The sequence below is a fragment of the Thalassophryne amazonica genome, chromosome 11 (assembly GCF_902500255.1).
Source record: "Thalassophryne amazonica chromosome 11, fThaAma1.1, whole genome shotgun sequence".
NCBI lineage: Eukaryota > Metazoa > Chordata > Actinopteri > Batrachoidiformes > Batrachoididae > Thalassophryne > Thalassophryne amazonica.
In genome coordinates, this window is record NC_047113.1 from 46,980,791 (window position 1) to 47,124,969 (window position 144,179).

General features: G+C 41.1%; 1 protein-coding gene and 1 long non-coding RNA gene across 2 annotated transcripts; both read left to right on the forward strand.

The window, feature by feature from the left end:
• Positions 1-37,381: 37,381 nt before the first annotated feature.
• On the forward strand, positions 37,382-98,905 carry tspan17 (tetraspanin 17). The gene is made up of 8 exons (XM_034181505.1): positions 37,382-37,919; positions 77,718-77,768; positions 84,672-84,818; positions 85,489-85,659; positions 88,524-88,649; positions 89,187-89,234; positions 93,393-93,509; positions 93,713-98,905. Exons 1-8 carry the CDS (start codon positions 37,836-37,838, stop codon positions 93,776-93,778), a joined length of 810 nt encoding a protein of 269 aa, XP_034037396.1. The 5' UTR covers positions 37,382-37,835; the 3' UTR covers positions 93,779-98,905.
• Positions 98,906-120,931: 22,026 nt separating this feature from the next.
• Positions 120,932-143,621, forward strand: LOC117520216. Its single transcript, XR_004563572.1, has 3 exons — positions 120,932-120,942; positions 136,160-136,165; positions 143,515-143,621. It is a non-coding gene; the product is annotated as an uncharacterized LOC117520216 (long non-coding RNA).
• Positions 143,622-144,179: the final 558 nt, after the last annotated feature.

The following is a 144,179-nucleotide window of genomic DNA, read 5'->3' on the forward strand; positions in this document are numbered from 1 at the left end:
TGATGGTAAAAACGAACACACTGACCTCCAAATTAAGTATGTTATGTATTAATTGAACTCGCCAAAATGAACCCGTCAAAAAGCCTCTTGCAAAATAAGTTAGTAAAACTGGCTCATAATTTGATTATAAAGAGAAAGCTAATAACTTACTAGAAAATGTTTAATTGATATGGTAAACAAATTGCAGTCAATATCAATCAGTTGCAATTAGTTGAAATCCTGATACGAGGTCTGTCCGTAAAGTATAGGTCCTTTTTATTTTTTTCAAAAACTATATGGATTTCATTCATATGTTTTTACGTCAGACATGCTTGAACCCTCGTGCGCATGCGTGAGTTTTTCCACGCCTGTCGGTGACGTCATTCGCCTGTGAGCACTCCTTGTGGGAGGAGTCGTCCAGCCCCTCGTCGGAATTCCTTTGTCTGAGAAGTTGCTGAGAGACTGGCGCTTTGTTTGATCAAAATTTTTTCTAAACCTGTGAGACACATCGAAGTGGACATGGTTCGAAAAATTAAGCTGGTCTTCAGTGAAAATTTTAACAGCTGATGAGAGATTTTGAGGTGATTCTGTCGCTTTAAGGACTTTTCACGGTGCGAGACGTCGCGCAGCGCTCTCAGGCGGCGTCATCAGCCTGTTTCAAGCTTAAAACCTCCACATTTCAGGCTCTGTTGATCCAGGACGTCGTGAGAGAACAGAGAAGTTTCAGAAGAAGTCGGTTTCAGCATTTTATCCGGATATTCCACTGTTAAAGGAGATTTTTTTAATGAAAGACGTGCGGGCGGATTGCAGCGTCGGCTCGCAGCTGCCGCGACGCTCCGTCACAGGAAAAACACCTTTGTTGGAAGCCTTGAGGACAAGTTGGAACATCTCCAGCTGATAAACAATTTCTCATATACTCACTCCACTGAAAGCCATCAAAAGCCAACTGGATTTTAACAAATGGTTATCAACACGGAGGTGTTTTTCCTGTGCCGCCGCACCGCGTCGGCTGCGTCCCGACGCGCGGACCCGTCCGCACGTCTTTCATTAAAAAAATCTCCTTTAACAGTGGAATATCCGGATAAAATGCTGAAACCGACTTCTTCTGAAACTTCTCTGTTCTCTCACGACGTCCTGGATCAATAGAGCCTGAAATGTGGAGGTTTTAAGCTTGAAACAGGCTGATGACGCCGCCTGAGAGCGCTGCACGACGTCTCGCACCGTGAAAAGTCCTTAAAGCGACAGAATCACCTCAAAATCTCTCATCAGCTATTTTCACTGAAAACCAGCTTAATTTTTCGAACCATGTCCACTTCGATGTGTCTCACAGGTTTAGAAAAAATTTTGATCAAACAAAGCGCCAGTCTCTCAGCAACTTCTCAGACAAAGGAATTCCGACGAGGGGCTGGACGACTCCTCCCACAAGGAGTGCTCACAGGCGAATGACGTCACCGACAGGCATGGAAAAACTCACGCATGCGCACGAGGGTTCAAGCATGTCTGACGTAAAAACATATGAATGAAATCCATATAGTTTTTGAAAAAAATAAAAAGGGCCTATACTTTACGGACAGCCCTCGTACATCCTGTTACATGGGAAACAAGGTACCAGTAGATTCAGTAGATTCTCACAAATCCAACAAGATCAAGCATTCATGATATGCACACTCCTAAGGCTATGAAATTGGGCTATTAACAAAAAAAGTAGAAAAGGGGGTGTTCACAATAATAGTAGGATCTGCTGTTGACGCTACAAACTCAAAACTATTATGTTCAAACTGCTTTTTTAGCAATCCTGTGAATCACTAAACTAGTATTTAGTTGTATAACCACAGTTTTTCATGATTTCTTCACATCTGCGAGGCATTAATTTTGTTGGTTTGGAACCAAGATTTTGCTTGTTTATTACTGTGCTTGGGGTCATTGTCTTGTTGAAACACCCATTTCAAGGGCATGTCCTCTTCAGCATAAGGCAACATGACCTCTTCAAGTATTTTGACATATCACAGCTGATCCATGATACCTGGTATGTGATATATAGGCCCAACACCATAGTAGGAGAAACATGCACATACCATGATGCTTGCACCACCATGCTTCACTGTCTTCACTGTGAACTGTGGCATGAATTCAGAGTTTGGGGGTTGCCTCACAAACTGTCTGCGGCCCTTGGACCCAAAAAGAACAATTTTACTCTCATCAGTCCACAAAATATTCCTCCATTTCTCTTTAGGCCATTTGATGTGTTCTTTGGCAAATTGTAACCTCTTCTGCACATGTCTTTTATTTAACAGGGGGACTTTGCGGGGGATTCTTGCAAATAAATTAGCTTCACACAGGTGTCTTCTAACTGTCACAGCACTTACAGGTAACTCCAGACTGTCTTTGATCATCCTGGAGCTGATCAATGGGTGAGCCTTTGCCATTCTGGTTTTTCTTCTATCCATTTTGATGGTTGTTTTCTGTTTTCTTCCACGCGTCTGTTTTTTTTTTTTTTTTTTTTTTCCATTTTAAAGCATTGGAGATCACTGTAGATGAACAGCCTATAATTTTTTGCACCTGTGTATAAGTTTTCCCCTCAACAATCAACTTTTTAATCAAACTACGCTGTTCTTCTGAACAATGTCTTTGAACGTCCCATTTTCCTCAGGCTTTCAAAGAGAAAAGCATGTTCAACAGGTGCTGGCTTCATCCTTAAATAGGGGACACCCAATTCACACCTGTTTGTTCCACAAAATTGACTAACTTACTGACTGAATGCCACACTATTATTGTGAACACCCCCTTTTCTACTTTTTTTTACTAATAGCCCAATTTCATAGCCTTAAGAGTGTGCATATCATGGATGCTTGGTCTTGTTGGATTTGTGAGAATCTACTGAATCTACTGGTACCTTGTTTCCCATGTAACAATAAGAAATATACTCAAAACCTGGATTAATCTTTTTAGCACTACTATTATTCTGAACACTACTGTTGGGAAAGTGTCAGTACACGGACCCACAACAGGGGGCGCAAATGAACGGACAATGGAGAAAGTCAAATAACAAGGCTTTACTGTTGTGAACGTGCACAACGAATACAACCAATCACGAAATGGACAACAGTCAATTCACAAAAGTGTCGTGTGGGCAGGCTCGAAGATAGGAGACGCCTCTCCAAGGTAAGACCCGAACCACACGGCTTCCTCCGCCACAGGACCCCGGAAATACTGGAGCCGCCAAGTCCCGAACTCCCAGGTGGCCACTGCCTCCGCGTGTCGGACCTGGTACTGCTGGCGAGGAACAAAGAACAGTTAGATGGGGGCGCGTTTGCACCCAAGACTCCGAACAGCAGGGAAGTTACCTCCACCTCTCGTTGGAACAGTAATCCACAAGCTATACACTAATCCAAAAGGATACACTCCGTCAGCTTTGATACGTTACCTCATAGGTAGAAACGATATCTCGGCAATGAGGTGGAGGTGCCGTCCTGCTGATATACCCCACAGATGATTGCCGTCAGCTGTCTCAGGTGATGGGTGACAGCTGTCACCGTAGCTGCTCACGTGAGGCGGCGGCGCCCTCTGGTGCCTGGAGCCCGCACTCCAGGCAGGGCGCCCTCTGGTGGTGGTGGGCCAGCAGTACCTCCTCTTCAGCGGCCCACACAACAACTACTGTACCTTCTGGCAATTTGTAGCTAAACTTTCAGGTCTTCTTTTTAAGAAACTCCTCCTCTATACCACTTCATCATGAAGATGGATAACTGGTAATACAAAATACAAATCTTGCACTGTGCATAATTTCTTCAATCACAGCCACGTAAGCCTATAACTTCTTCTGGGTTGTCTGGGTGTCTTGGTGGCTTTCCTCACTCTTCTACTTCTTGCACAGTCACTCAGTTTTTGAGAACTGTCTACTCCATGCAGATTTACCATAGAGTGCCATATTGTTTGTATTTCTTTGTAATTGATGTAAATAAAGTCCGAAACATATTCAGTGGCAGCTTTACCATCAGAGAGCCTCGTCCACAACTACCACAAAAGACTCCAAGCTGTCGTTGATGTTAAAAGGGCCACACACAGTATTAAGAACAGGGGTATGTAAACTTTTTATCAGGTTCATTTGGGTAGTTCTCTTGTCATTTTGATTTAAAAAGAAGAAACATAGTTGTTTGACAATAAATGGCTTCACCCAACCACTAACCATGAGTGAAAAAAAAAAAGTTTTTGTGTTGTCATTCATATTCTCTTAAAAATGGCCAAAAAAGCAAAAATTCTGCCAGGGTATGTAAACCTTTGAGCACACCTGTAGCACTTATTGTCTTAGAAGTTAAGTAACCTTGCAGTTGTATGTTTTAGAACCATTTCCTTTGGTAAAGTAGAATTTTATAAAATGAAATTATGGCAGGATGATAAACCTCTTCTGGGACTGTAGGTGGTCTTTCAATCTCTAGATAGCTCCTTTTTGGGGGTTGGTGGTGGGATTGGTACTTCAGACAAGGTAAAATGCTGGGTGACTTCATTGTGACCACAGGCACTAACAGGGCTGGTTGCAATCATTGTATCAGTCCCCATGGATCTGCCAACTGTGGTGAAAATGACTCAGTGTTCACACACTTTGCAAAAAGTTGGTGGCTATGAATTGCTGGATCCTAAGTCCAACATCCACAGTTGCACTGCTGGACATGGTACTCCATTACTGTTAGTGTGGACATTGATCATATTCTCATGGGAAGATACTGGAGACTCCCACAGACCCACAGGATTTAGAGAAATGCACAGTTTATGAGCTCTGACCACAGATTTGTTGTAGTTTCCCCGTTGGACTCAGTTGAAATCTTGAAGGCGTCTCTCTGCTCTCTGTCTCAGATTTAATATGGCTATAGACTTCAAGATCAAATTATTTCACAGCAGGCTGCAAGCAATCAGTGAAAAGGGATTAAAAACATGGCCACAACAAGATGGTAAGATCCTGAAAACTGCCAGAAATTGCAATGGAGTAGTCAGTGACGGCAGGAGGAGATATTTAGAGGGGGAGTCGTGGTGCACAGCTCATGGTAATACTGAGGTGTATAGGGAAGTTAGAACATGGGCTGCAATAGCGCTGAGGGTAGTAAAGGAGGCATTTGTTAAAGACATCTGTGACTGGGTGACATACCATCTGTGGTCTAGTGGCATTCAGCATTAAATCAAACCTACACCTCCTCCACAGCAGTCTTTGCAAGCGACTGCATGGTCCTAATAGATGAATCTGTTCTACGTTCCTCCTGGTCTGGCTACTTTAAGCAGCTATAACAGTCTGGTCCCCCTTCCAGGACGTTGGACATCTCCAGTGTCATGGTTTTTGTGGCTGATTCTCCAGTCAGCTGCAAACCATCAGAATCAGTTAAGACTGCAAAGGTAGTGAAACAGTTGAAGGTGAGGAAAAACTGCAGGAATCAGGACTGAAATTCTTCAGGCAGGAGGTGACACCATTCAGTTCCTGTTGCAAACAATCTTTGCTTCCATTTGGGAGACAAGTATCATCCCAGTAGATAGTAAGAAAGGCCTTGTTGCTCATTTCTGGAATGAAACCTTGATTGCCTGGGCTGCAAAGAGTAATGTACAGGGGGCGGTGAGATGGATTAGTGGTTAGCACTGTTGCCTCCATCGATTTCTATTTAATCCACTAGATGGTGGATGCAGCCTGCCAGCAGCCGCCATCTTGCTTAGCGTTATTACACATCATCAGTTATTAGATTAAACAGAAATATGATGATGCACTGACTTAAACTTGGGTTAAAGTGATCTGAAAATGCTGTTTTGTGCAGCGTTCGGGTGCAGCGACAAGCTGACAAAGGATTGTCAGCTGGTTAAATAAAGGTTTAATAAATAAAAAATAAATAATAATAAATTGTGGAGTGAGAGTTCATAAGTGTGTGTTATACAGTATGTAATATAAATGATGTGGGGAAATTACTAAAATTGCTGAATAAAGGTTAGAAAATGATTTATTTTTTCGTGTCGATCTGTATTCTGTAAAGTAGTGACTTCAATTTTATTGCCTGAATGCTTTGTCATGATAAATATCACACCATTTGTTTATTGATTCAATTAGAAGTCTTGCTTTCATAAGTCTCAACAGTGGTGGGCATAGCTAACCAAAAAGTTAGCTTCGATAACAGCTAATCAGCTAACTGAAAAGTTATCTTTTACAAAGCTAAACCGATAAACCACCCAAAAATTTATCGGAAGCTACAGTATTGTCTCCGGTACACTTGCAACAACTACTAATAAGCTGATTTTAAGTTTTAACACCACGATCACTTTGGGTAGCATCAAAGGCGATCACAGACCCAAACAATGAGTCAGCACTTCTGTCTTTGTGTGCTCTGCCCACTGCTGGAAGCTCCTATTTACTACATATTTTGCAGCAGTGAAGCAGCTAAGAGGAGCAGCAAAGCTCAACTCTACACACACAAAGTAAGCCATTATTCCTTAACAGGATACAGCCGTGCCACTGTGAGGTGGAGGTCTTGGAAAATAAAGCAGTTTTGACTTATGGTTTTGATAAAAAAAAAAAATTAATCCGGATAGAATAACTCCAGTAATGTCAATTCTGTCATTTGTACAAAGTTAAAATATAACACATATCCCATTTTAATTAGCCTCTGTTTTTTTTCTTCACACCAGGTTTTCCATCCTGAGATATTCTGTAAGAGCAAATTCATAGAATGGAAATCCTTTTTCTCTCATTTTGGTGGGTCACGTGAGTCACTTTGACATTGTATATTCTGCTACTAATATAAGAACATACACGAATGAGGTTAATTTCTCAATGATATACTGAATATTTCAGTGTAGTGTTTTCAGATTTCTTTCAGTTTAGTCCAGAAATGATTGAATATTCTTACTTTCACCCTGGCTGGTGTGGCTGTTTCATTTTATTTATATTATTTGATATTTTTGCAGAGAAGCGAACTTTAATATTAATAATATTATATTAATATAATAATATAATTAATATAATATATAATAATAATATAATTAATATAAGGCCGATGCCACGGGTGAGTTAAGAGCAGTCTTTAATATTAATATCTAATGTGATGCATGCAAAGCTCTTACTTTCACCCCTGATTATTTCCCATCTTTAACTTCATAATGAAATTAATTATGGCTCAGACTAGCATCTCATGTCGTGGCAGACATAATGTGTTTGACAAACTGATGGTATTATTTTCTATCTGGACTGGGAAAACAAATTCATTCAAGTCTATTATTTTAAATAGTCTGATCCTCTTCTGTATTTGTTTTGACAAATATTGGCTGTACAAATGTGGGACTGAGTTTGAATAAATGTAACAGCATAGTAATGGCACGGAAAATGCAGATTTATCCTGAAACTCTCTTGAAAACATTGATCATGCCCACATTGATTTCTATTTGTGTCTGGTTGTCAGATGCTATCCGAGATGGGGGCGCTCTGGCAACAGCCAGCGGATGAGCGTTTTGTCCCGGTCCACCATCTAGTGAGTAAACAGAAATCGATGGTTGCCTCACAGTGAGAAGGTCCCTGGCTCACATTCGAAGTGTTCTTTTCTGTGTCAAGTTTGCGTGTTCTTCCTGTGTTTACGTGGGTTTGTTTACATGGATGACAGATTGGCGGCCTGTCCAGGGTGTACTCTCTGTCGAACCCAATGGCTGCTGGGATAGGTGCCAGCTCCTGTGACCCTTAACTGGTATAAACGGGTTTAGAAACTGAGTGTGCAATACACATACATATTATATACATATATTAATTTTTTTAATGTGGTTTATTATAGAGATTTTAATTGAAATAAAAAATACTTTGCCATACTCTTCACATTTGTATTGAATGATTTAACTGAACTCCAATGGATTTGGCTTTGAAATGTTCTTGTGCCCATTTCCCTGGCTTGTCTAAAGTTGACAGTGCAGTTATCTGAAAGGCTGTCAGCGCTTATGTAGTACTTCACTTTATGCTTTTATGTTAAATGAGCTCATGGTATAACAATTAATTTTCACTTCAAATTTAAACTTTGTGAGGGATGTCTTCAGATTAAACATATTTTTTTATTCTTAAAATATTTTTTGTCAAGAAACCTGAATTTGTTGATATTATTTTAATTTGTTGTCATAAAATAAAATGTGTCATTTGCCTGGGATTCAGAGCTGGAAGACTGCATGAGTTTAACCTCGGGCTTAAAAGGAAACTAAGAACATTTATCACAGATTCATAGACTGCCATCTGTAGGACTCCAGGCAGAAGTTCAAATGACAGCGCATTTTCAAAGTATTGGCATGTTTAACTGTTTTTCAAAATTGTGAGAAAAAAAAAGAGACATTTCCTGCTTTACATTTTGGTTTCTTAAATTTAGAAAAATAAGCAATTCTCCTGCAAAGGACTTGATCACAATGCAATATATAGTTAACATGTTTGTGTTTGATATCACCTAAGTAACTGTAGTATGAATACCATTCCTAGGTCAGGTCTGTCAGGTTTAGAGGAGCATATGCTGATGTGCAGCCATCTACATTTGCTGCAACCAGGTGAAATGCAGGACTACATTTGGCCTTTTCTGGTTGCTGGGGTCCTCAGCATTTAGAGACCTGGATCATCTACCCCACCTCTTGCTCAATGACTGCTGGGATAGACTGTAGCCCCTCGCCCCGTGATCTTCAACTGGAATAAGCAGGGTTAGAAAATGGATGGATGAATGGGTGGTTGCCAAAGGAACTGAGTAACTAATGTTTATTGATAATGTGACTCCTGATGTAAGCAGCATAATGAATTCTGGTGGATCAGGCTATAATATGGCTCAGATTCTGCCAAATGCTGACAAACTGATAGGACAGAGTTTCTGGTATAGATGGATTATGACCCAAAACATACTGCCAAAGCAACCCGAGAGCTTCCCAAGGCAAATGGAACGTAGAGTGCAAACCTCTCCAACTCCAGACATTTTTACCTTGGACAAAATTTTCAAGGTCACATTCCTGTTAGAAATGACTTTTCATAAGCTAAAATATAATACAAAATATATAACAAAGAGTTTTTCAATGTTAAAATCAAATATCCGCTAAATCCGCAATACAGATCAGATGTGGATCAAACTTTGTCTATTCATTGAGAGTGCCAGTTCGCACCTCATTGTCATAAATAAAAGTGACTGAGGCACTTTTTATTATTGAGATATGATGCAAAATGTACACCAAAAGGACTTTTCAATATTAAATTCAAATGTCCACAAAATCCACAATCTGGACCAGATCCAGATCAAACTTTGCTAGGCAATCGTGAGTGCCAGTCTGCACCTCATTACCTCCGGCAAGGAGGTTATGTTTTCGGTCGTGTCCGTTTGTTGGTTGGTTGGTTGGTTTGTTAGCAGGATTACTCAAAAAATCCTCAACGGATTTCAATGAAATTTTTTACCAGGGGTGTATCTTGGCCTAAATTAGAAGTCATTCAATTTTGGTAATGATCCGGAACACGATCCGGTGTCACGTACATTTCTTTCCGCCGTATAATTCTTTCCGCCTCGCTTAGAAAACAGTGCTTGGAACTTGAGGTGGATGGATGATGAAAGAAACAAAACACCTTTGCAATTTACATTGATATTTTGATGAATTTCTTTATTTACAGCTATTGTCAGTTATTTAATCGTTATTATTATAGGCAGTATTATGAGTAACCAGTAAAGAAATGTTCCACTTTTAATTCAGTAAGGAACATACAAACATTAGTCACTTCCAAAATTTGACCTCACAGTGACCTTTTGAACTTTGTCAATTTCACACAATTTATCCCTAATACAAGGATCACTTTGTCTGCGCAATTCCTCCTACAGTTCTCAACAACTAGAATGACATATGGGCAAGTCTGTCTAAACTCCATCATTGTTGTCTTCAGATCCCTTCATTATAGCCTGTCCAATCTCAAGAACCTACCATTGTAGAATGACCAAACTCCACATACAAATGTTTCCATGCCACCTGTAAAGTTTTCCATATCTAATAATTCTAGCCTACTCAATATTAAGATTCTAATAACTGGAACTGAGGAATGACTACGAAATGTATTATTGGAAACATTTTGAGATACTTGTTGGGGAAAGTGTAGTGACACGGACCCACAACAGGGGGCGCAAATGAACGGTCAATAGATGAGCTAAAAGGTAACAATTTAATGTTGTGAATGTGCACAACGATTATACAGACAATCACAGAATCTGATAGCAGTCAATACACCAAGGTGACGTGTGGGCAGGCTCGAGGATAGAAGACGTCTGTCCTGAGAAGAGCTGGGACCACACAATTTCCACCGCCACAGAACCTGGTGAATACTGGAGCCGCCAAGTCCCGAATTCCCAGGTGATCACCGTCCCCGACTGTCGGATCTGGTACTGCTGGCGAGGAGCACAAACAGTGAGATGTGGGTGTGTGCACACCCAGTAACAAAAACAGTCAGAAGGTGGAAAGTCACCTCCACCTCTAATCACACACTCGTGCAGCTCCTGTTAAACCACTTATCTGGTTTGGGTGAGAAGCGAAGCCGTCGCTGTTCACACCAAACGCCAATCCAGCAGATAAGGAACACCACAGGAAAACGGCTGCAAAAGAGTTCAGACTATTATTCAGTTTTAAGTCAGCAGAGAAATTACCTTCACAGGTAGATGATATCTCGGCAACGAGGTGGAGATGACGTCCAGTCTTTATGGAGTGAGATGATGTAGTGTAGATGGGTGACAGCTGTCAAGAGATAATGAGTGACAGCTGTCACCCCTGGTTGTGTCCGTGCGGCAGCGCCCTCTCGTGCCTGAAGCCCGCACTTCAGGCAGGGCGCACTCTGGTGGTGGGCCAGCAGTACCTCCTCTTCTGGCGGCCCACACAACAGGACCCCCCCCTCAACGGGCGCCTCCTGGCGCCCGACCAGGCTTGTCCGGGTGACGGCGGTAGAAATCGGCCAGGAGGGCCGGATCCAGGATGAAGCTCCTCTTCACCCAGGAGCGTTCTTCGGGTCCATACCCCTCCCAGTCCACCAAAAACTGGAACCCCCAGCCCATCCAACAGACGTCCAGGAGCCGGCGCACCGTCCAAACCAGTGCACCGTCCAAGCCGGCTCCCCGTCAATGATCCGGGCAGGAGGCGGCGCCGGTCCGGGAGCACAGAGGGGTGAGTTGTGGTGAGGTTTGATCCTTGACACATGAAAGACCGGGTGGATCAGCAGTGAAGCCGGGAGTTGGAGCTTCACTGCGGCAGGACTGAGGATTTTGAGGATTTTGTATGGTCCAATATACCTGTCCTTGAGTTTCAGGGAGTCCACCTGGAGGGGGATGTCCTTCGTGGATAGCCACACCTCCTGACCGGGCTGGTAAGCAGGGGCCGGGGATCGCCGGCGGTCTGCATGGGTCTTCACCCTCGTCTGGGCCTTCAACAAGGCAGAACGGGCGGAGCGCCACACCCGACGGCACTTCCGCAGGTGGGCCTGGACCGAGGGCACACCGACCTCTCCCTCCACCACGGGAAACAATGGGGGCTGATACCCCAAACACACCTCAAATGGAGAGAGGCCGGTGGCAGAGGACACCTGGCTGTTATGCACATACTCGATCCAGGCCAGATGTTCACTCCAGGCCATTGGGTGTGCGGACGTCACACAGCGCAGGACTTGCTCCAATTCCTGATTGGCCCGTTCTGCCTGTCCATTGGTCTGCGGGTGATACCCAGACGAGAGGCTCACAGTGGCCCCCAGTTCCCAGCAGAAGCTCCTCCAGACGTGTGAGGAGAACTGGGGACCATGATCAGAGACGATGTCGGTAGGTATCCCATGCAGACGGACGACGTGGTGGACCAGGAGGTCTGCAGTCTCCTGGGCCGTGGGGAGCTTCGGGAGGGCCACGAAGTGGGCCGCCTTGGAGAACCGGTCCACTATCGTGAAGATGGTCGTCATGCCCTGGGACGGCGAGAGGCCCGTGACAAAATCCAGACCGATGTGGGACCAGGGGCGATGAGGCACAGGAAGTGGCTGAAGAAGTCCCTGTGCCTTCTGATGGTCTGCCTTGCCCCTGGCACAAGTGTTGCAGGCCTGGATATATTCCCGGACGTTGGCCTCCAGGGACGCCCACCAGAAGCGCTGCCGGACCACTGCCACGGTCCTTCACACCCCCGGATGACAGGAGAGCTTAGAACCGTGACAGAAATCCAAGACAGCAGCTCTTGCCTCTGGTGGGATGTAGAGCTTGTTCTTCGGCCCTGTTCCGGGGTCCGGGCTCAGTGCCAGGGCCCCCCGGACGGTCTTCTCCACGTCCCAGGTGAGGACGATAGTGGACTCCGGAATGATGGGCTCCGGTGGATCCGACAGCTCAGTCTTGACTTCGTCTTCATGCACCCGGGACAATGCATCTGATCTCTGGTTCTTGGTCCCGGGGCGGTAGGTGATCCGGAAGTCAAAACGCCCGAAGAACAGTGACCAGCGGGCTTGCCTGGGGTTCAGCCGCTTGGCGGTCCTGATATACTCCAGGTTCCGATGGTCAGTGAAAACCGTGAAAGGCACAGATGCTCCCTCCAACAGGTGTCTCCACTTCTCAAGAGCCTCTTTCACCGCAAGGAGTTCTCAATTGCCGACGTCATAGTTCCGTTCAGCTGGGGTCAACCTGCAAGAAAAGTAGGCATATGGGTGAAGAACCTTATCGGTCTCTCCGCTCTGGGATAGCACGGCTCCTATCCCTGAGTCAGAGGCGTCCACTTCAACCACAAACTGGCGGCTAGGGTTGGGCTGCACCAGAACAGGTGCAGACGAGAACCGGCGTTTCAACTCCTTGAACGCGGCTTCGCACCGATCCGACCAGGTGAAGGGGACTTTTGGAGAGGTCAGGGCTGTCAGGGGGCTAACTACCTGACTGTAGCCCTTAATGAACCTCCTGTAGAAATTTGCAAAGCCGAGGAACTGTTGCAGCTTCCTACGGCTTGTTGGTTGGGGCCAATCTCTCATCGCCACAACCTTGGCCGGATCAGGGGCGACGGAGTTGGAGGAGATGATGAACCCCAGGAAGGACAAAGAGGTGCAGTGAAACTCACACTTCTCGCCCTTCATAAACAGCCGGTTCGCCAACAACCGCTGCAGGACCTGACGTACATGCTGGACATGAGTCTCAGGGTCCGGGGAAAAGATGAGTATGTCATCCAGATATACGAAGACGAATCGGTACAGGAAGTCCCGCAAGACGTCGTTTACCAATGCTTGGAAAGTCGCGGGGGCGTTAGTGAGGCCGAACGGCATGACCAGGTACTCAAAATGACCTGATGGGGTGTTGAATGCCATCTTCCATTCGTCTCCCTTCCGGATCCGAACCAGGTGGTACGCATTCCTAAGGTCCTGTTTGGTGAAAATTTGGGCTCCATGCAGGGGCGTGAACACTGAATCCAACAGGGGTAAAGGGTATCGATTACGAACCGTTATGTCGTTCAGCCCCCTGTAATCAATGCATGGACGGAGTCCGCCATCTTTCTTGCCCACAAAAAAGAAACCTGCACCCATCGGGGAGGTGGAATTCCGGATCAACCCGGCAGCTAATGCGTCCCGGATGTAGGTCTCCATTGATTCGCGCTCAGGACGTGAGAGATTGTACAGCCTGCTGGACGGGAACTCAACGCCCGGGACCAAATCAATGGCACAATCGTACGGACGGTGCGGGGGAAGGGTGAGCACCAGATCCTTGCTGAAGACGTCAGCAAGATCATGGTACTCAACCGGCACCGCCGTCAGATAGGGAGGGACTTTAACCTCCTCATTAGCATTTACACCGGGAGGAACCGAGGATCCTAAACAATTCCGGTGGCAGGTTTCGCTCCACTGAGCCACAACCCCAGACAGCCAATCAATCCAGGGATTGTGTTTAATCATCCATGGGAAGCCCAAAATCACGCGGGAGGTAGAAGGAGTTACAAAAAACTCAATCTCCTCCCGGTGATTCTCAGACACTACCAGGGTTACAGGTAGTGTCTTGTGTGTGATAAAAGAGAGAAGAGTGCCATCTAGTGCTCGCACCCTCACTGGTGAAGAAAGCGCCACCAGAGGGAGCCCTACCTCCCTTGCCCATCTGCTATCCAGCAGATTCCCTTCTGACCTCGTGTCCACCAGTGCTGGGGCTTGAAGGGTTAAATCCCCACGCAGGATTGTAACTGGGAGTTGTGTTGAAAGATGTGTATGACCCACGTGAATGTTTTGACCCCCCCTCAGCCCAGTCTCTAAGGGCGGGCGTTTGTGTTTTGACCGTTTGAGGCAGTCTCTCTGCTGATGCTCACTCGAGCCGCAGACAAAGCACTCCCCGTGGACCAGCCTCCTCTGTCTGAATGTGGCCCTGCTCGTGTCCCTAGCATCGTCAGCAGGGGGAGCTGTAGCCACACGGAGCGCTGTGGCTGTGGAGCGTGGGGAAGATGGCTCCCTTTCGGACCCGGGAGGAAGAGGGACGGCTTGTGCCTGACCACGCCCTTCACCTCGCTCCCGTCGGCGTTCTTTTAACCGATTGTCCAAATGTATAACCAAATCGATAAGCTCAGCCAAATCCCACGGTTCCTCCTTAGCCACCAGGTGCTCCTTCAGGACCGACGACAGTCCGTTTATGAAGGTCGCGCAGAGCGCAGTCATATTTCAGCCGAATCTCGCAGCCGTGATGCGGAAGTCGACTGCATATTCGGCTGCGCTCCGGCGCCCCTGTCTCATTGACAGCAGCACGGTAGACGCGGTTAAGCCTCTGTTAGGGTGATCACAAACAGTTCTGAGCTCCCTCACAAACCCAGTATAAGAGGCAAGGAGCCGTGAACTTTGTTCCCAAAGCGCTGTAGCCCAAGCGCGTGCCTCACCTCAAAGCAAATTAATCACGTAAACCACCTTGCTGGCATCAGACGCGTACATCACGGGACGCTGTGCAAAGATGAGCGAACACTGCATAAGAAAGTCTGCGCACGTCTCCACACAACCTCCGTACGGCTCTGGGGGGCTTATGTATGCTTCAGGGGATGGTGGGGGGGGGGGTCGCTGAATGACCAGTGGAATGTCTGTATTCGGCACCGGGTCGGCAGGAGGAGGAGCTGCAGCAGCGCCCTGAGCGCGTGCTTCCACCTGCGCGGTGAGAGCCTCCATCCTGCGATTAAGGATGATGTTTTGCTCGGTCATCAGGTCCATCCGAGCGGTAAAGGCGGTGAGGATGTGCTGCAACTCACCAATCACGCCTCCAGCCGACGCCTGTGCACCCTGCTCTTCCATTGGCTGTCCAACAGATGGTTGACGCCCCTTGGGATCCATGACGTTGGCCGAGATATCCTGTTGGGGAAAGTGTAGTGACACGGACCCACAACAGGGGGCGCAAATGAACGGTCAATAGATGAGCCAAAAGGTAACAATTTAATGTTGTGAATGTGCACAACGATTATACAGACAATCACAGAATCTGATAGCAGTCAATACACCAAGGTGACATGTGGGCAGGCTCGAGGATAGAAGACGTCTGTCCTGAGAAGAGCTGGGACCACACGATTTCCACCGCCACAGAACCTGGTGAATACTGGAGCCGCCAAGTCCTGAATTCCCAGGTGATCACCGTCCCTGACTGTCAGATCTGGTACTGCTGGCGAGGAGCACAAACAGTGAGATGTGGGTGTGTGCACACCCAGTAACAAAAACAGTCAGAAGGTGGAAAGTCACCTCCACCTCTAATCACACAGTCGTGCAGCTCCTGTTAAACCACTTATCTGGTTTGGGTGTGAAGCGAAGCCGTCGCTGTTCACACCAAACGCCAATCCAGCAGATAAGGAACACCACAGGAAAACGGCTGCAAAAGAGTTCAGACTATTATTCAGTTTTAAGTCAGCAGAGAAATTACCTTCACAGGTAGATGATATCTCGGCAACGAGGTGGAGATGAAGTCCGGTCTTTATGGAGTGAGATGATGTAGTGTAGATGGGTGACAGCTGTCAAGAGATAATGAGTGACAGCTGTCACCCCCAGCTGTGTCCGTGGCGGCAGCGCCCTCTCGTGCCTGAAGCCCGCACTTCAGGCAGGGCGCCCTCTGGTGGTGGGCCAGCAGTACCTCCTCTTCTGGCGGCCCACACAACAATACTAGCTGTTCTCCAAGAAAAATTTCTTGGACTGGTCTCTCAGTGTCCATCTGGATGACTCTGAAATACCCTGTGGGTATTTGTTCATTCGGAAATATTCCGCGAGGGCAGTCATCTGCTCACTAAACACTTGCATTTTCGTTGAGTCCATGATTAACCAGTGTTAACGATAAAAATAGATTGAGTTTACTTCTGCCCTGGTGTTGGGTATTTTCTCCTCCAAACATTTTTAAAACCTTTAACAAGACAAACAGAGTCAAGAAACACCAGTGAGACAGAAAGTCAAATTAATCACGCGCGGAGTGCGGCCAGGCTGTACACCAAAGCTACACTAAAGTCTGGCCTGCGCTTCGCTCTTTTTATTAGTGAATCCCTCATCACATGAACAAAAACTTGTCCTAAGGGTGGGGGAATGACGCAAGACAAGTTTCTTCCCGTAACATAAACACACACGTCAATAAGTGCAGCTGTAAGCAAAAACAGTTTCTTTCTTTCACTCTTATCGTCGAAGGTCAGCACATCTCGTTCGCAGTTATCAGCTGTTCTGCATCTGCCTGGAACACTAAGCATCACATCATAATCAGTCAAAATTCAACCTTCAGTTCTTTTACTCCCAGTCGTTAGCGGCTACGAAAACAAGTTGTGTAATAATAATATTAAGTACATTCAGCTTCTCATTCCCAGTTCAGATTGACCCCAGCATGCTAAAACAAGGTTGAATTACACGTACATTCTCGGGTTTAAGTGCAAACAGCACAACACCGTTTTCATAAGAAAGAAGACGAAGGTACAAATGTTTAACAGTGATAACATATATATATATATATATAAAATCCTTAACATTTCCCACCTGTTTATCACCTGTTAAACATACAGTAGGCATCACCCAGCTTAGTTAGTTAGTTTATTAACTTAGTTTATTCTGTCCACGTTTTTATTAATTGAACACCACCAACAGATGGAAGATTCGAATCCAGCTGCTATTTGATCAACCAGTTTATACTGGTTTATACTCGTCAGGCACTCCTCTGGGGACTCCTATTGCGTCAATATATGTTGGATTTCCTACTCCTTTCCAATCTCTTTTTACTCTATGTCTGGCTATGCCTTTCTGCCAATCCTCAGGAATAAGAGAGGCTGCATATGTCGTAACGTCTTCAGGGGTCATGGGTAACAATAATAATATTAATGCATAATAACCTGACACATTTCGTGGCAGTCTGTCAAAGATTCTGTTATCACCACACCACCACCACACGCCACTTCGACTGACTGGTATAAATGAACCGTTTATCTGTATTATTCGACTACACCACTTGTCTTATTACTTTTTCAGCTAAAGCTTCATAGGCTAAGAGTGTGTTAACTCATCACGTCAACAGTTCAAGCTTGAACTGGAGTTGTGAGCTTTTCAATATCATCATAATTCTCAGTACAGTCATTATAGTTTTTTCCACTAAGGTCTGACTGTTTCAATGCTTGATATCTTGGCATAGTTTGTTGGAAGGCCAGATTACACTGTACAAATGTATTTGACACCATTTTGCCAACCATTGTTTTGATATAAGGGATCACACAACACATGCAAAGTCCAATCAGAATTAGGACTATAATAACTGGTGTCACCATTTTCAATAGTAACTGCCAACATGGTCCTGAAGTCAACCAGGACCAGGGATTCCACCGGTTCACGGCTAGGGTGTCTTTATGCATTGCATCACGAAGTTTATTCAGCTCTTCCAATGCGTCCTGCATATCCACTGAATGAATGGAGTCTGGGATGAAAGTACAGCATGTTGTGTTCAGCAGAGCACAAACTCCTCCCTGTGAACCAGTAAGCAAGTCTAAAACCATGCGATTTTGCATCACCATGGTACGTAAAGCATCTATTTCAGTGTTTTGAGCTGCTACTATTTTTTCAGTTACATTCATGAACAGACCCAATCGATAATTCAGAGTTTCAATCATTAATGAATTTTTTCCCACTCCTATCCAGGGGAACAATGAATGTGCTATTTTATCTCCTACAGACCACAATTTTTGGTCCTTTGGTACATCCGAGCCCCACATGTGATCATGTGGTAACACATCTGGGTATATCAATCTCCTCCGTCTGGTGCTGCCATTCTTCTCTGTGGAGGTCCTTGGCACTACCACATATGTATGGTCAGTCACCTGGGTAGGTGCACACACACCACCCCAATTTGGTGGGAGACTCATGTACAGTCTGGAACCACAAAGCCAATAGATGTCATCATACACCGGAGTACCATTTACAGGTGGTAGCAAAAACTTACTAACATAAGCACATGATTCATCCGTTCCCCATGGACAGGAGCCTGTATAATTACATCCCCGTCCAATGTGATGAAGATAAGTACCATCCACATATTATGTTTTGGCTAGGCTTAAATTATTTGATAAAACATACGTTTGGGTACACAGACGTTTCTTAATTTTACCTACAGTTTTATTCCCTGTCCTGTAAAAGCAAATCGGGAATGGCCGTTGTGATGACAATTTAACGTGATGATATTTTTGCATTTCCCTTCAGTCTAGTCAATGGAGCAGCACTTGGGCACGCTTGTACGTCCTCTGTTGAAATCCCTATCATATAAGTGGTTGCACTGAGGCAAGTGGTGTTAGAACTGCCCCCGAAATACAGTTTGATTATGCATCCGTATGATAAGACATTCTGTCACCCTAGCAGGGTACGGTTTAGCCGTCAGAGCTGGGTGTGTTGAGGATATAGGTATTTGCGAATAAACATAACAATTAGTAACGTAATTCCATAGCCAATAAATGAACATATCTGTACCACATATTAGTATGGTATATATGAGGGTGTCCATCTGTCTCGTTCACATTATGAATAAACCTCTTCTGACGTTGCTTGCGTTGTTCTCTGGCTCGGTCCACAGTGAGCTGCAATTCTTGGGTCAACCACCAGGCCAGGAATCCGAGGAGCACGAAACACACTAAGATCACAACGCAACCGGCTGCCCTACCAACAGTCCGGCAGCGGCGGCGCTGAGCACGCCGCTCCGGGGTCTGCTGTAGTTCAGTCATGATTGCTAGGATACAGTGTTGTTAACCACCTCACCTAATAGTGCAAGGATCTCCCTGCTTCACTGGCATTGAGACAATCTATTGCTAATTAAATAGACTCCCTTTGTAGCCAGACTTCCCCTTACACTGTGGAGGCAGCCAACACACGCTGTATCTTACAGTGACTTAGATGTATCCACGTTGATTTCTCCGCTATCTTTACTGCAGTTGGTGTTGTTAACAGCACTTGGTATAGACCTTCCCAACGAGGACTGGACTCTGATGAACACCCAGTCTCCTGGCTAGACTACTGGAAGGCCGTCCTGTGGAAGATCAAAATTATTCGGCAGTAAATGTGTTTAAGTTATCTCTTTCTGTGTTAATGTCTTTTTCATAAAATTTGCTAATGTTTGTTCCTCATCTGCTGTTTTAGTATCCATGTCAAAATTGGTAGACGATATGGTCGTCCATAAAGTATCTCAAATGGTGTTAACCCTGATGGTGTTGGTGTTATTCTCATATACAATTTTACTAGGTCCAACATTCAATCCAGGTTCGTTTTGTCTCTTCTATACATTTCCTTAATCTTATTTTTATTGTGCCCTTTGTCCTTTCCACTAATCCGGCACTGTGTGGTTGATAAGCACAATGATTTTTGAGATTGACCTGTAGCGCTTCTCCTACGTATTGCACTATTGTATTAACAAATGCGCTCCATTATCTGAATAAACTGTTTCTGGTATTCCAAATCGTGGAATGATGTCTTTGCACAATGCCTTAGCCACTGTAAGTGCATCTGCATGTTTTGTAGGGAACAATTCTACCCATTTTGAGAAGGCATCAATTATGACTAAACAAAATTCCTTCCCTTCATGTTTACTCAGCTGTATATAATCCATATGAATCACTTGAAAGGGATATTGTGGTGTTGGAAATTTGCCTCTTTGGGGTCTCAAATTGCCTTGTGAGTTGTGTTTTGCACATGTCATGCATGCTCTACAATGCTGTTTTGCATATGCATCGAACCCATAAAGACAAAAAATAGATTGCAATTGCGATATCATACCCCCTGATGAGACATGCGTCACGCCATGGCTCATAATAGCTGCCCATTTAAACATATTTTTTGGCAATATGGGTTTCTTTTGTGGTCATATCCGGAGGGGTGTCATATAGGAGAAAAATAGAAAGGGCTGTTGCCGCCTTTGCGGTTTTGTCAGCAACGTCATTTCCTTTTAAAACACTGTCAGAGCCTTTGGTGTGAGCCGCACATTTGCATATAGCAATTTGGTTAGGCAATTTCACAGCGTACTGAAAGCGTACTGGCTGTCTGTATAAATTGATACAGCCGTACCTTTAAACAGATAGCAAGCTGCAGTTAAAGCAACTAATTCAGCTGCTTGTGCTGAAAATGAGGATGGCAATGAAGCAGAATCCAATACTTCTGAATTTGTGACAACAGCATATCCAGATTGTGTTTGTCCATAAGCGTTTTTAGTGGAAGAACCATCCACATACACAATTGTACTGTTTGGGATGGGTGTGTCCTGGAGGTCTGGGCGTGCTTTCGTACAGACCGTAGCTACATCAAGACAATTGTGCGGCTCACCATCCTCAGGTAAAGGTATCAATGTGGATGGATTCAATGTTGTACAGCGCTCTACCGTAAGGTGTGGTTGTGATAATAGCAAGGACATACACGAAAGATGTCTTGCTGGGGACAAAAGGCTCATGTTTGTCTGCAACAGAAGTGCAGAAACTGCATGTGGAACTTTCAGTGTCAACTGATGGAATAGAACAACATTACTGCTACTTTGAACAGCCATAGAGGCTGCAACAACAGCCTGTACGCATGGTGGTAGAGCACTTGCCACTGCATCCAATTTAGATGAGTAGTAGGCAACTGGCCTTAATTTTGAGCCATACACTTGAACCAAAACACTAGTCATGGACTTATTCTTACAATCAGCTGTTTGAATGAATGGTTTACTATAATCTGGTAGTGCCAAAACTGTGGATGACACTAATGTTTGTTTTACTTTTACAAAAGCTTCCTCAGCATCTCTGTTCCATTCCAACACAGTTGACATTGAAATATCATCCTTGTACATCAAATCAGAAAGTGGACTAGTCAATTCTGCATAGCAGGGAATCCATGCCCTGCAGTAATTAGTCAGTCCAAAAAATGACATCATCTGCTTTTTGGTTTGTGGTTTTGGAGCGTGCAAAATTGCTTCCTTCCTGTCAGACAGGATCGTGCGCCCTGTGGCTGATAATTCATGTCCTAAATATTTTACTTTATCCCTACACAACTGAACTTTGTTTTTACTCACTTTGTGGCCATTATCAAATAAGAAACATAATAATGCTACTGTGTCAGTTATGCAGTTTTCTCGTGTGTCAGAGGCAATCAAAATGTCATCAACATACACTAATAGTTGGCTATCTGCCGGTGGAACGAAATTAGCTAAACATGCTGACATGACTTGAGAATAAATAGTTGGGCTCTCTGCGTAACCCTGCGGTAATCTGGTAAATGTATATCGTTGTCCTTTAAAGGTAAAAGCAAACCAGAATTGACTATCTGGATGTACTGGTACAGAGGAAAAAAAAAAAAAAAAATGCATTACTGATATCTATTACAGAAAAACAACTAGAATTTAATCTCAATGAGCTTAACAGTGTGTGCGGATCTGGTACACATGGAGCTCTTTTTACTACAGCAGCATTTACTGCCTGCAGATCTTGAATCATTCTCCATCCCACTGAGGGCGGAGCCTTTTTTTACAGGAAATATGGGTGTGTTACATGGTGAATCTGGACATGGCACTATTACTCCTGCTGTTAATAAATTCTCTATTACTGGCCTGATTCCTTCAATTGCATCAGGTTTCAATGGATACTGTCTTACACATGGTCTGTATTCTGTTTTTGGTCTTATAACTACAGGTTGTGCATTTTTTATCAGTCCTACGTCTGAAGGACCTGTTGTCCACAATCCTGATGGTACCGAAAAGAGAAGAGTATCTTCTTCAGGACTCAACTGAAACACTCAGGATTGTGAAGTGGACACATCAATGTGTGTTCCAGCTGTCAGCACCAATGAGACATTAACTGGCACTTTATACAATTTAGTTGATGGACTGAACTCCGTTCGTGGTCCAACTCTGCTCCAATCAGTGGCTGACAAAGCTGTTATGACTGTCAGTCCCAATTCTTGCCATTCTGTCAAATATGGCTTACAAAGTGACACATGTAATGGCATACCTGTGAATCTCAATTTTAAAACATCTTCAGTGGCACCTGTTACTGTTATGACAGCTGTTGAGTTGCCATCATGAATCAAATCGGTCATTGTCAGCTTCACAGGTGAAATATTTTTCAATTTGTTTTCATACACTGGTGTTCCTGGCAATATGCCACTATGGACTCTAAATACACTCTCAAATCTGCATCTAAACTCTGTCCATGGTTCTCCTTCTTTCTGAGTTGTCCTGGTAATTTCAGTATAATTTATCTTCGGTCCTAACACACCTTTTGCACGTGTAATCATAGCTTCCACTCTTGTTTTCAAGACTGGATCATCATGTGGCAATGGTACGCCATCCTGGTCTGCAGGATTCCAGTCTCCGCGTATCTGACTCCATTTAGGGCCACATGCTTTCATCCACACCTGTTGGACTTCAGGTCCACTAAGGTGGTAAGAACTTCTAATGTTTTCTATATCCTGCATAAATCCCTCAATATCGACATGTGGCGATGGTATCATGTCGACTGCTGCTTTGATATCATCAGCATTCCATGTTCGATATACGAGCATGGTTGATCGCTGTCCTGCTGTTCCTGCACGAGGATTTGGTACTTCTATCATAGGATAGGCACCTCCCTGGTCACTGTGTTCCACCATGGGAGGGGCTGTAGGCACTTTCGCTTGACTGCGTGTTTGTGGTTTTTCTGGTTTTTCACTTTTTACCTTAGGTTTTACTGCCAAATTATGCGGTACATCGTCATCCTCTGGTAGAGGAGGGTACAAATGCGTTGTTGCCGGCGGTCCAGCCGTCGGTGGTTTCTGAGGTTGTTCAGGTTCTCTGTGCTGAATTATCACATCTTCTTCTGCCTTACCTACAGCTTTCTTTTTCCTTGCTTTCTCTAATCGTCGCTTCTCTGCTCCCTTCCGTCTGTTCTCTGCTTCCTCCTCCCAAAATGCCACTAAATCTGCCCCTACTTTCTGCATCTTTTTCTCATCACCTTTATGTTTCTGTTCTAACTCCTTCTTTAGCTTCTGTATGTTGATCAGGTTCAGTCGTCCGTCAAAGTCATGTTTATTTATCCAGGTCTCCATTTTCTTTGTTGTTTTTGGATTTTTTGCTTCCATAAATTTCCAGTCGTCAGTTGATAAATTTCCCTTATTTATAGACGTCTTACCCCCCATTTTTATTATCCCTTGTTATAATTTGGACTTCAGACGGGGGCACACCTAGGGTGTTCTAAATCTGAAGTTTTCACACTTTCTTTGGACGTGACAATTAATTTGCCGTCGTGTGGTTGATTCCTTTCACCTCCCCGTAGGAAGCGGAATCACTTGCCTGCTGCTTCCACACGCACGGTTGTCACTAACGTTGTCCAAAGTATTACACTTTCACACAGTTATTTACACTTACACAAAACACTATTTACACATAGAAACACTTTTTAATAATCGTACGCGTATTCTTATGCCAGGGGAGCTCGCCCTTCCGTGAAATTTAACTAATGTCCTGCATTAGGGGACTCCGCCGTCCCTGCCAAATTTAACTGCTTTTTTACAGTGCACCCGGGATTTCCTTTACGTATTAAAACAGAGGAGTCCGTATCCTCCTTCCGGAATTTAACTACGGGCGTCCCTCGCAACCGTAGAGGAGTCCGCCCTCCTTACAGAGTTTAACTGCTTTGCATTAACAGACGATTCTGTATCATCGCTTACGGAGTTTAACTGTTTTATGTGATCACTTTTATCCCCTACCGGTACGCGTATATAAACAGAGGAGTCCGCACCCTCCTTACAGAGTTTAACTGCTTTGCATTAACAGACGATTCTGTATCATCGCTTGCGGAATTTAACTGTTTATGTGATCTGATCACCACTCACTCAGTACTATTTACAAAGAAATTTTACTCACTGACTCGACCTCCTGTCTGTCTTCTTCGGGAAAATCTCGTCAACCAGACGATGCCAACGGTGGTCGACAATTGCAGACACGATCAATCGATCGGACCTTGGCCAAGGATTTACGTCTGGACTTGACGACCTCCGCTGGACACCTCCGGTATTGTTGAGCTCCCGGACGAGCCCCCAGTCAATGTTGGGTATTTTCTCCTCCAAACATTTTTAAAACCTTTAACAAGACAAACAGAGTCAAGAAACACCAGTGAGACAGAAAGTCAAATTAATCACGCGCGGAGTGCGGCCAGGCTGTACACCAAAGCTACACTAAAGTCTGGCCTGCGCTTCGCTCTTTTTATTAGTGAATCCCTCATCACATGAACAAAAACTTGTCCTAAGGGTGGGGGAATGACGCAAGACAAGTTTCTTCCCGTAACATAAACACACACGTCAATAAGTGCAGCTGTAAGCAAAAACAGTTTCTTTCTTTCACTCTTATCGTCGAAGGTCAGCACATCTCGTTCGCAGTTATCAGCTGTTCTGCATCTGCCTGGAACACTAAGCATCACATCATAATCAGTCAAAATTCAACCTTCAGTTCTTTTACTCCCAGTCGTTAGCGGCTACGAAAACAAGTTGTGTAATAATAATAATAAGTACATTCAGCTTCTCATTCCCAGTTCAGATTGACCCCAGCATGCTAAAACAAGGTTGAATTACACGTACATTCTCGGGTTTAAGTGCAAACAGCACAACACCGTTTTCATAAGAAAGAAGACGAAGGTACAAATGTTTAACAGTGATAACATATATATATATATATAAAATCCTTAACACCTGGTTCCAGTTAACAGGTAGAGAGGCAGACAACAACGACTGAATAGATCTATGCCAGCTGACAGGTAGCGATGCGACAACGAATAAATAGATCTACGCATGCGTAACAATCTGCGTTGTTTTCTAAGCGAGGCAGAAAGAATTGTACGGCAGAAAGAATTGTACATGACACCAGATCCAGTTATTTTTTTAAGGATTCAGAGGGTTAACCACTGAATCTGAAACATGACAGTAGATGCATGAAACAACGTGGAATAAGTCTCTTTGCCAAAGGGTATTCCATGTGATGTCAGTGACCCTATGGCCTTGGTGGAGGTTTGCACTCTCCGATTGCTTCTAGTTTTCAAATATGAGAATGATTGAGGCACATTTGTTTAAGATATAATGCAAAATGTACACCAAATGGACTTTTCAATATTAAATTCAAATGTCCACAAAATCCACAATCTGGACCAGATCCAGATCAAACTTTGCTAAGCGATAGTGAGTGCCAGTCTGCACCTCATTTTCAAATATGAGAATGATTGAGGTACTTTTAGTTGAGATATAATGCAAAATGTACACCAAATGGGCTTTTCAATATTAAGTTCAAATGTCCACAAAATTCACAATCCGGGTCAGAACCGGATCAAACTTTGTCAGGTGATAGTGAGTGTCAGTCTGCACTTAATTTTTAAATATGAGAGTGATTGGGGCATGTTTGATGAAGCTATAATGTAAAATATACATTAAATGAGGTTTTCAATGTTACATCGCCACAAAATCTATAATCCGGATCACAGCTGGATCAAAGTTTGCTGAGATAATTCTTCTGAGCTTTTTGGTGTTAAGAGGGTCCAGGCACACAGGGAACCCTCCCTCCCACTAAGTCAATAAGGAACATAACTACTAGTAAACTAACCTCTGTTTGTGAGAGAGTTAACCAGCCCATACACTGTCCAAACCCAGAATTGAGTCCTAGGTTGGGTTCTGTTCCCCTGAAAGGATTCCAGCTGTCAACAGGACTTTGCCTGCAGTTACTGAAGCTTTCCACAGAGTCCCTCAAAAGACAGGGTTTTACAAACTTCAAACAGAGGTACACTTTACACATTTTCACATTTATTTATTAATATTGCAGAAAGCAATTAACTTTTTTGACAACATTTTTAAGTAAGTTGCTTAGTTACTTCAGAACACACTTTGCTGACAAAAAGCCATCAAAAACACAAACTCCACCAAAAGCATAAAGCCAGGGATTCCTCAAATTTGATGCTTTCTCATATTGAAAGCTGGCCTTTTGGTGTTCCAGTTGTTCAAGGAATTTGGGTTCTTGCTGTTCTTGCAGTTTTCTGCTGATGGCCTTCTGGTCTTCAAGCTCTTTATGGAGCTGAGCTTCACAGTCTTCCTTCTCCTTTCTGGCCTTGGCCTTCTGGTCTTCCAGCTGTTTTGAAAATTTGGCATATGGTTATCCTGCTCTTTTTTGGCAGTGGCCTTCTGGTCTTCACCTGTTTAGATAATTTGGCAATTTGGTCATCCTGCTCTTTTTTGGTGATGGCCTTCTGGTCTTCCAGTTGTTCATAAAATGTAGCTGTTTGGTCATCCTGCTCCTTTCTGGCCTTGGCCTTCTGGTTGTCCAGCTATTTGTGGAAGTGGGCTTTTTGTTCTTCTCGCTCTTCTTTGCAGTGGCCTTCTGGTCTTGCAGCTGTCATTGGTATTTCATGTCCATGGTTTGCAGGTGAAGCAGCAGGACCTTCGTGGCTTGGACGACGGTGGGTATCGAACCCACGTGGCTCGCACAAAAGACCGTTCCTCTACCAGGTCAGCCAAAGGGGAACTCCCCGTTAGCCAAGCTAGCGGGAACGTCTTTTCAATTGGGACCCGGGACTTTCATCCCGCTACACAGGCTTGCCTTGTGCTCTTCATTCATGTCTGAAAGCTGTTTTTTGAAAATGTTGTTTACAGCTCCGATCTCCTTCTTGAGACTTGCTTGCTGCTCTTTCAGTTTCATCAGCTCATCCAGAGCTTCTGAGACGTGTTTTTTGGATGTCGGCCCTAAAGAACACATGACCAAAGATCAGATACAAACGTGAACATGAACAAAGTATACAATGTTATTAAAAAATGAGAAAAAAAAAAAACATTTTCATCACAACTTAAGTCAAGTCTGGTTGTATACACTGGTACAGTAATTGCCTCATCCACCACATCATGAAACCATCTGAGGTGGCAACCGCAGACATCTTAGTCTCCCTAAGTAAACACTCATTTCCAGTGATGCCACAGTAAGTTTGAAATGTTACTTTATTAGTTACTTTAAACAGTTACATTTTACACTTTCTTTGTTAGCAGCTGTGGACAACTTGTTGTGAGCTGCTGAATGTAACTAATAATGTAATAAATAAATAAATACTGAATTTAACAGGGAAATTACTTACACTAGCTCTCATTAAGCATGACAGTTTGACAGATTTAGTACAATTTCTCTTTTTTAAAAGCTGTACTGGCAAATTGATACAATAGCTTGGTCATAAAATAGGTAGAGGTAACTCCTCACACTCTTGGTGTCACCTTTTCCAGCAACTTCCATCCAGTAGAAGCCTCAACACCAGCAGGTCCATCACTGAAATGAATGCCAGAATGTTTTTCCTCTGGAAAGTGCAGCACACTGTGCAATTTCACACATCATTGAGCTTACACACTGTTACACCTTTGTGTTCATAAAGCATCTCTGGACAATTATACAATGTTCATAATACCATAAATTAGAGGTCGCCGTGCTCATGGAGGTCACCATGTGTTCCTGTTGCAACCACAGTTGATTAGTCAGATTTAATAATTTCTCATTCTTGACTGGCTGAGCACACCTGACTAATTAGCAGTGGGTGGAGCACAGAGAGTTGGAGAACATGCAGGGTAGATGATCCCCAGGAGCAGGGCTGGTGATCTCCATGAGCAGGTCGGTGATCTCCATGAGCATGTAGGTTATCTCCAGGAGCAGGTAGGTGATCTCCAGGTGCAGGTAGGTGATCTCCAGGAGCAGATAGGTGATCTCCATGAGCATGTAGGTTATCTCCAGGAGCAGGTAGGTGATCTCCAGGAGCAGGTAGGTGATCTCCATGAGCATGTAGGTTATCTCCAGGAGCAGGTAGGTGATCTCCAGGAGCAGGTAGGTTATCTCCAGGAGCAGGTAGGTGATCTCCAGGAGCAGGTAGGTGATCTCCATGAGCATGTAGGTTATCTCCAGGAGCAGGTAGGTGATCTCCAGGAGCAGGTAGGTTATCTCCAGGAGCAGGTAGGTGATCTCCAGGAGCAGGTAGGTGATCTCCATGAGCATGTAGGTTATCTCCAGGAGCAGGTAGGTGATCTCCAGGAGCAGGTAGGTTATCTCCAGGAGCAGGTAGGTGATCTCCAGGAGCAGGTAGGTGATCTCCAGGAGCAGGTAGGTGATCTCCAGGAGCAGGCAGGTGATCTCCAGGAGCAGGGTAGGTGATCTCCAGGAGCAGACTTCATGAGCTCTGTTGTAAATGCTTAAATCTACATTCTCACATGTCCATCTGTCTTGACTCCTTCACATTGGCCGCCTCAGATTTATTCTTGTAACTTTAATCACTGTGTTCTTAGTTTGATCTTTTCCTTCACTTAGTGTGGAACTTTCTTTAAATGTATATAAATCGCTGTGTCCTTGTCTATTCTGTTTAGTGTGTCCTATATCACACACATGCACATGCACCAAGACAGCTTCCTCAGATGTGTGACATACTTAGCAAATTAAACTGATACATTTAAAATGTGCAAGAGTCCTATAGTCAGTGGTGGGCACACTTCCGCTAACCCGTTAACCGCTAATTATCGAAGCTAATGTTTTCATTATCGGATAGCTTTTCAGATAATTTTGAAAACCATCAGTAAACTAAGTCTTCGTCTGATAATTTTTAGCCCACTAACATTTATGAAGTCTGACGTCAAAGATTAGAGTGTAGTAGATGGACAAGTCTATCCTCTAAAAACAGAGGAAAGCTAGTTTCAGGAGAAACACCTCTATCCTCTACAGACAAAGAACTGCTCAGAGAAAAGAAAAAAAAAACTGTTTTTTTTTTTTCAACCCCATATTAATTTGCTGGCAATATCACCCAAGTCATCCAGAGACATATAGTTTTAACTTATGCTTAAAATTTTAACCAAACTAATTTCGGACAAGTTATTTTATAAAGTGAAAATATCAGATGTGTTTTAGTTTTAAAGTACTGCACTAATTTTGAAGGTTTTAGTGTGGACATGCTGTGTCCAGTGCATTATGGGTAATCTCAATACAACAGGAGAAATGCATTTGAGACGCTCTGATCAGGCTCCATATGAACAACAGCATTAAACCCTTTGTATGTTGTGCCTATAACTCTCGTGAATGTATTCTCTGGGTTTATAGATGTTGTTATTGTGTTTGTTTTATCCAAAAATGCCAGTTGAAGCTCAGGTTGCTTCTCCATTATTTTCAAATGGAAGCACTGTGAGCTGCAATCGCTTCCTTTTGCTCTTTAACGTCTTGCTTATGTCAAACACTGACTGCTTTTTTTTTCCAGAGTAATATATATACAATGTCTGAAATTCAGTTTGTGTTTATTAAATTCCACGCATCTTAAACGTAGCAGACATGGACGGATTATTTATTTGGAATATTTGTTTTAGCAATTTTTCAGGGTCTCTACTGCCATCTTCTGGCCAGTAGTGTTCATGGCAGTATTTGCCCTAAGTACTGAGCATCTGGGCACCAGTAGTTGCAGTGTTCTGTAGCATCAGGAAGAATATAATATGTGTTTTAGGATATTTGAAATTATCACTTGTGGATAATTTTACCTAGAATACTGGGGGCACCACCTATGACTGAATGATATTATAACAAGCTTATAATATCTATGATTTTAGGGTCAGTCAATAGGAAATATTAAAATCAGTCTCTAATCTTAATCGTAAGTTCTACATGTCAAGTCTGACCCCCTCTGCAAAACATACAAAATCACAGACAACTTCACACGTTTAAGATATTTATTTAACTCAGGCAGGAGTTAAATAACAGGACATATCACAGTAAGCAATCTGGTGATGATGAATTTCACTGAGCAATTATGGTATAATGTTCAGATGATTTGGTTTAGTTGCGGGAGTTTAAGAATTAATTCCGTATTAATCATCAGGGAATTTGCTTTGGTATTTATTAACAAGAGATGGTTAATGACAGTGAATAGAATTAAATAAGCCACTCTGTTTATGTCTGACATCATGTCCCGGTCTTACTTGGATCATGCGCTGTGCAGCTGGTCTCCGTGAGGTCTGATGCTGGGAGCCATCTAGTTCTCAGTTGAGGAACCGTCCGTCCGCACAGCTGTCTCCGGTACCTTGGCAAAGGGAGTCTGCCGGTCACCGCGCCCAGTTTCGTGGGCTACCAGGGGAGCTTTCAGTTGTAATTGCTGTGACTTGCGACATCAGTTCACACTCTGTTGTGGCTTAGCTGACCTGGATGTTTTTATTTCTGCAGCGCTTGTAGTCTGGGATTGTCAGAATAAAGGCTTGAGTGTCTTTATTTTTTTCTATTCGCCAAAACAAAAATTTGTCTTTCGTTGTCATCTTTGGAAGCCGGGTCAAATCAAAAACTCAATACAAAAATAACTGACTTTGTGAGAAAAATGTTCACGATAGGAATTTGGAGTTCACGAAGAAAAAAGTTTTAATTTGAAAAATCATCAAAGGAAGTTAAATGCGCCTGCGCATTTAACTTTACAAAAGTTGAGCAAAAGTTATCTGTAGAACAAGGAAAAAGTAAGCTATTGTTGGTGCGCACAAACAAGAAATAAGTTTACACAGCACGTGGTTGCAATGGATAATAAAAAAATTTGGATGGCTAGGCAGCGTCTCGAGACCCAAGAAGAGAGAGCGTAAGAGAAGAGAGCATAAGAGAAGAGAGTGCAAGAGAGCGATTCCCCGGGGGTGCCTGCTTTTAATGGGGTAAAAGCTCCATCCCCAAGAATTCTGGGTACTGTAGTTTTCTTCTTCGTTCTTTTGTCTAGTTTTATAATAAATGAGCATCTGTTATTCTTAAATTCCCCCTTACAACCCAAGCAAGTCCTGTATTGCAAAACTCTAGTAAATAATGTCCTTAGAACTACCACCACACGATTATATGTGAAAAAAAACACATTGGATAAACTTTCTACAATCTATGATCAGAGCACAAAATACCAGATATATCAATTTCATGCGGGAGGTTAAACAATCAGGTTTGTTTCCTTCTCCTCTTTTTTTTTCTGGTTACAAAACCAAAGTACACTTTTTGAAGGTGGTTAAACTTATAATACTGTACAAGTTAGTTACCTGCCCTTCCCCAATTTGTCCAACAGGGGTCACTCTTGGTTCACGGACTGGAAGGGACTGGGTTTTGGATTTCATTGTACCAGAGAAATTGCAGTGTGCTTCCCAAGTTGATGGTAGTTTGTCTGTGGTATGACCTTTGCTGGAATCTTGCTGTAAAACATAGTTCTGAAACTTTTGGAAGAAAGTATGTTCTTCTGGTGTCTGTGCTTTTTATGAGAAAGGAGTGGTCAACATCTGGTCTGGGATCTGATAAAGAATTCACACTCTTGTGAGGAATGCACTTTGGGGAGTCTTAAATCCTGGAAAGTGTGGGGGTTTATGGCACTGAGCCATCCTGTGTTGGCTTGGAGGGTCTCCCTTTGACACCTGGAGATATACCAGGCCTTGCTGTGTTGGGTTCTTCTTTCTGAAGAAATTTATGTCCTTTGCTTAATGCAAACTTAGGACGTTGAATGTTGGTACAGCCTTCCGCTACAGTTCTATTTATTTTGACCCCGGTTATATCAGACGGTTGTTTAATCACAACTTGACCTTTGGCTTTTGCAAATGCCCTTTTTTTTTAACAAATAATAAAAAATTGCATATTTTACAAAAGCACATTTATATGTTAACACCAGCAGCTGGTCTGCTCTGTGTCAGCCTGATCCCGTCAGATTTCAGGAGCTAAGCAGAGCAGGACCTGGTTAGTACTTGGATGGGAGACCTCTTTGGAATACCAGCGGCTGTGAGTGTTTCTCCAGGTGAAACTAGAGTTGCGTCAGGAAGGGCATCCGGTGTAAAACTTGTGCCAATTACCAGTGCAGATCTGGCTGTATCCACTGTGGCAACCCCGAACAAAACTGGGAGCAGCTGAATGAACAACAACAACATTTATATATAAACACCAACACACACCCCACATTAACATGTTGGTTTTTACATAGAATGAATGAGTCAACCAATCAGTGTTTGCGGAGGCACATTTTGCCCATAATCCCTTTGGCATCTGTCTGTATTTGTTACAAAACTTCAGATTTAGTGCATTATTTAAAATTAAAAGATATATGTTATATTTGAACTTTGTACAAATGACAGAATTGCCATTAATGGAGTTATTCTATCAGTATTTTGATTTATAAATCAAAACCATAAGTCAAAACTGCTTTATTTTCCAAGACTTCTGCCTCACAGCGACACTGCTATATTCTGTTAAGGAATAATGATGTATTTTGTGTGTGTGCGTGCAGCAGTTCCGAGTTGGAAAAAAAAAAACAGCTGTCATCTTTCAAAGCATGGTGACAGCAGCACACCTGCACTGAGCTTCACAAAGACATTTTTATGCTTTTTCTTTCTTTAAAACTCTATCCTCATTAAAAACAACCTAACACCTGTAATGCGTTAACAACAAATACTAACACTTTTGGTCCACTTTTGAAAACATTTTTCATACTACTACTACTACTACTAATAATAATAATAATAATAATAATAATAATAATAATTTCAACAACTAAAACATTTATAAAGAATTTAAATGTAATAAAAATGTTAGAAAGAATTTAATAGTTACATTTATAAACAGTGTGGTTTAGACATTGTAAGTTTTACCAATACAGTGCTGTCAACATTTAAATATGAGGTCAAAAAAGATGTCTTTATTATATTTTTTTAATAAAACAATCATCTATGTTCATTGAAGTCAACAAAGGGTGACTATTATAAATATAAAAAAAGTATTCGTGTTCATTGAAGTCAAGATAGACTGACTTCATTTCATGTTTTACAAAACCTTTTTCTTTCAGGAAGTAGTATTAAAGTTCATCCTAAAATGTCAGGACATACACTGTTTACATTACTGTCAAAACTTCACTTCCAATAAAGTGAGTATTGGCAAAACAGGTGGTGGGGGGTTGTCTGCAGCTGCTGAATGTAACTAATAAAGTAACTAGCAATCTAACTTAGGTACTTTTAAAACTGAGTAATCAATAAAGTCACTAAGTTACTTTTTCAAGGAGTATCAGTAATCAAATTACTTTTTCAAAGTAACTGTGACAACACTGGTTATCATGTTTCAAAAACAGTGTTTTCAGTTTTAGAAGAGTTTATTTCTCGCTACCTTTTACATAATATATGACAAAAAGGTTATATCTACACACAAACGAAAATGTTTGCAGCTAGCTAGACCAGCCAGTGACTCCACAATGCCACTCTACTCTGACTGGCTGTCACCCCTGCACCTCAAAAAAAAAAAAGGAACAGAATGAAACACAGTGTGACTTTTTAACCTCTTAAAATAGTTCAATGTTAGCCATCTTTGAACTTGTCCAAGGTCTACGTCCCAAGGATGCTCCCCGTGAATTTGAAGACCTTGGCAGGAATAGGACTGGACTTATGCTGAGCACAGACAGACAGACGGATGGATGGACAGATGGACACAAGGCCGTCGCAATACCCGATGGCCATATTTTGGCCTTGGTTAAAAAAAATGGATGCATATACAGTGTATCCGGAAAGTATTCACAGCGCTTCACTTTTTCTACATTTTATATTACAGCTTTATTCCAAAATGGATGAAATTCATCTTTTTCCTCAAAATTCTACACACAATACCCCATAATAACAATGTGAAAAAAGTGGGCTTTTTTTAACTTTTGTAAAAAAAAAAAAAAAAAGACAACTAATGAATCACATGTACATAAGTATTGAATGTTTACCCTTTGCCATTCAGCAAATTGAATTTAGGTGCATCCTGTTTCCACTGATCATCCGTGAGATGTGTCTACAGCTTAATTGGAGTCCACCTGGGGTAAATTCAATTGATTGGACATGATTTGGAAAGGTACACACCTGTCTACACAGTTAACAGTGCATGTCACAGCACAAGCCAAACATGAAGTCACAGAGTTGTCAGTTGACCTCTGAAACAGGATTGTCTTGCAGCACAAATTTGGGGAAGGGTACAGAAACATTTCTGTTGCTTTGAAGATCCCAGTAAGCACAGTGGCCTTCATTATCTGTAAATGGAACCGGTTCAGATCCACAAGGACTCTTTCAAGAGCTGATCGCCCATCTAAACTGAGCAATTGGGGAGAAGAGCCTTAGTCAGGGAAGTGACCAAGAACCTGATGCAAGTAGAGTCAGTCACTCTGTCAGAGCTCCAGCATTCCTCTGTGGAGAGAGGAGAACCTTCCAGAAGGACAACCATCTCTGCAGCAAACCACCAATCAGACCTGTATGGTAGAGTGGCCAGACAGAAGCCACTCCTTAATAAAAGACACATAGTAGCCCACCTGGAGTTTGTCAAAAGACACCTGAAGGACTCATGGACCATAAGAAACAAAATTCTCTTGTCTGATGAAACAAAGACTGAACTTTGGTGTGATTGCCAAGAGTCATGTTTGGTGGAAACCGGGCACCATCCCTACAGTGACGCATAGTGGTGGCAGCATCATGCTGTGGGGATGTTTATCAGCAGCAGGAACTGGGAGACTAGTCAGGATTGAGGGGAAGATGAATGCAGCAATGTACAGAGACATCCTGGATGACAACCTACTCCAGAGCGCTCTTGACTTCAGACTCAGATTACTGGAATGCATTTAGATCTCATGTCAGAAATACCGCCTCGGAATTAACAACTTTCAAACTGTACCTAGTGGAACGCAGCTTTTGTAGGCCACTTTGGGTGGGGAAAGAAAAACTAACCACAATATATATATACGAGGTCTATTAGATAAGAAACCGACACTTTTATTTTTTTTTAAACTATATGGATTTGAATGACGTGCGATTACACCAATCATGCTTGAACCCTCGTGCGCATGCGTGAGTTTTTTCACGCATGTCGGTGACGTCATTTCCCTGTGGGCAGGCCTTGAGTGAGATGTGGTCCCGCCCTCTCGGCTGAATTCCTTTGTTTCACACGCTGCTCGAGATGGCGCACGTTGCTTTATCAAAATTTTTTCTGGACCTGTGAGGAATATCCGAGTGGACACTATTCGAGAAATTAAGATGGTTTTTGGTGAAAAGTTTAACGGCTGATGAGAGATTATGGGGTGTTTCTGTCGCTTTAAGGACTTCCCACGGAGCGGGACGTCACGCAGCGCTTCCAGGCGCCGTCGTCGGCCTGTTTCGACCTGAAAACATCCTAATTTAAGGCTTAATTCACCCAGGACATCGTGAGAGAACAGAGAAGATTCAGAAGAGGCCGGCATGAGGACTTTATGCGGACATTCCACTGTTTAAGGACATTTTTTAATGAAAGACATGCGCGCAAATTTGCCGAGTCATTTCCGTGACGACTCGGCGAATCTGTGTGCGCCGCGACAGGAAAAACACCTCCGTGTTGAAAACCATTTGTAAAATTCAGGCGGCTTTTGATGGCTTTCAACAAGTGAGTAACTGAGAAATTTGGGCATGTTCCAACTTGCTCGTTAAGGTTTCCAACGGAGGTGTTTTTCCTGTCGCGACCCCCCGCGGTCGGGTCCGGCCCGACATGCGACTCTGCCCGCACGTTCTTTCATTACAAAATGTTCGTTAACAATGGAATGTCCGAATAAACTCCTCATGCCGACTTCTTCTGAAAGTTCTCTGTTCTCTGACGACTTACTGGGTCAACAGAGCCTGAAATGTGGAAGTTTTCAACTTGAAACGGCGAGACGCTGCTGCCTCGAAGCGCAGATCGCCGTCAGGCGCCGTGGGCCGTCCTTACGGCGACACTACCAGACCAAAATCTCTCATCAGCCGTTAAAATTTTTACCGAAAACCAGCTGAATTTATCGAATGGTGTCCACTCAGTTGTGCCTTACAGTTTTTGAAAAAAATTTGATCAAACAAAGCAGCAGTCTCTGAGCCATTCCTAAACAATGAAAAAATCGACGAGAGGGTGGGCGACTCCTCACTCAAAGACTGCCCACAGGCGAATGACGTAACCGACAGGCGTGAAAAAACTCTCGCATGCCCACGAGGGTTCAAGCATGTCTGATGTAATCACACGTGATTCAAATCCATATGGTTTTTGAAAAAAATAATAAGGTCGGATACTTTTCTAATAGACCTCGTATATATATATATATATATAAGTCAAAAATGGTGGGGAGATGTGTAGCGGGATGAAAGTCCCGGGTCCCAATTGAAAAAAGATGTTCCCGCTAGCTTGGCTAACGGGGAGTTCCCCTTTGGCTGACCTGGTAGAGGAACGGTCTTTTGGTGCGAGCCGCGTGGGTTCGATCCCCCACTGTCGTCCCGGCCACGAAGGTCCTGCTGCTTCAATCTGGCGTCACGAACAGGATGTGGGTCACAGAGTATGCTAACATGCACCTGTGACTTTGGGACAAAGTCAAAAATGGTGGGGAGATGTGTAGCGGGATGAAAGTCCCGGGTCCCAATTGAAAAGACGTTCCCGCTAGCATGGAGTTCCCCTTTGGCTGACCTGGTAGAGGAATGGTCTTTTGGTGCGAGCCGCGTGGGTTCGATCCTCACCGTCGTCCCGGCCATGAAGGTCCTGCTGCTTCATATATATATATATGTATATAAATGGTAGTCAGACTAAATTCCATGTTTGTATTGTCAACTGAATGATTCTGCTCAAAGAGCACACTTACCACAAGCATGAAATTTGGTGTGAACATTATTTGTCTGTCAATTTGTATTAAAAAAGTTCTATGAATAATTCCATTGTGGCGGTTATTTCCTCGTGATTAATTTTGTAAAACAACTTAAAACCATCAAAATCATCTGTCACACTGACATCAGTGAGTGAATGTGAAGCACCACTGTAAAGCATTTTAAGCATCTGCTCCAGATGGAATAACGTTATGTAGTACAGACGCGATCGTCTGATGCACACTCCCGGGCAGACGGTGGCGGTAATGCACTTTTAAGTTTGATGGGGAAAAAAAGGAGGAAGAAGGTGAAAGTCTCTTGGCGGCCGCTATTGGCCGCTGTTGATGCGCAGCAGTATGAAAACAGAGGCGCTTTGACAGGAACAGAGAAGATTTTGTGCTGCTTTATAACAACAACAGGACTAATACGACTGTGTTCTCATATGTCGAGGACATGTTTAGCTGAAAAAGAATCAACTTCGTCTCGCATTACCGTCACCAGTGTAACACCAGGTTGTTTTCCCCTGTGTGTGCCTTAAAGCCCAGTGATCTGTTGTTATCTGCTAATGCTCATAGAAAGTTGCGAGTTAGCTGGCTAGCACGCTAACGTTTCAAGCGAGGAAGCGATACTAATTACTCGCATGTATTGGACTTTTTGTCCCTTTTTTCTCTTAGGTAAAGTTGACGTCGTGTAGCTTAATGGAGCCAGGCATATTTAGTTTTAACGTTATAAGAGTAGGAGCTCTGGCTAAGGCTCTGAAGTAGCATCCGTATAGTTAGCTTCCCAGTTAGCCGCTGTCACTGGAAGAATGAGTAGAAAACATCACATAAAAGGAGCAGAAGTCAGCTGCTGTGTTAAATATGTCTTGTTTGGCTTCAACATCATTTTTTGGGTAAGTGCATTATTTGTGTAATGATAATTTGGAGTAAAGTGGTTGGTAAAGTTAGCGAATTCTGATAATGAGTTGGATACATTAAGTTAGCTTTTGTTCGTGCTATGTGTTACTGATAGTCATTAATGTATTTATATTTGTATATGTATAAGAATTAGTTTGCATGTGATTTACGGTACGTTTTATTGCATTTGTGACAGAGCAAATGTATCATTGTGGCTTCAAGCTTTTTGCCTGAACTCCTCTTTTTTACTTCTAAGGCCCCATTAAAAAAATAGTTTATCATACTTGACATCAGAAAAAAAGTGATAAAGGGGCAGATTTTATTTTTGTTTTTTAATTTATTTTTTCTTAGAAACAGAGAACAGACAATACAGTAAAATGTTGACGTTGGGAAATGAAACTTCCTCTTCTAAGGGGAAGTTTCACTTAGAACTATGACAAAACCAGCCTCACATCTCTGCAATAGTATTTCATTAAAATCCACAAAAATAGGGATGTTATCCAACCACTCCTCTGGGAGGTGGGCTCGACCGAGCGGCCAAAACTACAGAGAAGAAGAAGGGGGTGTGGAAAAATTCACCTTGCAACCGTTGTACTTAGCATCCAACCTACCTCTATTGTCCAGCATACCACATGCATGGTCATCCCGGGGGGGAGCTGACCCCGTACCATGGCGTACCATGGCTTCAGCTTCTTGGCTTTATCGCCAATCTGTATCACGATAAATGGCATCTTCCTTGTGTGACAGCAAGCGACAAGTTCCGGGGCTGTTTTCGGCCATAGCATACTCACCACCTAGCAGATGTACTGGTTCTTGCACCAGCTGTACTGCCGGCAATAAAAGTAGTCAAAAAATAAATAAATTTTAATGCGGGCCGATTTTGGCAGGCAGACGGAGATGCTAAACTGTTGTTTTTTTTTTTAATGGGGCCTTAGCAAACTTTCAATTATTACATCCATTATCAATGTGAAGAGAAACATTTCCTTTCATGAAGTATAACACTATGTAACACAATTTTTGTTCCTGGCTTCTAAGTGTTATATTTCAACTGCTTATGTCTAAAGTCTATGGAAAACTGACTACATTCAGCACAAACTTTGATTTTTTTTTTTTACGTTCTAGAAAGTTCTAAAAGTTTCTTGAAATTTCTAGATAATTCTGGGAACTTCTAGAAAATTCTGGACAGTTCTAGCAGTTCAAGAATATTCTAGAAGACTACTCAGTAGTAGTGAAGGCGAATCTAGAATATTCTTGAAAACAGACAAATTTCAAAATATCATTGTCCTGATCACAGAAGCAAAGTTTCTGTGGAATAACAGCTATTTTATATTTATTTAAGGCATAACAGGTTAGGAAAACACACTGTGTACCCAGGAACAAAACAAAAATAAAAATTTGTTACATAGTGTAATCACTGATGCTTTTTTCCATCAGTTATTTCTGAAATTTTCTAGACACATTATGTATCAACTAAATGTTTCAAGCAGTTTTAAAATTTTATTTTAATGTTGATGATTGCAACCTACAGGTCCAAAAAAATCTAAAAAAGGTATCTCAGAATATTACAATATTTAATAAGAAACGAACAAACAAGGATTTATAAAACAGAAATGTTGAACTTCTGAAAAGTATGTTAATTTATGCACATACCCACACGGTGGGTAAGGTTAGACCTGATTTGGCACAGTATAAATAATTTTGAAGTGGTTGCAGCTGTAACCACTTCAAATTTGGCTATAGTTATGGCAGCTGTAACCATAAATCTTGGGGTAATGCTTATGTCTGCTGCCGTAATTGATCTTTCTGTGACTGTGTTCATTACCAGCTCTTTGTTAGTATCGTGCTAAGTATCCCAGCCTGTCATGCGGGAGATGGGGGTTTGATTCTCCGAAGGGGAGAACAAGACTTTTTGTTTTTCACTCCCTTCATATCAACCAGCATTTCTTGGTTCACTTATTCTTTCAGTTCATGTATCTCTGGAAGATTTAGGTTATTTGGGCTATTAGGGTTGTGGTTAGGATATCACATCACCACTGTAATAACAACCTACCGACACACAGTTACGGTTACTGTAACAATACCCACGGCCTATGAACAAACTAAATTCATTTAAATTGAACTGATGTATTAAATACTTGGTTCAGGCTCCTTTTCAGCCTGTGGCACTGCCGAGGTGTTGTGGAAGCCCAGGTTGCTTTGATAATGGTCCTCATCTTGTCTGTAATGTTGACTCTGGTCTCTGTCATACCCCATAGATTCTCTCTGGAGTTCAACTCAGGCAAGTTGACTGGCCAGTCAATTGCAGCAATAGCCTAGTACTGTCATCAAACCAGTTACTAGTAGTTTTGGCACTGTGGGCAGGTGCCAAGTCTTGCTGGGAAGGAAAAACGGTATCTCCATAAAGCTTGTCAGCTGATATAAGCATCAAGTGCTGTAAAATCTCCTGGTTGACAGCTGTGTTGACATTGGACTTGATAAAGCACAGTGGACCAACACCAGTGGATAATGTGACACTCCAAATCAATACTGACTGTGGAAACTCCACACTGGTCTCCAACTATTGGATTTTGTACTGCTCCACTCTTCATCCAGACTCTGGGACCCTGATTTTCAAATGAAATGCAAAATTTACTTCAATTTGAAAAGAGGAGTTGAAGTGTTCCTGTTCTTTTTTTTTTTTTTTTTTTTTTTTTTTTTTTTTGCTTAGCCCATTTTAAGACATTTCTAACATTGTCTGGTTCAGGAGTGGGTTGGCAAGAGGAATGTGGCATTTCCTAGACACGTCTATGCATGGTGGCTATTGAGGCACTGAATTCAGCCTCAATCTGGTCCTTGTGAAGTTCCCACAAGTTGTTGAGTTGGCTTTGCTTGACAATCTTCTCAAGGCTCCAGTCCTCCCTTTTGCTTGTGCAATCTTTTTTTTTTTTTTCCACGTTTCCTTTCTAGTCAACTTTCCATGAATACAATTTAACACTCTGCAGCCCTCCCAACAATTACTTTTGTGGCTTACCTTCCTTGTGGAGCATGCCACTGATTGTCTTTTGGACACTTGTGAAGTCAGAAGTCTTCTCCGTGATTGTGTTTGTGTGTCTTGAACCAGACCAATAGATTCATTGTGTTTATACTACAGAAAGAGTGAGTTGCTCAGACTTCAAATTAAATATTGTACTATTTTGAGTTTTTTTTTTTTTTGGGGGGGGGGGGGGGGGGTCTTTAGGCCATAATTATTAAAATACAAAAACTTGAAGCATTTATGCAATTTTCACGTTCTGAAATAGCTGACAAAAATATTGAGCTTTTTCACAGTATTCTAATTTTTCAAGATTGACCTGCTTATCTATCTCAATATACAGAGGTACATATGCGGTATAAATTTAGGTCTCTTTGGAATGAATCATTCTAGAATGACTAAAATGATTTTGTAGGGGAATTCATTTATAAGGAAAGTATTAGTCAGAAAATATAAGTCTAATATAGACCCGTATGCCGGTTGATGCTGGAACTTATGGACAGATTCCATAGCCAGTCTGACACAGTTTACTTCCCCAGCTGAAGCCGGTGTTCCAGAATGAACAGGCCTCCCTAAAAATTGGTCCGCCCTGCCTTCACTGTGTATGCGTCATTTGGGACCACAGCAGCACTTCTGAGACGGACTCTCTACACACAGAGCGATCAATGGGAATAATGTGAGTATTAACCATCAGATGACAAAGTAATAGGGGTGTCGGAAAAAATCGATTCACGTCTGAATCGCGATTCTTATTTATTACGATTCTGAATCGATCCAAAATGTCCAAGAATCGATTTTTAAAAAGCATTTTATTAATCATTTCCTTGCTTACTCGCTGCCTGTACTGTTTGTCAGGCAACGGCTTCCGTACTACAGCGTCTTCGCGAGGGGCAGGGGGGGTCCGACATGCTTCAAACATTCGTGAGCTGCAGCTTAGCATGGCAGACAAAGAGCTAATTCAGCCAGCACCGTCTTTGCTGAAGGCAAATGTTTGGGCGCATTTTGGATTTTATTATTTGCTGCTTAAGAAGGAGCTTGAGATGACTTATGCAGTGTGCAAAATCTGCAAAATGAAAGTTAAGTACTTCGGAAACACTTCAAATCCGCAAGCTCACATGCTACGTCATCACCCGGAGCTAAAAGGAGCGGAGCAGCGGTCTCTGCCGACTACTGACCAGCGCTTCGCTAAACTGCCAGTCAACTCCGAACGAGCAAAGCAGATAAGTAAATTTACATCTTTAGAATCACTTGATTAACCTTGTAAAGCTGCATTTTCGTAAACATAAACATTTTTTAAGTAATATAACTATTTCTCAGAGCTCTTTGAATTGAAAATCGATTCTGAATCGAATCGTCACCCCAAGAATCGGAATCGAATTGAATCGTGAGCTGTTGTACGATTCACATCCCTACAAAGTAAAGCCTCTTAAAGCATTCTAAAGTCAGTTTTAAGCAGAAATGAGGCGATAATCACCTCATTTCGCTACTGATGAACCAAAATGACATCAGACGTCTGCTGTGCTGCTGTGGCACTGTGATCAATTCCTCCATCTTTTATGATGAAATACTGCTGAATTTATGTGGAAATGATTGTTGTAGAAAAGCTTCAGATATCTGTTGCTGAGATAGATGATGACTGGGGTGCAGTTTTAAGCAGAAACAAGGTGATAATTAGTGAATCGCTGATGATGCTCAGAAATGACACTGCTGAGCTCCGAAATGATGCATGAGCAGTGAAGACGAGGGGATTGATTTTTAGGGGGGACCATTTGGTTGGCGACACCAGTATCCCTTCACAGCTGGGTGGACTGGGAAGATATCACCTAAGTGTCTTGTCCAAGGGCACATACGGGTAGCATAAGCAGGATTTAAACCCAGTTCTACATATTGGGAGGCTAGCTACTTATCTAATGAGCTACCTGCTGTAGTACTACTTCTGTAAAAAGTAAAAAAGAAAAAAAAATAAGCTTTGAAAAGTGACTTTTAATTTTGCTGTGATTCTTTCTGTACCCAAGATAATTTCATACAAGTAATGATTTTGCTTTTGCAGCCGCAATGTCCGTGCAGCAGAGCGTTTTACAGCAGAGCATTTTGCAAAGAGACAACTCTGTAAAATAGCTTATTATTTCATCCTTTGGAGTTTCAGCTTTGTGTAGTGCTTCCAGTAACATTCTTGCCCAAGAATTTACTATTAACTGGCACAGACAAGTATTGGAGTCTGCATGTTGCTAAGTAGCAACAAACTTTGTATATCCAAGAACCTTTGAATTGGAGTGAATTTAGTGTAAACAGATTTCTCTTGTAGTATAGTCTTAGAAGATGAGAACCGTGACTTTATTTTTTTATTTCATTTATTTGGTTATTTTTAAATGAAGCAATAGAGAAGTAGCCAGGTTACAAGTTTGATTCATTTGTTGTATTTTATGTAGACACAGCCTGCACATACACACACATAATTGTTGCAGGATATTTAATCTAATTTATGACTTTATAGACCCTGCAGCGGGTCTGTAATAAACCGCTTCTGTAATGGCTCCACTTTGAAGCAGTGAACCCACGAATGAGTGCTCCGACCTGCTGCTTTGTTGGTTCATTGCTTCGCTGCTTTTCAGAAGTGGCAAATCTGCTTCTGAACCCCTCTCAAAGCCATTAAAATATGTCAATCATGAGTCACTTTTCCTAGCTGCACTCAAAGATCTAAAACATTTTCTATATCTACAAGACCTATTTCTCTGAAGTATTGTCCACAAATCTGTCTAAATCTGTGTTAGCGAGCACTTCTCCTTTGCCAAGATAATCCATCCCACCTCACAGGTGTGGCATATTACGATGCTGATTAGACAGAATGATTATTGCACAGGTGTGCCTTAGGCAGGCCACAATAAAAGGTCACTCTGAAATGTTCAGTTTTATCACATAGCACAATGCCACAGATGTCACAAGTCTTGAGGGTGCGTGCATTTGGAATGCTGACTGCAGGAATGTCCACCAGAGCTGTTGTCCGTGAATTGAATGTTCATTTCTGTACCATAAGCCATCTCCAAAGGTGTTTCAAAGAATTTGGCAGTACATCCAACCTGCCTCACAACCGCTGACTATGTGTAACCACACCAGTCCTGGACCTCCACATCCAGCATGTCACCTCCAGAATTGTCTGGGACCAGCAGCAATCAGTTTGCAGAAACAAATAATTTCTCCACAAACTGTCAGAAGCCGTCTCAGGGAAGCTCATCTGCATGCTTGTTGTCCTCATTGGGGTCTCGACTTGACTGCAGTTCATCGTTGTAACTGACTTGAGTGGGCAAATGCTCACATTTTATAGCGTCTGGCACAATGGCGGGGCTTTCTCTTCATGAATGAATCCCGATATTGACTGCTCAGAGCAGATGACAGACAACGTGTGTGGCATTGTGTGCGTGAGCAGTTTGCTGATGTCATTGTTGTGGATGGAGCGGCCCATGGTGACGGTGGGATTATGGTATGGGCATGCGTATGTTATGGACACCAAACACAGGTGCATTTTATTGATGGCATTTGAATGCACAGAGATACTGTGTTGAGATCCTGACCCCATTTTGCAAGGATCTGTACACAATTCCTGGAAGCTGAAAACTTCCCAGTTCTTGCATGGCCAGCATACTCACCGGACATGTTGCCCATTGAGCATGTTTTGGGATGCTCTGGATCGGCATATATGACAGCGTGTTCCAGTTCCTACCAATATCCAGCAGTTTCGCACAGCCATTGAAGAGGAGTGGACCAACATTCCACAGGCCACAATCAACAACTTGATCAACTCGATATGAAGGAGATGTGTTGCACAGCATGAGACATATGGTGCTCACACCAGATACTGACTGCTTTCCTGACCACCCCAACCCCCCACACTCCCTAATAAAGCAAAATTGCTCATTTCAGAGTGGCCTTTTATTGTGGCCAGCCTAAGGCACACAGGTGCAATAATCATGCTGTCTAATCAGCATCTTGCAGGGCTGTGAAAACTCAGCGGATCCGAGGAATTCCACGGATTTCATCATTGGGGGGGGGGGGGGGTAGTGGTGTACTCTGTAATTGTGATTGTCACTGAGTTTTTAAAATGCTTATCGCAAAGCGTTTCCTTTTTTTACGACATCGTGCAAGTTTTATAAGTCCACGGACACTGATGTATCAGTGTGTTACAGATACACAAATCTTTGTCCTCGGATCCGCGTAACTTCACGGAGGAAAAATGCCACTCAAAGCGTAGCTGTTGCGACAGTTGTCGTAAAGTGGGACTGGTTGGTTGCTGTGGCGACGCTGTGTGGCTCCTGCAAGACATTGAAGCTAAACGTGGCATGTGGACATCGTAAACTTTTAGAGATCTCAAGTTTTTAAAAGAAGAATTTTGCAGCATGTTTGTTTCATGGAGCGACATCAGACAGAGCGAAGATGGCGAGAAAGACGGTTTGAAAAAGTTTGATGTCGCTGGCTTCACGAACACACCTGAAAGATAAACAGAAAAAGCGAACTGTGCCATCAAGAAATACGGTAATAATTTTTCTCTCCCTGGAAAATAGTGATTGTGCTGCTCAAACAGGATTTTAGGCAACATTTTGTGACTTTTTTATTATTAATCTAGACTTTCTTTCATTGGAAAAAAGACATTATGGCTTTGAATGGATTTGCATGAATTTACACAAGAATGTAAATGAGTTTTTATTAAGAGACGTTTTTCATGGGAAAAAGGACACTGTGGATTTACAGGAATTTAACTAACAATATGTGACTTTTTTACTATAAGGTATGTTATTGATATTTTATAGGGGTGCCGGAAAAAATCGATTCACGTCCGAATCACGATTCTTATTTATTACGATTCTAAATCGATTCAAAATGTCCAAGAATCGATTTTTAAAAAGCATTTTTTTAAACATTTTCTTGCTTACTCGCTGCATGTACTGTGTGTCAGGCAACGGCCTCCGTACTACAGCATACCCACGAGGGGAGGGTCCGGTGTGCTTCAAACATTCGTGAGCTGCAGCTTAGCATGGCGGACGAAAAGCTAATTCATCCAGCACTGTCTTTGCTGAAGGCAAATATTTGGGCGCATTTTGGATTGTATTATTTGCTGCGTAAGAAGGAGCTTGACATGACTTATGCAGTGTGCAAAATCTGCAAAATGAAAGTCAGGTACTTCAGAAACACTTCAAATCTGCAAGCCCACATGCTACGCCATCACCCGGAGCTAAAAGAAGGGGAGCAGCGATATCTGCCGACTACTGACCAGCGCTTCGCTTAAACTGCCAGCCAACTCTGAACGAACAAAGCAGATAAGTAAATATACATCTAGAATCACTTGATTAACCTTGTAAAGCTGCATTTTTTTAAACATACACATTTTTTAAGTAATATAACTATTTCTCAGAGCTCTTTGAATCGAAAATCGATTCTGAATCGAATCGTCACCCCAAGAATTGGAATCAAATTGAATCGTGAGTTGTTGTACGATTCACATCCCTAATATTTTACCCTGATTTTCATAATATTCTACAAGTTTTAGCTGTTATTTTTGAAATGTTTAACAGTCTTTTCAGTCTTCATGAATTTCATGTAGTTTAACTGTTCTGGGTTAATGCATTATTTGGTTTACAATTAAAAGTAAAATTATTCCAGGTCCTACTTCATACATCATATTCTGTTCAACATTATCATTGACAGTTCATATGAAATCTAGGATCATTTAAATATGCACTTCTTTTGAGATTTTTTTTCTTCCAGGAGATGCTGAAAATGTGTCATTAGATACAAATTAGTTTGGTTTCTGGGGCCGCGCAGGCCCTAAACCCTGGCTCGCCCCCCCTGCAAATTTTCCTCGGATTTCACAATTTTCATTTCACAGCCCTGATCTTGATATGCCACACCTGTGAGGTGGGATGGATTATCTCAGCAAAGGTGAAGTGCTCACTAACACAGATTTAGACAGATTTGTGAACAACTTTTCAGAGAAATAGGTCTTTTGTGTATATAGAAAATGTTTTAGATTTTTGAGTTCAGTTCTTGAAAAATGGGAGCAGAAACAAAAGTGTTGTATTTATATTTTTGTTCAGTGTATAATATTGTGAGGGTTTGCATTTGAAGTTTTGGCCACTGAGTCCTGGGACACATTAGGTATTGAAAATCTAAGTCCCAAGCCCAGCACTAAGTCCCACCACCTTAAGGCAGCAAAACATTCTCAAAAAGTAAGTCCCTTCGGCTGCTCCCTTGTTTGCACTCGGGGTCGCCACAGCAAATTCAAGGTGGATCTGCATGTTGATTTGGCACAGGTTTTACGCCGGATGCCCTTCCTGACGCAACTCCACATTACATGGAGAAATGTGGCAGGGGTGGGATTTGAACCCAGAACCTTCCGAACTGAAACCAAGCACATTAACCACTTGGCCACCACCCCTGCTCAAAACATTCTCAAAATGAGTGCTAAATTCAGTCCATAGAGCTGCTAATTTCAGGAGCTTCTCAAGTGTGGGGCAGTGTAAGTGAAAGCAAACTGTGTCTAAGATTATGTAGCAATGTAAACAAAAGTAAATCCACACTGCTGTGGGGGTGCAGGTCTTTTGAAATGAAACAGGTGTTGGGCCTGTTTATTCTTTTTGCACGTCCAGAATATACTGGAAATTAGTTAAATTGAAGCAGAATAAAATAATTGTAAGATGTGTAATGTTTTTTGCCTATTGTAAGAGCCACAGCTTGAGTCAGTTTAATTGAAATATGACGCACACTTAATAGTTCATGATTTTGTTATTTCATGTCATTTGTTTTTATGTCTTGGATGTAAATAAGGTTTAAAATGTTAAAAACACATTAATACTGGATGGATGTAGCATTTCCTGCTATGTTAAAAAAATCTACACACTATCTTTAATGTGAGAGTTGCATCAGACACTTTCCAACCATGAGGCAGTGTAACTGTGAACTTTTTTTTCATTAAATGTTTTGTCTTTTGTGTCAGATGTATTTACTCTGCAGCACATTTATTATTAATTTATTTTTTCAGTAATCGTCATCATCTTAGACGTAGTCATTAAACACAAACAAGGTTCTATACGCTTTGGCTTTTAGATTCCTAGTTTATAAGAATATAATGCAGTGCTAACATGCCCTCAGCCATATTAATTATATAGATATAATTAAATATGCATTTATTATTTACATTAATTCTTAAGATCCTATTGTCTTATTTACAATTTGTACATGTTCAGTCAAGCCCTTTATTTTGTCACATGATAATTTCACAAGGACCACAACCTAAATTTGCGTTTATGCTTTGTGTTATCCATGTATGATTGATATATTAACCTCTGCATGTTTATATTGATGTTGCAGAATAAACTCAATCAATCAAACAATATTTTATGTACCTTTTAACAGCGTCTGCAGGAGGGCATGCGTGTGCGCATACATCAGTTTTTGAGAAGAGCGGAAGTTAGCTTTGACCATGTGTGATGCGCGAGATGTCTTGTAAATCACTCCAGAGGTGTTATCAGGTTACAAAAACAAGGTTTTCAATTTTCAAAGTGTTTATTTCTGGCTCACTTTTACATAATATGTGAGAAACATGTTATATTTACTCAGAAACACAGCAGAATTAGCAACCAGAGAGAGTCGTCAGTGGCACCACGTCACCACGCTGACGTCTGCGGGATGACTTGTAAATCATTCCAGAGGTGTTATCAGGTTACAAAAATGGCATTTCCGGTTTTAGAAGTGTTTATTTCTCACTAGCTTTCTCATAATATATGAGAAAGATGTTAGATTTATCCAGAAACACAGCGGCCAGCCAGTGATGTCCCGCTGCCTCTCTACTCTGATTGACTGTCACCCTCCACCCCCAAAAAAGCATATTTTCAGGATTCATAACATAAAAATCGGAAACATAATGTGTTCTTTTGACCTCTTAAAATTGGTCAAGGTTAGCCATCTTTGACGTTGTCCAAGGTCTATGTCACAAGAATGTTCCCTGTGAATTTGAAGACTCTGGCAGTAATAGGACTGGACATATGCTGAGCACAGACAGACGGACAGACAGACTGATGCAAAGCCTTTGCAATACTCAATGGCCATATTTTGATGACCTTGGTGAAAAAAAGTAAGTTAACCAATTCCATTTATACTTCCAAATGTTCTAGAGGGTGTCCACTATAGTTGTGTTAAATCTATGCCCTCCCCGTAGACATGAAATGGAGGAACAGACACCGGGACGTGCTGATGGCAACGAGGAGACCAGGAGAACCAAACGGAGACATCATTATTCTAAAAATTGATTTTTAAACATTTTCAATGTGTGCCACTCCCGGGACACGGACGTCCCGGGGACGCAGTACATTTTACATCTTGCATCTAGCCTTAATGATTTTGTGTCAAGACTAACACCGTGATTGTGATACTGATTAATCTGGTAGTGATGGCAGGAAAAGTCATATACTCTACCAGCCACTATAAACAATCTTATTCACTGAGTTTTGAGATGTTACAACATAAAACTGAGCAGGTAACAGAAGGCAAACAAAGCTCCCAGAGATGACATCTTCAGCGATGATTGCTTCTCATTGTGGTTTCAGTGAGCCATGAGTATTGGTACCATTGTGTTGACATGAAACTGCATTAGTCTCATCTGTATTGGGTCAAAGAAAAGTGAGGCCACACCTCCTTTCTTGCTCCTGCTGCCCATGACAGCCTCCTGCCTCTTTGTGAAAAGTTCCACTGTTCAGTCTTCCTCACCCCTCCCTCCCTCAGCCATCTCCTTTAACTCTGTGCGGCTGGTGTAGCATAATGACTGTGGGTGTAGAAATGGCGTCTGTGTGCCTTAGAGGGTCTTCCCACACACTGTTGGAAGGAAAAGGCCACACAGGCATGAATACCACCCAGGCCTCGTCTTTTCAAACAGCCCTTTCACTCCTTGCACCACCATACTAGTCAAGCTCTGCAGGACAGCATTGTTTCTCTCACTCACCCACGCATGAAGAAAGGGGGTGGATAGAACAGAGATTGGGAGAGATTTTGTTTTTTTTTATCTCCTCTGATATGCTTGTGCTGTCTGGCTTATTGGGCACATGGGATCCACATGCGGTCAGCTCTCGGCCTCCTGTACCATTTCCTCTTCACCCCCGCCTTGCAAATTGGTGCATCAGTACACACACCGTCCTTCAAAACTGAACAAGAATGTACATATTCTATGATCTTTATCTCAAGTTGACCGAAGTATCAGTCAAGAAATATGAAGGTGTTGTCTGACTCATGCTGTGTTTTTTCAGACTGCTTGACACTGAGGCCAAACAAACAGGTCCGTGTCTCCACTTGATGTGAAACTGCCAAACAAGTTCCAGCTCGCCGGCTGTTTCCGTTAATAATCGTTAGAAGATGTACTCCTCTGAGTGCTGTGAAACTGGATTTGACAGACAAGCAAACACATTGCTGAAATAGTGAGAGATGGGGGTTTATTCACCACAAATCAACCCATTTGTCTTTCCTGTAGTGATCCTGTCAGGCTTGGAAATTCAGCCTAAATTGAGACAGAATGCTTGGAAGGCTTAAATATTGTATACCAAATGAAGCAATAAACCTCGTGTTACTTTTCAGTGTCAGTTTTGCTAGGACTGGAGCTTGCTGTTGTCCACTAGACATTGTTACAGAAGAACAACACACCTTCTTGTGTAGTTGGAAGAGACACATTCCTCCCATCCACTTAATTAATCACATTATCTGCCTGAGCTGCTGAAATGTTTGGAGGCTGTGAATGCTGTAATTAAGAGCTTGTTAAGCCTAAAGCAAGTTACTGGGTTCATTGGATGCAGGCTGTGTGTTATTAGCCAGCTACATCTCTAAGTGGCTGTTCACATTTGGCACCAAAATGTATCGTAGCGATCACATTGCAGGTGGACAACTCTATAATGTAGCCAAGTGCTAAACCAGCCATTTGAGGATGCACTGGAATCCTACTCAGGCTGCCATAATAAGGCTTTTGTGTTTGGCCTGAATTTGATTAAAGTCCTTTTACTGTTGAGTAGCTGATATAAAGTCAATCTGATATTTTTTAATTATATTTTTATACTTTCCCCATTCAGTACAGCAGTTTAGAACATTTAGATCGCAGTAAGCACCTCTTTACGTTAGGAAAGCAATTGAAGTACGTTTAGTATCTTTAAGACAGCAGTTTAATTTTAATCAACTTATCTGTAGTTCAGAAAATGTCAGATTATAGCAAAAGAAGAAAAAAATGACCATCACAATTTGAAATCCTAATTAAATGAGTGTACTGTTGGTTTTGAGGACTTTAAATCAGTTTAACAATAATACAGTAACATGCTTTTGGAGGGCGGTATGCATTTTCAGAGGCCCGACGTCCATGCCTAGTCGCCCAACTTGGGCGAATATCTGTCATTTCAGCGACTGGACATGGACGTCGGGCCTCTGAAAATGCATACCGCATGACAACTGCGTTTTATTTGCATTATTATCACTTACTGAGATACACAACATGTGGAATCACATTAACAGTATTTAATGCCATTTCAAAACGCACGACACCCACCAAACGCGTAAATAAAAAGTTGGCTCACTTTAACTTTTGTCATGTTGGCTGGTACCGTGCTTAGACGAGGGCGAATAGCTGTCATTGCGGGCGACGGGATGGACGGAGGGACTCAGAAAAATGCATACCACACTATAACAGCATGTTATTTGCATTATTATCACTTTTTACTGAGATACACAACACGTAACGCGTACATAAAAAGTTGGCTCACTTAACTTCTGCCTTGTCACCTGGCACGCGCGCTGCTGTTCAAATTCAGCAGTGCATCCTCATCAAGTCGGCTGCTTTAGCTGCTGTTCATTGTCGTACTATCCATGAGAAAATCATCCGGAATATCCGTATTGGAACCAGAACACACTTCTCGCCTTTTCATCTTTTCCTCTGCGGACAGTTTGGTTTTTCCCCCTCTGCTGACAGTTCTTGGGCTGACGTCATTTGTTTATGCACAGCGGGCGGGTATAGCCAGGTAGCGTCGACGTAAATCTACGATATCGGCCTAGCAACGCCTCGGTAAAAAGTGATAATAATACCTAATATTTGATTTAAAGTTCTTTTAAAGCACCCTTACCAAGCTTTTACCACTTTATCCTTGATTTAGAACAGTTTAAATCCAGACTGCCTTGAAGTTGAATGAAATTGCTTTAAGGTTAAAATTTATTTTACAGATAAAGTTAAAGCAATAGGGCCACCCAAATTTCACAAAACTGACAATTTAGTTTCTACTGAAATCCAAGCTTTATAATGTAGGTTTATTTTTTTAAACGTGTTTCATAATTGCAGCTCATTTTAATTAAGAGAAGATAGTTATCTGGGGGAACTTCCATAGCAAATATTTTATTTTCCTTTTAACAGGAATTAGTCTATGTGTATGTCCATTAGGTTTTGAAAAGACCGGACGTCAGTGAGATGTGTTGTAAATCATTTCAGAGGTGTTATCTGGTTACAATACAGTGTTTTTGGATTTAGAAGTGTTTATTTCTCTCAAGTTTTTACATAATGTGTGAGAAGCATGTTAGACTATACAACATGCAGCGGTTTTGGAGTGTTTTCCACCATGTTGGATTAGCAGCCAGAGACACCAGCCAGCAGACACCACCGTGCAGCTCTATTCTGATTGGCTGTCACCGTCTGCTTCCCAACATCCATCTTCATGTCTGGGGAAGTCCCCACGTGATCTATGACATAGCTGTGGTCGCTAACATAAACTGTATGTGTCGCTTCCATAAGTCATTCAAGGCCGTCTTCTTTTGAAATTTTCCCCTTCGGGTGAACGTATTAGCATCACTTAAAAAGCTCACTGGCCCTGTACCTTTTAAATATTGTGTTCATTTAACTTTTGACAGAAGAGGGCAGGGGTTATATAATTACCTATGTCTGTCTATTCAAGGCTTAATAACTTTCACTAGATGTTTCTAAGAACTGGTGTCGCAGACTGAATGGTTCCCCCTAAAATTTGGTCCGCCCTGTCTTCACTGTGCATGTGTCATTTCTGTGCGTCAGCCGCGGTTCACCGATTATCACCTTGTTTCTGCTTAAAACTGCACTCCAGTCATCATTGATCTCAGCGACAGATATCTGAAGCTTTTGTACAACAATCATTTCCACATAAATTCAGCATTATTTCATAATAAAAGATGAAGGAAGTGATCAGAGTGCCGCAGCGAGATGAGCTGCTGCTGCTGCGTTCATTGCCTCTCCGTCATTTCAAAGCGTCAGTAGCGACTCACCGATTATTGCCTCATTTCTACTTAAAACTACTTCGTTTCTGCTTAAAACTGACTTTATGGCCCAGTCACGGCATACGACGATTCCTGAACGAAGGGAAAAAAGTAAAAAAGTCACAATTCTTTGAGAAATGGTGGACGAACGAGCTTTATTACCAAATAGCCTGTGAATCAAGAGTGCAAAAGGGATGAATGAGGAACAAAACGAAACTGAATCTAATGTTGATCTCGATGCTTTAAACAAAATGTGCCTGGAGTCGCTGCTGGAGCAATGTGTGTCTGCATTCCAGGACTCAGCGCTGGGACGGAGCTCATAGTCCCCGAGTCCTTGAGAAACTGCAAATAGAAGCTGTGGAGATCTGTGTGCATGTCGGTGTACCCACCTGCTCTGGTTCCTTGTCCAGAACAAAAGAGGGATCATCTCCTCATCATCAGAATCCTCACTATCTGATGACACGCTGGGCACAATGTCTTGCTCCAATTTATATAAAAAAAACAAAGAACAAAAACAACAAAAAAAAATCAAAAACTGGTGTGCCATGGTCACTGCTCTATCACTGTATTACGTTACTAAGCCATATATATTGATTTATAACAGAAAACTGTCAAAACGGGGAATAAATATAAGTGTAAAGATGATTGAATACAACAGAGCAGTAAATTGATCAGTCTGTGTGAACGCGCATTGACTCCCCATGTGCGGTTATTTCCACCAGCTGCAGCTGATCCACAATGTGAATTCTGCCTTCTAGAACAGCTCTTATGCCATATTATTGTATTTAATAAAAAATAATAAGCCACGCAGAAGCTGCTGCTGCCGCTGCGTTCATGTACCGTCGGAAATTACACAACTTTTTTGTTGTTTCAAATTCAGCAGTTGCTTGTGGCAAAATAATTAATTATATCCACACAAAAGATTAATTCTTCTGTATATAAGGTGCCTGAGCCCATTGAAGCTGACCCCCCATCCAGATAAAAAAAAAATATAAGCAAGCAGGCTGAGTTTGCCTTGTAATTTCCGACGGTACATGAATGCAGCATCAGCAGCAGCGCTCAGAAGCAGCTTCTGCACTGTGTGAAAACATTCAGCTGGTCAAACTAAATACTAACATTACAAAAACTAAGCATACGATTAAAAACGTCGAATGACAGCAAAACGAAAGAAGGCCGAATTGAGGTTTTCGTTGCTCTTCGTTCAAATTTTTCAACAGCTTAAAAATCCTGATGAAGTACCAGCTGCAGGAATGAAGCTGGGCGATGGTTAAACGATGCCAACGAAAGTCCACATTTCTTGTTTCGTTTGGGTTTCGTTGCCCTTCGTTAAGTGCCGTGTGACTTGGCCATAAGTTCATGCCTGAGATCAAATATGTGCTTTTTGCTTTCCCAACCTTTCCTTTCATTAGCACTTGAATCCTTCAAGTATGTGTCAATATATTTTTATGTACACTATCTGAAATGCTTTAAAAAGTTTATCATGATCCTGTTGAGATTCATGCCATATTTTTGGTTGAGAAATTTTGTAAAACATTAAAATAAAGCTATCACAATTTAAAGAAAATGATGAAACAATGCTGTTGGATCTGGCCTGATGTCCAGGTGCTTTCAAACTTTAAATGGGTTTTTCTTGGCCTAACATCACCCTCCTCCAATTTATGAACAATGTTACAGGAATGCCCCACTATAAAACTAAAATTTACTCGCCAGAGATTTTGTGTGAGAGAGTACTAGAATCAGAGTGCTCTGGATATGCTGAAATAATTATTGGCCTCCAGATCAAAGGATATTTGACTGTATATAGTTGGTCCGCCCTGCCTTCACTGCGCATGCATCATTTGGGACCACAGCAGCTTGTCTGAGACAGAGTCTCTACACCCTAAGGGAATAATGTGATTATTAACCATCAGATGACAAGGTAAAACCTCTTAAATCATTCTAAAGTCAGTTTTAAGCAGAAAGGAGGCGATAATCTGTGAATCGCTACTGATGCTTTGAAATGACAGAGGTGCAGTGAACGCAGTAGCTCGCAGCTCCTCTGGCTGCGGTGCTCTGATCGCTTCCTCTTGTCTTTTATTATGAAATAATGCTGAATTTACGTGGAAATGATTGTTGTACAAAAGCTTCAGATATCTGTTGCTGAGATAGATGATGACTGGAGTGCAGTTTTAATCAGAAATGAGGCGATAATCTGTGTACCGCGGCTGATGCACAGAAATGATGCATGCGCAGTGAAGGAAGGGTGGACCAATTTTTATGGGGGACCATTTGGTCGGTCACACCGGTATGCCAATGCTTGCAATCATCTTTTGTTAAATTTAAATGATTAATCCTTACACCCTAGTCTCACGCTTTATTATCGTGCTCCCATCACGAAAGGAGTGGCATTTTTGTGATGATTTTTTAAAATTATTATTATACTATTTCTTATCCTACTACCCCTTCTCCTAACTCTAACCATACCCCCCCCCCCCCCAGTCACCCATTGTGTCACCCCACATTTCGTGCCCCGTCACAAAAAGCGCCTCATTTTCGTTATGGTATTACGAACCATAGATTAATGTACTTTTGTAATGCCATCACAAACTGCCATAAGATTGGGTTGTTTTAAAATAAAGACACACCCAGTTATCAGCTTTAAAAGATGGAAGCACTACTCCTATTTTCTAGGTCATTTTGAGTACCTGGTCATGCCGTTCGGTCTTACAAACGCTCCCGCGACATTCCAAGCATTAGTTAATGATGTCTTGCGGGACTTCCTGCACCGATTCGTCTTCGTATATCTAGACGATATACTCATCTTTTCTCCGGATCCTGAGACCCATGTTCGACATGTACATCAGGTCCTACAGCGGTTGTTGGAGAACCGGCTGTTTGTGAAGGGCGAGAAGTGTGAGTTCCACCGCACTTCTTTGTCCTTCCTGGGGTTCATCATCTCCTCCAACTCCGTCGCTCCCGATCCGGCCAAGGTTGCGGCGGTGAGAGACTGGCCCCAACCCACAAGCCGTAGGAAGCTGCAACAGTTCCTCGGCTTTGCTAATTTCTACAGGAGGTTCATTAAGGGCTACAGTCAGGTAGTTAGCCCCCTGACAGCCCTGACCTCGCCAAAAGTTCCCTTCACCTGGTCGGATCGTTGCGATGCCGCGTTCAAGGAGTTGAAACGGCGCTTCTCGTCTGCACCCGTTCTGGTGCAGCCCGATCCTAGTCGCCAGTTAGTGGTTGAAGTGGACGCCTCGGACTCAGGGATAGGAGCCGTGCTGTCCCAGAGCGGAAAGACCGATAAGGTCCTTCACCCGTGTGCCTATTTTTCCCGCAGGTTGACCCCGGCCGAACGGAACTATGACGTCGGCAATCGAGAACTCCTTGCGGTGAAAGAGGCTCTTGAGGAGTGGAGACATCTGTTGGAGGGAACGTCCGTGCCATTCACGGTTTTCACTGACCATCGGAACCTGGAGTATATCAGGACCGCCAAGCGGCTGAATCCCAGGCAAGCCCGCTGGTCACTGTTCTTCGGCCGTTTTGACTTCCGGATCACCTACCGTCCCGGGACCAAAAACCAGAGATCGGACGCTTTGTCCCGGGTACATGAAGACGAAGTCAGAACGGAGCCGTCGGATCCCCCGGATCCCATCATCCCGGAGTCCACTATCGTGGCCACCCTCACCTGGGACGTGGAGAAGACCGTCCGGGAGGCCCTGGCACGAGATCCGGACCCCGGAACCGGGCCGAAGAATAAACTCTACGTCCCACCAGAGGCAAGGGCTGCGGTCCTGGACTTCTGTCACTGTTCTAAATTCTCCTGTCATCCTGGCGTGAAAAGAACCGTGGCAGTCGTCCGGCAGCGCTTCTGGTGGGCGTCCCTGGAGACCGACGTCCGGGATTATATCCAGGCCTGTACCACCTGCGCCAGGGGCAAAGCCGACCACCGCAAAACATCGGGATTGCTACAGCCCCTGCCCGTACCTCATCGCCCCTGGTCTCACATCGGCCTGGATTTCGTCACGGGCCTCCCGCCGTCCCAGGGAAACACCGTCATCCTCACGATAGTGGACCGATTCTCCAAGGCGGCCCACTTCGTGGCCCTCCCGAAGCTCCCAACGGCCCAGGAGACAGCGGACCTCCTGGTCCACCACGTCGTCCGACTGCATGGGATACCATCAGACATCGTCTCCGATCGCGGTCCCCAGTTCTCCTCGCACGTCTGGAGGAGCTTCTGCCGGGAACTGGGGGCCACGGTCAGTCTCTCGTCCGGGTATCACCCCCAAACCAACGGGCAAGCAGAACGGGCCAATCAGGAGATGGAACAGACCCTACGTTGTGTGACAGCCGCGCACCCGGCGGCCTGGAGTACTCATCTGGCCTGGATCGAGTACGCCCACAACAGTCAAGTGTCATCAGCCACCGGCCTCTCCCCTTTTGAGGTGTGTTTGGGGTATCAGCCCCTATTTTTTCCGGTGGTTGAGGGAGAGGTCGGTGTGCCCTCGGTCCAGGCCCACCTGCGGAAGTGCCGTCGGGTGTGGCGTGCCGCCCGTTCTGCTTTGTTGAAGGCCCGGATGAGGGCGAAGACCCATGCAGACCGGCGGCGGACCCCGGCTCCTACGTATCGTCCCGGGCAGGAAGTGTGGTTGTCCACCAAGGACATCCCACTGCAAGTAACCTCCCCGAAGCTAAAGGACCGATACATAGGACCGTACAGAATCCTCAAAGTCATCAATCCCGCCGCAGTGAGGCTTCAGCTTCCGGCCTCACTGCGGATCCATCCCGTGTTCCATGTCTCAAGGATCAAACCACATCACACCTCACCCCTCTGTACCACCTCGGCACCACCTCCTGCCCGGATCGTCGATGGCGAGCCGGCCTGGACTGTGCGCCGGCTTCTGGATGTTCGACGGATGGGCCGGGGTTTTCAATACCTGGTGGACTGGGAGGGGTACGGCCCTGAAGAACGCTCCTGGGTGAAGAGGAGCTTCATCCTGGACCCGGCCCTCCTGGCCGATTTCTACCGCCGCCACCCGGACAAGCCTGGTCGGGCGCCAGGAGGCGCCCGTTGAGGGGGGGGGTCCTGTTGTGTGGGCCGCTGAAGAGGAGGTACTGCTGGCCCACCACCACCAGAGGGCGCCCTGCCTGGAGTGCGGGCTCCAGGCACCAGAGGGCGCTGCCGCCTCACAGGAGCAGCCAAGGTGACAGCTGTCACCCATCAACCAAAACAGCTGACATCCATCAGCTGAAGGGTATATCAGCTGGACGGCATCTCCACCTCATTGCCGAGATATCGCTCTACCAAGGAGGTAACGTACTCAGCCTATTGTGTTGTTTTCTTGACAGTAATACTTTGTTGCTTTGCACAGAAAGAGAGAAGAACAGCAGGAGACTGTATTTTGGGATAAGTACTCGCATTCCTGCACTACAGTGTTGTTGTTGATTAGAGGTGGAGGTGGTGTTTCCACCCTACGTGTTGCTGGGTGCAGCCGCACCCACATCTGACTGTTTCTGTTCCTCGCCAGCAGTACCGGATCCGATGAGCGGAGGCAGTGGCCACCTGGGAGTTCGGGACTTGGCGGCTCCAGTATTCCCGGGGTCCGGTGGCGGAGAAAATCGGGTGGTTCCGGTTCGACTCGGACAGACGTCTCCTATCGTCGAGCCTGCCCACACGACACCATTAGAATTGGTTATAACCACAATTGTAATCTGTTGTGTTTGTTGTGCGTATTCACAACAGTAAAGCTTTGTTATTTGACTTTCTCCATTGTCCGTTCATTTGCGCCCCCTGTTGTGGGTCCGTGTTCCTACACTTTCACAACAGGATCTGGCCTTATGTCCCGGTGCTTTCAAACTTTAAATGGGTTTTTCTTGGCCTAACATCACCCTCCTCCAATTTATGAAAATGTTACAGGCATGCCCCCCCCCCCCCCCCCCCCAAATAAAAACTAACTAGAAACTGCATTTCTCTGTCTGTTCACCTCCTTCAATATGGTGAAACAAAATTGGCAGAGCCAGTTGATCTGACAGCAAATTCAAATGGTTTTTGGAAGTATGCCACTGCAAGTCATGCAAACTGCTCCACCACTACCCTGCATATCTTGATTTGGCACAGGTTTTATGCTGGATGCCCTTCCTGACTCAACTGCAGATCTCAAGGAGAAAGAATTGAATATAAACTCAATTCGGGGCGAGAATGCAAATTAAATGGTATTGAAAGCAGTGATGTTTTTACTATGCTATTCCTAGAAGGTTCTTTCCACTAATTTATAGTCAGCTATTTATATTCAACCGCTTGGTGATTTTTGAAGTGGGTGATGTTTTAACTGAAAATTGCAAATTTTAATACACTTAAATGCATTTAATTTACAATTTTCTGATGTTTGAACACATCATGTAAAGAAGGACTTCTTTTTAAGCGCATGTTGACACAAAACAAAAAATATTTAACTGAAAATTGCAAATTTTAATACACTTAAATGCATTTAATTTACAATTTTCTGATGTTTGAACACATCATGTAAAGAAGGACTTCCTTTTAAGCAAATGTTGACACAAAACAAAAAATATTTAACTGAAAATTGCAAATTTTAATACACTTAAATGCATTTAATTTACAATTTTCTGATGTTTGAACACATCATGTAAAGGAGGACTTCTTTTTAAGCGAATGTTGACACAAAACAAAAAATATTTAATCTAGAAGAGTAACATTATTAAGCAGGTCTACTCATATTTTCACTTGAAGTATGATCAGATCAAATCAACTTTATTTATAAAGCACTTTAAAAAACAGCCACAGCTGAAACAAAGTGCTGTACACGAGGGGACATAAAAAGCAACAAACCACAAAGTACAGGGCTCGAAATAGTACGTGCATGTGCTAGTTTATGCACGAATTATTCGAGCGGTGCACGTAATTTATACTGCACTTGCACTGGTGCAAGTAACTTTATCCAAGTTTTATCAACTATAAGCACCAGTAGAATGAACCAATAATGGAAGAAATAAGGAAAAAAACAATTTCCAGTGTGTTGTCTTCGTCTTCCCTGTGTTTTATGACTCTCACACACGGAGCGAGTTGCTGTGACGATTCGTTCGCGCGCGCATGTGAAAAAAAAAACCTGTCTGCCGCTGCTACTGCTCTTCCCTCAAACTCTATCATAACCGCACCGGTCCGGCTTCAAGTTGCTTCCTGTGGCATCATGACGACAGGAATATCTGAGTCAGGTGCGCACAGCAGGGGGGCAGAGAGGAGATGAGGATGCAGCCTGCATGTTCTCTGCACAGAGAAATCAGAGTGCACAGTTTGGCTGCAGACAGACTGTGCACTGTGACTTCTCTTCTAGTTTATATTTGTTCTTGTGCTGAGCTGCAGGTCTGCACTCTGAGTTCTGTTATAGTTTATCTTTCTTCCTTTGACTGCGAAATGCGCGTGCACGCAAACAACCGTCTGTGAGTAAATGTTGAGATGTCTGGAGTTATACTGTCCTGTGTCTGGCAATCAGTCTCTGAGCAGGACTTATGTCCTTTTTTTTTAACACTGTGATGAGAGAGTTTGAGGGGAGAACAAGGAACTAACTGCCTGCAGCCAGACAGTTTTTTTCTTTCTTTTAATTGTTCACATGTGGGCGTGAACAAATCGTCCGTAAGTGGACTGGAGAAGTCCGGACGTTTTACTGCATATGGACATGTCCTGTCTCTGGCAATCTGTCTGTGAGCAGGGCGTTTATGGATTTTATTTAAACACTTTTGTGAGAGAAGAAGCGCGAGGAGCAGCAGCTGCAATCTGCATTTTTTTTTTCTGTGCTCTTTTTTGAGCGTGTAGTTTTACTGCTTTGTGTACACGGTATAAAAACAATCCTGTGTGATTTATACTTCAGGAACAATGGAACACAGCAGGAATCATACATTGGCATCGGGTAACATTGGCTTGTAAGTGTGTGGCTTCCAGTCACGTCGAGTACCATCCTGTTGCTCTGATTTGCGCTGAAACCACTTAATTTTTGCATCGAACACAGGATGCAAACAAAAATTAAACATGTTTCATTTTTGGCGTCCGATTTGTTTCGTCCTTTGCGCCCCTCGTGCTGTTGTGGAGTCGAGCTGCTTGTCTCGGCACTGAGTTGCTTCCATGCGGCATCGACATGACGACATATGACGCAACTGGAAGCAGCCCCGGTGTGAAAGGGGCTTTATGGGCCCAGAGAGGAAGAGTCTGACTCATCAGAGGAGGAGTTTTAAGATTGATATAAGACTGACTTTTCGTTGCGCAAGTAACTTTTTTTGGTGCAAGTAGTTTTTTTGTTCTAGCACCAGTGCAAGTAGGTTAAAAACTGTATTTCGACCCTTGAAGTACAAAGAACAAAAAACAAGCCCCCCAAAACTAAAACTGAAACAAGTAAAATCAGTTAAACAACCAAAACAGATCGAGATCTCATTCCGGGTTAAAAGCCAGTGCATAATCAATCAATCAATCAATCAACTTTTTTCTTATATAGCGCCAAATCACAACAAACAGTTGCCCCAAGGCGCTCCACATTGCAAGGCAAGGCCATACAATAATTATGAAAAACCCAACGGTCAAAACGACCCCCTATGAGCAAGCACTTGGCCACAGTGGGAAGGAAAAACTCCCTTTTAACAGGAAGAAACCTCCAGCAGAACCAGGCTCAGGGAGGGGCAGTCTTCTGCTGAGACTGGTTGGGGCTGAGGGAAAGAACCAGGAAAAAGAGATCGATCACTAATGATTAAATGCAGAGTGATGCATACGGAGCAAAAAGAGAAAGAAACAGTGCATCATGGGAACCCCCCCACAGTCTACGTCTAAAGCAACATAACCAAGGGATGGTCCAGGGTCACCCGATCCAGCCCTAACTATAAGCCTTAGCGAAAAGGAAAGTTTTAAGCCTAATCTTAAAAGTAGAGAGGGTATCTGTCTCCCTGATCTGAATTGGGAGCTGGTTCCACAGGAGAGGAGCCTGAAAGCTGAAGGCTCTGCCTCCCATTCTACTCTTACAAACCCTAGGAACTACAAGTAAGCCCGCAGTCTGAGAGCGAAGCGCTCTAATGGGGTAATATGGTACTACGAGGTCCCTAAGATAAGATGGGACCTGATTATTCAAAACCTTATAAGTAAGAAGAAGAATTTTAAATTCTATTCTAGCATTAACAGGAAGCCAATGAAGGGAGGCCAACACGGGTGAGATATGCTCTCTCCTGCTAGTCCCCGTCAGTACTCTAGCTGCAGCATTCTGAACCAACTGAAGGCTTTTTAGGGAACTTTTAGGACAACCTGATAATAATGAATTACAATAGTCCAGCCTAGAGGAAATAAATGCATGAATTAGTTTTTCAGCATCACTCTGAGACAAGACCTTTCTGATTTTAGAGATATTGCGTAAATGCAAAAAGGCAGTCCTACATATTTGTTTAATATGCGCTTTGAATGACATATCCTGATCAAAAATAACTCCAAGATTTCTCACAGTATTACTAGAGATCAGGGAAATGCCATCCAGAGTAACGATCTGGTTAGACACCATGCTTCTAAGATTTGTGGGGCCAAGTACAATAACTTCAGTTTTATCTGAGTTTAAAAGCAGGAAATTAGAGGTCATCCATGTCTTTATGTCTGTAAGACAATCCTGCAGTTTAGCTAATTGGTGTGTATCCTCTGGCTTCATGGATAGATAAAGCTGGGTATCATCTGCGTAACAATGAAAATTTAAGCAATACCGTCTAATAATACTGCCCAAGGGAAGCATGTATAAAGTGAATAAAATTGGTCCTAGCACAGAACCTTGTGGAACTCCATAATTAACTTTAGTCTGTGAAGAAGATTCCCCATTTACATGAACAAACTGTAATCTATTAGACAAATATGATTCAAACCACCGCAGCGCAATGCCTTTAATACCTATGACATGCTCTAATCTCTGTAATAAAATTTTATGGTCAACAGTATCAAAAGCAGCACTGAGGTCCAACAGAACAAGCACAGAGATAAGTCCACTGTCCGAAGCCATAAGAAGATCATTTGTAACCTTCACTAATGCTGTTTCTGTACTATGATGAATTCTAAAACCTGACTGAAACTCTTCAAATAGACCATTCCTCTGCAGGTGATCAGTTAGCTGTTTTACAACTACCCTCTCAAGAATCTTTGAGAGAAAAGGAAGGTTGGAGATTGGCCTATAATTAGCTAAGATAGCTGGGTCAAGTGATGGCTTTTTAAGTAATGGTTTAATTACTGCCACCTTAAAGGCCTGTGGTACATAACCAACTAACAAAGATAGATTGATCATATTTAAGATTGAAGCATTAAATAATGGTAGGACTTCCTTGAGCAGCCTGGCAGGAATGGGGTCTAATAAGCATGTTGATGGTTTGGATGAAGTAACTAATGAAAATAACTCAGACAGAACAATCGGAGAGAAAGAGTCTAACCAAATACCGGCATCACTGAAAGCAGCCAAAGATAACGATACATCTTTGGGATGGTTATGAGTAATTTTTTCTCTAATAGTCAAAATTTTGTTAGCAAAGAAAGTCATGAAGTCATTACTAGTTAAAGTTAATGGAATACTCAGCTCAATAGAGCTCTGACTCTTTGTCAGCCTGGCTACAGTGCTGAAAAGAAACCTGGGGTTGTTCTTATTTTCTTCAATTAGTGATGAGTAGAAAGATGTCCTAGCTTCACGAAGGGCTTTCTTATAGAGCAACAAACTCTTTTTCCAGGCTAAGTGAAGATCTTCTAAATTAGTGAGACGCCATTTCCTCTCCAACTTACGGGTTATCTGCTTTAAGCTACGAGTTTGTGAGTTATACCACGGAGTCAGACACTTCTGATTTAAAGCTCTCTTTTTCAGAGGAGCTACAGCATCCAAAGTTGTCTTCAATGAGGATGTAAAACTATTGACAAGATACTCTAACTCCCTTACAGAGTTTAGGTAGCTACTCTGCTCTGTGTTGGTATATGACATTAGAGAACATAAAGAAGGAATCATATCCTTAAACCTAGTTACAGCGCTTTCTGAAAGACTTCTAGTGTAATGAAACTTATTCCCCACTGCAGGGTAGTCCATCAGGGTAAATGTAAATGTTATTAAAAAATGATCAGACAAAAGGGAGTTTTCAGGGAATACTGTTAAGTCTTCTATTTCCATACCATAAGTCAGAACAAGATCTAAAATATGATTAAAGTGGTGGGTGGACTCATTTACTTTTTGAGCAAAGCCGATAGAGTCTAATAATAGATTAAATGCAGTGTTGAGGCTGTCATTCTCAGCATCTGTGTGGATGTTAAAATCGCCCACTATAATTATCTTATCTGAGCTAAGCACTAAGTCAGACAAAAGGTCTGAAAATTCACAGAGAAACTCACAGTAACGACCAGGTGGACGATAGATAATAACAAATAAAACTGGTTTTTGGGACTTCCAATTTGGATGGACAAGACTAAGAGACAAGCTTTCAAATGAATTAAAGCTCTGTCTAGGTTTTTGATTAATTAATAAGCTGGAATGGAAGATTGCTGCTAATCCTCCGCCCCGGCCCGTGCTACGAGCATTCTGACAGTTAGTGTGACTCGGGGGTGTTGACTCATTTAAACTAACATATTCATCCTGCTGTAACCAAGTTTCTGTTAGGCAGAATAAATCAATACGTTGATCAATTATTATATCATTTACCAACAGGGACTTAGAAGAAAGAGACCTAATGTTTAATAGACCACATTTAACTGTTTTAGTCTGTGGTGCAATTGAAGGTGCTATATTATTTTTTCTTTTTGAATTTTTATGCTTAAATAGATTTTTGCTAGTTATTGGTGGTCTGGGAGCAGGCACCGTCTCTACGGGGATGGGGTAATAAGGGGATGGCAGGGGGAGAGAAGCTGCAGAGAGGTGTGTAAGACCACAGCTCTGCCTCCTGGTCCCAATGCTAGACAGTCACAGTTTGGAGGATCCCAAAAAATTGGCCAGATTTCTAGAAATGAGAGCTGCTCCCTCTAAAGTGGGATGGATGCCGTCTCTCCTAACAAGACCAGGTTTTCCCCAGAAGCTTTGCCAATTATCAATGAAGCCCACCTCATTTTTTGGACACCACTCAGACAGCCAGCAATTCAAGGAGAACATGCGGCTAAACATGTCACTCCCGGTCTGATTGGGGAGGGGCCCAGAGAAAACTACAGAGTCCGACATTGTTTTTGCAAAGTTACACACCGATTCAATGTTAATTTTAGTGACCTCCGATTGGCGTAACCGAGTGTCATTACTGCCGACGTGAATTACAATCTTACCAAATTTACTCTTAGCCTTAGCCAGCAATTTCAAATGTCCTTCGATGTCGCCTGCTCTGGCCCCCGGAAGACAATTGACAATGGTTGCTGGTGTCGCTAACTTCACATTTCTCAAAACAGAGTCGCCAATAACTAGAGTTTGATCCTCAGCGAGTGTATCGTCGAGTGGGGAAAAACGGTTAGAGATGTGAACGGGTTGACGGTGTACACGGGGCTTCTGTTTAGGGCTACGCTTCCTCCTCACAGTCACCCAGTCAGCCTGCCTTCCCGACTGCACGGGGTCTGCCAGGGGGGAACTAACGGCGGCTAAGCTACCTTGGTCCGCACCGACTACAGGGGCCTGGCTAGCTGTAGAATTTTCCACGGTGCGGAGCCGAGCCTCCAATTCGCCCAGCCTGGCCTCCAAAGCTACGAATAAGCTGCACTTATTACAAGTACCATTACTGCTAAAAGAGGCCGAGGAATAACTAAACATTTCACACCCAGAGCAGAAAAGTACGGGAGAGACAGGAGAAGCCGCCATGCTAAAACGGCTAAGAGCTAGTAGCTACGCTAAGCTAGCGGATTCCCAAACAGGGAATCCGACACTAGACAGGCTGTGGAGCAGCACAGGTAACGCACGACAACAGTGCTAAAATAAAATAAAAATCCACTAGACAGGCTGTGGAGCAGCACAGGTAACGCACAACAACAGTGCTAAAAAATAAAATAAAAATAAAAATCCACTGGACAGGCTGTGGAGCAGCACAGGCAACTCACGACAACAGTGCTAAAAAATAAAATAAAAATAAAAATCCACTAGACAGGCTGTGGAGCAGCACAGGCAACGCACGACAACAGTGCTAAAAAAAATAAAATCAAAATCAAAATCCACTGGACAGGCTGTGGAGCAGCACAGGTAACGCACGACAACAGTGCTAAAAAAAATAAAATCAAAATCAAAATCCACTGGACAGGCTGTGGAGCAGCACAGGTAACGCACGACAACGGTGCCAAAACAAAACAAAAAAACACTAGACAGGCTGTGGAGCAGCACAGGTAACGCACGACAACAGTGCCAAAAAATAAAATAAAAATCCACTGGACAGGCTGTGGAGCAGCACAGGCAACGCACGACAACAGCGCTAAAAAAAATAAAATAAAAATCCACTGGACAGGCTGTGGAGCAGCACAGGTAACACACGACAACAGTGGTAAAAAATAAAATAGAAATCCACTGGACAGGCTGTGGAGCAGCATAAAAGTGGGTTTTAAGGTTGGTTTTAAAAACACAGTGAGGAGGCCTGCCTGATGTGGAGCGGTAGATTGTTCCACAGTCTACATATTTGGTCCCATTCGCTCGGCTGTCCCAAGTGTGTTGTACATGTTCAAAACACTCTTGGCGCCGTCGAGATGGCACGCACATCTGACGGCAGTCTATGTCCAGTTTCTGTGTCATCTGATCTCAGTCTCGATATTCTGACGGCATCATAACAGTATTTGAAATGATCCATTACTTAAGAAATCTCATCTTGATGCTAGTGTATTAAAAAATTATAGGCCGATATCAAATCTATCATTTTGTTCTAAAATTCTGGAAAAAGTGGTTTCACAGACTACCTTACTGAGAATAATCTTTTTGAGCCATTGCAGTTTGGTTTTAGAAAATATCATTCCACAGAGACAGCTCTCACTAAAGTAGTGAATGACCTCTTGCAAGCAATGGACTCGAACACCACTACGGTTTTGGTGCTGCTAGATCTTAGTGCTGCTTATGATACTGTGGTTCATCATATTTTACTCGATAGGCTGGAAAATCTTTTTGGGATTACTGGAAGTGCCCTGGCCTGGTTGACGTCATACCTGTCATACTGCAGCATTTTGGGATTGCCTTTCATTGCTATGCTGATGATACTCAGCTGTACATGCCTATTACTGGTGGTAATCTTATTCACATAAAATCTTTAGAAGATTGCCTTGTATCAGTGAGAAGTTGGATGTCTAGTAACTTCCTACTTTTAAATTCTGATAAGACTGAAATGATGGTTCTTGGTCCAGCGAGGCATCAGCATCAATTGACCAGCTAGTGCTTAGCTTAGGTTTGTGTGTTATACATCATATGGACAAAGTGAGGGACCTTGGGGTAATTTTTGATCCTACGTTGTCCTTTGACCTCCACATTACAGACATTACAAGGACTGCTTTCTTCCATCTGCAAAATATAGCAAGATTTGTTCCATCCTGTCTATGGCTGATGCTGAGACTTTGATACATGCATTTGCCTCTTCTAGATTGGACTATTGCAGTGGTTTGTTTTCTGGTTTACCGCAGTCCAGCACTATGGGTCTTCAACTGGTTCAAAATGCTGCTGCCAGACTTTTGACACAAAGCAGAAAGTTTGATCATATTATGCCATTTTGGCAACCCTTCACTTGCTTCCTGTCTCTGCGAGATCAGATATTATGGTTTTGTTGCTGGCCTATAAAATTGTTATGGACTGGCATCTCCCTACCTGGCTGAACTGGTTGAGCCCTGCTCTGTGTTCCCAGGGTAAATCAAAAGTCTGCTGCTCACAGGGCTTTTTCTTATTGTGCCCCTGCCCTGTGGAACGCTCTCTCAGGGCACATAAGAAAATCAGACACTGTGGAGACTTTTAAATCAAGACTTAAGACCCACCTATTTTCTCAGTTTTAGCATCAGTATTTTATGTATGTTATGTATGTTATATTTTTACTATCTTTACTTTTTATGGGTTGCTTTTTTAATCATGTTTTAATCTTTTAATTATTTTTATTGTCTTTTTCGTGTTGTGTCAGGCACCTTGAGGTGATTTTATAGTGAATTGGCGCTATATAAATTAATAAATTTGAATTTGATCTGATCGCGGTTGATTGAGTTCTGAGATGGATCGGTCACGGCAAAGCCTGCCGGCATGTTGTGCCACGTATGACCACCTCAACTGGACCCCGGCCAGGGAGAGGAAAGGAGATGATGATATGTAATAACATGTATGTGGCACGCATAAATCATATGTAGTGTGTGTGAACAATCAAACCGAATGTACCATGTGGCGCTGTGCCTCTCCGTGGTGTCATGCGCAGTAATGCATCATAGTGCACGTCAGAGCTGAACGGATCTCACTGCTGTTAATATACATATTATTACTTGATCACCATATAATCTCTAGGAGGAGTTGTAGGAGGTGTAACTGTACCACCAGGCTATGACAACATTATTAAATATGAAACTCATCTCCAGCACGGAACTAGGATCCTTTCACAGCAAGGGGCACACAGGATCCAAACCACAGCCTGTGGTGAAAAACCTCTCACCCGGCTGCTGTGTGCTGCAAACAACCACAGCAAAAATAAATCCCATGTGATAATCCAACCGACATCACTGTGTACATAGATGCATTGTGCTGCTGAAGTGAGCAAAAAAAAAAAAAAAAGAAATTAAAGTTTGCTGGAAAGGCTGCATCTGACACATGATGTGACTGCTTGGCCCAATGCCAGCAAAGTTTCAGTAAAGGTGTCCAGTGGCTTGCAGCGGCACGCACATGTGCCCGAGCACACGATTCATGGCTCTTTCAGCCGTTATGAACACACACACACACACACACACACACACACACACACACACACACACACACACACACACACAGCTGAGTGATCATTTCAGCATCTGTTTTAGCATGCACGTGAGGTAAGTAGTGCAGGGAAGGGGAGGACGAGCACAGATGTGAGTGACCACACCTATGCTGGCTTTGACCAGTGGTTGGTACAGTTTCGCTAACTGCTAATTATCGAAGCTAATGTTTTCATTATCGGATTAGCTTTTCAGATAATTTTGAAATCCATCATCGGACCAATTATCTTCCGATAAGTTTTGGTCCGATAATTTTTAGACCGCTAACATATTTTTGCAAGTGTGGTGAACAAAGCTTAACAGTTACAAACATTTATTAAGTCTAAAATCAAATAAGTATGTACCTGTTAAATGTTTTGTAGTAGATGTGCAGTTCTATCTTCTGCAAACAAAGGAGCTGGTTCCAGAAGAAACCGCTCTATCCTCTGCAGGTAAAGGAGAACTGGTCACAAAAAAGAACAAAGCTCATTTCTTTTGACCCCATACTGATACACTGGAAATATTACCCAAATCATCCAGAGGCATTCAGTTTTAACTTGTGGTTAAAATTTTAACCAAACTAATTTCAGACAAGTTATTTAAATTGACGTCACGTCTGAAGTTTTATAAAGTAAAAATATCAGATATATGTTTTAGTTTTAAAGTAATGCACTACTTTTGAAGGTTTTAGTGTGGACATGCTGTGTCCAGGTGCATTATGGGTAATCTCAGTACATTTACGACAGAAGAAATGCATTTGAGACACTCTAATCAGACTCCACAGGGACAGCAGCATTAAACTCTTTGTATATTGTGCCTAAAACTCCCGTGAATATATTCTCTGTGTTTATAGACATTATTGTGTTTGTTTCATGTAAAAATGCCAGAAGAAGCCCAGGTTGCTTCTACATTATTTTCAGTTGGAATCATTGCAGTCGATTCCTGTTTGCTCTTCTTGCTTATGTCAAACACTGTCTGCCGTCTATGTTCCAGAGTAATATATATATATATATATATAAATATATATATATATAATATAAAAAATCACAACTTGGCTTTGTTTTGCAAATGCCTTCTTTTTTTACAAATAAAAAATGGCATATTTTACAAATCACATTTATATGTAAACACCAACACACACCTCATATTAACGTGTTGGTTTTTACATAGAATGAATGAGTCAACCAATCAGTGTTAGCGGAGGCACATTTTACTCATAATCCCTTTGGCATCTGTCTGTGTTTGTTACAAAACTTCAGAATTAGTGCATTATTTAAAATTAAAAGATATGTTATATTTTAACTTTGTACAAATGACAGAATTGACATTGATTTATTCTATCTGTATTAATTTTATTTATAAATCAAAACCATAACTCAGCACTGCTTTATTTTCCAAGACCTCCGCCTCACGTCGACACTGAGTAGAGAGTTGAGCTTCGCTGCTCCTGTCAACTGCTTCACTGCTGCAAGCTATGTAGTAAACAGGAGCTTCCAGCAGTGGGCAGGGCGCACAAAGACAGAAATGCTGACTTATTATTTGGGTTATTATTTGGGTCTGTGATTGCCTTTGACGCAACCAGAAGCAATTCAGCTTGTTAGTTGCAAGTGTACCGGAGACAATACTGAAAGTTATCGGTTAGCGATTAGCTGTAGCTTCCGATAATTTTTTGGGGTGGTTTATCGGTTTAGCTTCATAAAAGGTAACTTTTCAGTTAGCTGATTATCTGTGATCAAAGCTAACTTTTTGCTTAGCTGTGCTCACCACAGGCTTTGGCACATATGGTGTGAGTCCAGTCAATACGTTGGTTGTACTCCAGTGTACCATCTGGGACTGTGCAAAGGAACGACGCGGCACTCCCTCCCACTCCGGTCCCGTGTTTGTCTTCCAGACGTTTGAACATCAGGCAGTCCATTGCCTTTTAAGGCTGTCTAACAGCAGTCTGTGTTGTCTAACTGTTGTCTAAATACAGATTTGGTAAGTAAGTCCCTTCGGCTGCTCCCTTGTTTGCACTCGGGGTCGCCACAGCAAATCCAAGGTGGATCTGCATGTTGAATTGACACAGGTTTTACGCCGGATGCCCTTCCTGATGCAACTCCACATTACATGGAGAAATGTGGCAGGGGTGGGATTTGAACCCGGAACCGTCTGCGCTGAAACCAAGCACATTAACCACTTGGCCACCACCAGTTTTTATCAACAGGCAGCTTTTGTGGAAACGCTGCAATCCACAGCCGTTTTTCAAAGGCTGTGTTATTCGCCAAGTATCCACAGAAAACAAAGAATTTGACTTTGGTTAGAGCTGCACTCTGGATAGCATATATAAACACTGAAATTAAGTCTTTTTTCTAAAATGTTTTGGTGGTTTCGTGTTATGTAAATGAGGAAGTTGCTTTCTTGAAACTGCTTCATGTATTCAGCGCGGGTGTGCCATCTAGTGTTCAAGAGATAAAACTTTAGCCCCATTGACTAAAAATTTAGTTCTTTTACCAAAACATCAAATCTAGGCTTGCATCTTAGATGTACCTTCCGGCAAATTGTACTGTACTTGTAGCTTTGAGATCTGCACAATAAATGTTTTCAAAATTACATTATATCTGTTTTTTTTTTTTCATTTTTATTTATTAATTTTGATCAATTTGCCTTTGCTAAGGGACCCATTCAGAAACGCATTATAATTGTTACACTTAAGTTTATATCATGATATATACTGTTACCGTGAAGGGATTGAGTTTATACTGCGATATGATACAGCTTCACATGCTGCCTTCTGTTGGACAGGAAGTCAGTAATCCGCCTGCAGGTGGAGTTGGGCACACCAAGCTGAGAGAGCTTGTCCTGCAGCAGAGCTGGGATGATCGTGTTGAAAGCAGAGCTGAAGTCCACAAACAGAATCTTGGCATAGGTTCCTGAGGGAGCCGTCTGTATTTGGGAAGTTCGTGGGAGAGATTACCTTTGTTGAAGTCGCCCAGGATAATAACTAAAGAGTATGGTTTAGTCCGCTCCACATGCAGTATCTGGTCGGTGAACATGCATTGTGCCTTGTGCACGTTAGTCGTGGTGTGATGTAAGCACCACCTAGGATGAAAGAGCTGAACTCACGGAGCGAGTAGAATGGTTTGCAGTTAATTCAAAAAAGTAACCGTTGCATAACACAGGAGTAACACACAAAAACAAACAAAGAAATGCATACCAAAGCACCAACAGGCCTGCAACGCGGGAGAAGATTTGACTTCAGGCAGGGCAGCAACACCAGGCATATAGTCAAAACTACATATGAGTGGCTTAAAAACAGGATACTTACTAATTTTTTGGAGTGATTCAAGAGTCTTAAATCTTAATTCAGTTGACATATGGTCAGTGGATGTTGTGGAAAAAAGATGTTCACTTATCATCCCCATGAAACTTGGCAAAGCTTGGGCAAAGGTGATTGAGGAGTAAAAAGGAAAACAAAAAGTAACATTTATTGCAAAGCTGGTGGAGGCATAGTCACAGACTTGGATAACTGCTGTCCAAGACGCATATTTTAAATACTTTTAAATATTTGTTGGGCTGGATGGCATGGTCAACATCATACAGAGGTTTTTTTTTTTTTTTTAGAACATTTATTGTGTAAACCTGCAATATTTAGAAACCTTATCCTTTTCTGAAGTAACTGCAGTCTTTGAGAAACACTTTCATAAAATATAATAATCAAGCTGCACAAAGTGAAAACAAAAACTGACTATTTGCAGAGCTAATTTTTTTTTTTTTTTTTTATCCCGCCTGATGATCTATCTTATGTTTGCAGTGGACATATTGTTTTGCATTCCTTGTCCTCCACAAAGTGTTTGGATTTGAAATGATAGAACACATTGCAGTGTCAGTCACCCCCACAGTTTACAAATTGTTTTCGACTCACTGACTTTTTAAATCCAAACCCTGAAGATACAGTGGGCGTTCCACCAGTCTTTTTGACCAACTTCTCTTCATCATGTGCACCACTGTCTGTCTTTTTTTTAATGCACAACAAGCAGTGTCTTCTGGATGTCTCACCAGTGCAGGCTGTTGACACTGAAGCCTGCTCTACAAGTTAGCGCAGTACAAACAAAATCCATACGGTAGAGCACTGGTTCTCAAACCAGCCCTAAAGGGTAGCAAATGCTTGTTTCAGTGAAGTACTCCATTAAATCAGTCAAACATATTGATATTGCAATTTCAAGTGGGGGAGATGATGATCTGCAAAATACCTTAAAACGTGCCATATTGTGGCTGTACTGTCGGTTTCTAATTATTATCCACAAGAATTGTATTTGCACAGATTAATACATTAGAGAAGGCAGTCTTCAGTGAGTCTTTCACTGTGTGTGTGTGCGCGCACGCACAGCCTGTGTGGGTGTTTTTATTTGGCTGTGAGTTGGAGGTTAATGGGATCATCTGGTTTAAGGAGACATCTTCTCAAGTGTTGATAATTTGTGTGTCCACATGAAGAGGACGCTCTCGCAGTGGGACACATATCATACTGGAGCACTTGAGAGAGAAATAATCTATATGTTCTGATTTGAATAATGAGGATGATACAGAGACATCTCAGTTGCAGAATTTATTTGCTCTGTGATAAAACATAGAAGCGCAGTGATAAATTATTAGGGATTAGATTCAAGGATTAAAGATGCAGAGAAAGGGAAACAAATTGCTTCCAAGAGTAGCTGAGGTTTAAGGAATGAAATCCTAAAGAGGCTTTTATGCAATGAAGCTGTAATGAAGTGTGAACTACCAGTTAGTGCAACTGAACAAATGATAATGTCTTTGTTTGTTTTAAATTGCCTTATTGATGGTGGCTATATAATTCTTCAGTTCAGAATGCAAGGATATGATTGTAGAACCTGAAAATGCATTATGTTAAGGGGCAAGAAAAAAAATACGCAAGATACTGCTTTTTTAAGTCTAGAATTGGCATACTTGCTTACAGGTAAGGTTGTACCACTTTTGTTCTGCAGAGAGCCCAGTGACCTTCATTTTGAGCAGAAACTTTTGTCTTTTGCATCACCAGTAATACAGCTTCATGGTGGAATGGAAGAGAGGAGGATTTTCTTTAAAAAATTCATATTTCAGCTATAGTTTGCTTGAGCCTTGGTTTGATCTGGTTTATGGAATTGATTTGTTTTTTTTTTGTTTTGTTTTTTTTGTTTTTGCTGCCCTCCACCATGAAGCTCTTGTGATGCACACGCAAAGCTTGTACTATCTTCAGTTTCACCAGTCACATCCACAAGGCCTACAACTATTTCAGAGTTGTCATAGCTACGTTGGCTTCCTTCACTACTTAGTCTCCTTTTTGCAGGCTCACTCAGTTTTTGACAACTGCTTTCTCCAGACAGATTGACCATTAGAGATACAACAACTAATGAGTTATTAACTGACATATGTTTTGCTAATTATTTGTTTTGAGTCTTTTATAGTTATTAGTTTTTTTTCCCCAATATCTGAATTCTCTGATTTCAGCTTTTGATGAAGGCTTTATTTTGCTGTTTTGTTTACTACTACCTGGCAGTAAACTGAGTGCCTTCTGGCTGAGGGAAAAACAAAACATTTAAAGACATTGTCTTGGGCTCTAGAAAACATTCATTAACATTTTTTCTGACATTGTGTGGACCAAACAATTAATCGATTAATCTGGTGATTGTCTCGATTAATTGACAATGAAAATAATGATTTGTTGCAGGTTTAATTTACCATAGAGTACCATACTGTTTGTATTTCTTATTAATTCCTGAAAATGAAGTCCATGCCATATTCATTGACTTGGAAATGTTCAGGTATTCATTCTCTTAAGTAGGGTTGGGTATCGAGAACCAGTTCTTTTCGGATATCGTTAAGAAATTATTCAGTCCACCGACATCAATAGAATTTTTGCTTAATGATTCCTTTATCGGTCCTTCAGAACGGCCATTGTTTTTGAGGGTCTTTGTATAGATAAAGGTTAATTTCTCTACAGTGATTATAGACCCTGCAGCAGCTCTGTAATCAACCGCTTCTGCAGCGTGACTCCACTTTGAAGTGTGAACCAATGAAGCAGTGCTTTGGTCTGCTGACCTGTTGGTTCTTTGATTCACTGCTCTTCAGAAGCGGCAAGTCCGCTTCTTAACCCCTCTCAAAGCCATTAAAATATGTCAATCGTGAGTCACTTTTGTGTGGATTAAAGTCACTAACTGGGACTCTTGTCTTGTTGCAGTCAAGAAATGAGAATCGTCTTCCGTTCTGTTGGCACAGCTCCAAACACTGTGCTGCTCTCTGCCGAGACACAGTCCGATCAGAATTAATAACTTCAAAACGAATTACCGCTTTAAATAAAATGACAACTCTTTCCAGACGTTGTAATACAGACAATAAACTACAATTCACTAAAACGTTTTTTCCTCCCAAAATGAGACGTCCTGCATTCTTTATGAATTACATCAGCTGCAAGAGCTCAGCTCAGGTGTATGGAAAGACATTCATGCCAATAATATCTGAAAGGAAATGCTTTTGAAAAAACTACAAATTTTGTTTATTTCTATTTATGTCCAGAGATCAAGGATCCACCATGTAGAGTTTATTATATCCAGTGTTCAAGGATCCAGTGACCAATTTCATTTTTATTTACTTTAAGACTCAATAAAATGTTGCTGATATAGAAAACCTGTAAAGCCTACTATTAGTACACAGAAAGTTTACAAGAGGTATCGATAAGGAATTGGATCGACAAGCGGAATCGATAATGCTATCAATATCAATAAAATCTTGTCAATACCCATCGCTACTCTTAAGACAACTGGCTGTAAAAGTGATGATTTGTGTTAACAATGGTCCTTATAGTTACTTTGTCCAATTACTTATGGGCTCTGAAAATCGAGGGTCTCTATGAAAATGACTGTTATTCCTAAATCATTAATGTAATATTTTTTGTTAAACTTCTTAAACCTGGACATCTACAGGCCGTATATACAACATTATACGAGGTCTGTTAGAAAAGTAACGGATCTTTTTATTTTTTTCAAAAACTATATGGATTTGAATCATGTGTGATTGCATCAGTCAAGCTTGAACCTTCGTGCGCATGCGTGAGTTTTTTCACGCCTGTCAAAAAATAAAAAGGTCCATTACTTTTCTAACAGACCTCGTATAAGGTCAGATTCTCCTATTAACCTTAGTGTTCAGCGAATCATAATTTTCATCATTTTTCAATTTTGTTAACAGTTAATAGTTTCTTATACAATTTGCCAGGATGCGTAGCAGGCAAATCAGAAAACACCACAGCAACGTGGAAACATACTAATTAATAATTACATCTAGTCATTTTCTGATTACGTTTGGCCCTTTGTCATCTGAGGGTGAGAGCAGCTTGTGGTTCCTCTTAGGAAGTTCCTCTAGGGAATTTCACAGAATAACATTATGTATAACAGTTGATGCCGTGTACAAAAAAGGGAAATTCAACATCCACATATTTGACTATAAATGAATGGGCTGTTTTTCTGTAGCAGCTGTTCATCCAAGAACAGAAGCTCAAAGCACTTTACAACAGCATCTCACATGCATACACAGACAAACAGATGCCAGGAGCTGCATCTGCTAAACTGCAGACCGTGAACAGTTTGGGACTTGGCGTCTTGGCCATGGACAAATTGACATATGGAGAGGAGTAGCTAGGAATCAAACCAACGGCCTTGTAGTTACCATACAGCACTTTTTTTCCGCTTGAGCTCCAGCTGCTTGGGTGATAGGATAGTTGGAACCCATTCCTATAATAGTTACAGCTGTGATTTAATAATCTGTCACATTGTTGTATACAAGTTGTGGGTTGCCAACATGTACCTTTCTTTATTCAGTAAGTTTCCTAACAAAACATTTTAGCCTAATTTCAATGGCATTTTTAGATATCTCGCTCACACTGCCATTATAATGAGGCCCGTTGTACTTAAATAACATCAAACATTCATTGTGATTTTTTTTTTTTTTTTTTTTAATTACACCTTACAAGCATGAAAAACAATAACTTATGACCCAAGAATTCATCCTTTTACTCAAACAAGCTGGCCAGGAATGGATTGATTTTACTGACCCCTGCAGAGCTGATCTGACTAATAAGCAGAAAATTATTTTGACAGAAAAATTAATTGTGTAAGATACCAACAGTTCCTGGTTGCTGCTTTTCAAGTTTGAGGATTGCCTGCTTTTTCTAATATTTTTGTTCCCAATCTGTTGTTTTGTCTAACAAAACATTTGCATACATCAAACATGTGCTCTAGAATATTGAGATTTTCTTTATTTTGTAATAACACAATAACATGCTTTTGGAGGGCGGTATGCATTTTCAGAGGCCCCAGGTTCATGCCCAGTTGCCCAAAATGACCGATATTCGCCCGAGTTAGACGAGTTGTCATATAATGCATTCTAAAATGCATTGTTTTAGTCTGTATTTGTACACTGATAACTTCAAATTAGTCTGTGATGGGATGCTAATACAGGTGAGATGTAGACGGTACATCTTTCAAAGTCTAAAGTTGTTCATGAGTTAGAGACAAAGTAACACATTTATTTGTATGACTGCTTTCTGTCTAACAGTGGAACCTTCTTTGTCTGCTTTTTGTTTTGCAGTTACTAGGAGCAGCATTCCTGGGAATAGGCCTGTGGGCATGGGCGGAGAAGGTAAGCGTACACATGAACACAAACACACTGACGTGGTTCAGTAGGATTGCTTCAGTTGCATAACAGAATTTTTTTTCAGTGATATTGCTGGAAAAAGTTTGAACTATGATTTTCAAGAAGGAGCCAAAGTGGAAATAAGGTTGATAAAAGAATGATGTTGCTTCACCAAGAAAGAGAGAAAGATTTCCAGTTAAATAAGTACTAGTAATATAGCTTAATGTATTTAAGTAATTGTAGTGACAAGGGTAAATGCTACAAAAATGAAGCCACATGGTCAAAAATGCAAATCCCTTTTGCTCATACCCACCAGCAGATTGAAGTCTTCAAATGTAGCAAAGCTGGTAATTAGAACGTGAACTTATGACAGCATAGTGGTTACCAGCCATCCTTTGCAGTTCCTGTATATGTACAACATTATATAAGTTGCAGAGGTCAGATTCTCCCATTAACCCTTGTGTTCAGTGATTCATAATGTTCATCATTTTTCAATTTAGTTAACAGTCAGTTTCTTGTACAATTTGCCAAGACGTGTAGTAGGCAAATCAGAAAACACCACACCAACGTGGAAACATACTGGTTAGTTACATCTAGTCATTAACTCTGCAAATAGTCCAGCACTGGAGTACATTGGTAGAACAGCGTGAATAATTTAAACAGATTGGGCTGAGTAATAAATAATGGCTGCTGGAAAGAAATAATCATGAGTTTGGGTCTCCCTGACTAAGATGATTAGTTTCAAGCCAGCTGCTCTGAGCCAAACTACATTATTGTTTAAGGGCTTCATGATTAAACTCAAAGGAAGGCAGTTTATCCTGCCACAACAGCATTTGAGGAAAAGGTGCAATTTTGTCTCTGTAGTTGTCCCCTGGTACGGTGCAGTGCAAGCTTAATTAAAGCAGTGTGAGGCTTCAGCAAAATGTAGTAGAGAGAAAAATCATAACTGAACCAAAAGTTTGTACATGAACCAAAAAGTTCTTGAACAAGGTTTTGTGTCCACAAACAAACCATGTACACTGACTCATGTTGAAGACTGCCTACTGTTGGGTGTCAGAGTGTAAATGATGGAGAAACTGTTTGCTTGTCAGCGTGGGCTACAATGAACATCTGAGACTGACAGGAACATGCAGTGAGCTCAGGGCTGCAGGCCTGAAATCTGGAAGGATGGATTATACAACTCCACCTGAAAACATTTATGCTGTTTTTTTTTTGGGGGGGTGAGTCAGGTGTTACCAGAGTGTCAAACTGTGAAATGCATACCTCCACCAAGTCCCCCCAAAAATGCCCCATTCTGCAGTGTTCATAAAATGTATTTCTTGACTCTGCACCATTATTGGGAACCACAAAAAATATGAGATTGCCAAAACGTTTGTGGAAATCACTTGTAAAGTAACATCTGTCTTACAGTGTCATTCAAAAAAATGATATACCAGGTTCACTTTTTTGTAAAAATTAGTGCTGTCAGCTGATTTAAAAAATTTATCTGATTACAAGCATTGTGATTAATTCATCTAAATTAATCACATTTACAGCTTTTTGAAAATCACCCCTCAAATCACGAAATACATACAGTGTAAAAATATGAGGTTATAATTAGTTAAAATTAACGTGTTATTTTCACAGCCGCAGTAAACAGTATTTTCCGGAGTGTAATTCACACCAGAGTATGTCGCATTGGTCCAAAAATGCTTCTTTAAAGATGCCTTAACACATGCATGAATTTACGTACCGTACTGGTACGTAATTTAGTGTGCCAATGAGTAAACCTCCTGTAAACTGTGAACTGTGTGCGGCTGCATGCCAGTGTGCAAAGAAAATTTTCAAATGTTCAAAATTTCTGGCATGCATAAATTTCATGCCACTTACATGAACTTGCCGTGAACATTGCATAACTTCCTCCCAGACAGTGTGTGTCACTGCACGGGCAGTTTACGCATCTTTTACGACGAGTTTACTCATTGGCACGCAAGATTCCATGTCAGTGCAGGCATCATACCATACAATGAAACATATGAAAACCCAGTGTATCATTTATATACTTACAACAAAAACACTACTTTAGCCTTCAGAAGCTAAGAGCTAATTAATATTTTTGTTACAAGCGCAAAGCTCTTCTTTAAGCCACTGAAAAGACAATCATATGTGAGGTGAACATACAGTGTAATTTAAACTCCTTTTCTAATCAATTAATTAATTAATTAATTAATTAATTAATTTTCTTCTTGTTGTTTAAAGAATTGTCATTGTACTTCCAAATAAGGTTTCTTCCAAATAGAGAAAGAAAAGTCCATCTTCACTCAGAATGGTGGTCTTCCAGTAAAAAACACATTACAGTATTTCTTCAAAACCAGAAGGTTCTTTTTCTCCCTTTCTTTTGTGATCTTATTCTGGTAATGTTTCTGATTTTGGCTGTAGTGGGTAACTCAGACCACCATGTGGAGAACACACAAGATTTTGTGAACAAAATCAAGGACCTGCAGCTGGAGGCAGATGAAACTATGGTGTCATTTGATGTGACTTCGTTGTTCACCTGCATCCCCACCGCTGAGGCCATCTCAGCTGTGAGGCAGACTGCTGGAAGATGTGTCTCTACCTGAAAGGACCAAACTCACACCAGACCACATCTGCCAACTCTTGGAGATCTGTCTTAACATCACGTATTTCCTGTTTAGGGGGAATTACTACAAGCAGATCCATGGTTGTGCGATGGGGTCTCCGGTATCCCCCATTGTGGCCAATCTGTACATGGAGTGAGTGGAGAAGACAGCCTTGACGTCGTTCACGGGCATCTCTCCCAGTCACTGGTTCAGATATGTCAATGACACATGGGTTAAAATCAAGCAACAGGAGGTCGAGGACTTTACAGAACACATCAATTCGATGGACTCCAATATCAAGTTCACACGTGAGGATGCCAGAAACAACCATTTAGCCTTCTTGGACTGTGATGTTACGATTGGAGAGAGCAGGCAGCTCCAGACAGAGGTTTACAGAAAACCCACTCACACTGACCAATATCTGCTCTTTGGCTCAAACCACCCCCTTGAATAAAAGCTCGGGATGATCAGGACTCTTCAACACAGAGCCCTACAGGTGCCCACAACTGCAGAGGGAAGGGCTAAAGAGCAACAACTTGTACGGAAAGCCCTCACAGTATGTGGGTACCCACGGTGGTCCCTGGACAAAGCGCAGAAGTCCCAGAAAACAAAGAGACCAGATAGACAGGAGACGGAGACAAGAAGAAGAGGAGTGTCTCTCCCTTATTTAGCAGGAGTAGGGGAAAAACTACAGAGGATCTTCAGACAGCACAACATCCTAGTTTACTTTAAACCAGTCAACACCTTGAGACAGAAATTAGTTCACCCTAAGGACAGAATCCCTAGTTACAAACAGCAATGTAGTGTATCATATCAGATGTCAGGAAAACTGTAATGAACACTACATAGGTGAGACGAAGCAACTTTTACACAAGAGGCTATACCAGCACCGCAGAGAGGTCGCCAGTGGACCTCAGTCTGCAGTTCATCTCCACCTGAAAGACACTAACCACACGTTTGAGGACAAGGAAGTTAAAATCTTAGCCAGAGAGAAGAAATGGTTTGAGAGAGGTGTCAAGGAAGCATTCTTTGTAAAACAGTTGAAACCCAGCCTTAACCGCGGAGCGGGTCTCAGACACGCTTTGTCCCCTGTTTACAATGTGGTACTCAGGTCAAAGCAGTTTCAGTCTTTTGTTCATGGTAATGAGTCATTCACGTCATCAGGAGAGAGTCGTCAAGGGAGCCATCAGGGGAGGCTTCCGTCCTGTCATTAGTTGAGTGCTAACTAGAGCACAATAGGTGCTAATTAGAGCTATTGTTTAGTCACTAGCCTATAGCAGTCAGCCTCTCGGTAGGTGGGGTCTGGTTAGGTTAAAAAACTCCAGCTTTTGATGGCTTCTGATTTATTCTTCTCTACAAGAGTCAAGACAGAAATCAGACTACCAGAGCAAGAATTTTAGCTGAGGAAGCTTCTGTGATTTGAAGCGAAACGTCCTCACGTCAAGCAACCCGGTCCAGTCGAAGATTCAAGCTTCTCTACTTATTCTGGTAGTTCTGACATCCCCTTGCTGAAGGGACAGATTTTCACCACACTGAAAACAAGTATTTTTTTCCTTTTCTTTTTATTGTTTTTATGCACCAATTACTTCTTACAGAAGTATTTTTTCCTTTTCTTTTGATTGTTGTTTATGCAACAATGACACCACATCAAATTCTTTGTATGTGAGAACTTACTTGGCAATAAATTTGATTCTGTAACATTGGGTGAGAAGCGGAGCTAATAAGCCCAACACAGATATGAACGTCTGTTCGTTTTCTCTGTAACACTGCAGCACGCACACACGCACGGACACAAATGTCTGTATGCTCTGTAACAGTGCACTGAGCACACATGCAAAGACATGAAGATCTGTTTGTTTTGGAAAAGTGCACCGAGCGCACACACGCAGACATGAAGGTCTGTTTGTTCTGTAACAGTCCACCACATGCACATGCACAGACATGAATGTCTGTTTGTAACAGTGCACTGGGTGCACACGCACAGACATGAAGGTCTGTTTGTTCTGTAACAGTCCACTACATGCACATGCACAGACATGAAGGTCTGTTTGTAACAGTGCACCGCGTGCAGACATGAAGGTCTGTTTGTTCTGTAACAGTGCACCGCGTGCAGACATGAAGGTCTGTTTGTTCTGTAACAGTGCACCGCGTGCAGACATGAAGGTCTGTTTGTTCTGTAACAGTGCACCGCGTGCAGACATGAAGGTCTGTTTGTTCTGTAACAGTGCACCACATGCAGACATGAAGGTCTGTTTGTTCTGTAACTGCACCGCATGCACACACGCAGACATGAAGGTCTGTCTGTTCTGTAAGAGTGCACCGTGCGCACACACGCAGACATGAAGGTCTGTCTGTTCTGTAAGAGTGCACCGTGCGCACACACGCAGACATGAAGGTGTGTTCCTGTGCATTTTTACGGTGCAGTTCTTTGTGTCATTTGACACTCTTTGCTATTTGATAAAGATATATATTCATATTTATTTGCTTGAAGTGAGCATGACAGCTGATTGTATTTTAATTGGAGCCGACATGAGACCTAATGTTTAATAGACCACATTTAACTGTTTTAGTCTGTGGTGCAGTTGAAGGTGCTATATTATTTTTTCTTTTTGAATTTTTATGCTTAAATAGATTTTTGCTGGTTATTGGTAGTCTGGGAGCAGGCACCGTCTCTACGGGGATGGGGTAATGAGGGGATGGCAGGGGGAGAGAAGCTGCAGAGAGGTGTGTAAGACTACAACTCTGCTTCCTGGTCCCAACCCTGGATAGTCACGGTTTGGAGGATTTAAGAAAATTGGCCAGATTTCTAGAAATGAGAGCTGCTCCATCCAAAGTGGGATGGATGCCGTCTCTCCTAACAAGACCAGGTTTTCCCCAGAAGCTTTGCCAATTATCTATGAAGCCCACCTCATTTTTTGGACACCACTCAGACAGCCAGCAATTCAAGGAGAACATGCGGCTAAACATGTCACTCCCGGTCCGATTGGGGAGGGGCCCAGAGAAAACTACAGAGTCCGACATTGTTTTTGCAAAGTTACACACCGATTTAATGTTAATTTTAGTGACCTCCGATTGGCGTAACCGGGTGTCATTACTGCCGACGTGAATTACAATCTTACCAAATTTACGCTTAGCCTTAGCCAGCAGTTTCAAATTTCCTTCAATGTCGCCTGCTCTGGCCCCCGGAAGACAATTGACTATGGTTGCTGGTGTCGCTAACTTCACATTTCGCAAAACAGAGTCGCCAATAACCAGAGTTTGATCCTCGGCGGGTGTGTCGTCGAGTGGGGAAAAACGGTTAGAGATGTGAACGGGTTGGCGGTGTACACGGGGCTTCTGTTTAGGGCTACGCTTCCTCCTCACAGTCACCCAGTCAGCCTGCTTTCCCGGCTGCTCGGGATCTGCCAGGGGGTAACTAACCCCCTGGCGTGATCACACGCTTACCATGTGAAATTCCTTCTTACAACATCCTTACTATGAAAAGTCACATCACACACTCATGTGCCACATTCTCACTGCGTCCAGCCAGTCCGTGTCAATACTGCACCACGCGCTGTGCTTTTTCATTCATTCTGCCAGCTTTCTTGTGGTCAACATATAGGTTCAGCAATAAACTACAGTCAAAAATGCAGCTCTCCTGCTAAACATACCCAGCTTTAATTAAACAGACACACAAATATGATCCATATTGACATGCACGTAGGCACATGCTTTGAAGTAAACTTCGATTTGGGTGGGGGAGAATTTTCAACTCATTTTTTTTTTATTATTTATTTAAAATGTGTTGCAACACCATTGACACTGACAGGCACATTTCTTCCCCAAAGTAATTCACAGACTGCTGCTGAGAGTGCCTCTCTGCGCAACACTTGTTCTACATCAATGTTAATACATCAGTACAGTCATTACTATGTCATCATTTAGTTGTTACTGTGTCCTGATTCAATCACGTCCTTGTGTATTTTTTTTTTTTTTAGCATGCCCAGATTTCAGCCATGTCCTTCGCGTTCATGGGGAATAACTCATCACACCCTGAACTGCGTTCCTAATACATTGTATGGATTCTTACTACATTCTCTGAAATTTTTGCATCCGTTGTGGAAACGTGGTTGAGTTTGTTGTTTGTATTGGAAGAGTCAAATTCATGAAGTAAAAGACAACTGGAGGTGTTGATTCTGTTAATGAAGCCACGAGTTCTTACCATACGACTGTCTGTTTTGCCTTTTTACAGATTTCTGATGTACTTTCTGCAGGACTGGTTGGCCTCTTTGTGATACTTTCCCATTTTTGTTTTCTGTCTTTCTCTTAGGGCGTGCTTTCCAATATATCATCAATCACAGATTTGGGAGGCTTTGACCCTGTGTGGCTCTTCATTGTAGTGGGAGGGGTCATGTTTATCCTGGGCTTTGCTGGATGCATCGGTGCACTCAGAGAGAACACCTTCCTACTTAAATTTGTAAATGAGCTTTGGCACTCACACTCTCACTGTTTAACTGCTTCACACTCTTTCACATTTGCATTTCACCCCAGAACCGAGGCATCATTGCAGCGGGTGACACACCCAAACCAAATGTTTCAGGAGGTTGCATGGCACAAATACTGGAAAACAACAGTGACTAATCCATGCTTCATAAACTGCGTAAGATTGGCCTTTCATAAAGCAGATTTTTCAAATGTCTTTGTATGTTATGAAAACATTAGAATTCAGAAAACTGAAGTCAGTGCAACATTTAGTGATCATGTTTTCAGTTCAGTTGGTGACATATGACTGACAAGAGAGAAACCTTTCTTGTTGCTGGCTGTGATTCTGCGTAGCTATTAACGCCAGCCGTATCCATTAGTAGCAGTAAGTCAGGCGTCAGAGTGAAGAGCTAATGTGCCAGTTTTGCATTTCTCATGAGTTCTGTCTCCTACATTTACTGTAAAGGGAAGACGTAACGGTGCCTCTGGGACTGCAATCTTGTTACCTCACTCGCACTCAGCCATTTAGGATGCAACCCACACGTCCACCTGCACAAAAACTTTGTAGCACTTGTAGAAAATTCTAAATTCAGCGAGTTTTCCTGTTTGTACTCACAAACGATCTTCTGACTTGTTTTTTGTTTTGTACTTCATCTACATTTCAGTTCTCAGTGTTCCTGGGTTTGATCTTCTTTTTGGAGCTGACTGCAGGGATCCTCGCCTTTGTCTTTAAAGACTGGATCAAAGACCAGCTCAACTTTTTCATCAACAATAATGTCAAGGCCTACCGCGATGACATAGACTTGCAGAATCTCATTGATTTTGCCCAGGAATATGTGAGTGCAGCGCAGCAGGCACCACTAGTCAAACATTTCTTTTTAAAAGCTCATTTGTTCTGCCTGGAGGAAGTAGTGCTTCTGAATGGATTACAAGTATATATAAAAAAAAAACAGTATACAGCACAAGTGAGTACATTACTGAGCAATATCATTCAATGGGTTAAATGATTAAAAAATTGTCACTTTTCAGTAATTGCATTACGTCTAAGTCGACAAGTAGAGTGTTTCCTCATATTAATAAAAAAAAAAACAATCATTTAGAAAGACGATATTGAAAGTACAAGCCCCAAAGTAGAAACTCAGTCCATTGAAAATCAGTACAGGTATGGATACCCTCTAATATCTACTTTTAAGATTAAGCTTAAAACTTTCCTTTTTGAAAAAGCTTATAGTTAGGGCTGGATCGGGTGACCCTGAACCATCCCTTAGTTATGCTGCTATAGACTTAAGCCCCGTTTACACATAGACAGTAAGAGCTCCCGGAAGCGTCCCGGAAGAGTTTTTGGCCGTCTTAAGGATCACATGCCGTTGTTAACGCTGGCACTAGGGGGCGTGGCTTAGTTCCGGCTTTACCGGGAACCGTCCAAAAAATTATTCAACATGTCGAATAATTCTGGGGGCGCTCCCGGAGAATTTGCGTGACGACGGAGACAACGCGAACAACGGCGTTTGATACTTATTAATCGCCGTTTCATCCTGCCCCTTCCTGTAGTGCCACAGTTTACACCGCCGTAATTGGCGGCCGGCGTTGTATCCCTAATCAACGGCGTGTAAAACGGCGATAGAGCCCACATCTGCGTCCTCAAGGGCGTTTTAACCGGCGACAGAAGCAGACAAAATGGCGGCGCTAGTGGACAGTACGCCGTTCTAAACGCCACCTCCCGGGTAACAGCGTTCCAAACGGCTGATAGGCGGCGGTCAATATAAAAATGCTACCGCACTGCATGCAGGCCTCTCACTCCTGGCCAGCTCCAGATATTTTTGCAGAGAAGCTCCAGTATGCCTCCTAAAAGAAAATTGGCAGCGGCAAGGACTTACCAAGAGGTCTGGTTCAGAAGCAGAGGGTAGCCCTGTGGTGGAGACAGAGCAACACGTTGAGGAGGGGAAAAGGAAAGAGAAGGAAAGGCTGAGTATGATCTCCCTCCCTCTGCAGTGACAGAAGCATGTATTCCTGCTGCTTCAGCCTATTATACTCTGGGGGTGGTGCCTATATGCAAAAGTTCCTGGAGTAACGCAGGATTTGCCTGGATAAATCCAGCGGTACACAGGGCATTATCGGCGGCAGCAGAACACCGCCGTTCTCACGTGCGTCTTAACCTGCGATTGTAAAGGATAGAACTGGGTATTAACCCCCGTTGCCTGACGTGTGCCGGATGCTATGGCATCAAAATGCTGCTTTATTTGGCGGATTTAGCGGCGTTTTAGCCGCGTATTTGCGGCTAGTACGGTGGTCAAAACGCAGGCGAAATGCTCCGCCCCTTTCCACCGCGAAAACAGCCGGAACTACCGCGAACTTCGGTGTAAGTACTACCCGCTGACAAAACCGTCTATGTGTAAACCATGCTTTAGACTGCTGGGGGGTTTCCCATGATGCACCCAGTGTTTCTTTTTATTCACCTTTTTTTGCTCTGTATGCACCACTCTGCTTTTAATCATTAGTGATTGATCTCTGCTCTCTTCCACAGCATGTCTTTTTCCTAATTCTCTCCCCTCAGCCCCAACCAGTCCCAGCAGAAGACTGCCCCTTCCTGAGCCTGGTTCTGCTGGAGGTTTCTTCCTGTTAAAAGGGAGTTTTCCTTCCCACTGTCGCCAAGTGCTTGCTCATAGGGGGTTGTTTTGACCGTTGGGGTTTTTCTGTAATTATTGTATGGCTTTTGCCTTACAATATAAAGCGCCTTGGGGCGACTGTTTGTTGTGATTTTGCGCTATATAAATAAAGTTGATTTGATTTGAATATAAGAGATTCTAAATCATCACTTTGACAGACAGTTTTTTTTTAAGTCAGTAACAAAAACATTTCCCTGTCACTGGGTATCTCTTGGAGTTCAGTTAAATTGGTCAGTAGTAAATATAAACAGCTTAGTGCTGTATGTTAATTTTTTTCAGATTAAGCACAATGACTGTAAATGATGGAAGCTTCCAAGACACCAATGACAACTCTGAAGAAGTTCTGAGCTTCTGCGGATGTGATTTTATAAACTGGGCCACAGGCCAACTTCTTACCTGTTGGTTCACCAGTTGCGGCTTAACGGTAGAGCATCACAAAGAAGGACTTTCTTAAACTAAAATGGATGGAGGCTGTTGTTGAGTCTCCCCTGTGCTTCTGGCAAACTGCAGCAGAGGCATATATATCTATATAACGTTATTTTTTTCAAATCAAATCAACTTGGGAACATTGCAGTTATTGAGGAAACATTTGACATTTAAGTTACTATCGCACAGGGGTGTACTCACTTATGCTGTGTAGTGTATGTCCATCCATTTTCTCAGTTCACTTATTCCAGTTAAGGATCACTGGGGACTGGAGCCTATTGTATAGTGTATGTGCAGATATTGTCTGTAACTTGAGTCAACTATTGTAGCCACATTCATAACTGTTTAGCTGAATGCTCCAAATAATTCCTCATTTATATCAAAGATGCACTTTAGATAATTGGCTTGTGTGTATAGTGTGAGCATTTTCATGATGCCAGATAATTAGATCTGCTGTTGTCTTTAAAATTGTGACTGAACTGTCAGTGGTTGAACAGTAAACATGATTCACAGCAACGTTAACGTGAGCCAGGATCTAAGAGCCGTTTGGCGAGCAGACCGTTAGCTGCAGCGAGCTGTTTAATTTTTGCCTGTTGTTGTGTTAACAGTGGTTGTGCTGTGGTGCTCACGGGCCTGACGACTGGAACCTGAACATCTACTTCAACTGCACTGACAATAACCCCAGCAGGGAGCGCTGTGGAGTTCCGTTCTCCTGCTGTATCAAAGACCCTGCTGTAGGTCATTCAGTGATAAGTGCTTAATTTGTGGTTTAAATTAATTGTTGCACGGCCTTATAAACACAAGCTGAGGAGTCATTTAGTATTTCTAACAGTTTGGTCAAGAGGTGAGATAGTGAGGTTAAAAATCAGGAAAACACTGCAACATTGTTGTTAGCAATGCCTCTGTTGGTGTACGTGCTTGTGATTCCCTTTCTCTCTATATCACTCTTTGTATGCTAGCAAGCTCTGTTAAGAATGGCTAATCTGGTTATGGTTGTCCTTGCAAGGTAGAGTCGACATATGGATGGGAAGAAGTGTTTTGATTTTGGTGATGGTTGATCAGTTAACAAGGTCAAATTTGAAAGAAATGGCTCTTTTTTTTATTGTGGAAATGATTCTATTTGAAGGTTTTTGTTTTTTTTTTTGTTTTTTTTTATTATTATTATCCGTGAACTTAACTGTTTAAAAGCCACACCCCACCCACCGTCTACTTAGAAATGTGAAAACCTTTGAACAAGTTTTATTTATTTATTTTTCCCCCCTCCCATGTAGGAAGATGTCATCAACACACAGTGTGGTTATGATGTTCGGCATAACAAGGTTAGTATCTCTAGACATGATTCAAAAAACATCTTTGTACATTTAAATATACGTTTGCTTTGGGTTTCTCTTTTGTCAGGGTGCAGCAACTGAAGTGAGGATCATGTTATATTTTACATAAATGTAGTTAATTTTTGCCAAATATGCCAAAAGACATAAACAAGACAAACTTTCGTATGACTCCATGAGAAGCAAAATTGGAAGCGCGATTGGCAGAGAAGGCACACCTTGCATGCACTGACACAAAGCTGGTGAATACATTTTCTCAAGAGCGAGAGAGTTGATTGGCACGCTGCAAACCTGTCTGATTGAAAGTCTTCATCAGTTTCTTTGTGAATTGCATTTCACCTGAAATTACCTATAAAATAAGTAGTTTTTTGGAAATAACTCAGAATGTAGCAACCATTAAGTATTTGTGAACATTTTAGCATTGAAGATTGTTTTCAAGTTACCTGTCCAGTAAGGGTACGAGGTGTAGAAAGGGATAGAACAGGAGGCCCAGTGGGAACACTCCTGTGTTGTACATAAATTGAGATATATTTAGCCACAGCTGGTCATCACAACAGAAAATTTAAAGGGTGAATTAGCACAGGCTTCTCTTCCATGTTTCTTGCCTTAATAACAGATTGTTCTTCGAACAGGGATAATTAGGCTCCAGTTATAGCTTGGAGAGCAGCTTTACTCCACTCTGTAATTGGGGACTCAGTGGGTTGTGCTACTCTGTGCTGTTCCTCTGTCTGGGTGTGTCAGTGGCAACTCGCTACACTGCAGTCAGAAAGTCTGCTGTTGCTAGGCTCGTTGCAACAGGAGTGAACCACCTGCCACTATCTACTGTTATTTTACTTTTTTTTTAATGAGCACACACTGTCACTGTACTCTGTTGCTAATGTCCGGGTCATCTTTGGTGAAACTATCAGTGATGTGCAGAGTTCCTGTTCAGCTTGTTTATGGAGTGTCTGTGCAGAGGAGGAAAGAGGAAGAGCAGGAGACATGGGGATGACAGCAGCACAACAAAGGCAGAAAGCTGAAATAGCTTCAGAGGAAGTTCACAGGCAGAACAACATACTGTTTCCAGCTTTTTTTTATTGGTTGTCAAGGGACTCCCATTACCTCCTATTGGTGGAAAGCCAGCTTTCATGTTTTGCAGAGAACAAAGAGTTGGTTTGCAGACTTGGCTAGGAGAGGAACATGGAGCGCTGTGAAAGGGTCTATCTCACAGCCTTAGTAAACAAAAGAATCTGAATAGATTAGGTACACTGTGGCCAAAAAAAAAAATAGCTTGAACTTAACCATATCTTGAAGTGTAGTTAAACAGTCCTGCAACAAATACTTTTGTAGGACCAGTTGTCTGAGATGTCATATTGGATTATTTAAGGGTGACTTAATATTTTGTCTGTCACATTTATTCATACATTCTCGGTTGAGTGTTAAAATGTATTCTGATGTAGTTGCTATAATTACCTGCTAAAAAACTAGTTGGTAAACTAATCCATATGTCTCATTATTAAGTTCGGCGTGTCTATAGGGACAGTACCGGCCCAATAGGAATGGTAATTATTGATACAGTACCGTATCAATACCACTTCTGCGAAAGGCTACGGGAATATTTGCACATGCGCAGTCATGTTACTGCCTTGTTTAGAAGTGAAGGTGAATTTTGGCACATTAAGTGAATTGGAAGCTGTGATCGGGGCGTATCAGGAGAAAAATCATGTGCAACTATACAAGCGTAACACTAGAAGCATAGAGGTGTATGCACAGAGAGTGCCAGGGCGAAACCTACTGGAAACAGCCAAGATGGAGCTCAAATACACAGAAATGGACCTTATTAGTACTTAATAAATTTGTTTTGTAAACTCCCTTTAATCTGGCCTGTTGAAAACTGTTTTTGCTCCGAGTTGCCCACTTTAAGTTGCTTCTTAGTTTAGCTCACAGCTAGTTAGCCTTCCTTCTGCCAACGTCGCACTGCACTTCACCCCATTACCGTACCGCCGATAGGTACGGTATTATCGGTATGGGTACAGAAATCATTTTCCGGACCAATAATAAATCCACTAGAATCACGGAAATGTTCCCGTGTCAATAGCAGAGCGCCTACTTGACCAGTACTGGACCCATAGATGCAGCCTATTAAGTTTGCTTTTATTGAGTATTTGTGATGCCCTGATCCAGTTGTATTGATCTGTGTTGGACCTGATCAAGGCCATTGCTGATTGATCAGAATTATTAAACACAAGTCTTACACTGATTGGTGTGTGTTCTGTCACGGTCCCTTAAATAACTGCTGTGCTGGAAGAGCTGTAGCCACCACGCTATCAGCGATTGCTGCTAGCTCATCAGCAGTGCCGCGACACACAATTTTGTTTCACTTCAAACATGCACCAAGTCTGTTTCTGAAGGATAGCACATAACTCAGGAAACGCTTTCCACATCAATGCAAGTTTTTCTCATCATGCTGTCTCAGCACTGTTTTGCTCCTGCTAACAGGCAGTATACAGGTCTGTGGTCAGAGGAGGACTTGGGGGACCAGCACAACCCCCTTTTAGCATGAAGGTCCACTTCTGAAGACGTTTTAGGCATCTCTTGCATATAATAGTAATGAGGTTGAATGTATTTTTAACAGCTAAAGCACAGCCAACACTTGTTGATCTGTGTTGTTCAGTCAGTATCACTCTGAGTGTTCTAGTTTTACTACTACAATGTAGCATGAAATAGAATTGGGAAGAGCCGTTCAAAAATGTATTATTTTGTGAAAAAAGTAAATTTGTAATACTCTAGAAAATGGCTGACTGTGGACCAGTCTGCTTAATACAATCAATTCCAAATTATTTTCACTGTTTTTATGCTGTTTCAATTGTCTTGCATTCATCAGACTTAAGGTTTATGCAATTTGCATGTATTAAAACTATAATCTGTAACCCATCCAGTTTTGATTCTGCAGAGGTCTCACTTTTTAATAAATCTGTTGATAACATCAAGTATTTTTTTTCTTATCTAATATCGTTTTTTAATCTAATATCTCTGAAAATATTGGTTAACTTATTGATTTGTGTTTTGTCAGCATTCTGAAAATAGAATCATCTATTTCAGAATGCTGACAAAACACAATTGTAAAATGACAGCTTTTCCATTGAGTGATGTTATGCGACCACGGGCTTCTTGCGATCACTGTCTTTCCAATAATCAAGGTGACAGATGTGCAAGTCCTGCTAAATAACTGCATATCTGCCCCAAAGTCCAAGGTTTAACAAGTTCTCAGTCTCTTCATCTGTCCACACATACTGTGCCATGTATTTTAAAATTATGCAACTCTTTCTGTACATCATGTGACTTACAATTGCGTAAAATATAGCTTTTTGAATTGCTTAAGAAAACCAACCTCATCTGCGCTCAAAAATGTTTTTGCAATATTTGAGGGGTTTTTTTTTTCTGCAAACTACACATTTTCATTCTGCATATATTCAGTTCACGACTTTAAATGGCACTGTTTGAAGGGTAAGGGAAACCTCCCTTTCTGTATCTCTCCCCACACACACGTGTGCGCACACACACACACTCTTTACGTAATATTTCATGTATTCCACTTCTCGTCAAGCCTGTTTCACATGCATGGAGGGGCAGAAACATTATAAACAGTGTATAATAGAACAGCACAGTCCATCGTCAACAGTGACCACAAACTGAATCAACTCCCTGACAGTGTTGATTTAATCAATGTTGGTTTTATTACAGGGAGTTTTGTGTTTGGCTGTATTAGATTGAACAGATGTGTCTATTTTTCTGGTCACTGAATGTAGATCATCTTTTTCTTAGAGCACAAACAGCCATCTGTCCTGTCAGAGGAAAGTGTTTGTCTGTTCAGTCCTGACGGGGTCCTCAGAGAAGCTGATTTCAGTCATGAAATTTTCTCCTAGGCTTACACACTGACATGCGGTAATAGAATAATGAGTCATTCCTCGTGTCTTCTCGGCAGTGAAGGGAGTCTGTGCTGATTCACCAACCTGTTTGTTTTGTCCTGCATTAGTCACAGATCAGAGTCCACATCTTTTCAATTAATTGTCCTCTCTGAGAGCAAATGTTTTTTTTTTTTTTATGTGATTTCATGTTTTTTTTTTCTGTTCTTTCATTAAATTGCTTCTGTTTTTGTTTGTGGACCAGGATCTCGATCGACAGAAGTATATATATACCAAGGGCTGCGTGGGACAGTTTGAGAAGTGGCTTCAGGACAACCTGATTATTGTAGCTGGAGTCTTTGTTGGTATTGCACTTTTACAGGTAAAGATTTTAACCCAGGTTTTGGCAACAGATATAGCTGGATTATGGTTGTGCATTATCACTGCCATCTAGTGGTGGAAATTGCATCAAATGCCTTTTCTTCTCTCTTTTCTTGTTTTCTTTTTTCCCCAGCCATACCCTCATTTGATTTATTCTGATTTCTTGTTGGTCTTTTGACAGCTTATGTGTTACTTCCTCTCTAGATTTTTGGTATTTGCCTTGCCCAAAACCTGGTGAGTGACGTCAAAGCCGTCAAAGCCAACTGGTGACGTGAGGAGACAGCCTTTCCTCTCACTCCTCCAGGAGAGCCGAGCACACGTCGGCCCACCTGGGGGCCGAGAACCGTGAACATGCAGCTCCGTCTACACTAGTACTAAGCTAAGCAGTACATGCACACCTGCACAGACACTGTTTTCTTTCTTGTTTGACAATGACACTTGAACTGGGATGCAACTACCCCACCCGAAAGGAACCAAATGAACAACACACGTACTTTGTTTACTGCTCAACTGGGAATGTACCCAAATATACAGATGACTATAATTCCATGTTATATTCTTTTTCTATTTCCAGTGAATCTGAATTATTGGATGTGTGTATTTATGCTGTTGTACAAGGACTCCTGTCAACTGGGAGGCTGAAAGCCATGGCAGAAAGGAAGGACAAAAATGAAATAAAGGAACAGGGAGGGTACTTTTTGGTCAAGTACTCAGTTTTCACAAAGCTTCAATCCACTTAGTAATGGGCTGAAGATCCCCTCCTGAAAAGAGCCTCTTATTATGTACTTATTCCCACTTCATGCTGCAGAGGGCTGTGGGTGGCTGGCCAACAACTGCACGTCATTTTCTACACCATGACCTTTTTTTGGCCACTTAAGACTAAACACTGGCTGGTCAAGTGGGAATTTCTAATAATTTCAGGAGAAACACTTTAAATTCTAAATCTAAATGTCAAAGTGCCATTCATTTTCAGTCATATTGTTCCTTGACATGCACCATTCCCCAGAATACCTCAGAGCCTAGCTAAACCTGTGTGCTCTACTACAGGTTAAATGCATATCTTTTTTTCCATCCATGTCCGTTAAATGTCGGCGGTTCTTAATGCAAGAACACATTGACACTTGCAGTTGCAGTGATTGTATCGTCTGTTGAGAAGGCTGTTTTATTATACAGAATGATCTGGTTAAAGTTGCAGGTCTGTGCACTACATGAAAAAGGGTTTAGTCCTAGATTATTTTAATTCTAAGCATCCTGCTAGTAAGTGGGAGTGCTGGTTTGGGGCCTTTTTACTTGACTTATGTTACTACATTAGTCTTACATTTATATGTGTATGTGTCTGCAAAGATGATTAAGCACTCATTTCTTAGACAGTGGACATTTTTTTCTAGGCTAATTGTTCTACTTCAACTGGTTTTATGCCTGACCGTTACTCTGCAACGAAATGGAACTGTTCCATATCATATCATTGAGTCCTGATGGAGACCAAATATGTCCACAGTCGAACAGGCAACACTTTGTCTGGATACAATTTTGACTTTATTTGGAATGTTAACAATGAATAAGAATTTCTAAATAGATAAAATGTGAATTTACTGTCCAGTTATGTGTTCAGTGCCAGTTTAAATGAGAAATACACAAAAATTTAAAATATTACATTGTCGCTTTTATCTTTAATATTGCTGGATGATTCTTTTTTCCTCTTTTCTTTGGAATAGAACATTTTAGCATTAATTCTGCTTTAACTTTGGTATGTCTTCCTATCACTACCACTTCTTCAGGTCGATTGTGGTATATTAGTTTGCGTTGGGGCTGCACAGTTAATCCCATCAGTAGCTGGGATTCCATGATAAATTTGCGCAAAGGTTTAGTGATATTTTCAGGATGCTGTTTAAAAAGGAGTTGTGAAATGACAATGTTTTCATAGCATTGTTGAATGCCAGTGCTGGGTTTTCCCTCTTGCTAAATATAACCGTTTCTTTTTTAATTATTTTTTTGTTTTAATCCAATGCTGTCGTAATGTCATCGCTTACTACATTTAACAAGCGCGCCGTCTCTTATTTCATGCACATTTTTCCCACAGTCCTGAAAATCAATTTTTTTAATTTTTTTTTTTTGTATTTGATCCGAAAGGTTCACCCATGACTAACTTTGAAAAATGTATACTCTGCGGCACCCTGGTTGAATATTAAACAAAAAAAGGAAAATGCATGATGACTGAGCAATGCAGTCTAATCAACACTGAAGTCTTAAAAATGCTAAGAATTTATTGAAAGCCAAGAGTGCCATGCAACCTTGTCCATATTCAAGCACGTTTTGCATAAGAGTACAAACATGGGTTCATGGGTGAACGTTTTTATTTTGGAATGCCATGTTACACTTTCTATATGTCACGTGACCCGTAATAGCGGGAAAAACTGTTTCCATTGCAGTTTTTTCAAATTGCCAGAAAAATCACGGCATATAAGCGTAAATGCTTTTTTGTGATATTTGAAGGTTTTTTCCAAAATTCGCCTGTTCTCTATTTTTGTGTCTTGTCAGTGTGCTACTTCAGTTCGCAGAATTATGAGGGTAGTCGAACAATCCCGCCTACAGTTGCAATGTGACTCTGCACAATTACCGTATTTTCCGGAGTGTAAGTTGCACCTATTAAAAAAAAATGCCTTTTGAAGTTAAAAAAAAAAAAAAAAAACCCATATAGAAGTCACACTTATTTTTCCAGTTTAATCAGCTATTTAATTTGAGATTTTTGTGCATTGTTGTATGTACTTTTTATTATTGGAATTTATTATTTTATTATTGGAGATTATTTTGTTTAGTGTTTTGACTACTGAGAAAATCCTATATAAGTAGTCATATTATTATGTTATTATTATTAATAATAATAAATGTGTGATTTAGCTGTATATGTCACACCAATATAAGTGGGAGGACCTCTCAAACTAGTACAAAACAAATGCTACTTATACTCCAGAAAGTATGGTATATTATTGTCAAAATTCCTATGAATATCAATTTTACCTCAGATTATTTCATGGCCACCCTGCCTGAGTCAAATTCTCAGATATTATTTTATATGATACTATTCAAAAAATCTTGAGATGGAAAAAAGTTTTATGTGAGGTAAAGGTTAGTACATCACACAGCAATATCATCTATTTTTGCGTTAACAGAGTTGTAATATAAATGTTAAGCTGTGATAACTTGGAAACTGAATTACAAAACCTTACAATTACCATTATGCAAATCACAGTCACAGTATTTCTTATTTAAACTGCAGTTTCATCCAGTATGACAATTTCATCCAATTGTGCAGCCCTAATTTCTTTATACATGAGCACGCTGAGAAATTACTTAATTTCTAAACACTACGTTTACACTTTGGAATTCAGCTGATGTCACCTTTTGTTTTTTGCAAGCAATTTCTAAGCTCTTGCAGCTTTTCTTTGTTGTAATCCCGACATAATGTGTTGTTTTATCATGGGGTCATTTGATAAATTAGTACCTTTGCCTGAAACCACTACTTTTGTTTGGGGAGGGAGAGGCGGCAACAGCAGCATTTGAGTGGCGTTTGCTCGACCACATATAGCTGTCCAAGCAGTTACATGCACAATCACAAAACCCTGCTCTGAATTGTACCAAGTATATTGAAAAAACAGTAGCATTACTGTTACCTGACAGCACGTTAAAATGTTCCTGCTCCACTGAGCCTGTCTGTCTTTAGAATATGTAGGAGTTCAGTAACGCCACCTGATGATCTCCTGCTGTGAATACATGACACGTCGCTGTCACCCACACGCTTGCTCTTCAAAACGCCACCTGATCTGACTTGCACCCGCTTCCTATGCCTGCCACTCTGACATATTTTTAAATGTGTTTGGGGGGGGGATAGAAAACAAAACAAACAAAACCCCCATCTGTTCACTGCCGACATGCGTGTTAATGTTCGGGCAGAGTAACTCTGCTTCTCATTTGTTTGCCTTTTGTCTCCCCCCCCATTAAATGTCAAGCCGTTTTCACCCGTAGTTGTCAGCGATTGCCTGGTGTGATGTGAAATAAATTTTTTTTTTTCCTGCTGTTAGTATTTTTTTTGTTGTAAATTGATCTGTCCCACTCGAGCTTATATCAGGATGAAACATGGGACTGTTTTCCAGCCTCCTCCATACCTTTCTAATCTTTTAAAAATGGGTTGTTTGAACCAGATACGATGTGATTTATTAGTTCAACAAATGTTTGAAGCATTTTCATATTTTGAAAACCATCCATAATTTTACATGCTCAGGGTCTGAACCAAATCTTCTCTGCAAAAGTAGACATTCAGCACTGTTGTGATTAAAATAGTTTTGTCGCATGAGTGATGGTATAGACCTGTCTAAAACTAGATGGGGGGGCTATGTGGCCACCTCTGCTGCAACTCAATTAAAAAAGACAGTGTCACTCTCCAGCTAATGATCAGATCAGTAAAAACAAAGCACAGTATGGCAGGATTGAATATGCAGCCTCTTCAAAGACTGCGCACTGTTTTAGCAACTTTGTCTTGTTCTGATATTCCTTTTGTGCAGAGCAAAAAAAATGCCACTTATATTTTTACTTTTACCACAATGACATCTTCAAAGCACTCTTAATTTATCTGCTTTTCATGTGGTCATGTAAATCATTCCCACACAGAAGCCTTATGCAAGCCATGAATGAATGCGTGTAACAGCATGGACCTCGTGCTTGGTTTGTCAAATTCTCTTTGCTCTTATGCACCAAAATGCAAACTGCAGAGTGACTTTTTTGGGATATGAGTGTTTTCCCTTTGTTGTTTATATTAAATATACATGACATACAGTGACATATGTAGGATATGTAATATGCAGTCACACAGCATTCAACTCTGGTTTAGATCCATTAAAGCTGCCTTCACTTTCTGTTGATTGACATATGGCTTCACAGAGTGAGTCAACTTTTAAAATATCCTTTAACACTGATAACCAGGCCTCTATGTTTTTAAATGACTTTTTGCATGCTCTGAAAACTCCAAAATTGTCAAATGTTTCTGTTATTTGTTGCAAAAGTGATTACTTAATCTGAGTCTTATTACAAAAAGTGTTTTTTTAATATATATAACTATTTTGTTTGCAGGCAAATAATATGGATGTAATGGTTTATCATTTGAGAATCCACTTTCCCTTTATTAAAGCCAGCAGTGGTAAATTGTATCATGTCAGCTTTCTGCTTGCTAGTGATTCCAGTGGAACACATTATCTGTCATCTCTCTCAGTTCAGAATGTCTTGCTCTAGTCGCTGGTCTTGTAAAGACACATTGTAAAAGATACCTGTGGGACATTGTCTGTTACACTGTACAAAATGTTAAAATATACCACTTTCATATATTAAAGGCTTTATGGTATCAGAGTGGTGTTTTCTTAATTTTAAATAAAGAATAGTTTTGCAAAGTTTCATAAGCACAGGCAGCCTGGCATTTGAGGGTGTATAAATGAAAAGGGACCTTTGGATTGTCTATATATTAAAAGCCAAGTGGCCTCTGTCTGTGCGTGCGTGCCTGTGTGTGTATGGCTTCAATCACGGACAAACTAGGGAGAGCTGACATTTGCAGTTTGAAATGTATTTTGGGTCAAGGATGAATGCCGCAAAAAACGGAAAGTTGATAGGATGAATATTTTTGGAGAAATTAGGGATATTAGCTAACAATGGAGGTTAATAATTACCTTCTGGACTGATTCCAAATCATTATAGAAAATTTGCTTAATTTATTCCACCTTTGAGAAATGTCAGCTACCTATTTTATAAACACTACCCAATCTAGATCCTGTGGATACCCACGGGCAATGTGCTTGTTTTATTTATTTTGTTAATTACTTCCACCTGGTGCAAAGCAGTACATAGTGTAATGCAAGTGTCATTCCTTGTGTACAGTCGATGCAGTTGTATCACCCACTTTGTGGAAAGGAATAGAATTGTGCTCATTTCTGCATCCATGGGCGTGCTGGCCAATCAGACTCGCACATCTTTGGAAGTGAGAAGAGCCCGAGCACCAGGATGGATCTCCCCACATGGATAGGGGGAGAACGTGCAAACTCCACATAGAAAGGACCAAATGGTCCATGTGATGTATATGGAAAAAAATACTGCATTATCATCTATGGCCACAAGATGGAACAGTCAACTTGCATGCAGTGCTGCTCATGTACAGTTCTGAAAGTGGTAGTGATTCACAATCTGCAGTAGAAAGTGGCAGCAATGCACCATTCATCTATATGCCAATCACCATCAAAGAAGAATGAGGACCTGCTACATCTTGGAGAATGAGTAATTAATTAAACCATGCTCTCAAACTGAAAGACCGCACTCTTTGCATTAGACGCTCAAAGCGCTTTACAATCATGCCTCACATTCACCCCGATGTTAGGGTGCTGCCATACAAGGCGCTCACTACACACCGGGAGCAATAGGGGATTAAAGGCCTTGCCCAAGGGTCCTTAGTGATTTTCCAGTCAGGTGGGGATTTGAACCCATGATCATCTGGACTCAAGCCCAACACCTTAACCACTAGACCATCACCTCCCCTTAAATAAATAGATGGAAATAACTAACCTTCATACTACTCAACACCACTTGTTTGCACTGCATTGTTTGCAGAACAGCACAAAGAGGACAGCTAGGCTAAGGTAAAGCTCATTAAAATGTTTAAGAAAATGTGAGTTTATCTACCTCACTAAATGTAATTAAATGTGTACACGTTTAGCTGTGAACAGAAGAAAACGTGGTGAGAAGCAGTTTATGATCAAGTTCTTTCTGCCTCATACAGTAACATTAAGTCAGTAGTGCTTCTGGTCGCTAACATGGTATTCGCTGTTTTGCAGTTGTGAATCTTGTGGCCCGTGACTCATGCGAGAGGTCAATTTCAGTTTCGGAGTTCCGGTTCAGGGCACAATATAAACACATCCTGTGAAGTATGGACAACAAGACAACTTTGGGGCACAGCAGAAGTCCATCACAGGTGCTACACCTCTAGATATCCCTCTCAGCTTTGGAAAACGTGTCATAATCGCCTGTGAACTCGCTGGATAAATGCCATCCACATCCTCGCTAGCCATTGTTTACATCCCCTGTCAGACGCTGGAACTCTGCATGCATTCTGAGAAGCGCAGTGGGCTGCCAGGGGGATTATGGGAAACGTTTAAGTACAGAATATGTTGTTATAAATAATTTGCTGATTGAATTGGATTTGCTGCTTGTTGCATGAAGCAGTAGTACCTCATTTCAAAAATCAATAGACCGGTGTGACTTGTATATGATTTTAGCCTCTATCTTCTGTCTCTTTTTGACAGATGTGAGTAATATTTTGGTGTGACAAAGTTTGGAAAAATATGGTAAAAACACTTATGAAGCAATACAAAACATTACCTTACTGCTTCACTTTAGCCAGCTTTGGTAGCTAATTTCTGCTGGCACACTGATGAGTTGGTGCAAATCTATTAACCAACAACAAAATAAAAACTATCATAGTAGCAGTGTGCAAGATTCCTGATGCACTCTGGGTCAAAAGTGGCAATCTGGTTGGTTTATTTCATGTTGATGCCCAAAACATGCACATGACCAATTAAGTAAATAAGTACTTTGTGGCCTGCACCCTGGTTTGGACTCAGTTTATGTGTCCTCTAAATAGAAATGTAGATTCAGTTATGCTCCAGATGCATCTGCACTGCAGACTGTGTACGCCAGATCGCCTTCTGTCTTCAAAGTGGAAATTATCTGACAACAGAGGGAGACAAATTACAGACTCCTGAGTTACTCTTCTGTTGTGACAACGCAACTGGGCCAGTAAGGAAAAAATGCTGTAAAAGGTATAATCACACGCAAAACCGTGTCAAAAATTATTATTAATGCCTATTATAGACCAGCACAGACACCAACCTGTTAATTTGCTGCCATTTCACTGTTCCCTTTTCAGACGTGGAGATCAAAGAGAATAAATGTTAAACAAAATGACACCTTTTTTCAGCAAAGATGATTCACTCTAATCTGGCTTCACCAGAATGCACAAACTTGGAAAATTACATAAAAGTAGTCTGAGCGCCATCCCTCATATACGGCCTTTACATTAAAGACTCTGGCTACAGGCGGGCGTGTGAGTGATCATTTGTAAAGCGAACCATCCATGCAGAATCATGAATTTAACAGCATGTCTGTTTAGGTTTCATGGCCACAGCGACAGCAGCTGTGAGTGAGATCCCTCCTCTTTGATTTGATTTAAAGGCAGCCGCTACCAGAAACGTAATAAATAACCTGCTTTTATCTGCCCACAGAATGTTATATACAGTAGTGTTCAGAATAATAGTAGTGCTATGAGACTAAAAAGATTAATCTAGATTCTCACAAATCCAACAAGACCAAGCATTCATGATATGCACACTCTTAAGGCTATGAAATTGGGCTATTACTTGTAGTAAAAAAGTAGACAAGGGGGTGTTCACAATAACAGTAGTGTGGCATTCAGTCAGTGAGTTCATCAATTTTGTGGAAAAAACAGGTGTGAATCAGGTGTCCCCTATTTAAGGATGAAGCCAGCACCTGTTGAACATGTTTTTCTCTTTGAAAGCCTGAGGAAAATGGGATGTTCAAGACATTGTTCAGAAGAACAACGTAGTTTGATTAAAAAGTTGATTGGAGAGGGGAAAATTTATACGCAGGTGCAAAAAATTATAGGCTGTTCATCTACAATGATCTCCAATGCTTTAAAATGGACAAAAAACCAGAGACGCGTGGAAGAAAACGGAAAACAACCATCAAAATGGATAGAAGAATAACCAGAATGGCAAAGGCTCACCCACTGATCAGCTCCAGGATGATCAAAGACAGTCTGGAGTTACCTGTAAGTGCTGTGACAGTTAGAAGACACCTGTGTGAAGGTAATTTATTTGCAAGAAATCCCCACAAAGTCCCTCTGTTAAATAAAAGACGTGCAGAAGAGGTTACAATTTGCCAAAGAACACATCAACTGGCTTAAAGAGAAATGGAGGAATATTTTGTGGACTGATGAGAGTAAAATTGTTCTTTTTGGGTCCAAGGGCTGCAGACAGTTTGTGAGACGACCCCCAAACTCTGAATTCAAGCCACAGTTCACAGTGAAGACAGTGAAGCATGGTGGTGCAAGCATCATGATATGGGCATGTTTCTCCTACTATGGTGTTGGGCCTATATATCGCATACCAGGTATCATGGATCAGTTTGGATATGTCAAAATACTTGAAGAGGTCATGTTGCCTTATGCTGTAGAGGACATGCCCTTGAAATGGCTGTTTCAACAAGACAATGACCCCAAGCACACTAGTAAAGGAGCAAAATCTTGGTTCCGAACCAACAAAATTAATGCCTCGCAGATGCGAAGAAATCATGAAAAACTGTGATTATACAACTAAATACAAGTTTAGTGATTCACAGGATTGCTAAAAAAGCAGTTTGAACATAACAGTTTTGAGTTTGTAGCGTCAACAGCAGATGCTACTATTATTGTGAACACCCCCTTTTCTACTTTTTTTTTTACTAATAGCCCAATTTCATAGCCTTAAGAGTGTGCATATCATGAATGCTTGGTCTTGTTGGATTTGTGAGAAGTTACTGAATCTACTGGTACCTTGTTTCCCATGTAACAATAAGAAATACACTCAAAACCTGGATTAATCTTTTTAGTCACATAGCACTACTATTATTCTGAACACTACTGTACAAAAGCAACAGTTAGCTTCAGTGTATTGCCACAGCAGCTCATTGCTCCAGAGGTGTCTGGTTGATGCTTTTTTATTTTTAAGATTCATGATGTTCACTGGTGTTCCACATACATAAAACAGTTTCCTTTGTCAGATTAGTAGGGGGATTCTATAGTGGAGGGATTCATGGTTTCAGGTGTGGGCTTTGTGTACAATATGGTCAGGTCCTTAAGTATTTGTACAGTGAAACAATTTTTGTAATTTGTCTTTAGTCCACCACCACAATGGAGTTAAATAAAAATTACATTAACCATTTAAGACTTGCATGCGGAAATATGTCACTGAATATAACTCTAAGCAAGAGGTTGGTGGTGGTTGTGTCCCAGGGTTCTTGAAATTGAGCAACATCTCCACCTGGTGGGCATTTACCATTAATGCAGGTATAATTGAATTTTGTCAAGAGGTCTAGATGTTAATAGAAATCAACACTTTGACTGCCAATTGTTAAAGACAAGTCAAGGGGATGGATACATGGCAACTTGCCTAATATTTCATGGAAGTGGCTTAAATTTGTTAAACATTTATTTGAAGCTACCGATTAACCACTAACTTTCAATATACGAATTAAGCTTTGGCCTGTATTTTGTACTCTAAAGCAGTGGAAAAACAGTCCTAAAGTGCTTAAATTTTAATATGTTGAAGCATAAACATAGAGGCTCCCTAAAAGGTTTAGTATGCCAAGGTCAGATGATGGTTAAGATGTAAATAATAATAAAATGAACAAATTAAATTAGTTTCCATTCAATAGAGAGCTTGTAATCAAATTGGTTGCTTAATGAAACTTATTTGGAATGTTACTTTTTAGAGTTTAATACATGTGCATGTGGTTATGAATGTACGAGGTCTATTAGAAAAGTATCCGACCTTATTATTTTTTTTCAAAAACCATATGGATTTGAATCACATGTGATTACATCAGACATGCTTGAACCCTCGTGGGCATGCAAGAGTTTTTTCACGCCTGTCGGTTACGTCATTCGCCTGTGGGCAGTCTTTGAGTGAGGAGTGGCCCACCCTCTCGTCGATTTTTTCATTGTTTAGGAATGGCTCAGAGACTGCTGCTTTGTTTGATCAAAAATTTTTCAAAACTGTAAGGCACAACTGAGTGGACACCATTCGATAAATTCAGCTGATTTTCGGTAAAAATTTTAACGGCTGATGATTTTGGTCTGATAGTGTCGCCGTAAGGACGGTCCACGGCGCCTGACGGCGATCTGCGCTTCGAGGCGGCAGCGTCTCGCCGTTTCAAGTTGAAAACTTCCACATTTCAGGCTCTGTTGACCCAGGAAGTCGTCAGAGAACAGAGAACTTTCAGAAGAAGTCGGCATGAGGAGTTTATTCGGACATTCCATTGTTAACGGACATTTTGTAATGAAAGAACATGCGGGCAGAGTCGCATGTCGGGCCGGACCCGACCGCGGGGGGTCGCGACAGGAAAAACACCTCCGTTGGAAACCTTAACGAGCAAGTTGGAACATGCCCAAGCTGTTAAACAATTTCTCAGTTACTCACTTGTTGAAAGCCATCAAAAGCTGCCTGAATTTTACAAATGGTTTTCAACACGGAGGTGTTTTTCCTGTCGCGGCGCACACCGAATTTGTGAGCATGTCTTTCATTAAAAAATGTCCTTAAACAGTGGAATGTCCGCATAAAGTCCTCATGCCGGCCTCTTCTGAATCTTCTCTGTTCTCTCACGACGTCCTGGGTGAATTAAGCCTTAAATTAGGATGTTTTCAGGTCGAAACAGGCCGACGATGGCGCCTGGAAGCGCTGCACGACGTCCCGCTGCGTGGGAAGTCCTTACACCGACAGAAACACCCCATAATGTCTCATCAACCCTTAAACTTTTTCTCCGAAAACCAGCTTAATTTCTCGAATAGTGTCCACTCGGATATTCCTCACAGGTCCAGAAAAAATTTTGATAAAGCAACGCGTGCCGTCTCAAGCAGCGTGTGAAACAAAGGAATTCAGCCGAGAGGGCGGGACCACAACTCACTCAAGGCCTGCCCACAGGGAAATGACGTCACCGACACGCGTTAAAAAACTCACGCATGCGCACGAGGGTTCAAGCATGATTGGTGTAATCGCACGTCATTCAAATCCATATAGTTAAAAAAAAATAAATAAAAGGGTCGGTTTATTATCTAATAGACCTCGTAAATACCTTCAGTAATAAATCTTACAAATGCAGCAAGAAACATTTTTCTGTATCAGAAAATTGTTTTGTTTCAACATTGTGACAATGCAGAAAAATCGTTCTTCAGCCCACAATGGACAATATCCTAAATTCATGTGGGATTAATTCTGTCCATAGGTGAAGTTAAGGGGTGGATATTGGGTTATGAATAACTTATTCAATTCCAACTGGATACCACTCCAAATGTGTTGCTATCACTGGTGGCACAGCTAATCTAAAAGTTACTTTTGATAACGGCCAACTGATACTAATAAATTGCCAAAACATTTAGCTGAAGCCACCAATACCTGCTAACGTATATATGAAATTAGGTTCTAAAACTCTGAAAAGTAAACATAAATTTTAATATGTTGTTCAAACATAAACATGAAGGTTCCCAAAAAGGTTATAAATAATTTAATGAACAAATGATATTAAATGGTAGTTTCCATTCAACAAATTGTATTCACAGTTTACTTGTTAAAAATATTAAATAACAAATATTAAGAAATAAAAATAAGCATGGAAAATAATTTTAATTAATTAATTAATTTTAATCTAATTAATACCTTTACTCTGCCTTGATTTCCTACTCTTCCATAACTTGTCTTTGCGTGAAGCATCAGTTTTGCCGATTGGATTACTGTATAAGCTTCAACAAATGAGCCATACTAAAATACAAAATGGAGCGAAGTGGGGACTGATAATCACGAAATGGGGGTAAAATGTAATAAAATGGAGCAGACCAGACTGACTCCAAATAAGTACGTTTATTAAATTGTTGGTGTTTGTTTTTTGTGAGATGCGCTCAGTACATGTATTCGGGGCAGGTATGCCATCTGGTGTTCAAGAGATGAAACCTCAGCCACTGGGTCAGTCTGCTCCATTTCATTATGTTTTATCCCATTTCATTATTATCAGTCCCCATTTCATTCCGTTTCACATAAAAAATATAATAAAAGTACTTAATTGAATCATATTTGGAGTCAGCCTGGTCTGCTCCATTTCATTACATTTTACCCCCATTTTGTGATTATCAGGCTCCATTTCGCCCCATTTCATCCATTTCGTATTTTGTATAGCCGTCAACAAGCATATGATTTTATAGTTTTCAAACATAAAAAAAGTTAACTGAGTTAAAGTTAGTGGAACTAAATTTAGTGTAGGCTAAGTGGACTGCTAATGGTTTGTAAAGTTAGCTGAAAAACTAATCCACAAATGAATGTTAGATTGGCTGATTGGATAATACTTGTCTTGTGATGTGTCAATAGACCTCTTTTCATTCTGGGTGTGATTACCCACGATTCCTAGCGCGCTTCCATACTGTTGGGCAGAAAACATAAACACAGCTGTGAAGCGGCAGTTATCACTAAATTGTGTGCAGTGTTCAGGCGTACAAACTGAAAATGCAGGCAAGCGGTCATGAAGATTTTTGGCATCCCGACAATCATTATCAAGGATCAAGGACAAAAGAGCTTTAGCGATGCCGGCTGTGGTTAGCTCAAATCAATGGAGCTAATTTCAGCCCTCACCCCTGGAAACAGCATTACAAAAGCACTCTGAGCATTTCATCTCAGGTAAGTGCTTTTGGTGGATAATTCTGAAATGAGTAAACTAATACAAGCGAAGCAGCGCAAAGCTCACTCATAGTACAGGGAGTCCAAAACAGGAAGAGCCAAATTTTGAGTCCACAGTGAAACAGGAAATGTCAAATATCAAACACTTCCTGGATCAGCACTTCCTGGATTGACAGATGAGATCTCATGGAATCTCACAGGAATACAGTGGCAAGTTCACCCTCAAACAGGAAGTGGCAAATTTTTGAGTCCACAGTGAAAAAGGAAATGTCAGATGTTGAACACTTCCAGGCATGGGTGAATCTAGAGCAGAGTAGGGTCGCACTGAACTCCCTGAAATCTGATTGGACACAGATGATAGACATGCCGTGGCACCATACGTCTGGTTGAAAAGAGCTGCATCTTGAAATCAGGGACACATATTTACTGCTAGGCCCCTCTAGTACAGTAGGCGGTGCTGTACCACAAAAAGTTCTAATCCACCTTAATAGAAGAAGAAGAATGTTTGACTCAGGACTCCAAATAACACCAAAGTTATATTGGTGAGTAAACGACCATATTTTATGCCAGAAATAAGGTCCAGGTTGTTAAAAGCGGCATTTTTCCTTTAATTTGTGTTGCCTTATATATATATGTGTTTTTCCAGTGATTTTTAAACAAGCAGGCAGCTGTTGATTCATGAGATACAACATGAAGATGGTCAGGCTGAAAGAAATACAGGTAATTTACTCCTCCTCTGTTTTGTATAAAACCTGTGTAACCTCTTTGTTCTCAGAAGGACTTATTTTTAAATAACCTCTTAATTTTGCTGTCTGAGTGACACACCAGTGACACAGCTTTAGATAAATAAATCTAAAGTTATCTTCCTTAAACTCAAACTGAAAGAAAATCTGCACAACTTCATATAAATTAATTAAAACATATAAAATCCAGCTTCTGATGAAGTGGTGCAGGAGGATTTTCTTAAAAAGAAGACCTGATAGTTCAGCTACAATTTGCCAGAAAGTACATCCGAGATGCAATTTCAATTCAGTGTTCAATTTATTTTCATTTATATAGCACCAAAACACACACAAAAAAGTTGCCTCAAGGCATTTCACACTAGTAAGGTCTAACCTTACCAACCTAGATCCAAGCCTAGATTTGATGTTTTGAAAGAAAGTGAAAGAAACTGTTGTATTTCTTCATAATTGATTAGAATAAAATCCAAGACATATTCACTGACTTGGAAATGTTTATGTTTCCATCTCCTGACTTGTCTGAAGAAAACTGGCAATAAAACTGATTATTATTTACAGGTTTTATCAAGTTTTAGAGATTTGCTTTCAGTTTGAGTTTGAAGAAGATAATTTTAGAAATTTTTAGTCTTTATATTTTTTGTATTTCTTGTATTTGAAATGTCATAATCAAATTAAAATGTGTGAAATACCAAGTGTCCCAATACTTTTGGAGGGCACAGTATCCAAATTGATGAGCGCAAAATGAGTGTGGTATTATTACTGTTTTGTTTAAGAATGTTTAGTTTTCACTGTTACCGCACTTTGTGTGAAATCATAGTCATATCGTATATCATATTGATATGAAAATATTGCAATATGATAATTTGGCCATATTGTACAGCCCTACTATCAACTAGCTGAAAAGTTTGAATATTAATTTACATCTTCATTTTAAAAAGTGATTAAAGTGGCAGGGGGTTAAGAGGGCTGTAATTAGGGGGGTCTGGGGGGTGGAGCCTCCCCAGAAGCAGAAAGGTAAAAAAAAGAAAATGCTTTAAAAGGTGGGGAGTCTGCCCCCCCCCCCCCCCGAAAGGTTTTAGCCATGCTAATGCTCCCCTGAAGAACTTGCTCCAAATACAGTCTGAAGGACCTAAATGACATGGTGAGATGCTGAAGAGCTTCGCTTGTTCATCTCTGCAACATATACATATTATAAGAGTTTAGGTGAATTGTAAACTTTCTAATTGTCCAGGTCTCCCTTGTAAAACAGATCTCGATCTCAATGGGACTAACCTGGTTAAATAAAGGTTAAATTTAAGATGCTATATAGCGATTGCGAGCTCTAAAAACAGTGATTGTTGGCCACTTGTCCCTCCATTGGATTTTGGGGGCCCAAATTTTTTTTCTTCACCCATTTGTGATCACCAGAAACATTTTCACAAATAATTTAGTGTTTTAATAGCTTTATAGATATTGTGAAATTTTGCTTGAATTTATTAAAAATGCCTCAAATATAGTGTAGGCGTCACTATATATTATATATATTGTATATTGAGGATTTATTTAATTCATTTAAAAGAAAAAACAGAAAAGCAAAATTAACAAAACATTACAAACCATTGAATGAAAAGGAGCAGTTTGGAAGAACAAGTCTTATATATTCTGCCCCTTTTTTACAATACAATCTTGCAAAGCATCATCAATCGACATCATTGCATTTCTATGACTTTGTCACATGCCACCGACTTCTTTCCTAATTTTTACCATTATTTAAAAGACTACATCCCTAACAGATTACATTTTAAACTTCAAACATTCTAAACATTATTAACAGATTACATTTTTGGCTTTGTCACAGCCCACTGACTTATTTCATAGTTTCATACTTACGAAATACATCAAGTTTAATACATTTTTAAATAATTTAAGCGACCTTGATTCTTTGATTTCTTTGTTGAGGTTGTTCCATAATTTTACACCATTCACTGCAATACTCCGTTCCTTTATCTTGGTTCTGAATCTTGGTTTTTTAAAGACTTCTATGCCCTTCAAATTATAACTACTTACTCTTTTTTCAAACATATTTTGAATGTTTATTGGTAAGGTATTGTTATTCGCTTGGTACATTATTTGTAGTAATTTCAAATCATCTAAATCATGAAATTTAAGTACCCTATACTTAATAAACAATGGATTAGATGGATCTCTAAATCGACTGTTGCCAATCACTTTTAAAGCTCTTTTCTGCAAAATAAATAAAGGTTGTGTATAAGTTGTACATGTTGATCCCCAGATTTCTACACAATAAGTCAAATATGGAACAATCAATGAATTGTACAATGTACAATTGTACAATTGTACAGTAACTCAGCTAACAGCCTAACCCGCTAACCAAGCCCAAACCTTAAACATCAAATTTAATCAAAATAATCACAAAATATAAAGAGCAGTTTATCTAAAACAACAGACAAAATTATTTTAATCCTCAGACTTTAACTGTTTCTGTGGGTTGATTAATGCGATGTAGTTGGGGGTTTGACGCTTCCGTGGTACGATGTGACTCACAACCCATCATTATTATTATTGTTGGGGATATAAATTTTAACATTGTCTGCAAAAATCATCATGTTCATAATGCTTTTACCATGTCAAAAAAATAATGTCCAAACTCCAGTCATGAGTACCTACATCATAAGGATCGATGCCATTAAATGCATTTAGCTTCTCCTTGTAGCGAGCAAATGTTGCTTCATCCAAAGAAATGCTGTGGCATGCGCAGGGCATCGAAACAGATGTGTTTATAATATTTTTAAAAGACACTTTGAACGTTCTTGCTTCAGTTTCGGCTGTTGTCTCCAGCAGGTTGTCCGACAAAATGGTGTTTCGGGATGCATTATTGGTGACCACGGACAAAATGGAAAGGGGTCTATTTTGTCATTTGGATTAGTCTGTATGCTTCAACAGGAACAAACATATGATTTTATAGTTTACAAATATATATATATATATATATATATATATATATATATATATATATATATATAAAGCTGACTTAAAGTTAGAAGAACTAAATTCGGTTCTTGAAGTTAGATGAAAAGCTAATCCACAAATGAAAGTCATTTTAGTTAATTAGCTGATTATCTGAAGTGTGCTCGCCACAGGTAGCTATTGATGTGATAAATTAACTGACATAGGCCTACAACTTTGGTAAAGCCAGACCTTACCTATGAAAATGGTGCAAAGCAAATGTATTTTGAAGGATGTTTTACTACAATTTTTTTCTTCTCCTGAAAAGTCTTTAGTGATCACTACTGTGGAACTGGAAATGGTGTTTGCTCGGGGAGTCGCGACATCATAACTACACTGATCAATCGTAAGAGAAACAATTCCTGCAGCATGAGTTACTGTCTCCAAATGTGTGTAAAAACAAAACAGTTTCTTTATAGTCTAAAGATTTTTTTATTATTATTTTTGCAAATGACTTGAAACATAATAATGATGACTGCTAAATTAATTCCTGACTTCATCCTTGGTTATACAAAAGCTAGCTATTCAATGTGCATCTGGCTGTATCCGCTGTGGCGACCCCGAACAAAAACGGGAGCAACTGAATGGACATTCATTGTATTGTTATGAGTCTGTGATGTACAAAGATGCAAAAATGCATGTCTTTCCATCTATATGTGAACAACATAACTTGAGTTCTGAACCAGTTTGGATAAAAAGAAATTGTAGAATCACAGAAAGCCAGTCAAGGGCAGAGTTGTTCAATTTTGCAAAAACTGGTGGAAAGTACTGGTGGGCGGATCTATGTATTTATTTAGTATTGGTTCGATACCAAATCTTGCAGCATCGCACACCACTAGTGGAAAGTCAAAGTTTATATCAGAGATGTTTAGAGTGGCTATTTCAAGAAATTGATTACAGATACCCCTGTTAAACACAATTATGAACTCACATATGATCCTTGTAGAGGATAGCTCAGTGGGGTAAGTTCAGCTAGTCTGTCTAGACTAGGACCGTCAAGGACCGTCTGTCCTTGGACAGCATCTCCGTTTGCCCAGCTGTAAATGGGTACTGGCCTTAGATGGAGCAGTAATCCTGAGATAAATGGACTGGTATCCCATTTATGGGGAGGCATAGATTGTGCTCTTTGCAGCAGTTCACCCGCTTTGATCTCTAATTGACAGCCAGCTCTCACCTGTGGCTCTCAGTGGCTTTTTGCTTACAACAGTGGCCAGACTCTGGATAGCCATTAGTCTTCATGTGCATAGGTAGACGAGCCCTAGGTTGTAACCTGGGCGGACCCAGCAATGCATTGTGCCGTGAAACTAGGCCACAGTGAGACACAATAGGACATTGTTGGCTTTCCAGTGCATCTGTACCTATTTCCAGCCGTCTTCCTCTTGCCACTGGACTCTGATAGGCCTGCATGAAACAGTGAAGCGGAGATCCTGTGCAACTCTCCCTCACGTTAATCCAATTCACATGCAAGTCACAACTTCTACTGTGGGAGGAGTAGTCGTTTTGGCCAGCGAATGACGAGTATCAAAACTCAGTAAGACTGGCAATTTCGAGGAACTGGTTAAAGATACACCTGTGGTTACTATTAAGCACAAAGTCATGCAGTTGCTCTATTAGGCAGTTGATCTTTGACCTCAGTGATCTTGAAAGGTCAAACTCATTAAGAATGGGTGTTTTCAGTAATTGGTTAAAGATACACTTACAGTTGCTAATAAAAATGAAAATATTTATATAAAGTCATATATATCCTTTCTATGGGTCACTTGGCCTTTGACCTGGGTGACCTTGAAAGGTCAACTCGAGAACATAACGCAAACGGTTTTTAGCTAATGTAGATTAAATATTGTTGAAAGGCTGTGTTGAATGCGAAGCTCTCGATCTACTGGTCAATCTTAGTTCCTACTTTCACCTGTGGTCACGGGGGTTGGGTCATGACCGAAAGAACTAGATTGCGAGTACAAGCGGCCGAAATGGGCTTCCTCAGGAGGGTGGCTGGTGTCTCCCTTAGAGATAAGGTGAGAAGCTCGATCATCAGTGAGCTGCTTGGAGTAGAGCTGCTGCTCCTTCTAGTTGAGAGGAGCCAGCTGAGGTGGTTTGGGCATCTAGTAAGGATGCCACCTGGATGCCTCCCTAGAGAGGTGTTCTGGGCATGTCCAGCTGGGAAGAGACCCCGGGAAAGACCTGAGTCTAGGTGGAGAGGTTAATGTAACCATGAAAAGGGAAGTTTTGGGTCCCCTGCTGGAGCTGTTGCCCCTGCAACCTGGTTCCGGGTAAGTGGTTGAAGATGAGTGAGTGAGTGTGAGTGAAGGGCTGTGTGTTAGTCAAGGGTCACATTTTTCATCTTTAGCTTGGGGATCTGCAAGGACCAGGACTATGTTACAGTATCACCGTTTCACAAAGAATTAATCAATTTGCATTAATCAATCTCAGACATGTAAAACACGGGTGTGCTTTTTCTTGTTTTGTGATTGAAGTGAAGAAAAAAAAGGTGAAAGCAGTGATTGATCACACAGCTTTCAAAACCTGCTTGTTTCACATTTTCACTGAGACGTGAAGAGAATGTGTCAACATAACAGAAAATGAAATAAGTGTTCTGATTGCGCTTCTGTCTGCACAGTAAGTGTGTTGGTGTTCCAACGTGTGACTGGGCAAATAGGGCTTTAACACCCCCTGATTTCTAACCTCTTCAGGCCCCAGAGGTAAGCATGTGTAAGGAAGAGTTCAGCCGTTCTGGCTGATTCACAGTATTTCTTCCTCTACAAGTGTTTCAAGTGATCCTTGAAACCCGAGAGAAAAGCACCACACCAACATAATTCTGTTTGTCGGGTCTGACACTGTGTGGGCCAAATTGACGAGAGCAGACTGCAAGTAATACAGGTGTTGAGGTATTTTATGGTGTAATTCCATTTTGGCAAAGGCTGTTGTTTGTTTTTAATCATTGGTGTTAACGATTACTGTGATTACTCTGTCGGCAAGTAGTAAAAGCTTTGCAGTCCTCTGGGGATTATAGAAATCTCAAGGTGACCATTTTTATGTCTTTGCATTTGTCTGTTTTTACTGTTTTAATAGGTGATACAAAACAAAGGTATAGTTTGACATGTTAGCTAATGGTTTAGAAAAAGAAAAAGTCCTACGGCCAAACAATGCATCAACCCCCTAACACATCAGGCCACACAAACATTTACCCAAAATGTACACTCGCTGCCGAAGTGCCATGATCTTGAACCAAAGCATAATCGCAGTACGTGACATTTCAAAATATTGGATGTAATTAGAGCCCGACTGATATTTTGGTTGGCTGATAAAACTGGCAGATATGAGCCTTTCACTAACATTTCTGTATCAGATGAACAGTGTCATTTTTACCGAATAAACAAAAACATATTGGCTGTTGGAAATAGTGTCATTGCGCAGTTTGTCTAGCCCATCGATTTCTATTTAATCCACTAGATGGTGGATGCAGCCTGTGTGCTGTTGCCAGGCAGCCTCCATCTTGTTTAGCGTTATTACGTGTTGTCAGGCATTAGATTAAATAGAAATCAATGATGCACTGACTTAAATTTGGGTTAAAGTGATCTGAAAATGCCGTTTTGTGCAGTGTTCATGTGCAACAACAAGCTGACAACAGATTGTGGAGTAAGCTTTCATAATGTAATATCAATGTGGGGAAATGACTAAAACTGCTGAATAAAGGTTAGAAAATGATTTATTTTTTCGTGTCGATCTGTATTCTGTAAAGTAGTGACTTCAGTTTTACTGCCGGAAGCCTTTCGTGATAAATATCACACCATTCGTTTATTGATTCAATTAGAAGTCTTACTTTCTTAAGTCTCAATTTATTCCTTTTTAATTAGCCTCAGGTTTGTCTTCACATGAGGTTTTCCATCCTGAGATATACAGTAGTGTTCAGAATAATAGTAGTGCTATGTGACTAAAAAGATTAATCCAGGTTTTGAGTATATTTCTTATTGTTACATGGGAAACAAGGTACCAGTAGATTCAGTAGATTCTCACAAATCCAACAAGACCAAGCATTCATGATATGCACACTCTTAAGGCTATGAAATTGGGCTATTAGTAAAAAAAAAAGTAGAAAAGGGGGTGTTCACAATAATAGTAGCATCTGCTCTTGACGCTACAAACTCAAAACTATTATGTTCAAACTGCTTTTTTAGCAATCCTGTGAATCACTAAACTAGTATTTAGTTGTATAACCACAGTTTTTCATGATTTCTGCACATCTGCGAAGCATGGAGTCAACCAACTTGTGGCACCTTTCAGCTGTTATTCCACTCCAAGATTCTTTAACAACATTCCACAATTCATTCACATTTCTTGGTTTTGCTTCAGAAACAGCTTTCTTGATGTCACCCCACAAGTTCTCAATTGGATTTAGGTCCGGGGATTGGGCAAGCCAACTCCAAAACATTAATTTTGTTGGTTTGGAACCAAGATTTTGCTCATTTACTAGTGTGCTTGGGGTCATTGTCTTGTTGAAACACCCATTTCAAGGGCATGTCCTCTTCAGCATAAGGCAACATGACCTCTTCAAGTATTTTGACATATCCAAACTGATCCATGATACCTGGTATGTGATATATAGGCCCAACACCATAGTAGGAGAAACATGCTCATATCATGATGCTTGCACCACTATGTGTCACTGTCTTCACTGTGAACTGTGGCTTGAATTCAGAGTTTGGGGGTCGTTTTATAAACTGTCTGCGGCCTTTGGACCCAAAAAGAACAATTTTACTCTCATCAGTCCACAAAATATTCCTCCATTTCTCTTTAGGCCAGTTGATGTGTTCTTTCGCAAATTGTAACCTCTTCTGCACATGTCTTATATTTAACAGAGGGACTTTGCGGGGATTCTTGCAAATAAATTAGCTTCACACAGGCGTCTTCTAACTGTCACAGCACTTACAGGTAACTCCAGACTGTCTTTGATCATCCCGGAGCTGATCAATGGGTGAGCCTTTGCCATTCTGGTTATTCTTCTAACTATTTTGATGGTTGTTTTCCGTTTTCTTCCACACGTCTCTTTTTTTTGTCCATTTTAAAGCATTGGAGATCATTGTAGATGAACAGCCTATAATTTTTTGCACCTGCGTATAAGTTTTCCCCTCTCCAATCAACTTTTTAGTCAAACTATGCTGAACAATGTCATGAACATCCCATTTTCCTCAGGCTTTCAAAGAGAAAAGCATGTTCAACAGGTGCTGGCTTCATCCTTAAATAGGGGATGCCTGATTCACACCTGTTTGTTCCACAAAATTGATGAACTCACTGACTGAATGCCACACTACTATTATTGTGAACACCCCCTTTTCTACTTTTTCTTACTAATAGCCCAATTTCATAGCCTTAAGAGTGTGCATATCATGAATGCTTGGTCTTGCTGGATTTGTGAGAATCTATGGAATCTACTGGTACCTTGTTTCCCCTGTAACAATAAGAAATATACTCAAAACCTGGATTAATCATTTTAGTCACATAGCACTACTATTATTCTGAACACTACTGTATGACTTCAGTTGTTCAACAGTCCGGGGTCTCTGTTGTTATATTTTGCACTTCATAATGCACCACACATTTTCAATGGGCGACAGGTCTGAACTGCAGGCAGGCCAGTCTAGTACCCGCACTCTTTTACTACAAAGCCACGTTGTTGTAACGTGCAGAATGTGGCTTGGCATTGTCTTGCTGAAATAAGCAGGGACGGCCCTGAAAAAGACGTTGCTTGGATGGCAGCATGTGTTGCTCCAAAACCTGGATGTACCTTTCAGCATTGATGGTGCCATCACAGATGTGTAAGTTGCTCATGTCATGGGCACTAACACACCCCCATACCATCACAGACGCTGGCTTTTGAACTTTACGTTGGTAACAATCTGGATGGTCTTTTTCCTCTTTTGTCCAGAGGATATGATGTCCATGATTTCCAAAAACAATTTCAAATGTGGACTCATCAGACCACAGCACACTTTTCCACTTTGCGTCTGTCCATTTCAAATGAACTTGGGCCCAGAGAAGGTGGCGGTGTTTCTGGATGTTGTTGATGTATGGCTTTCACTTTGCATGGTAGAGTTTTAACTTGCACTTGTAGATGTAGCGACGAACTGTGTTAACTGACAATGGTTTTCTGAAGTGTTCTTGAGCCCACACAGTAAAATCCTTTACACAATGATGTCGGTTTTTAATGCAGTGCCACCTGAGGGATCGAAGGTCACAGGCATTCAATGTTGTTTTTTGGACTTGCTGCTTAAGGTGCGTTTACACATAGGCAAGACCCGAATGTCATATTTGCGTCATCCTTGGCACATTCCTGACATTCTTAACGTGACTTAACGCATCTGAATAGGTTTCTTAATAGTGCGTGTTGGTGCGTGATATTCGTGATTTTCGTGGAGCATGTTTTTGGCTGTCAAAAAATCTTCCATGAATGTCACGCACCACCCTCATTTCACCTCATGTCATGGAGGTCGCAACTGAGTGTGTTGATCCGTCTTGATTAGTGGTGATACTTAATAAACCATGACAGCATTCTTCTCTGATGTGCACACAATTAAACCCTGCTGCACCGCATTCAGTTTCATTGCTGCAGTATGCTGAAGGAGGACAGTGATGCCAAGTCAACTAAATGTTTCGTTCCAATGCTCCTTAGCGCGCTCCTGCAGGTGTTCCACCTGCTGCATGTGCCTGATATTTGGGAAAATGAGCGGGACGAGAGCTGCGTGGAGCCACACATCTGGCTGTATGTCTCCTCCTGTCTGCACCACTCCATGGCACAGAGCCCAACTAAACATGCAGTCACAAAGTTTTCCTTCAGTGGAGCAAACTGGAGTAATCTGAATTGTTCAGCAGCTGATGGATGAATATGGGTGTGTGTGTGGAGACAATTTGCCTCATTCACAGTGTGACAGTACTTAACAATGCTCTGTTACGCATTATCACGCAACAATGCGGAAACTTATTCTTGACCGTGCATAATGGTTCCTGATAATTCTCCAGCAACAAGTGCCATTAATCGTAATATGTGGTAACAGGTTGCAGCTGTTCCTGAGGACACCTGACACCTCTGCCCCGAATAATCACATTTGTGATCAGCAGCCAAGAATGTATACTTCGTTGCATTTGTGACTTGTCGTCGTTATGGGTAAACGCACCTTTACTTGTCGAAAGTTCTTCAGATTCTCTGAATCTTCTGATTATATTATGGACTGTAGATGATGGAACCCCTAAATTCCTTGCAATTGAACGCTGAGAAACGTTCTTAAACTGTTGGACTATTTTTTCATGCAGTTGTTCACAAAGTGGCGATCCTCACCCCATCTTTGCTTGTGAACGGCTGAGACTTTTGGGGATGCTCCTTTTATACCCAATCATGAGTGTCCTCAGTTCCCAAACACTTACCGAGTGTTGTTACAAGGAAAGGTAATGTAACACAGTGGTAAACATAACACTGTCCCAGTTTTTTTAAACGTGTTGCAGGCATCCATTTCAAAATTAACAAATATTTGCACAAAACAATAAAGTTTTCAGTTTGAACATTAAATATCTTGTCTTTGTGGTGTATTCAATTGAATAGGTTGAAGAGGATTTGCAAATCATTGTATTCTGTTTTTATTTACATTTTACACAACATCCCAACTTCACTGGAATTGGAGTTGTAAAACAGTCCCAGAGCCTTATGCTACCACCACGATACTTGACAGTTGGTACAGTGCTCTTCAGTTTGAAAGCCTCACCTTTAATCCTCCAAACATACCTTTTGTCACTGTCCCCAAATAGGTCAATCTTTGTCTCGTCTGACTACACAAGTTTTCTCCAGAAGGCATTTGGCATGTCCATGTGGGCAGCTGAAAATTTCAGTCTGGGTTGAAGGTGTTGATTTTGGTGCAGGGGCTTCTTTCTTGGTTGGCACCATCTCAGTCCATGGTGATGTAAAACACACTTCACTGTGGACAGTAGTGCTGGTTTTCCAGCAATTTCTAGTTCATTGCAGGACTGACCCTTGGTGGTTCCTGGGTTGTTCCTGAGCATGCTAAGGGTCCCTTCACACATAGCACAAATGTGGTGGAATTGTGCATGAAGCAGAAATCGTATGCAATGTATGTAAAACCACTGCCTCCAACGCCTCGTACACTTGTTGCTACAATTATACGCACACACCAGCGGCTGAAAGACAGAATGTGCCCTGTGAGAGCCCATTCGATCCCTCTCGCGGCAGGCCTTGGCCAATTCCATCTAACACCGCTCACTTGGCACTTAGAAAATGTGTGGCCATTCACACTATTAACATGAAAACAGTCAGCAGACAATCACTTTCGAGCTGGATGTGAAATTTGTCGACGCGCCCCCACGAGTGTGGCGTTTCAGAACAACAACACGTGGTGCTTGTGTCACTTGCAAAAAAAAAAATAAAATAAATGCTTACATGTATGTACAGATCTGATCACATTGGGGTCGGACAGCAAAGTCTGATCACACACCGCATGGGGAGAGGCCTGTCAGCTGATCACAAAACACTGACAGCTGGATGATAGCTCAGTGCACACATTAAAAACACAGAAACCACCACAGGACAGTTATATAAATAATTCTGACAATACCTACAACGCAATTACATAACAAATAATGAAAATGAATGACCACATAACACAGAGACATGTTGGTCTGGGTGCTGAACAGACGGGGGGGGGGGGGGGGTGTCTGCTCACAGTGGCTGCTGTTGTGATCTCTGCTCCTGGACATCCCAGCTGGAGAACACGTACTGTGTTTTGAAGGACATGACCTTACAACATTCCTTGGTGAGGTGCGTGTCTCTGCCTGCTGTCGTCACGTGGAAATACATAAAATATCTTTTGCCTTTGCGCCGAGCTGCAGCAGCCACACACAGCGCACCTCCTTCATGTCCTTGTTGATTTTTCTGCACCATTTACATGCCAGCGATGATAGTGCAGTGGTAAAGTTTCTAGCTGGCAATCAGAGCTTTTGTAAATTGCAGGTTTGAATCCCGTGGGTGGGATGTATTTTTCTTTTTTTTTTTCACAGCAGCTGCGCAATGTGGTTACACATGCTGCAGCTCACACTGTGCCCACACTGTGTTTGCACTGCGACAGTGTCGTGCACTCGTGGGTGCCTGCCCATCGGCTTGATGTTTTCGTGGTTCGCTCATACGAGCTGTTCCGCTGTGATTCGCCCTGATTTGTACTTATTCGTACTATGTGTGAAGGGGCCCTTACCAATTTCCTCTCATCTAAAGGTGGCAGTTCGCGTCTTCTTCCAGACCTTGGCAAAGTGGTGCTAGATCCCACTAGCCTTTATAAAGTGAAATAAAAATACAGATATAAAGTATATTCCACCCTACAGTAACACATCACTTTTATGCCAGGGTTTCTTTACACAACTTGGGGGATGATATATAAATATTTTCCAGTCACTGAAATATGTCTTTGACTTTATTCACACCAATCATTAAGAAATACAAAAAGTATTTCACTACATGGTAAATGTGTCTGGAGGAGGCACTGAGTGACTGTGCAAGAAGGAGACTAGTGAGGGAAGCCACGAAAACACCCATGACAGCTCTGAAAGAGCTTTAGGTTTCTGTGGTTGTGATTAGAGAAGTTATGCATTGTGCAACTTTTGATTGTTGCATCACCAGTCACAGCTTCACAGTAGAGTGGCACTTTCTTCAACAGAAAACATGAAATTTCAGCTACAGTTTACCAGAAGGCATATGGGAGACTGAATAAAAACCCTTCTTTGACCCATCTGCAGTACCTTCACAGCCCACCAGGGAGCTGCGGCCCACACTTTGGGAATCACTGCACTATATGAATCCATTTTGCCGTTGTTCACTTTGGATATCAGATTAAATATTCTGAAGATACAAAGCTGGTTAATTCGGATTTATTTCTAAACACAGTTTAATTGTCTTTAATATTCAGCGGTGCTAATGATGCTGACCAGGACTGAGTAGTTTGTTTGTCATAATATAATTCGCACCCTGCTGGGGTGACATCACAGGTACGCCAGCTGACTTAGGGGAAACATATGTCACATGACAGTACTTGAATGAATGAATGAATGAATTTATTTGGCACACAAACTCAACAGTAAAAAAAAACTCATACACAAGACAATTCCACCGTAACATGTGTGACCAAAAGGGGGTGAGCAGAAGCAAAGCTTATAAACGCCCACCCCTTATATACATACAAACATACATATATACGTACTCATTACCAACCCCCACAGCAAGCACACAGGTGACAGTGGTAAGGAAAAACTCCCTCTGATGTATTGAGGAAGAAACCTCAAGCAGACCAGACTCTAAGGGGTGACCCTCTGCTTGGGCCATGCTACAAACACATTTAACACAACACAAACTCAAGTCCCGTCATCATAAACATCTCTAGTGTAGATACATACATATATACATATATACACATACCTACATACACACATACCTACATATGCAATGCGTGTGATCTTATACTACATATTTACAAGGTAGAAAAACAAAGTGCACACAACTAAACAATGATCAACAAAACACCCTAACCCTCAACACCCTTCCTCCTCCTTATACCTAGAAAAAAAACATGTACCTATACCGCTGCTTAAACTGGTTCATGCTTGGACATTGCTTGAGCTCCACCCTCAATCTGTTCCACATCCTCACTCCACAAACAGAAATACAAAAACCTTTTAATGTTGTACGTGCCCACTGATGTTTTAAGTTAAACTCCCCCCTCAGATTATAATCCCCTACTCTATTAAAGAACATGTTTTTAATATTTCCAGGAAGTAAATTGTTTATTGCTTTATACACAATTTGTACTGATTGAAAATGAACCAGATCAGTAAATTTTAAATTTTTGATTTTAAGAATAGTGAATTTGTGTGATCTCTATAACCAGTATTATGAATTATTCTTATAGCTTTTTTCTGCAGTATGAATAATGGTTGTGTTGTACATTTATAATTATTGCCCCAGACCTCTGCACAATAGTGTAAATATGGTAAGATCAGATCAGTGAGCAATAGAGAATGCGGAGTAAGTTGTGGTCCAGAATGTATTTAACTTTGTTCAGAACTGAAATGCTTCTTGACAGTTTGCTCTGTATATGTTTTATATGAGACTTCCAGTTTATTTTATCAGCAATTATCACCCCAAGAAACTTAGTTTCATATACTCTTTCAAGATCCACCCCCTGTACTTGTAACTGTACTTGTATGTCTTTATTACAATTGCCAAATAACATATATTTTGTTTTACTTAAGTTTAATGATAATTTGTTTCTGTCAAACCACATTTTCAGCTTTCCCATTTCTGTAGTGATGTTCCTTAGTAGTTTCTGCAAATCCCCCCCAGAACAAAAAATACTTGTGTCATCTGCAAATAATACTAATTTTAATATCTTGGACACATTAAAAATATCATTTATATACAGTAAAAAGAGTTTCGGACCCAATACTGACCCCCCGTGGGACACCACAAGCAATGTCCAAGCATGATGATGTATATTCCCCCAACTTCACAAATTGTTTTCTGTTACTCAAATAACTTCTCACCCAGTGCAACACTAATCCCCTGATCCCATACCGTTCAAGTTTATTGATTAATATGTCATGATTGATTGTGTCAAAAGCTTTTTTAAGGTCTATGAATATTCCAACTGAATGTAATTTATGATCTGTGGCATTTGTAATCTCCTCAACTGATTCTATTAATGCCAGTGATGTTGAACTATTTGCTCTAAATCCATATTGACTGTCAATAAGTAATTTATGTTTGTTTATAAATTTATCTAATCTATTGTTGAATAATTTTTCTAATATTTTGGAAAATTGTGGAGGCAAAGAAACAAGCCTATAATGTGTGAAGTGGTGTCTATCCCCAGTCTTATACAACGGTACAACTTTGGCTATTTTCATTTCATTGGGAAATTTACCAGTTTGAAATGACAAATTACAAATATATGTTAATGGTTCTGAAATCCCTTCAATGACCTGTTTTACAACTATCATGTCAATTTCATTTAAATCAGTAGATGTTTTGTATTTGCAATTGTTAACAATATCTATGATTTCTTTTTCTTCCACTGCTGTGACGAACATTGAACAGGGATTCCTCTCTGTAAGACTATCATTCCAGTCCTCAGATAACAGTGAATCAGGAATCTTTTCTGCCAAGTTAGGTCCAACATTTACAAAAAAATTATTAAAGCCATTAACCACCTCATCCATATTTTCCTTTCTGATATTGTTATCAATGAAATATTGAGGATAGCTCTGCTGTTTTGTGCCATTTTTAATAATGCTATTTAATATATCCCATATTCCTTTGATATTATTTTTATTATATAATATCTTACTATAGTATTCCTTCCTACATACCCTTATAATATTAGTTAACTTATTTTTATATTTCTTATATCTATTTTCTGCCTCCTTAGTCCTTAGTTTTATGAATTCTTTATATAGAGTATTTTTCTTTTTACATGCATTTTGTAATCCTTTCGTCAACCATGGCCGATCTTTGAATTTTTGTTTTCTACCGTATTGTTTTATTGGACATTTTTTTTCATGTAGTGATGTAAATATTTTTTAAAAAGCTCCATATGCTCTATCAACATCACCTTCAGTGTATACCTCTTTCCAGTTTTGCGCCCGTAAATCATACTTCAGTGTATTCATCTTTTCCTCTGTTCGCTCTCACCTGTATTTATTTTAGTTTTTCCTCTGGCTGATACCTCCAGTGGTTTCTATTATAAATTATACTTATAGAAATAGAAACATGGACACAATGTTGCAGTCGACATACAATTTAATTTGTACGCTTTTGATGATCCACAATCTAAGGCCTGCCATTGGGCACCATGACACTGAATGATGTCATGATGTCCACGGATCATAGCATTTGTTGTAATCAAACAGATCTGATTGGTTGATCTTGTAATTGACTTTCTGCAATTACTAGAAAAAGGGTGACTGAATCTGAAGCCAATTTAATTAACAGCAAGAAAGATTGAGGGCCCAGTTAAAAAAAAAAAAAAACCCTACCACCCTGTTCTTCATCTGCTGGCACCTTTCAGGAGCCACAGGGCCGAGCTGACGGAGGAGGCATCTCAGGCGGACCATAACTCAGTCAAGTGGCTCCACTTTAAAGAGAGAATCGCACAAGACCTAATTGCATGTCACCATTTTTAGTCGGAATATTTATCTCTCCTCTATATATTTATGGTGCTTTCAGTGTACTAGACAAGAGGGTGTGTATGTGTGTGGGAAAGAAAGAGAACAAAGGCACAAATTTCAGAAGTTAACAAGTCACCAGTAATGTTAAACTGGGAACAGATGTTTCACAAATGTAGTTCCTGTAGAATAAGGTTTGTTAATAAACCAGTAATAGAGAAGTTGATAAAATAATTCAAAGGCCAGAACAATGATCTAAAAAATGGGTGTAGCATAGATTCCAAAACACTGCAAACATTATAATCCTCATGAAGTGACAAATTATTGCAGGACCACAAAACAGAATTAGTTTTATTTTATCTAAGTGTACCTAATAAATTGGCAAGAGTGTGTCTGAAAATAGGCTTTTACTGAATTAAAACCTCTTTGAGTTTGCCATCACCAAATTGCAGTACCAAAACATGTTCTATCAATTCTTTTAATCCAGACTGACATTCCCATTCTTTCGGGTATTCAGTGTATTCTCATGAAAAATCCATTGTCAAATGCAGAGACAAAGTAATCCACAAAAATCCATGCATATTTATATGTATTTCTCAGAAGAATTCATACATATCCCATCAATTCCTTCTCCGGCAGGGTGTCGAAGACGAGGTGGCAGATTATCTGACTCAAAGAAAGAAACCTCAGTGTTATCTTATATTTATTATTATTGTTGCACTAACCCTAAATCTAACCATAATGCATGTTTCTGAATGTTAAATATGAAATGTGTGTCGAATGTGTGTGGAAATCCGTAGGACACATGAAATATTGTGCATAACATTTCGTCAGATGAACACAAAACATCGTGAGAATATGTCAGTGTAGGTGACAGTATACCAATAATGTGTTTATGAGTTCAATGGTACAAATATTTGATGAGGTGAATGTTGCATTCAACGAGGCAGCCTCGTTGAATGCAACATTCACCTCATCAAATATTTGTTCCATTGAAAGAATGTAATAACATTCATTATTTGTTATGTATAACAACTAAAATAGATGCTTGCCTTTTGATATTATATTAATTTATACACAACAGAAAAGGGACTTACATTTTGGTGCAGTGCGTTGACATCAACAGTTCAACACAAACTTTAAACAGGAGTCCAAAATTGTTCTCAGTCAACTTGGAAAAACAGATGTAGTCTGTGATATTTCAAAAAAAAAAAAAAAAGACTTTGTATACTTCCTCAGTCCAGCAAAAATCGAGTCAAAAAAATTTGTCCAGGTCTTCATGGCGTAGTGGATTTGTTTTTGTGTGTGTGTTAGAAGAATTAGCACTGCCAATTACCTTGTTCAAATCGTCATTTGTCAGCAAAATAAACACCGCTATGTTTAGCTAAATGCCACCCCCACTAGTGTGTGTGTGTGGGCGGGGTTTGCAGTGTATAATGGTACAAAACGCATGGAACCAAATTTGCATGGTAAATAGAACCAAATTTGCATGCTAAATGCAACGCAACACAAATGGGACAACTATCCATGTCACATGACATACAAAGCACCAATCAAATGTCAAGGATCCACTCAGCCGTTATACAGACACATCTATCAGATATTATATAGGCAAAACAAAGTTGCTGTTTTGAGCCATGTGATGCCTTTCCCCTCATTATATGCTCTTTTAATTTAGTGAGTTTCAAAATGATATGGTTTGTTGTTTTTGAGTGGGCAGCACAGTAACTTAGTAGTTAGCACTGTTGCCTCACAGTGAGAAGGTCGTGGGATGGATTCCTGCCTGTGGCCTTTCCTGTGTGGAGTTTGTATGTTCTCCCTGTGCTTGTGTGGGCTCTCTCTGGGTGCTCCGGCTTTCTCATACATCCAAAGACATGCAGGTTGGGTTAATTTGACACAAACATGCTTGTTTACCTCATTAAATGCAAATAAGCTTTTTAAGATGGCAAATAATTCAGTCAGCCGCTTAACGTAGCCTCTTAAATGCCGCCTGGTAAGTGGACTGCCGATGAGCGGCTATAGGTCTTACAGGACAAGCTGTGAAAGGGTTTGTCCTTATTATCTACCCTTTTAATTTGATGAGTTACAATATAATGCCATTTATTAATTGGGATTGTCATGTTAATAAACTGGAGGCGATTGTTTAGTCTGTCTGTTGATCTGTTTCTATGCTCAAAGCCTCAGCTTTTCCAAAGCCAAGAAATGGGGAAAGACAGCAAAGCCACAGGTGAGTGCACACAAGCCAATACATTCTGAGTGCAGGTCATAAGCCTGAATAAATGAGGCTGGTTGCATCTAGACGGATAAATTGTGCCAAATCAATTATGCAGATCACAAAACTGATTTCAATCCTGGATCAGTCGAGGCCTATGTTACCAACAACTGCCATCGGCCTGTTGTCCAGCAGGCAACCAGACGCAAATTTACAACTGCTCCTGTTTGGTGAGGGAGGTGAAAGAGAAGGGGAAGGCGTGTCCATATGCAGTGTGAGAGCAGGAAGGTTAGGAGGATGGATGTAACATTGAACACGGGGACTTTTAAAGAGAGAAACCTAGTTAAGCTGGTGTAGAGGGGAAAGGTAGACATATTGGGCCTCATGTATCAACGTGCATACGGCGATATTTGAGTGTATATGGGGTGTACGCCAAAACGGCTGCGCTACTTGACATTTATCAATGTGGTCGTTGGCGTACGCTGCGCTGAAAATATGCACCAGGTCGAGAGGTGGCGTAAATTATACACCAAAATGAACCAGCGCTGGAATCCACATAAAAATGAAAATGATCAACATGATAAACAGTGCCATTATACAAATCAATGCATATGTTACATAAATAACACTTTCCTGATTATACTACATAATAATCAATACAAATCCCGCCTTTGCGGGATTGTTGGTCTCGAGCACGATCCATGGCCACAGCACTGACCGCAAAGAAAGCGCTGCTCGCCTTTTTCTCCAGAGCCTGGAGCCAGAGCAGCGCTGAGCTTAACTTTATGTGGTGTGATTGTTTTAGACTATGAAATTGATAATTACAACTGTAGTGTTGTCATTCCCTTCGTCCGTGCTGCAATCAGGTTGTGTCGTCTCCATTCGTTTGTCACAATAAAATAAATAAAGAAATACATTTTAAGAATAAAGAAATCTGAAAAATTAGGTGTGTCTTATTAATTGAGTGAGCAAATATCCACATATCAAGAATTATTGACATGTGAAAAGAGAATACAGTGGTCCCTCGCTATAACGCGGATCACCTTTCATGGCCTCGCCGTTTCACGGAGTTTTTAGTCCAATTTTGCATGCCTTTTTTTTTTTTTTACAGTGTTCTGTGTTCTGCGTGTCTGTTTATAAGAATCTTCTCGCCCAGAAGAAAAAAGAGCGCCAACAACTACTCATAACTGTGTTTGTCACTCAGAAACAGACACCTGCAGCCAGATGTGAGTGGGAAAAGGCGTAGCGCCAGGACGAAGAGGCGCGATCTGTGAAATACTGGTGAGTCACTATTAATAATTTCTTATGTGTCCAACCTCGTACGTTGATCGTTAAAATTAAATTCGTTAGTTCTAAAAGCCATCATAATTATTTATAGGAAAACATTCTAGCTATTTTTATTTCTCAAACAAATGTTTGGGCCTGAAAACAGTTTGGTCTTATTTTTCTACTAAGGTTTGAACTTTGAGAGTGTTTACACATGAGAGAAAAGTGAGAAAATGTCCATGCCTGATTGAGAAAGTGTATAAAGTGGTTTTACAGCTTTGAAACGTCTATAATAATTGTAAAAAATAATGCTGACTACGTCGCGGTTTCGTGTATTACGGGCTATTTTTAGAACGTAACTCCCGCGATAAACGAGGGACCACTGTAACACTTTTTTGATTATATACTACAAAACAACTGATATGACGGCCATTTTTGACGCTCTATTGGCACGCGTCGTGATTGGTGGAGTTCTTTTTCTTTGCTGTCTACCTGGCTTCCATGTCGTAAAATGAGGGTGTGTCTGAAACGGAGTCTGAATATTTATGGGCGTGTTTATTATAATTACGATTGTTTTCACCTGCCGCATTTATCAAGGTCATGTCAGGCGTACGCTGGAAATGGGCAGGTGCGCACTGCTTGATACATATCACGGCAACTTTGGTGTACTTCAAATTTACACCGTAAATTTACGCCACAAGTGAGCAACGTTGATACATGAGGCCTATTGTGTGTACAAGAGACCAAGTGGAAGGGAACCCTTACCAAAAAATAGTACTGATAAGTATATAAAAAGTAAACTAGAAGTATACTTGAAACATATTTGCATATACTACTTTTTGGTAAGGGAAGTAAGGCCAGGGTCATTGGAGGTGGCTTCAAACTGTTCTATTATGGTGTGGATGGGAGGAGAAATGGGGTGGGAGTCATTCTGAAGGAAGAGTATATTAAAAAGTGACTGGAAGTGAGTGTTTGACAGAGTGATGAGTGTGAAGCTGGGATTTGAAGGGGTGATGATGAATGTCATCAGAATATATGACCTGTAAGTGAGTTGTGCGAATGGTTGAGAAAGATTTCTGGAGTGCGTTAAAGATGATAGAGAGTGTACTTAAGGAAGAAAGAGTGGGGACTGGAGTGAACTTCAATGGGAGCCAAGGTGATGAGGAAGTGACAAGTAGGTATGCTGTCAAAGAGAGGCATGTGGACAGGCAGATGGTGGTAGGGTTTGCAAAAACGATGGAAATGACTATGGTGAATACATATTTTAAGAAGGAGGAGGAGAACAGGGTTACTTCTAAGAGTGGAAGAAGGTGCACAGAGGTGGATTCTGTCCTATAGATGATATCTAACCAGAAAGAAAATCAATCAATCAATTCAATCAATCAATTTATTTTTATATAGCGCCAAATCACAACAAACAGTTGCCCCAAGGCGCTTTATATTGTAAGGCAAGGCCATACAATAATTATGTAAAACCCCAACGGTCAAAACGACCCCCTGTGAGCAAGCACTTGGCTACAGTGGGAAGGAAAAACTCCCTTTTAACAGGAAGAAACCTCCAGCAGAACCAGGCTCAGGCAGGGGCAGTCTTCTGCTGGGACTGGTTGGGGCTGAGGGAGAGAACCAGGAAAAAGACATGCTGTGGAGGGGAGCAGAGATCGATCACTAATGATTAAATGCAGAGTGGTGCATACAGAGCAAAAAGAGAAAGAAACAGTGCATCATGGGAACCCCCCAGCAGTCTACGTCTATAGCAGCATAACTAAGGGATGGTTCAGGGTCACCCGATCCAGCCCTAACTATAAGCTTTAGCAAAAAGGAAAGTTTTAAGCCTAATCTTAAAAGTAGAGAGGGTGTCTGTCTCCCTGATCCAAATTGGGAGCTGGTTCCACAGGAGAGGAGCCTGAAAGCTGAAGGCTCTGCCTCCCATTCTACTCTTACAAACCCTAGGAACTACAAGTAAGCCTGCAGTCTGAGAGTGAAGCGCTCTATTGGGGTGATATGGTACTACGAGGTCCCTAAGATAAGATGGGACCTGATTATTCAAAACCTTATAAGTAAGAAGAAGAATTTTAAATTCTATTCTAGAATTAACAGGAAGCCAATGAAGAGAGGCCAATATGGGTGAGATATGCTCTCTCCTTCTAGTCCCCGTCAGTACTCTAGCTGCAGCATTTTGAATTAACTGAAGGCTTTTTAGGGAACTTTTAGGACAACCTGATAATAATGAATTACAATAGTCCAGCCTAGAGGAAATAAATGCATGAATTAGTTTTTCAGCATCACTCTGAGACAAGACCTTTCTGATTTTAGAGATATTGCGTAAATGCAAAAAAGCAGTCCTACATATTTGTTTAATATGCGCTTTGAATGACATATCCTGATCAAAAATGACTCCAAGATTTCTCACAGTATTACTAGAGGCCAGGGCAATGCCATCCAGAGTAAGGATCTGGTTAGACACCATGTTTCTAAGATTTGTGGGGCCAAGTACAATAACTTCAGTTTTATCTGAGTTTAAAAGCAGGAAATTAGAGGTCATCCATGTCTTTATGTCTGTAAGACAATCCTGCAGTTTAGCTAATTGGTGTGTGTCCTCTGGCTTCATGGATAGATAAAGCTGGGTATCATCTGCGTAACAATGAAAATTTAAGCAATACTGTCTAATAATACTACCTAAGGGAAGCATGTATAAAGTGAATAAAATTGGTCCTAGCACAGAACCTTGTGGAACTCCATAATTAACCCTAGTCTGTGAAGAAGATTCCCCATGTACATGAACAAATTGTAATCTATTAGACAAATATGATTCAAACCACCGCAGCGCAGTGCCTTTAATACCTATGGCATGCTCTAATCTCTGTAATAAAATTTTTATGGTCAACAGTATCAAAAGCAGCACTGAGGTCTAACAGAACAAGCACAGAGATGAGTCCACTGTCCGAGGCCATAAGAAGATCATTTGTAACCTTCACTAATGCTGTTTCTGTACTATGATGAATTCTAAACCTGACTGAAACTCTTCAAATAGACCATTCCTCTGCAGATGATCAGTTAGCTGTTTTACAACTACCCTTTCAAGAATTTTGAGAGAAAAGGAAGGTTGGAGATTGGCCTATAATTACCTAAGATAGCTGGGTCAAGTGATGGCTTTTTAAGTAATGGTTTAATTACTGCCACCTTAAAAGCCTGTGGTACATAGCCAACTAACAAAGATAGATTGATCATATTTAAGATCGAAGCATTAAATAATGGTAGGGCTTCCTTGAGCAGCCTGGTAGGAATGGGGTCTAATAAACATGTTGATGGTTTGGATGAAGTAACTAATGAAAATAACTCAGACAGAACAATCGGAGAGAATGAGTCTAACCAAATACCGGCATCACTGAAAGCAGCCAAAGATAACGATACGTCTTTGGGATGGTTATGAGTAATTTTTTCTCTAATAGTTAAAATTTTGTTAGCAAAGAAAGTCATGAATTCATTACTAGTTAAAGTTAATGGAATACTCAGCTCAATAGAGCTCTGACTCTTTGTCAGCCTGGCTACAGTGCTGAAAAGAAACCTGGGGTTGTTCTTATTTTCTTCAATTAGTGATGAGTAGAAAGATGTCCTAGCTTTACGGAGGGCTTTTTTATAGAGCAACAGACTCTTTTTCCAGGCTAAGTGAAGATCTTCTAAATTAGTGAGACGCCATTTCCTCTCCAACTTACGGGTTATCTGCTTTAAGCTACGAGTTTGTGAGTTATACCATGGAGTCAGGCACTTGGAGCTACAGCATCCAAAGTTGTCTTCAATGAGGATGTAAAACTATTGATGAGATACTCTATCTCACTTACAGAGTTTAGGTAGCTACTCTGCACTGTGTTGGTATATGGCATTAGAGAACATAAAGAAGGAATCATATCCTTAACCTAGTTACAGCGCTTTCTGAAAGACTTCTAGTGTAATGAAACTTATTCCCCACTGCTGGGTAGTCCATCAGAGTAAATGTAAATGATCAGACAGCAGGGAGTTTTCAGGGAATACTGTTAAGTCTTCTATTTCCATACCATAAGTCAGAACAAGATCTAAGATATGATTAAAGTGGTGGGTGGACTCATTTACTTTTTGAGCAAAGCCAATAGAGTCTAATAATAGATTAAATGCAGTGTTGAGGCTGTCATTCTCAGCATCTGTGTGGATGTTAAAATCGCCCACTATAATTATCTTATCTGAGCTAAGCACTAAGTCAGACAAAAGGTCTGAAAATTCACAGAGAAACTCACAGTAACGACCAGGTGGACGATAGATAATAACAAATAAAACTGGTTTTTGGGACTTCCAATTTGGATGGACAAGACTAAGAGTCAAGCTTTCAAATGAATTAAAGCTCTGTCTGGATTTTTGATTAATTAATAAGCTGGAATGGAAGATTGCTGCTAATCCTCCACCTTGACCCGTGCTACGAGCATTCTGACAGTTAGTGTGACTCGGGGGTGTTGACTCATTTAAACTAACATATTCATCCTGCTGTAACCAGGTTTCTGTAAGGCAGAATAAATCAATATGTTGATCAATTATTATATCATTTACCAACAGGGACTTAGAAGAGAGAGACCTAATGTTTAATAGACCACATTTAACTGTTTTAGTCTGTGGTGCAGTTGAAGGTGCTATATTATTTTTTCTTTATGAATTTTTATGCTTAAATAGATTTTTGCTGGTTATTGGTAGTCTGGGAGCAGGCACTGTCTCTACGGGGATGGGGTAATGAGGGGATGGCAGGGGGAGAGAAGCTGCAGAGAGGTGTGTAAGACTACAACTCTGCTTCCTGGTCCCAACCCTGGATAGTCACGGTTTGGAGGATTTAAGAAAATTGGCCAGATTTCTAGAAATGAGAGCTGCTCCATCCAAAGTGGGATGGATGCCGTCTCTCCTAACAAGACCAGGTTTTCCCCAGAAGCTTTGCCAATTATCTATGAAGCCCACCTCATTTTTTGGACACCACTCAGACAGCCAGCAATTCAAGGAGAACATGCAGCTAAACATGTCACTCCCGGTCCGATTGGGGAGGGGCCCAGAGAAAACTACAGAGTCCGACATTGTTTTTGCAAAGTTACACACAGATTTAATGTTAATTTTAGTGACCTCCGATTGGCGTAACCGGGTGTCATTACTGCCGACGTGAATTACAATCTTACCAAATTTACGCTTAGCCTTAGCCAGCAGTTTCAAATTTCCTTCAATGTCGCCTGCTCTGGCCCCCAGAAGACAATTGACTATGGTTGCTGGTGTCGCTAACTTCACATTTCTCAAAACAGAGTCGCCAATAACCAGAGTTTGATCCTCGGCGGGTGTGTCGCCGAGTGGGGAAAAACGGTTAGAAATGTGAACGGGTTGGCGGTGTACACGGGGCTTCTGTTTTGAACTACACTTCCTCCTCACAGTCACCCAGTCGGCCTGCTTTCCCGGCTGCTCGGGATCTGCCAGGGGGTAACTAAAATGTAGATTTTGAAGTGGTGTGGTTAGCCAGTTGAAGATGTTGGTTTGTAGGACGGCTTTTTTGGAAACTGAAGAAAGAATACTGTTGTGTGAAATTCAGAGAGGAGATGTGTTAAAGGCTCTGTGTGGAAGTGAAGTGATATTGGATAACTGGGTACTAACTATAGAAGTGGTGCGAGAGACAGCTAGGAAGGTATTGGGTGTGACATCTAGATAGTGGAAAGAAGACCAGGAGACTTGATTTCTCAGTTTTCTATTTTTTTTAATATATTTGCAGAAATAAAAAAAAACAACTTTTTTCATGTCATTATGGGGTGTTGTGAGTAGAATTTTGAGGGAAAATGAATTTAATCCATTTTGTAATAAAACTGTAACATAATTTAATTTCCTTAACTCTTTCAGTATTAACCCCATCTATTTGAATGTTTGTGTGTTTAATTTATGTTTAGTGAGTAGAAAATCCAGTAGAATGTGAGTAGTATGAAAATGAGTAGAAGTGAGATTAAGTACATGTCCTCGAATGAAAGACAGCATGGCGGAATAACGCAGTTACACAGACTCGAGGAAGATAGATGACTTTAAATACTTTCAGTCAACTGTTTAAAGTAATCTAGTGTATGTGAAAGAGATGAAAAAGAGAATACAGGAAGGGTAGAGTGAGTGGAGAAGAGTGGCAGTAGTGATTTGTAAGCGAAAGGTATCTTGCAAGAGTGAAAAGAAAAGTACGAGGGCTGTCAATAAAGTATAGGTCCTTTTTATTTTTTTCAAAAACTATATGGATTTCATTCATATGTTTTTACGTCAGACATGCTTGAACCCTTGTGCGCATGCGTGAGTTTTTCCACGCCTGTCGGTGACATCATTCGCCTGTGAGCATTCCTTGTGGGAGGAGTCGTCCAGCCCCTCGTCGGAATTCCTTTGTCTGAGAAGTTGCTGAGAGACTGGCGCTTTGTTTGATCAAATTTTTTCTAAACCTGTGAGGCACATCGAAGTGGACACGGTTCGAAAAATTAAGCTGGTTTTTGGTGAAAATTTTAACGGCTGATGAGAGATTTTGAGGTGATACTGTCGCTTTAAGGACTTCCCACGGTGCGGGACGTCGCGCAGCACTCCCAGGCGCCGTCGTCAGCCTGTTTCAAGCTGAAAACCTCCACATTTCAGGCTCTATTGATCCAGGATGTTGTGAGAGAACAGAGAAGTTTCAGAAGAAGTCAGTTTCAGCATTTTATCCGGATATTCCACTGTTAAAGGAGATTTTTTTAATGAAAGACGTGCGGACGGGTCCGCGCGTCGGGACGCAGCCGGCGCGGTGCGGCGGCACAGGAAAAACACCTCCGTGTTGATAACCATTTGTAAAATCCAGGCGGCTTTTGATGGCTTTCAGTAGAGTGAGTATATGAGAAATTGTTTAACAGCTGGACATGTTCCAACTTGTCCTTAAGGCTTCCAACAGAGGTGTTTTTCCTGTGGCGGAGCGTCGCGGCGGCAGCGAGCCGATGCTGCAATCCGCCTGCACGTCTTTCATTAAAAAAAATCTCCTTTAATAGTGGAATATCTGGATAAAATGCTGAAACTGACTTCTTCTGAAACTTCTCTGTTCTCTCACGACGTCCTGGATCAATAGAGCCTGAAATGTGGAGGTTTTCAGCTTGAAACAGGCTGACGACGGCGCCTGGGAGTGCTGCGCGACGTCCCGCACCGTGGGAAGTCCTTAAAGCGACAGTATCACCTCAAAATCTCTCATCAGCCGTTAAACTTTTCACCGAAAACCAGCTTAATTTTTCGAACCGTGTCCACTTCGATGTGCCTCACAGGTTTAGAAAAAATTTTGATCAAACAAAGCGCCAGTCTCTCAGCAACTTCTCAGACAAAGGAATTCCGACGAGGGGCTGGACGACTCCTCCCACAAGGAGTGCTCACAGGCGAATGACGTCACCGACAGGCGTGGAAAAGCTCACGCATGCGCACGAGGGTTCAAGCATGTCTGACGTAAAAACATATGAATGAAATCCATATAGTTTTTGAAAAAAATAAAAAGGACCTATACTTTACGGACAGCCCTCGTATACACAACAGAAGTGTGACCATTTGTATTCTATGACTTAGATGTGGTGGAGTTACCCAAAACACAACAGACTTGGGAGTGATGAGAATGGACAGGATTAAGAATAAGCATATCAGAGGAATAGTGCTGGTATGATAGTTTGGAGACAAAGTGAGAGTGGAGTCGTCCATGTTTACAGTGGTGATGGACAGGTTAATGGATAAGATCAGACCGAAGTCTCCATGGTCTATGATGTTTGCAGATGACATTGTGATTTGTAGTGAGAGTATTCAGGTTAATTTATTCCAGATATGTCAAAACCCACATGAACAAAACATTATAAACACACCCACATCTGCATATCTTTAACACCAAAGAGATTTGAATATATCTATACATATACACATACATACAGTGGGGGAAATAATTTGATCCACTGTCAATTTTGCAGGTTTTCCCACCTACAAAGAATGGAGAGGTCTGTAATTTTTATTGTAGATACACTTCAACTGTGAGAGACAGAATCTAAAAAAAAAAAAAATCCAGAGAATCACATTGTATGATTTTTAAATAATTAATTTGCATTTTATTGCATGAGATAAGTATTTGAACACCTACCAACCAGAAAGTGACCATCAACAGTGACCAGGAGGCATGGGAGAAGGTCATGTGGTCAGATGAGACCAAAATAGAGCTTTTTGGAATCAACTCCACTCGCCGTGTTTAGAGGATGAGAACGACCTCAAGAAAACCATCCCCACCGTGAAGCATGGGGGTGGAAATATCATACTCTGGGGGTGCTCTTCTGCAAAGGGGACAGCACGACTGCACCGTATTGAAGGGAGGATGGATGGGGTCATGTATTGCGAGATTTTGGCAAACAACCTCCTTCCCTCAGTAAGAGCATTGAAGATGGGTCATGGCTGGGTCTTCCAGCATGACAATGACCCCAAAGACACAATCAGGGAAACTAAGGAGGGGCTCCGTAAGAAGCATTTCAAGGTCCTGGAGTGGCTTGGCTAGTCTCCAGACCTGAACTTAACAGAAAATCTTTGTAGGGAGCTGAAACTCCAAACCTGAAAGATCTGGAGAAGATCTGTATGGAGGAGTGGACCAAAATCCCTGTTGCAGTGTGTGGATACAGGACACGTCTGACCTCTGTAATGGCAGACAAATGTTTCTGTACCAGTTGTTAAGGTGTGTTTTTCTAGGGGATTAAATACTTACAGTAGTGTTCAGAATAATAGTAGTGCTATGTGACTAAAAAGATTAATCCAAGTTTTGAGTACATTTCTTATTGTTACATGGAAACGTACCAGTAGATTCAGTAGATTCTCACAAATCCAACAAGACCAAGCATTTACCAACAATTTACAGCAAATTCTTCCTGACACACTAAATGCACCATAAGAAACTGCACTCAATTGTATATATATAATGCAGCATTGAAAATAGGATCACTGTGTCTTATAGAATATCTGCTAAATATGTAAATGTCCACATTTGTTTGGATCTGGGAGCATGCATTCACACCACATAACCCCTTGATCACACTGGCTACAAGAGAAAGAGGCAAAGCGAAGAGCTGCCATTCATTTTCAATCAGAGTGGGTTTTTACAGTGATAAGAGAAAAGTAGTCACTATGCAGCTTGCCAGGCGGTGCCAAAATAGACAAGAAGTGTATTTTAGGTAAATGCTGATTGACGGTGACTGCCAATCAGAGTGAAGGCAGCAAGACAGCAGCGTGACGTACCCTGGTTGCTCACTCAAACTAATACACTTATGCCGATTGAGGCCAAATGGCATCTGAATGCCACAGTCAGGAAGTACTGACATGAAGTATCTTGAGTTCATACTGTCTGCGATGAAACAGAAGTCAAAGTAAATGTCAGAATCACTGCATTTATGTTTTTATTTTTTTGCATTTTCTAAGTTGTCCCCATGTTTTCTAATTTGAGTTGTAGACTAGATTTGCAGCTAAAGTATTGTATGCTTTAATCTTTTATCTGTGGAATATCTAACATTACGATATTACACCTAAATAGATCCTTGTCATTTGATTGGTGGTTTATATGTCACGTGATATGGATCATTCGTACCATTTTTCATTGTGTTCCATTTACTGTGCAATTTTGGTTCTATTTAGTGTGCAATTTTGGTTCTATACATTTTGTGCTATTTCACGCAGCGACCACCACGCGCTCACACTAGGGGCGACAGCGCTTAGCTTAAAAACAAACATGGCGGGGTTTGTTTTATTGATTGTGCTCATTCTTGTAACATAAAAAAGAAATCCAGTAAGCCACCTGGAGGCACTTGCAGTATTCGCTGGGATGTCGCTACCTGAAGTACAACCTCTGTCGGATTAAATGCTCAGCAGATTTTTGTTGTGATTTTTTTTTTTTTTTTTTTTTGCTGGACTGAGGAAAGCAAATGGCAGTCTGTACACAAAAAAGTCAATGCACGGCATCGGGTACGAACTACATTGCCAGGATTGTTAGGTGTTATATAAAACAAATAATGAATGTTTTTTCATTCCTCGTTGAATGTAATATTTCATCTTTCACTGAATGAAATATTCTTATCACTGCATTAACAAAAAAAACAAACAATTATTTGTATATTGACTCACCCATAGCACTTAGATCTCTGTGAGTTCTTTAAAAAGCAAATAAAGATGACCATTGTTACTACTGATGAAGCAGCTGTTTCCTTTGAGAAATAATGAGGCTTTATATCTGTTTTAATTCCTTCAAAAGGTCTCAAATCATGTCATATTAATCATGTGAGACTGATGAAAGGATGAGCTAAAACACCTCATGCCCTGAAGGATTTATTTGTCATGAAACACAGAATCCTGAGTCTTCACGATCACATCAGTTTCTTTCTATACAGTGGTCCCTCGTTTATCGCAGGAGTTACGTTCTAAAAATAACCCACGATAAGCGAAATCCGCGAAGTAGTCAGCGTTCTTTTTTACAATTATTGTAGATGTTTTAAGGCTGTAAAACCCCTCACTATACACTTTTCTCAAACAAGCATTAACATTTTCTCACTTTTCTCTCTTGTATAAACATTCTCAAAGTTCAAACCTTAGTAGAAAAATAAGACCAATCTGTTTTCAGGCCCAAAGATTTGTTTGAGAAATAAAAATAAAAGGTTTTCCTATAAATACTTATGATGGCTTTTAGAACTAACAAATTTAATTTTAACAATCAACCTACGAGGTTGGACACATAAGAAATTATTAATAGTGACTGACCAGTATTTCACAGTTCCTCTGATCGCGCCTCTTTGTCCTGGTGCCGCTCCGCTGTCGCATCTTTTTCCACTGAGTGACACCACGGTGCAGGCGTCTTTTTCCGAGTGAAGAACACAGTTATGGGTAGTTGTTGGTGTTCTTTTTTCTTCTGGGCGAGAAGATTCTTATAAACAGACACGCAGAACACAATGCGCTGTAAAGAAAAAAGAAAAAAGGATGCAAAACTGGACTAAAAAAAACAGTAAAACAACAAGGCCGTGAAAGGTGAACTGCATTATAGTGATTGACCACTGTATATCATTCAAGGTAATCTTCTTACATAACATCTGTCGCTGCAAAATCAATCAGTTTCTGCAATACCTCTGACATCTACCTCACTCTTGTTAGTGCTGCAGATTGCTTTATATTCAATTCACAAAATGTTGCTACAAAACAAAGCAATTTAATCACACCACTTTTGATTTTTCTCAAAGTTATTGATTTATCACTACTGCAGCTTCAATGTGACACTTTTTGTGTGTCTGATGTGTTGGAAACACTATGTGAATGTATTTCCTGAAAAGGATTAAACTTGTTCCAGTATACAGGGGTGGATTATTGCAGAGTCTTGCCGGGGCTGTGATGAAGGCCTCAAGTCACATAGAGACCCACATTTTTCATCATAAAAATGTTGCATACATTATTATTGTTGTTGTTTTTTGAATGAATGAATGAATGAATTTATTTATTTGGCACACAAACTCAACAGTAACAAAAAACTGATACACAAGACAATTCCACAGTGACGTGTGACCAAAAGGGGGTGAGCAGAAGCAAAGCTTATAAACGCCCACCCCTTATATACATACAAACATACATATATACTCATTACCAACCCCCACAGCAAGCACACAGGTGACAGTGGTAAGGAAAAACTCTGTTGTGTGTTGGGGGGGGCGTGGCTGGATGTTTTGGTGTTCTTTTCTTTTCTTTGCTCTCCAGGTGGCATGAGGGCTGATTTGTCTGTGAAGAAGGTGCTGGCTGAAGAGTCTTCACCCTCATCAACATCATGGAAAGCACCTGTGATTGGTGCTCACGTGCAACCTGGACGACTTGCAGCTGAAGCAGATAATTGGATGGCGTTCTGCATTTAAGTCATGTGTGATTCAAGCAGAACTGCCGGGAACTCGACCTTGTGACGTTCGTTTGTGAGACGCTGAGGACCGCGCCTGGGTTTTGACACATCGAGCCCGTGAAGCAGGGAGGGGTGAGGACACATGCTGTCAGCACACACGAAAGGTAATTAAGTGTTTAAGTAATTGTTGATAGTAACTTGGTGTTTTGTTACACAGTATACTGGAATTGTGAAGAGAATTGTGTAGTTTGCTTCTCACTGCTGTGGCGTGAAGGATAAGTGATCCTCCACTTGTTGTGAGAAGCTGCTCATTTGCATAAAGTAAAAAAAGGACACTGACCTGAGTGTGTTGCTGATAGCGTGTGTTTATTGGAAGATATAGTTGTATCTGTTGACTTACCTCACCTTCTCTTTGCTTCACAGAGAATCAGTTTGTCGTGTCCACCTGGGGGGTGTTTGGCAGTGGTAGGAAGTCCAGGAACGCCGGCTTTAATCCTTGCGGGCGCTGGAGAGCGAGCCACGAATCACTCCACCAGAGGGACGTTGTTTTTATGTTTTTACACTTTTAAGCACAGGTGAATAATAAATAGTTTCTGTTTGGAACTGCTTTCTGGTTATTTTTAGCGCTGGGTCCTGTCTGACGCAGGTCCGCTCCTCAACCCGCGTCGACACATAACAAACTCCCTCCGATGTATTGAGGAAGAAACCTCAAGCAGACCAGACTCTAAGGGGTGACCCTCTGCTTGGGCCATGCTACAAACACATTTAACACAACACAAACTCAAGTCCCGTCATCATAAACATCTCTAGTGTAGATACATACATATATACATATATACACATACCTACATACACACATACCTACATATGCAATGTGTGTGATTTTATACTACATATTTACAAGGTAGAAAAACAAAGTGCACACAACTAAACAATGATCAACAAAACTCCCCCCTCAGATTATAATCCCCTACTCTATTAAAGAACATGTTTTTAATATTTCCAGGAAGTAAATTGTTTATTGCTTTATACACAATTTGTACTAATTGAAAACGAACCAGATCAGTAAATTTTAAAATTTTGATTTTAAGAATACTGAATTTGTGTGGTCTCTATAACCAGTATTATGAATTATTCTTATAGCTTTTTTCTGCAGTATGAATAATGGTTGTGTTGTACATTTATAATTATTGCCCCAGACCTCTGCACAATAGTGTAAATATGGTAAGATCAGATCAGTGAGCAATAGAGAATGCAGAGTGAGTTGTGGTCCAGAATGTATTTAACTTTGTTCAGAACTGAAATGCTTCTTGACAGTTTGCTCTGTATATGTTTTATATGAGACTTCCAGTTTATTTTATCAGCAATTATCATCCCAAGAAACTTAGTTTCATATACTCTTTCAATATCCACCCCCTGTACTTGTAACTGTACTTGTATGTCTTTATTACAATTGCCAAATAACATATATTTTGTTTTACTTAAGTTTAATGATAATTTGTTTCTGTCAAACCACATTTTCAGCTTTCCCATTTCTGTAGTGATGTTCCTTAGTAGTTTCTGCAAATCCCCCCCAGAACAAAAAATACTTGTGTCATAACAAATAATAACACAAACAGAAAAAAAACCATAGCTCAGTGGTTTTCAAATTGTGAGGCATGCTCCCCCCTGGGGGGCGGCAGAGTTCCTGGGGGGTGGGGGGCGCAAGGAATGTGTATCAAGAACCGGTTCTTTTCAGCAATCGTTAAGAAATGATTCGATCCACCGACATCAACACTCTTTTTGCTTAACGAGTCCCTTATCAGTCCTTCAGAGTGGCCGTTGTTTTTGAGGGTGTTTTATCGGGAAAATTATCATTTCTTTTTGCGTTGATTGCAGACCCTGCAGCGGGTTTGTAATCAACCGCTTCATTGGTTCATTGCTTCGCTGCTTTTCAGAAGCGGGAAGTCCGCTTCTTAACCCCTCTCAAAGCCATTTAAAAATGTCAATCGTGAATCACTTTTGTGCGGATTAAAGTCGCTAACTGGGACTCTGCTGTGTGGCTCTCTGCCGAGTCAAGTTAGAGTCCGGCCAGAAATAATAACTTCAGAGCGAGTCACCGTTTTAAATCAAATGACACCTCCAAATGTTGTAACACAGACAACAAACTACAACAGACTGAAATGTTTTTTTCCTCCCATAATGAGGCGTCCTTCATTCTTTATGAATTACATTGATGCTGACGTGCAGCGCAGCCAGCTGAGCAGAGGTATGGAGTGACATTAATGTCTGAAAGGAAATGCTTTTGACAAAAACTACAGATTTTGTTCATTTTTATTTATGTCCAGAGATCAAGGATCTAGTGACCAATTTCATATTTATTTACTTTAAGACTTAATAAAATGCTGTTGACATAGAAAACATGTAAAGCCCACTTTTAGTACACAAAAAATTCACAGGAGGTATTGATAAGGGAATCGATAAGGGAATCGGATCGAAGCGGAATCAATAATGGCATCAACATCGATAAAATTGTATCAATACCCATCCCTGAAGTTGAATTAATACTGTTTATGTTAAAATGTGTTAGTTATGCCAAAGACATTTAAAAACACACAGAGATGTTTAAAAAAATGATGTTTAAAATATGAGAAAAGGTAAAAATAGAAGAATAGAAAGTTCTTTAAAAACAAATGTTTAAAATGTTTGAAAAGTGTGTTAAATGTGTGAAAGAATAGAAAGTTCTTTAAAAACATGTTTAAAATGTTTTTTGAAAAGGGTGTAAAATGTGTAAATGCATAGACAGTTCCTTAAAAATGTACAAATACTTTGAAAATGTGTTTAAGATGTGTAAAAGAATAAAAAGAAACACACGAAGATGTTGAAATTGTGTGTATGTGTGTAGGTGGGGGAGCACAGGTATTCATTTGTTCTCTGAGGGGAGCGCACTCTCCCACGCTTTGAAAACCCCTGCCATAGATTGTATATATACTGGGCAAGCCCTCTATGATGTCACCCATAGGTTGTCTGAAGACCAGGTTTTAAGCTCAAATGTTGATGCTCCAAATGTCGCCAGCTTGGCAGTCCCCGACCCCACTTAACTCCCAACCAATTTATAAATGAATAAATTGGTGGAGTGTGGGGAATACCAGTGTGACCTGGGACGAATGAAGCCTGAAAACTTTTATATGTCATCTTGCAGTTCACAAGCTAAGGCTAACAGACTAACTTTAGTTTAGGTTTGATTAACACATATTTTACGGACTGTGCGGTGGTTTTCATAATGGGTGGCATGAGTGTAGGTGTTAAAATATATGAATGGAATATTAAATCAGTACCAGTTGCACCCTCAGTGGAACTAATGTCACAATGCTACTGGTACGTGCTATTCAGTGCTAACACACTAATTAACCTATAAGCACTCAGAGAGTGCAAACCTCTGCCAAGGCCATGGGGTCACTGACGCCATAACATCTACACGCCGTGGAATCATTGAACCTAAAAAAGTCTAACAGTGATGTTTGCTCAGTAGTAAAAAAAAACATTCATCTGCTGTGACTGGATAGCATGTATCCTTAGCGCTTGGCATCACAGTTTATTGCAACTTGCACCTTTCCCAGAAGCTACTGTCATCTGAGCACTGATATTGATATTGCATGTGCTTATAGACAAAAACAAATAAGAGACAAAATTCAATTTATTATTCAACTAAACTGCAAATATATGAATTTTTTAACATTTATGAAACACTTCTCTAAACAAGGCCATAGGGTCACTGACCCTAAAGAGATTCCCTCCTTGGCACAGTGATCTACTTCTTTTTGTCTCTTTCTCTAAAATTGTATATAATAATCATTAGATTATTAATATATAAACAAAAATAAATTTAAGAAATATTACAATTTGAAAACAAATGCACCCGAACGTGATGACAGCTGCAACTGCTTAATGCTAACTTTGAACATTGAAAATGCCATAGACATGCTAACGCGTTAGCATCGGGATTCGGATCGTGATCTGGATCGCCACTAAAATTTAATCACTTGTTCCTCTTGTCATTTCCAACCACTCCACAAAATTTCATCAAAATCCGTTCAAAACGTTTTGAGTTATCCTGCTGACAGACAGACAAACAAACGCGACCGAAAACATTAACCTCCTTGGTGGAGGTAATAATACTAAAACTTCACTCAATGGAAATACTGGAGCATGGACTTCTTAGATGGTCAGTTAGTGCAGTTAATCACACAGCAAGCCATATTATCTCAGCTATTTGGAATAAAATGCTCTGAAGTAACAAAGATGATCAGGTCCACAACAGCTAGCAACCACTGCTAGCGGGGTGCAGGTGTTTGGACTCCACCCGCTGGTGCATAGTTGCCACCAAAGTGACCACACCCTTAATTATTCAGAACTTTACGGCTTAAAATAGTTTAAATTGATGACTTATTAAAAAGTAATAATTCATCTCCATACAGTTTACGTGAAACTAGCTATAGACACCAAAACTAAAAAAAAAAAAGAGAGATTATTTCTGCTATCAATTTGGGGATTTTACCATGAGGATATATACAAACCCCTGGCAAAAATTATGGAATCACCGGCCTTGGAGGATGTTCATTAAGTTGTTTAATTTTGTAGAAAAAAAGCAGATCACAGACATGACACAAAAGTAAAGTCATTTCAAATGGCAACTTTCTGGCTTTAAGAAACACTATAAGAAATCAGGAAAAAAAATTGTGGCAGTCAGTAACGGTTACTTTTTTAGACCAAGCAGAGGGAAAAAAATATGGAATCACTCAATTCTGAGGGAAAAATTATGGAATCATGAAAA

What these genes read in the sequence shown, in the direction of transcription:
- tspan17 (XM_034181505.1), top strand. Translation starts at nt 37,836, where the DNA reads ATGAGTAGAAAACATCACATAAAAGGAGCAGAAGTCAGCTGCTGTGTT. An exon ending in TGTGGGCATGGGCGGAGAAG is followed by an intron (nt 77,769 to 84,671) that starts GTAAGCGTACAC and finishes TCTTTCTCTTAG; the next exon opens with GGCGTGCTTTCCAATATATC. An exon ending in GCTGTATCAAAGACCCTGCT is followed by an intron (nt 88,650 to 89,186) that starts GTAGGTCATTCA and finishes CCTCCCATGTAG; the next exon opens with GAAGATGTCATCAACACACA.